The following is a 144,179-nucleotide window of genomic DNA, read 5'->3' on the forward strand; positions in this document are numbered from 1 at the left end:
AGACAATCAAAAAAACCCAGCTAGGATATTTTCCAGAGGCAGGCATAAAAACACCGACGTGATATATGTCACTCAACGATACACTCAGATTCCAAAAGTAATCAGAGACAACTGTAATATTCTTGCTGTATTCAACGGCGTTGATACACACACGCTACGAAATATCTGGCAGACATGGTGCGGCGGTGACATGGACTTTAATGGTTTTCGAAACTTTTTTAGTCATGCTCAGTCGACCCCACATGGATTTGTAACGATAAATTTACATGATCCTCGGACACGATATCGTATCGGACTTGACCAAATATTCGGTTAATTGTAAATAATTTTCATTGTAAATAACCACTTAGCAGCAGGGGGGGAAATGACATCGACGCGGTCGTCGCTGTGTTTACCGGACGCTGACGACGCTGGGATCGGCGCGCAGAAAGTATTAATTAAACCAAATGACGTCACCGTCGTGTAGGATCGACCGTCGTCGTTTTTTTTTTACCAGGCGCTGACTACACCGGATCCGCTGAGTGCAGAAAGTAATAATTAAGCAAAATAACGATTGGACAAAATGTCCGATTCGCCCCCCCTGCTGCTCATTTTGCGAGCAATGGATCACGGCACTGAGATGTTAATGAGATATTGCACTGTAATCATTCTTCCTGCATGAAGACTAGGAAAGATGTAACGAGCGTTAAATTTTTCACATACATTGGGTCATGCGTACAAAGCACGTGGCAAACACGACGATGCGATGTAACGTGTGCTGCCATATTGGCCTTCGTCCAGTCAACCCGATCCCTTGACTGACATCATATTACACGCATACCTTTAACACGATGGCTATCAAAGTTTCCATATTAAAAGTTCAGTTGTGGTCGGTACTGATAATCGCGAAGATAATTCCAAAACATTCCTGAAATACATGCTATAAAATGACTTCTTTGCTTGTTTACATTTTCCTTGTTTTCATTTCTTCTTTCACCGCACATAGTACTCTAAATATTAATCCGCATAGTGTATATATTAGGGTATCATCATACATTCCTTCTTAATAAACGTCTGAAGATAATGAAAAGTACTTGCCGTTGTCCACTTATCCTAAATAAACTTTATATACATGCATAAATGGGATATTTATTGAGTTGCTTGTAACTATGAGAACTGTTGTAGTTGTGGTATGCGTTTCCGCTAGTGCGTGAGAAGGCACTAACTGCAACGTAAGAGTGTGATTCAAATTAAGAAAACATAAAATTGTAACAAAGTTAAAAACTGATAAGGTAAGATATACGTGCATTCGCTTACTTTACAAGATGTTACTTCCTTCAGTTTTATTGGTTGTCACTGATCATGAATGCTAAACTAATTAAAGCACAACAGGTTAAATGACGGTCAATATGACGTGTATATCTATGTGCCCTTCTACAATGGGTTCTACGGTGTGTCGACTGGGCCACATATAGGGAAAGACTTGACAGTGATGAATTTAACCATCAAATATCTTGGTTTCTTGTTTGAACAGTGCCAGAAAAAAGAATTTAATTATTTTTAAACTTACTCAATCATGAAATGTTGGTCACAGCATGTGGCTTTAAGCAAATATTTTTTTTTGTTTCGGGAGGATATTTTAATCTCAGGAAGAAAATCAACGAATAGAGGAACATTTTTAGCGTTCTCAATTCTGATTTTCTTACACTTCAAGATGCAAAAGGATAGACTTTTCATTCGAAGTCTTTGGTCAAATGTTTGCCACAATTCTGCTTCCTGAAACTTGTTAAAGTATGAAGCCGTTCAAAAATGCTCTCATTTACAAGTTCCGTAGATGGCTAGATAGCTATCCAGATATTTTTAGAGTCAAGCAGAAATACAGACGGACAAAGAAATACAGATAGATGCATGCTTGCATATGTATACACATAGCATACAGGCGTATAAAAGTACGCAATAGCTCTCGAATTTCCGTGCATATATACATAGCTACGTGTAGACATGCATACATAAATACAGACGTTCTCAGATAAAAATACGTACACGGACAGCTTGAAGTATGGTTTGATGAATGGATCAATGGAATTTAGATACCCAGATATGCAGAAACCATCATAAGTGGTATTATTATTACAATCGGTTTAATCTGAAAATACGTCAACCACCAGATTAAATCTCATCATGATTATTACACGTATGGTCATTGTTAATAATTTGTGGTGTTATTTTGAGTGGCTGAACAAAATTAAAAACGAGGTCCCAATAATGTTTGCTTCACGCTTATTTACCTACCTACATACCTGCTTAAACATACCTACAAATAGAGCCTCACCTTTCGTGATCTTTATTAGATTCTTTAGAGATATATTCTTAGAAATGAAACGTACTCTAGCATGCAATTATATCAAATGCACGAAAAATAATTTCTGTTAAAAATTAATGGGTGTTATTTTTCTTTTATAATTCGCTGCTCTTAGTGTTGTGTTACACGCTGAACCCTACATTGTACTATAGTCATGAACGGCGTTTGGGGGTGGCAAGTGGGGCGACCGCCCCAGAACCTGCTCTTGAGAGGGCCCCGCGCTTCAAGTCTAAGGTCGTCCTTATGAGTTTGTCAAGCTGTATTCTCCGCCAAATCACGAAAGTTGATCTAGTCTAGACATAATCAGTGTTTGCAGTAGCGTACCAATCGAGATACCGATACTCTGGCCTCGCGCGGTCATGGTCAGCCCTAGGTCCCGCGTACTCCAAACGCCGCCTCTGACTATAGTGAAAGGTGAACTCGAATTATTCGTGGATGTAAATGTTGTAATAACCTTGATCATGGTATGGAAAGATGACCCTTAACTGACCTAGAAACCATTTCCATGATAAGGACAATAAAACAAAATCAAATATTCGAAACTTTCGTCTACTTATTTTTCTTAGGCTACCGTATTAATAATACACAAGTGCTGAATGGGTGAAATACGTTTTGTTTGGGTAAATTAAGTTTCCGTTTCACGTTATCTGTGTATGTAGTGACCTGTCTCACGTGTGCTCAAACGAAAAGTCGAATCCTTAGTTAAACCATTGTGTATGCCGATGATCATTCAAATTACAGGCAAATTACACTATTGAGTTGCGTTGGAGATGTTATGGACATAATTGTTTTTATACAACCACCTACATTCACGTGATCTTATATTCAACGGTTTTCTTCCCAAAAATTCTACAGTATTTCAGCTCATAGAAATGTACCATAGCGTATGCACTGTGCGTGATAACAAGGATAACGTATGTGGTATTTTGTGAAGTTTTTAAAGCATTTGATTTGGTTTGGCATAAAGGTTCTAATACGCAAATTAAAAAGCAATGACACTTGATCCTATTGACTGGTTTTCTGACTACCTATCCAATAGACTCCAAGCAGTGTTCGGCAAATAATGCCGAATCAAGTAGCCAACATCTAACGGCTGTCGTACCAAAGGATCTATTTTAGGACTCTGTGCTGTGATTGTTCGCTGGCGTATTCATCAAAAGATGCTTACAAAGTAGAATATGTACTGAACATAGGTTTACAAACGATTGACAATTTGTCAAGGCAGTGGATGGTTGACTTCAATCCAACAAAAACTGAAATAATACTATTCTCTTTTAAGTTAAAGCCCGTTTTGCATGAACTAAAATTCAAACACAAAATTCTCTATTTTGTTGACTTTAATAAACATCTTGGTGTAATTTTCAGTAGTCTAGGCACCTAGGCCAATCAGATTACGTCAACTTCATAGATGATAACTTTAATGAGACACTTTAATATAAATTTAGCCGTACAACGTTAGTAAGGATATATTTTACATACATCCGCCAATAACTAGAATATGTTTATACTGTATAACATAGCTGTTTGACTGAATACTCTCTTAAATTATAAAAACTTCAATTAGAAGCATGGAGAATTGTGAATGGTTTTTCAGACGTTTTTCGTGTCATAAGATTAGCGAAGAACTGGTTGGCCTACTTTGTCGAAAGTTTCATAAATTATATTCCTTTCAAGAAGTTGTTAACGGTGTCTCTCCTTATTTTGTTTATCTCCCATTACCACTGGTTGGTTTGACAAACATGTATAATCTCAGAAATAGGAATTATATTATTCGAATTAATATCAGACCCTAAATTTGTAGAAACTCATTCTTGGACTAGCTCTAAATAAGTAGAAACTCGTTCTTACACTAGCTCTAAATCAGTATCTAAAGTGTCGAATTTTGAATAAGTGTTGACCCTTAAAATTTAATGCATTGAGCATTACAATTTTATCATATTTAGGCCAGAAAAGTCTTTGTGAATGGTCACTTTGACCTTTCTTTTTTCTCCCCCCTGCCCATGTCAGTGTTAAACTTGAAAGGCCAACATCTACGACTCATTGAGATTTAATCAGGGCATCGCAACGCTTTCCTGAGAAAGTAAACATTTGAGCTACCAACCATAACCGTTTGATAGGAACCCATTTCAAATTATCATTTTCAAAGAGAAATTGATATGCTATGTAGTTCAGAGATTCTAGGCTGTCCAAAATCTGACGAAAGAAATGATTATCTTGGGAAAAATCTAGGAACCCTACGTACGATTGGTCAGAGTAAATTAAGACGTACACTTTCGAAGTAATGTGAATTTAAAGTGGCGATCTTAGTCGAAATTTCCCGAGAGAAGTTTGGCTCCGAGGGCGCCTAAAATGAATAGTGCTTTCCTCGTTAAACAGGAAAAGGGGACTAGGTAGCTGTCTTGTAAGAGAAAAGGGGACCAGGTGGCTGTCTTGTAAGACAGGTTTTAGTGCTAGGACGCACAATTTCTAAAAGAGAACAGCATTAACGTACGCAATTTTAATTTTTCACGTAATTTTCTATTTTTGATTTTTATTTTATGCAAATGTGTTTGATACGACTAGGATCCACATTATGTTTCGTTTATTCAATTTTATAGAAATCTGATGATGCTAGATTTGTTATGCAATTTATCTCTTTAATTTTACAGTTACTAGTTCATTAATAGGATTGACGGATTGCATGCGATCCAAATTTTCATATGTGTAGGATTTCATAGGATTATATGAAATAATTTCCTTTGTCTGTTAGGACGATACTGATTATCGGGAGTTAACGATAATCATATGTTTATATCTGATTTTTGTAATGTTTAAATAATCTTGTAGGTTAGGGATTGCTGTGAGCTAGAATTTTGTGAATTTTATGCGATAGTAATGAATCATGTTGTAGCGTAGGTAAAGAGATACGGTAATTTTAGGTACGTGTTAATTTATGGTCGGTCGCTGTGAAGCGAGTGATAATCTATCGAATTAGGTCAGAATTTATTCAGTGTTTGGATAGCTAATTATGCTTCTGAGTAACGTAAGTGAGGAAAATTTATGTACGTATAGAATGTGATACGTATAGAGATTTAAGGGTAATTTTGTCCTTTAAGGAAACTGCTTTCTGGGAGATACAGGACAGTCTGAAGACGGAAGTTGGAAAAGAGATAACGTGTTCAGAACAAAAGACTAGGAAGTCTGGAAAAAAGATGAAGCGTTCGGAATAGGAAGACGTGATACACTGGTAAAGAGAGGAAAGTGATGCAATCAGTCGCGGATATTGCGCTCTTTTCACCACTCGTTATTATGATGAAATAAATCCAAATTAGAGTGCTATTAAATTCTGTTGACATAACTTAGATTGAATTGGACTTGCTGCTATTAATTGTTATTGATTAAATTTTTTATTTTTCTTGTTTAAGGGGGCTTGTATTGCATTATTTCATCCCAATAGTCTTGCTCAGTTCTCTGTTGATATTCTATCTATCCACTCCCACCGGACTATAAAATCGAGGGAGGTCATCCCTATATAACGCCAGCCAAATCCAATTAACCAACCCTCTGACTAAGAGGGCGACGTTACACAGTAGAAACTCGTTCTTACACTAGTCTATTTGTGTTTGGATTCTACACCCAGATTTAAAAAAAGGTGAAAGTAACTATTCTATCTTCAGAAGTAAAATAGAGGCTGAGACAACACAAGTGCCTGTCCATTCTTAGTTTGAGAGCAGAAAGTTATCAAATCTGCATACAAGATGTAGAAATAACTGTTATGATTAACATAATTATCAGATTTATATTCTAATCTTGTGATGATGATGTGGACAATGCATATATTTGCAAATACTGTATTAAACAGAGTAGGAAATTGTTCAAAATCTAAATCCTCTCTATATACCATGGACTACAAATATTGTACTATATGGATAATATCTGATTTTACGGCAAACATTAATATTCGCTTATTTTACTTGTTCCAAACAAATATTAAAGACAGGAAATGCTTTATGTAATTGTGGAATTGTACATATTCAATTTCTCTACTCTTTTAATTACTAAAGTTTTGATGAGAAATACATGATGTTCATCCCTTTGAGCTGTTTTATTTACTTTGGCATATCCTGTCCAATGTCTGCCACGATCATTAATTTATTCATCTCTCTCTCTCTCTCTCACACACACACCACATGCATGCACGCACACAAATTTCCCATGAATCATGTATGCTTAGGTATAATCTATGGTATCATTAATTTAGTGCAACCATCAGTGCAAATTTCTTATCTATTGCAGGGGAAGGGCTTATTCTAAGTTGTGAGAACTTGTATCTTGACCTCATTTATGGCAATAAAATGTTTTAAAAAATAAATACACCATCCCACAACATTGACAGACAATCTATGTAACCTTTCATTTTCAGCCACATCATACCTAACATCATTGAAAATTATTTTAATTTATATGTATGAAGTGAGGCTCATAGCTAGAAATATATTCATTGAAAACAAATGCCTTACCTCAGTTCCTCAAATAACTTAAAACCTAAACTTAAGCAAAATGTGACAGATGGACAGACAAGGGTAACATTATATGCCTTACCATGTTTGTGGTTAAGCATAAAAGTATATTAAAAAGTGGAACATCCAGTTTATTTTACTAAAAATATTATTTATTTGGAAAATCTCAAAAGCGAATGTCCAAATGTACTGGTTGGACATCCACACGTTACAACTGTGACCTTGAACCAACGCAGCACAAAGGTTTTCTGCACAAAATAGATGCTCCATAAGGCATAAAGCAGACAGCCATATATTCAGGACACCTTTATGTTGGCAGCGATACTGCGGGATAACTTATCCACGGCTATAATCAGGAAAGTACCATATTAAACCGATGTAATGTTAACTGAATGGGTGAATTCATGACAGACGCGATTATTTTTTATTCCTTATATTAAGAATGGCAACAGGTAAATCAAAAGGAAATCCAATATATATACCAATATATATAACAAAAAGGTCAGAACTTTTCAAATACCCTTGGTATATATACCATGGGTATTTTAAAAGTTCTGATTTTTGTGTTATAACATTCTTTATGTGCACCTATAGATATATGCATGTGGCATTAAATAGGTAAATGACCATGGAAAACAAGTCGTTGAAGGAGAAACAATTCTCATATTGAGCACAAAGTATACTGCAAAATCTGGGTGCTCTAAAGACAGACTTGGATAAAGTTATGGATGTAATTCTCTGTCAAATATTACAATCTGAGGTGGTTTCATGATTTTAAAGATGGTTATGAACCTACTGAAGATGACTCACAATCAGGAAGACCATTGTCTGCAACTGGAGAGAGGGAAGTGGCTGCTGTGAAGGAAGCAATTCAGGAAGATGCTCCTTACATAGTGGATTTTAACATACTTCGGAATCAACTTAAAGTTTTGTGCAAGATGGGTCCTGCATTTGTAGATGCCTGGTCAGAAGCAAGTTCTGGTGGACAATCACCAAACAGCTACATGCTGAATATGAAATAGTGTGAATAAAATCATGAAACACTGATTTGCGTTTCTGAACCCGACTTGAGAAAATAATCGTCTGGATCAGAGAAAATAAGCAGAGACCACAAATCAGTTGACATAGACTGTCAAGAGCTTTATGTGAATTATTTTTAGATACAAAAGGCCTGGTCACCCAGGGACCTGTGAATGACGCGGCTAGTGTCAATGGACAATTCTTATTCCTCTAAAGTGCTGCCACCAATATGTACATTAGTACCTGGAGTTTCCATCTACTCCGTGTGTGTCTGTGTGTATGTGTCTGTGTGTATGTGTGTGTGTGTGTGTGTGTGAAAGAGAGAGAGAGAGAGAGAGATGGCCAAGTGGTCTTAGGCACCCACCTACACAGATCAATTACATTTCACCTGGGTCTGTATGAGTTGAGTCTCGAGCTGAGCCAACATTGGTATGTGAGAGAGAAAGCTTGACAGTAGGTTCCTGTGAGAGTTTACCCAGGATCTTTCTCAATTATACATACTGGCCATGTATCATGTGCTGAAAAATGGCATCAAACCCATAAAAACAACAATGCACTGGTGCATAAATCCACTGTTGTGCCAGACATCCTGAAGGATCATGGCATCCAAACTTTACAACATTCTCTATATAGCAACATTCTCTTTATAGCAACATTCTCTATATACCCGGTAGCCCTGGTTTGTTATTGGCTCAATCCTTTTATCAAAGAATCACCAAGGGTAGACAATATGAAAGCTGTCATGTGGTCTGAAATTCAGTTTTTCTGTGTATAAACAACATCCTGAAAAGTCCATACAAAATGGTATTCAATAACTAGTTAATCAGACTGAAAATGTGTAAATGTGCATGTGGATTACTTTGAAGGGACGCATTCACATGCTGTTTTCAAAGTACAAAGTATGTGCAAAAAGTTAATTATCAGTTTTGGGAAGAGATTGAGTATGAATTTGGATGTGACATGATTGTACAGAGATGTGATGGCAGTAAAGACAAGCGCTTTAGACCACATGGACACCCTCAGCCCCACCACCAGATGCTGACAATATATACCTGCATGCATGGCAATAATAAAGTTCAAATGAAAGATAAATATAGATGATTGTATTGCTATTGCATTTTTATTATTTATCCCATACACTGCCTTAGTTAATAAACTGATTTCACAATCTGAAAACACAGAAAAAAAGAATCACAAATAAATTTTATTCATTTCTCAGTGTTTTAAATTTAATAAAGTTACAATGAAAATCACAGAAATCTTTACATGATTATTGTAAAATACAATGACAATTATACCACATTCCTTTTTGACATGGTATGTAAACATACATTTGCCTTATGACCATTAAATCCCACTATATAAGGAAGATTTCTCAAAGAATATACTGGCAGATTTAACGGGCTGGCCAAGGTGAATGTACGCCAGTGATTACAATCTGATGTACATGTATGTGATGTACATGTACAATCTGATGTACATGTATGTGATAGATAGCAGTGTTGAGAATTAGCTGATATTTAAAGGCAGTTCCTTGGTTCATCATGACCAGTCAACCACCGACTTTAATTTGTTGGAAATTATTTTCAATATTGTTTTCAATGATGAAGTCATTTTTGAACACTCTGAAATGCTTAAGTTACTAGAATAATATTAAGTTGGTTAGTTTATTGGCACATTTGTCATCTGTCATGTTGCAGGCATTTGAGTTGTAAACAATGTATTGTTACTGTTTAATCTATTTTAGTTTTCCTGAAAGATTTCATCACAAAATGTTAAACACTTTTTAAAAAATGCAATAGCCATTCCAATACAACCCTTTCTGGATCGACACAAGCTCTATCAAAGAACACCAATTCCCTTGATAAAAAACCCTGTCAGATGGTTTTAAAAAATGAAACTGTCTTCAAATATAACTGCTTAAATTTTAAATGGATGAAGTTCAGGATCATTAATCACTGTCAATGTGTCAAGGGACTGCAAGCTGAAAAATCCCATTGATAATGTTAAAAACTCCAAAATTATTTAAACAGCATTAAAATCTTCCCAGGTCACTAATACATGTATATAAATTTGACTCAAAGAGTTCACTTGCTTATGGCAAGAAAGGTGTTACAGACTTGTGTTAATAGGGTTTGCACTGAAAAAGTGATAAAACAGACGAATCAACCAGAAATCAATCAAATCACATGAAAATCCAATTGAGTCATATATTTATGAATAGAAATAAACAAACATCAAAATTTCATCTATTTTAAGTGTTTTTTGTAATCATGCTAACAAACTTGATGGAACAAGCAAAAATTTGGTTAAGTCAGTACAAATAACTACAAAAAGTGGGAGCAATAACGAAGCAGGGATCATTATGAACTGAAATGAACAGGTATGGATGATTGATTATTCATGTTCAAGATTGATGATATCAATCATTCATGTTATTATGGTCCAATATTACATGTAGTATTGCACATTTTACCATCCCAATTGGAATTTACATGTTGAAAGAAAAATTTGAAATTTAAAGTCTTGTACTTGTTGACATTTCACAAATGCCCCTACACATAATCCTTTGATTTTACTGCCCGTATATGGGAAATTATGTTTCTTACTTCCTGATGGACCAAAGTGTAAAATATATTGATAATCAATAATGACAGTCAATTTTTAACGACTATACAAAAATGGCATTTGACTGACACTAGGTGAAAATAAAAGACTCTATTGTTACTTCTGCATCTTGCATCGTGTAATAATTTTTTACTGATGTTAATACATGTTGCACTGGATCCATTTCAATCTAAGCACTCTGCACAATTCTGAATTACTACCAGTATTGTCAATGGGTTAAATAAGGATCCGAAGGCACTTACTTTTAATTGAATACATGTCTTGGGTTAATCCAGACAGCTCTTTGAACTTTATATTTACCAGTCTAATTAAAAAGATTAATTGTTGGTGGTGCCCACTGACATATTACATGCAGGATAAAATTAAGATCCAATATATGCACTCCAGACTAGAAACAAGAAATATGTAATTGTGGTTGGACAGGCAATGGAAGACACATGATGCATAACATGAACTCACTTGGCCTTACAGTCAGATGAGCTAAAAATTATCTCATGAATATCTTGGTCAAGATGGTAACCATTATTCAACCTGATAAATATGACTATCTGCTTGGTACAAAACTGATTCTAAATTATTAACACTTAATTATCAATTTTGCTGTTTTCTGAAAGGATGATATATATACATATATATCCCTCCCTCTTTCACACACACACACACATAAATATATCTCTCATATTATGGTTAGTTAACATGACTACTGTCCCCATTCCCACTCCCAGGACCTGAGATATGCAATTATTGCTGCACTGACCACTGCAGTAGTTACAGTCCAGAATGTAAATTTCAGAAACCCACTCTTTCCATCCTGATCGAATATAAACCAGTGCTTCTTATCAGTCTTCTTGTTACGAGTGAATTTCTGCATATTCTTTGATCTTGCTTTTGCATAACTGAAAAATACAAAAAAATAAAGATGAACTGGTTACTTTTCTTAAAATTATTACTTTACAAATTTATTAAACAAATCAAAAATCTTTAACATTTTTAAGTTAATCTAAAAAAAACTTTATCACTGACGTTAATCGAAAAAGTTTAACACTGACCTTAATCTAAAAGACTTAAACACTGACCTTAATCTAAAAGACTTAAACACTGACCTTAACCTAAAAGACTTTAACACTGACCTTAATCTAAAAGCATTAACACTGACCTTAATCTAAAAAACTTTAACATTGACATTAATCTAAAAAACTTAAACATTGCCCTTAATCTAAAAGCAGTAACACTGACCTTAATCAAAAGCTTAAAAACTGACCTTAATCTAAAATCTTTAACACTGACCTTAATCTAAAAACTTTAACACTGACCTTAATCTAAAGCTTCAAAATTGACCTCAATCTAAGAAACTTTAACACTGACCTTAATCTAAAAACTTTAACACTGACCTTAATCTAAAAACTTTAAACACTGACCTTAATCTAAAAACTTTAACACTGACCTTAATCTAAAAACTTTAAACACTGACCTTAATCTAAAATCTTTAACACTGACCTTAATCTAAAGCTTCAAAATTGACCTCAATCTAAGAAACTTTAACACTGACCTTAATCTAAAAGACTTAAACACTGACCTTAATCTAAAACTTTAACACTGACCTTAATCTAAAAACTTTAACACTGACCTTAATCTAAAAACTTTAACACTGACCTTAATCTAAAAACTTTAACACTGACCTTAATCTAAAAACTTTAACACTGACCTTAATCTAAAAACTTTAACACTGACCTTAATCTAAAACCTTTAACTAAAAACTTTAACACTGACCTTAATCTAAAAACTTTAACACTGACCTTAATCTAAAAACTTTAACACTGACCTTAATCTAAAAACTTTAACACTGACCTTAATCTAAAAACTTTAACACTGACCTTAATCTAAAACTTTAACACTGACCTTAATCTAAAAACTTTAACACTGACCTTAATCTAAGAACTTTAACACTGACCTTAATCTAAAAACTTTAACACTGACCTTAATCTAAAAACTTTAACACTGACCTTAATCTAAAAACTTTAACACTGACCTTAATCTAAAAACTTTAACACTGACCTTAATCTAAAACCTTTAACTAAAAACTTTAAAACTGACATTAATCTAAAAACTTTAACACTGACCTTAATCTAAAAACTTTAAAACTGACATTAATCTAAAAACTTTAACACTGACATTAATCTAAAGCTTAAAAACTGACCTCAATCTAACAAACTTTAATATTAATCTAAATCTAAAAACCGTAGTACTCACCTTAATTCAAAAACTTTTAAACTCACATTGATCTAAAACAACTTTAACACAGGCTTTACTTTATAAACTTTAACACTGACCTGAATTTAAAATTTTTAATGCTGACCTTAATCTAAAATTCTTTAACAATGAGCCTAATCTTGGATGTGGACAGATGGATAGCAATAAAATGGACATTAATGTGACCGATATGTTGAACCTCCAACAAGGTGGGATCAACAATAAATGACACATAATATAAACTATCAAACCTGTCCTAAGCAGCAACCTACCTGAAGAGGCTAAAGGGAATACAGATGACATCTGAATTGAGGCACAACTTTCAAGTATGGTTTCTGAACAAGGAATCGTAGATCGAACACTTGTTCCTATTTACTATTATCATGATTATCATTTTTGTTATTGTTGCTATTTCATTAATAAACTTTATTCCAAAATTAAATCTATATAACTTTACAATTTTTGTTAGCTTTATAAACGTTTTTTTGGTGGAAATATTTCAGGCAATGGGCATAATATAATATTCAAATGATTCACCCTATAAAGGTTTGGGACATATTTTGGTTCATGTCCCTTTCACTTTCTTAAATATGTATTTAGGTTTTATCCAGGAGTGCTTTTAATATAGGGAAAGTGACCATTAAAAGCCAATGGCTTCTCTACTGTTGTGACATAATTTTGTGGATTATTGACATGACAGCTAATAAATCCCTTGGAAGCTGATTGCCAAGAAGGATATCGTAATTTGTGCATTTGCTCACAATATCCTTGGTTTTGTTTGGTTCTTTGGGTTAAACATCATTTTTAAGAACATGATAGGCTAACCATGGCAGCCAGTATATTTGGTAGAGGAAATACCCAAGAAGACCATAGGAAGAATCACTGACCCAAAGGATGCTATTGGCAAGTTTTCACATGTACTCATTAACCAAACCATTTTAACACAAACCCCCAACCCCAAATATGTAATATGCGAATGATCTGTAAAGGCAAGCACCTGAGACCATTTGGCCACCTGGGGTCTCCTACCTGTAATATCCATAGTAGTTAATGATATTATCTATCAGATCTGCTTTTTATTTTGCATTACTGCTTAAATGAGGTTTACATTTCCATTTAGTATGGTTAATTGCTTCCAACACCATTTTGTTTTGCATTACTGCTTAAATGAGGTGTATATTTCCATTAAGGATGGTTAATTGCCTCCAATACCATTTTGTTTTCATTACTGCTTAAATGAGGTGTACATTTCCATTTAGTATGGTTAATTGCCTCCAACACCATTTTATTTTCATTAAATGTGTCATACTTAGCATTGACTTGCTGTCAAAATCTTGCCAAAACTGCCCAGAAAGGACAATTTATGTATTTCTTAATCATTTTCTGCACAGAAACCTTTGTACAACAGTAGAATGTTGCTACAGGGCATCATGATAAATGAATTATGTAAAGAACTGCAGTAGCCAAAACTAACTGCCTTATGTATTTGGTCAAGGGAGCTTACTTTAGTTTATTACCAATTTGACAAAACCATTCCTTACTTTTATGATTAATTCCAAAATCTTATAATAATTTTATATGAGTTTTATAAATGAGAGAAAGTACAATAGCTTTAAATCATAAAGTACGTGAAGCGTCTGTGGAATATGTACGATGACCATCCATTGACAGGAAGAAGAATTTAAAGATGGTTGCCATGATATCTATATTGAAAGATCACCATCATTTTCACTCAGGACCAACAAGATATCATAATTAGTCTTTTGATAAAGCAACCATAAAGATATTACCGTCCATTCAGGATGTGTAGCTACAGCAATATTTTCAAGATGGCTGCCATGGATCCAATTAGTAGCAATTTCAATAAGGTCCAACACAGCACAAGATGAATTCTGGTTGAAACTCCATGACAATATCATTTTCCATTTATAAGCAGTGATACAATTTTTTGTATGGCTGCTGAGATCAGGCAACCATAAAATAAAAAGTGATCATTAGAGTAGATTTTACTGTCCATGTCGAGTTATATGCTAAAGGCACTGCCTTCAAAGTATGCCATGATACTTCTTATCTTTAGGTCTAAGACCAGGATGAAAAACTCTGTGTGTGACTCCTGCCTATCCAAACTCTGTGTGTGACTCCTGCCTATCCAAACTCTGTGTGTGACTCCTGCCTATCCAAACTCTGTGTGTGACTCCTGCCTATCCAAACTCTGTATGTGACTCCTGCCTATCCAAACTCTGTGTGTGACTCCTGCCTATCCAAACTCTGTGTGTGACTCCTGCCTATCCAAACTCTGTGTGTGACTCCTGCCTATCCAAACTGTGTGTGTGACTCCTGCCTATCCAAACTCTGTGTGTAACTCCTGCCTATCCAAACTCTGTGTGTGACTCCTGCCTATCCAAACTCTGTGTGTGACTCCTGCCTATCCAAACTCTGTGTGTAACTCCTGCCTATCCAAACACTTGGTATGCACATGTTATTTAATGGCACAGCATAAATAAAATGAAATTACAGTGGATTTTGTTTAAAATAACAAAAAATTGTAAAAAAATTGTAAAAAAATTCATTGAAAATATACAGCACTTGCAGCTATGAGATACACAGTTGAGGCAGGATGTGAAATATTCAAAGTCAAAGATGCACAAAGATTATATTCTGAAACTGCATATACATCGTCCAGGCTTTCATCAAAAATGAAAACTGGAAAGGTATTTATTTAGCTTGGTATCAACATGGCTTCTAAAAGATATTTTTAAGTTGAAGAGTTATTCTAAAATTTTATATTCTGCTATGTATCATTACTGTTATATCATCATCACCAGTTTTTAAAAACAGCAATACTGTTGGCCCAGGTGTGCCTCAGACCAATTATCAGCAGACATCTACCTGATAACCAAAAAGCATGAGCAGTTGGCCACAAAATCTGAGAAGGATGCTTTCTTATAATTTAGAATTTGTTTCTAATGCTTTGATTGTATGTTATAACAAGTATTTCTCTAGTTTTCACATCTTCACCAAAATCTTTAGCATCATTGGTCCAATACTAAAATCTGGTCAAATTCTGTTCAGCAGATTTTAATTAGATAAAGTTGTTTACATGCTTTTTTAATTTTAGCAATAGTGGCTAAAGTGATTATGGATCTTCATCACTAGTATAAATGTCAAAGGTCTTCAACAGAGAACACTAACTTTCAAATTCCTTTCCCTTGTAGTTTGACAAGTTGTTGACAAAATACTTTTTAACATTTGGAATGTTGACCAAGTCTGATGGTAGATCACCATCAATTTTATGAACTGGAAAAATTTTGGTAAAATCCATTTGAGCAGTTTTTTTTTAGAAGTAATTAAAGGTTTTTTAATTTAAGTAATGGTGACCATATCTGACAGCAAATTGGGTCAAATTCTGCTGCGTTGTGTTTGACAAGTCATCTCAAGGGTTTTCTATTTTTAGTAATGGGAGTCATATTTAACGGCAGATTGACATTATTTGTATACAACTGATAGCCCTTTAAGTCTTCAAATCAGAATGCTCAAATTCTGCTGAGATTTTTGAAAAGTTGTTTAGAAGTGTTTCTGTTTTTTTATGACAGTAACCATATTTGAAGGCAAATTGGCATCATCCATACAAAAACTGAAATCATTTCATGCCAATATGCTTTCTGTCATTCTGTAAAATGTGGTCAGATTCTGTTCACTGGTATTTGGAGAAGGCATTTAGCTTTCTTCTTTTCTTTTTAGTGACAGTAGCCATATATGGTTGTGACTTTGCATAATTCCTACCAGAGCTGGTGCAAGCTGTGTATGAGCAATGCACTTGCATAGGAAGCCATTCTCAGAGAGGCACCAAATCAGAGAAGGGGTGCAGAAATGAGACAAGGAAACTAAAATTAAACTAAACCTTTATTTTTTATTCATAGAAAATTCTTTTTACTTGGTCACATCACAACTTAATCAATTTCTTATGAGCTTTCTTATCAGCTAACATTTTAATGAGGGGATGTCCAAATGTCCGTTTTGACCGGGTGCCATATTGCCTCACAGACCCCAATTTCTAAGAACTGGAAGCCTTCAAACCAGGATGATTGCTGTGAAACTTTGTCAAATTCTGTTTTTAAATTAAATTTTTTTAAAGTTATTTAAAAACATTTGTACTGCTAGTAAATGTAAGCTGTATTTGAAGGTTGCTCAGCATCATTTGTACAAACCTGAAAGCCCTTCATTCCAGGATGATATCATATTCTGAATTTGTTCTGCAGTGTTTGAAAGAAGTTATTCATAGGGTGATCTCCACCTGGTCCTGTACTTTTTGAGAAGAGGTTTAAAGTAACAAAAGCGGATTGATCACAGACAACTTATGATGCATATGAGACTCAAGACCATACCATAAACTCACTTGGCCTTGTGGCCAGATGAACTGAACACTGGACAATTAACAGTTCTTGGTTTTTGCTGCCCTGAAAGAGATTTTAAAAATCATATACCTTTGTGTCCTTTGGAAGTTCAAAATAGCATCATAGGCTAGATCTAATGGTGGATACTGAAGATACAGATCACCAGCTTTGCTTATCAGCTGTTCAAATGGCAGGTCTTGGGGAATCTTGGATAGAAGCCCATGCACAATACACATCTCACACTCACTCGCAAGAATCTCATCAGCTCTATGCAAAACAATCTGAAAAAAGCTCAAGAGCATGTAAACCATATTACAGATTTCAGTTCTCTCCAATACAACAGTATTTACTTGATCTTTGATCAACAGAACCTAAGAAAGCAGACAGGTTCTAATGAGATGTTTCTATTTTTATAATGCATCAAGACTTTAGTCAAATTAATTAGCCAATCAAATAGCATCTTACATTTTGGTAAACATTCCAATAAAAGGTGTAATGATAGGTCATTCTCATTAGTCTATTACAAATGGAAGCAATAAACAACTAATGTAACAACAATTTCTGCCTATTGGTATCAGTTGCAGCTTGGAGATATGTAAAATTGTTTCAAGGGGTTCTACGGAAGGAAATACAAAGGTCAATATCCTAAACGGCTACCTGAAAGATCAGTGTTTGAGTTCAATCAGACATTGATGCTACCAGTATAAGCAGTCAGGTGTATGAGGGAGGAGTTGATTGGAATACAGGCCATCATCTTATCAGGTCTATTTTTTTCAGCTATATTGGATGACTCTCTGTCCCTCACATAACAATCTGAGCTGGTATTTTCATCTTCTTAAAATCAACAGTTTTGTAAACTTAGCTAGTTCAAGCTTCCAGTTCCTTGATGTATGCAGCATTTCTACCTGAAGCCCTGGCAGATCTGATAGTCATTTATTCTAACCATACTTTACTCATACCAGAGTACATATAGAGAAAGAAAGTAGATAAAAATTATTGCAAAAAATGAAAAACGAAACAAGACTAAGGCTGCTAAAGACTGCAAAACCCATGATCAAAGCATCACTGAAACTGACGACCATCACCCTAGAGATGAAAGTGAACAAGTATTTTGAAGAATAAAATTCCCTTACTTCATAGCAAGATGTCAAAGTAGAAACAGAATCTGAATATTCTAAAACTGTGATCCCAAGGTCAAAGACAAGTGTCACAGAATTGATAACATTTGTTGTGTGATCCCAAGGTCAAAGGACAAGTGTCACAGAATTGATAACATTTGCTGGCCTGATTATGAATAGAATCCATCTAGTTTAGGAAATAAATACTACACAAAATTTAAACCACAACCCGACTGACAACTATTGATGATAATGCAAGTGGAAAAGTGACTGCTGTCTCCACTAATGTGAGGTCTATGAAAAATATGCAATTACAATTTCCCAAAAAAAAGCAATTACAATTTCCAAGTGTATATGCTCATAATAGTATGCGCCATAGCAATTGAAACCTACATGCCCTAATTTTTGCATTAAGAAATTGCATTTCTTTTTATATAAAATAATAGCTAAATTCAAAGTAAATTATGTGTCCAAGAATACTTTCCCAATCATATTAACATTAGAAGTATACGCCTACTACATGTGCCTCCTGAATCCAGCCCAAGCAACAGACAAAAAGTCATTTTTCTTCTTCTGCCATATAGAAGGCCTGGTCCTGAAAGGGTCTGGATGTGTTGTGTTGTAAGGTATTTTTGTTGAAAAGTGAATATATATGTATGCATGTTTTTATAGTTTGGTGAATATTTGTTGCTGTTATTGTAGAATTGTTTACTATATTTTGATGTTAAATTTATGACAGCCATTATGTGCAATATTGTTGTAGTATCTCATATTAGATTTTAGTATTCAAGTACAGTGCTACCCACTTATATCGAAATCACTTATGTCGACAAGCTGCCTATTTTGACAAAAAGTCAAAGTCCTGGTCCCTTGGTCTACTATTACTACCAAAATTGTCATGCTTATGTCGACGTCGAGATAAAAAATAAATGTACATGTCAACAGAAGCCCTTGGTCCCAGGTTGAACAAATCCTTTGTTTTCTAATCATTTATGTCGACCAGCTGCCAGTTCCGACCCATACTTTGTTCAAAAATTAGTTGATCTTGCCGCCAGGCTATATTTTTCCCGCCTAATCATTTTTGTCTGCAAACGTCCAGATCCGACCTGTACTTTATTCAGGCTTTAATGTCGTGGTCGGATATTAAAAAAACAGGCTTTTGTTTGGTCCTTGATAAATTAAATTTTATTGTAATTTTATGCATTGACTCTGCTATAGATAATAATCTCTATTACATGTATATGTATTTGTCATTACAATCTTTTACTGCTATATGTATTTGTATTTTGAGAGAATTCATAACTTTTCATCTCCGGGATGTATTTTAAATGTATACCACTTGAGCTGACATTGTTACAATATTGTATTGTAAGAATCATTTTCTTTTAATACCTTATTAGCATGTATCAATGAACACGATATTTATTAATCATATCAGCCACATATCTCTTGTTCGCTTTTATGTACTTTTCACGATGACTTCTGTAACTAAATACATGTACTGTTTAAACCAACTTGCTGAGAGGTTTTCATTTCCCTGTGAATACAGGGCCATATCCTACTGGTGCATGATGGGATACAAGGCCATATCCTACTGATGCATGATGGGATACAAGGCCATACCCTACTTATGCATGATGGACACAGGGCCATATCCTAAGCTCACTTGGCTTCATAACCTGGTGAACTAAAAGCTACACACAATTTTTAAATTAAGTTCTACTTACGGCAGCTGCTAAATAGATGGGCATAAGAGGATGACATGCGATGAAAAAGTCATAAAATCGGACAATCTGCCGCAAATCATTCAGGACGTGCCCATACCATGTTATAAGCCAACTGAGAGAGAATACTGTACCAACTTCTGACCTAAAAAATAAACAATAGGAGTAAATAACTTCAGTATGTACACTCAAATTTTAAAATGAGATCATGCTCTATGTTACTTACTATTTCTTAGTACGTTTATGTATGAGACTAGCTTACTTTTCAGAAGGCAAATTTCATGATAAACATTGACATGAGAAAATTGCCTATGTGCATTAATTACACATACATGTAAAAGCAATATGGAGGGCTGTCAAAATGAAATAAAAGTGCTTACTGTGAAATGTACAAGGCTCAGCTCACTTATTTCATCATTCTTATCACACTCCTCACAGTTCATACTCATTCAGAATACACTTACTGCCATAAGACTTTTTGGGTCATTGTATCTGTGCATTAGTACACAAGTACATGGACTGAATCCTACCTCATTTCTCTAACATTTTTTGAAATCCAATCAAAAACAAGAACAAAAAGAACCAGACTACATATGACAACCTAGAAACACTTCACTGTGATGAAACTGGTACACTATAGCATATCGACTGGATCCTCCCTTTATTATCTAAACACTGATTGAAAGCCTACCAAAAACAGTATTAAATGAACCAGACTAAGTATAGCAAACTAGATATCCTTCACTGTGATGTAACTGCTATATTGTAACATCTGCCATGTGTGACACTATAACACTGTCCATCACCGCAAATAAATAAATCCTGATTTTTAACCCCATTTATCTGGTAAAATCTTCGCATTTTACATTTATGTCGTTGCAAAGAAAAGATCACAGTCAGTGCAGTCTAAATGGAACATAGCGCAGTTATCAAACTGAACAATTTTCTACAGGTGTCAATTTACCATCAAAGTAACAGTGTTGTGGCAGAGGGATTATAATACCAAAGGGAGTTAACTCACTGTGTATTATGCATGTTTATGCCTATGTAGCCAGCAATGCTTGTGTGTGTGCTTGTGATTTGGATTTTTAACGTAGCTTTAACAATTTTTCAGTCATACCACTACGATATCTGCAATGTGACAGTTTATAGTGATGTCTTCTAGCACTGAGACATCATGCCGCATGATGTCCCACCTAGTCACATTATCCTGACAACAGGCCGACAAGTCCTAACACTAACCTCTTAATGCTGAGCACCAAGCGAGGCAGCTGTTAGTACCATTTTTGTAACTCTTTGGTATGACTCAACCGAGGATCGAACCCATGACCTCCCGCATCCGCATTAAACATTAATGAAGTTAGTGTGATAGATCTATACTTCACAGAGGTAAGTTAAACATTACTCAAGTTAGTGTGATAGATCTATACTTCACAGAGGTAAGTTAAACATTAATCAAGTTAGTGTGATAGATCTATACTTCACAGAGGTAAGTTAAACATTAATCAAGTTAGTGCGATAGATCTATACTTCACAGAGGTAAGTTAAACATTAATCAAGTTAGTGCGATAGATCTATACTTCACAGAGGTAAGTTAAACATTAATCAAGTTAGTGTGATAGATCTATACTTCACAGAGGTAAGTTAAACATTAATCAAGTTAGTGTGATAGATCTATACTTTACAGAGGTATGTTAAACATTAATCAAGTTAGTGTGATAGATCTACACTTTACAGAGGTATGTTAAACATTAATCAAGTTAGTGTGATAGATCTATACTTCACAGAGGTAAGTTAAACATTACTCAAGTTAGTGTGATAGATCTATACTTCACAGAGGTAAGTTAAACATTACTCAAGTTAGTGTGATAGATCTATACTTCACAGAGGTAAGTTAAACATTAATCATCTGTAATAAAAAATACCGGATTTCATGAAATCATCATCAGTGTCTTTAAATAAGAGATATTTTATCCTGAATGTTCAACAATGTTCTCTGTGTTAAAAGTTTTATTAATGCACACCTAGAAATGAATTCAAGGAACACAGATACCTGACCTGAAAAGTGACCTAAATGTAACCTTAACCAAGATGTGATGTTGGTAAGTGAATAACACAATCTAGAGTTGAGGCATACAAAAATATGAGACCTACTTTCTGTTGAACCCACTTTATTTCTGGCCAAAAGAAAAAGTTCATCTATGGTGTGGACAGAAGTACCGACAAATCCACACAAAAATAATGCCAAGGTGATACCAAGGATGGATTGACATTAAAATGCTCAATAGGGAAACAGAAATTCACTGTTAGACCACATTCCAGTTTTACAAGGTTTTAAATGCTTTTCAACAGAATTAAATGCAAAACAGAATATATAAATAATTGATTTTATTATCATGACCACATCAAGACAATGCTACCTCAGTAATTCAGTTCCATAGAAACCAATGCAAATGCCATAATATTAAAAATTTTGTAACTTAATTTTTTTTAGTGCTCATGATGAAACCTATATCAGTGTTGATGCATCCTGGATGACAGTTTATTTGTCAAGAAAAGAATATGAGCTGCAGCATTTTCTGGACCTACATGTATTTGAAACATGTGCTTTCAATTCCACACCAAAGAGTCATGTGCTTATTTCAGTATGGAGAGTACCAAACTCAAGACTGTAAAAGGACTGAAATTCCATCAATAAAACAATGTCTCTATTTTTTTTTCCAGTTAAAACTTGGATAAGCTCTCAAAAGAGTCTTTTTACTAAAATCTAACTTTCATTATCAACTAATCCTGTCCAGACAAACTCATATATATTCATCTGATCTTCACCCTATCCATACTGGTTCCCATTTTTCCATACAATTAGTACCTTGTGTCATGTATAGTGGATGTTCTCCAATTTTAGCTCAAACAGTACTTAAAGAATGAATGTAGCATCTGCATGGAAGTGTGGAAGGCACTTAATGTATTCTCAGACTAGATCCTACTGGTTGAAAATTTTTCCAGGAATTCATGATAAGACCATTTCTTTCTTTAACTGCAGACTGATGAAACCCTCTTTGATATTCTTCAGCAATAACAATATATTCAAATCAGCCGCTATAGTGGACATCTCGGATGCCAACCTGACAACTTTTTCATTTTGTACCAAGAAGGCACCATAACAAGTCTTCTGGTGGAAACCCCATGTTGACTGGTACCATGCCATAGTGACCACACTCAACTGATACCGTTTCTATTTATGACCAAGTAGGCATTGTAAGAAGTCTTTTTCTGAAAGCAGAAGTGTCAGTATGAACAGCCATTTAGAAGAAGTACTGGTAACAAGATTTTCAAGATGGCCATTGATGTAATTATATTTGAGTCAGAGTGGCGAATTGTTCATTTATGACCAACTAGACATGAAGTGTTTCTGACAGTGAGAACCCCGTGCTGATATGACAATTCATTCAGGAAAATGGTAACATGATTTTCAAGATGACTACTGTAGCAGGCATACTTTATGTCTACATGCCACCATCAGGACCAACTAGATATCATAAGAAGTTGTTTAGTACACCCCCAATGTTGATATGACCATGCATTCAGGGGCAGTGTTAGCAATATTTTCAAGACGGCCACTGTGTTGGTCGTAATGGAGATCAGATCCACACCATTTTCATTTTGGACCAACATAAAAAGTATTCTGGTGAAAACCCCATGGCAATATTACTCTTCATTCAGGAAGATTGGCATGAAGATTTTCAAGATAGTCACCATGACAGCCATCGAACATCAGATCAGTACCATTTTCATTTAGGACCAACTAGACACTGTTAGAAGTGTTCTGGTGAAAACCCCATTATCCAGTTGTCCAGAAAATCAAAGAAATCTTGGAAGGGGGAAGGACCTCTGAGGCATCCCAATTATATTGGCAAATGTCTCAGATGTGTCCTTTGAGATCATGAATATTTTACACTTTTGTGCATTCAGTAACCTTTGTTCATCCAAAATGTCAATGGAAGATGAGAAAATAAGACAGTGAAGTATAAAAAAGAGGCAAACTGCAAAGAAAGGAAAAGGACACAAGCTATACCTAACATAAAATTATAAAAATCTAACAGTGCTCACTCTATATATAAATCTTTTTTTACCGGATTCAAGACTGGCACGATAAGTGATATAATTCACACTCTGGAAAAATCATGCAAAATTACTTAAGAAAACAAAAAAATAGAGTTATCAATGACTGAAGCAAAGATAATTTAAATAATATTAACTCTGCAGAGAATGGTAAAGGTGTCAATGGGTCCCAGGTACTCACTAGTTCATAACTACATGGGTAATAAAATTAGCAAAAGGGTACCAATTTAGTTCATAAGTTCATATCAATGAGCGAGATACAAAATAATGAGTACAGTTTGAGATTCATGTCATGTGACATTGATGAACTTAAAACAAACCAAACATTTAATATAATTTCATTTTGAGTTGGTATCCAGTTAACCAATAATCAGGATCGATGGGTACCAGGATGACTTTTTCTAAAATTTTAACATCTTTAATGGATGGTTGAGGCATTTGACAAATTTCAGCTGTTATGCTGATATATTGCTTGTATCAAGTGAAATTGTAAAATGCAGAACATCTAGTATATGGGTACAGTGTCAAAAGGAGGTAATTATCAAAATATCCTGGAAGAGTTACTTCTCATATATACTATTTTTATAGTCTATTTTGTATACAGATGGGAACAACCATTTGTTACTTCTGTCTGGTAGCCTGGGTTGATTTGGGAGGTAGTGGAAATTTTAGGTTATTTCCTATGTATCTGACAGAGAAATAACTGCTATTTAGCCAGATAGAAAGAAGAATGCAATAATTATTATGCAGTTCTACTATACAGTGTTCTATTCAACTAAATTCACTGTCCTTACACTTCAGAAATTACTCTGTGTATAAAAGCACATAGTCCCACTGCCATTAAACATTTTCAAATGAGCCATACATTAGCTCTAAATTCACTGCTTCTAACAAATTTTCAGTAAAGTATGTCTTAAAAAAAGACAGATTTGAACTGAAGCATAAGTCTGATGCAAGATAATGTATCTCAGAATAAAAGAATTTGGAAAATATAAGTTGAGTATGTCATCAAATTTTAGACATTTTTAACAAAAAGGTCAAGACTTCTGTGAATAATTCTAATACCTTTCCATGAACTCTCTCAGCTCCGGATTTGATTTACCAACAATTGGATAGAGGTAATTCAGTATATGCTTTGTGCGGTCCATATTGGCATCCATGAAATCTCTGAAATAAATTTTATAAGTTAACACAGAATCGAGACTAACAATCTGTTCTCAACATATTTCAATATTTTATTGGAAAAATATTATTTTAAAGTTTTTTTGTACTGGGGTTACAAACTGCACAATATTTTTAGACAAGCATGTATGTTACATGCTGAATTATGATGGATCAATTACCAGGATCTAATTTAATACAAAGAATATACACCACTGATTGTCTAAAACTGTAATTATGAAACAAATACTACTGCAAACATTTGTCTTCTGCTGAGATACCCATGTTTAATTTTAAGAGTTACCTCCCTTACACTTTATACCCTGATAATTAGTTATGTACATTGTGACAATAAGGTACAAAGAATCCTGAATGGCATATCATACCGAAAAAAGAACAATTTAAAAATGTCATGGATGTATGTTAAAGCATTTATGTACAAAAGAGCAAAGGTTTTGTTTTATATGTGGTAATGCCAGCTTTTAAATGAGAAATGTTCACTTTACGTGACATCTGTGGTATAATGTATACGGGTAAGATCATATATTAACAGTGTAACAGATCATACAATAACACTGTAACAGACCATACAATAACACTAACAGATCATGCAATAACACAAAAAGATCATACAATAACACTAACAAATCATACAATAAAACTGTAACAGATCATACAATAACACTGTAACAGATCATTCAATAACACTGTAACAGATCATACAATAACACTGTAACAGATCATACAATAACACTGTAACAGATCATACAATAACACTGTAACAGATCATACAATAACACTAACAGATCATATAATAACACTGTAACAGATCATTCAATAACACTAACAGATCATACAATAACACTGTTACAGATCATACAATAACACTGTAACAGATCATATAATAATACTGTAACAGATCATTCAATAACACTGTAACAGATCATACAATAACACTGTAACAGATCACACAATAACACTGTAACAGATCATACAATAACACTGTAACAGATCATACAATAACACTGTAGCAGATCATTCAATAACACTTTAACAGATCATATAATAACACTGTAACAGATCAAACAATAACACTGTAACAGATCATTCAATAACACTGTAACAGATCATACAATAACACTAACAGATCATACAATAACACTGTAACAGATCATACAATAACACTGTAACAGATCATACAATAACACTGTAGCAGATCATTCAATAACACTTTAACAGATCATACAATAACACTAACAGATCAAACAATAACACTGTAACAGATCATTCAATAACACTGTAACAGATCATACAATAACACTGTAACAGATCATTCAATAACACTGTAACAAATCATACAATAACACTGCAACACATCATTCAATAACACTAACAGATCATACAATAACACTGTAACAGATCATTCAATAACACTGTAACAGATCATACAATAACACTGTACCAGATCACACAATAACAGTGTAACAGATCATACAATAACACTGTAACAGATCATACAATAACACTGTAACAGATCATTCAATAACACTGTAACAGATCATACAATAACACTCTAACAGATCATACAATAACACTGTAACAGATCATACAATAACACTGTAACAGATCATACAATAACACTGTAACAGATCATACAATAACACTAACAGATCATACAATAACACTGTAACAGATCATTCAGTAACACTGTAACAGATCATACAACAACACTAACAGATCATACAATAACACTGCAACAGATCATTCAGTAACACTGTAACTGATCATACAATAACACCGCAACAGATCATTCAATAACACTGTAACTGATCATACAATAACACCGTAACAGATCATTCAATAACACTGTAACAGATCATACAATAACACTGTAACAGATCATACAATAAAACTGTAACAGATCATACAATAACACTTTAACAGATCATTCAATAACACTGTAACAGATCATACAATAACACTGTACCAGATCATTCAATAAAACTGTAACAGATCATACAATAACACTGAAACAGATCATACAATAACACTGTAACAGATCATAAAATAACACTGTAACAGATCATACAATAACACTGTAAATGATCATACAATAACACTATAACAGATCATATAAGAACACTAACAGATCATACAATAACACTGTAACAGATCATTCAGTAACACTGTAACAGATCATACAATAACACTGTAACGGATCATACAATAACACTGTAACAGATCATTCAGCAACACTGTAACAGATCATACAATAACACTGTAACAGATCATACAATAACAATGTAACAGATCATACAATAACACTGTAACAGATCATTCAATAACACTGTAACAAATCATACAATAACACTGCAACACATCATTCAATAACACTGTAACAGATCATACAATAACACTCTAACAGATCATTCAATAACACTGTAACAGATAATACAATAACACTGTACCAAATCATACAATAACAGTGTAACAGATCATACAATAACACTGTAACAGATCATACAGTAACACTGTAACAGATCATTCAATAACACTGTAACAGATCATAAAATAACACTGTAACAGATCATACAATAACACTGTAAATGATCATACAATAACACTATAACAGATCATATAAGAACACTAACAGATCATACAATAAAACTGTAACAGATCGTTCAGTAACACTGTAACAGATCATACAATAACACTGTAACGGATCATACAATAACACTGTAACAGATCATTCAGCAACACTGTAACAGATCATACAATAACACTGTAACAGATCATACAATAACAATGTAACAGATCATACAATAACACTGTAACAGATCATACAATAACACTTTAACAGATCATTCAATAACACTGTAACAGATCATACAATAACACTGCACCAGATCATTCAATAATACTGTAACAGATCACACAATAACACTGTAACAGATCATACAATAACACTGTAACAGATCATACAATAACACTGTAACAGATCATACAATAACACTAACAGATCATACAATAACACTGTAACAGATCATTCAGTAACACTGTAACAGATCATACAATAACACTGTAACAGATCATACAATAATACTGTAACAGATCACACAATAACACTGTAACAGATCATACAATAACAATGCAAGAGATCATACAATAATGCTGTAACAGATCATACAATAACACTGTAACAGATCATACAATAACACTGCAACAGATCATTCAATAACACTGTACCAGATCATTCAATAACACTGTAACAGATCATTCAATAACACTGTAACAGATCACACAATAACACTGTAACAAATCATGCAATAACAATGCAACAGATCATACAATAACACTAACAGATCATACAATAACACTGTAACAGATCATTCAATAACACTGTAACAGATCATACAATAACACTGTAAAAGAACATTATTTAATAGTCAAATACTGACAAAGTATTTATTATATGTGCAATGGAAACCTTAAAGTATCTAAAGTTGAAAATCCTTGAAAATATTTAACATATACTATTGGGGCATAAACCTCTCGGCATATTCACTGTATGAATTTAGATTTTTTTATATTGTCAGTTGGAACATACAGTGTTTACTCTGCCTCAGTACTTCTTGAAGAAAAGACAAAACTTTGTCTCTGCTATGTGCACCCTAAAAATGTGCTGTTCAATGGCTACCAGGTCTACAGCTAAATCAGCCCAACTTAATTGGCAATGGACAGGCATCATATTCAAAGAACATTTTGTCCTGCCAATCACAATACAACAGTACACACCACAGCAACTGTTATGAGCTATGACTTCATGAGTTTCCATGGCACTTGTGCCCAAGAACTTAATTGAAGATCAAAAAAAGAAAAGAGTTTGCCTTGAACTGATTTTCTTGTTAATGTCAAAACTGTAAATGGTATGTAGATCATATTTATACAGTTTTTGCATGATTTAACAGTGACATAACTAAGTAATGATTGAAAGACCATTCTAGCAATCAAAGGTTTTAAGACAGTTGAAGAAATTATCAATTATTTACAAATTACTTATCAGTTATTGAGATTAAATCACAAACTATTTTTGTGTGCATCCATACAGATTATATGAAGGATTGACAGTTCAATTATTTCAACAAAACTTGTGTATTCCAAACATTCTAGATCTCCAGGGGGACAACAGTATCATTGTTATGGATTAGATCACATTGATAATGGTTTTACTGTAGTTGAATTTAATTAGTGATCAAGAACAACATATATCTACAACAGTAAAAGCGCCAACCAAAGTTGACTGTCTCAAAATGTTTTGAAAATGTAATTCTCTATGACAGTACATCAAAGTGTGACCCATACATCAAAATTTCCAAAAGTATCTTGTGACTTTAAATTCTAAAAAGTCAACATTCAACCAAAGATTGTTACACTTGCAGATATGTTAGAACTCAAGTTCTATTGTTCCGTGCTTAAGCAGAATCTAGTCAAGTTAATCAGGTGCAATTTTTCCCTTTAAAATTATTATAAGATCTTATCAATATTTATGTAACAGGAGTCCCAAGTGGCCCATACTGGTTCTACTGGAAAATAAATGCACATGAATGTTCTTATCTACTTATACCAAAAGTAATCACATACACATATACTTAATACACTAAGAAAAATCCTCCATGTCTGTCAGATACATTTGTAATTTCAGCTGTATTCTATTCATTTCAAGACAACAGTATTTATTTTATTTCTAAGACAACTGCATTTAAAATGAAGGCACATGTACACTGTTCACTTACCTAAGATGGTTGAGCGAAAGCTTATCAACTAAAGCAAAAGCAACATCTTCACCTACGACTAGAAGGAATGTAACACATATATCATGGTATCCCTGAAACGGCAAAAACATATATAAATTAGATACCTGGTGTATTTGTGAGCACAGACATTCAGTTAGATGGACTGTAAAGTCCAATGATAAAGCTTGTGAAATATAGTTAGAGAGAAGATCATGCAGACAGACAGAAAGGCAAGACAATAAAGCAACAGGACAGCTGTATACATAAAACATGTAAGTATAGATCATGTACAATCTGAACAACATACCTAATATTTCTTTATAATAACTCACACTAAAATACTTACTGCCAGGTCGGGCAAAGTCGTAGTGAATAATCCTATAGCAATACATGTTTAATTACATCAATGTTATTAAGTGTTTTAAATACCAATTATAAATATTGAAATATGGCTGGACATATATTGCTTTGATTACCAAAGCATTTTGGTGAGCTGGAAACCTACTAAAAGATCTCTTGTTTGAGAGTAAAGTATTGCTTTAAGTTAAAAATCAACAGATCATCTTTTGGCAATGAGTCATGTCTGTGATATAGTACTACTTTAAGTTACAACTCAACAAATCATCTTATGGCAATGAGTCATGTCTGTGATATAGTACTGCTTTAAGTAACAAATCAACAAATCATCTTTTGGCAATGAGTCATGTCTGTGATATAGTACTGCTTTAAGTTACAAATCAACAAATCATCTTTTGGCAATGAAAGACGACTACAATTCTCATTTTATGTAGAATTCTAAGTTGAATTATTTTCTATGGATGCATGATGACTGAATACAAGGCTTCAATCATTAGAAGCATTAGATACACAAATAACCACATTTTCCTGGAATTCAATCAACAGAAGTATTAGATACATAAAAAAACACATTTTCCTGGGATTCAATCATTAGAAGCATTAGATACACAAATAACCACATTTTCCTGGGATCCACCATATCAAACATCATTAGAAGCAATAGATACATAAATAATTGCATTTTCCTGGGATTCAATCATTAGAAGCATTAGATTCACAAATAACCACATTTTCCTGGGATTCAATCATTAGAAGCATTAGATTCACAAATAACGACATTTTCCTGGGATTCAATCATTAGAAGCATTAGATATACAAATAACCACATTTTCCTGGGATTCAATCAACTTAAGTATTAGAGACACAAAAAAACACATTTTCCTGGGATTCAATCATTAGAAGCATTAGATACACAAATAACCACATTTTCCTGGGATCTGCCATATCAAACATCATTAGAAGCAATAGATACATAAATAATTGCATTTTCCTGGGATTCAATCATTAGAAGCATTAGATTCACAAATAACCACATTTTCCTGGGATTCAATCATTAGAAGCATTAGATATACAAATAACCACATTTTCCTGGGATTCAATCATTAAAAAATTAGATACAAAAATAACCACATTTTCCTGGGATTCAATCATTAGAAGCAATAGATACATAAATAACCACATTTTCCTGGGATCCGCCATATCAAACATCATTTGAAGCAATAGATACATAAATAATTGCATTATCCTGGGATTCAATCATTAGAAGCATTAGATACACAAATAACCACATTTTTTTTGGCTGGTATCTGCCATATCAAACATCTATCCATGATCAATATTAGAAAAATATCCTTGATTAGTTAGACAACACTTCCTGCTGTATTCAAGCAACCTTCTGAACATGCAACCCAAAGATTAAGTTCGACTCCACCTTGATCAGGCATGTTACCTGAAGCATATTTATGTTCTTAAATTTCACAAAAAAAGAATTCAATCAGAAAGATACTATGAAGACATTTCAATGTCAAATGTAAAAAGATGTCATTAAAAAATCCCTGACCTGGTAATAATGAAGCTCATCATGGTTCACTAATACTCTCATAATGAGATCCACCAACTGGTCTTGAAGTCCAAGACGTATATTTTCATCCATACCTAGAAAGAGGACAATAACAACAACTTAAAGGTCACCGGCCAGACTCCAACATTTTCCTATTTATATCAGATTTGCATTACATTATTAAAAATAGTTTTACTCGCACAAAAAGAACAAAAAAATTATCAAGTGTAAAGAAGAAATAATAATTTAATTACTCAAAATAAAAGTATACAACGCCGTTACTTCCCCTCAGTTATGATTTCCCACCTATATAGGACACAACCAGAAATGACGTACATTTATCCCTACAAGACGAAGTACATGCTTCTTCTTGTCAAAAAATAAAACTCTATAAACTATGGATAGGGAATATTTAAATGAAGCTAATGAAAACTAATTTACTGTTCAGCCTTATATCGGTATGCGTGCACGACGCACTAGATTGTGTCGCTTTCAAAACTGTTCCAGCGTTTCAATTTATTTTGAAAATTCTCATTAATACAGGTAAAAAGAATCAATGTTGGCTTCCCTGTGTCGGCAGACTTTATAAAAAAAAAAAGATAAAGAAATCGGCACACTTAAAGAATCCAAAAGGAACCAAACTTTACTTCCTTTTGTAAGCCGACTTAAGAAGAAAATATCGGCACACTAAAAAGATACCAAAGTCAAGTGTCCAGGTTGGTTTGCATTGTAATAAAATAACATATGTATTTGATATCCTGTCGATAAGGTTAAACAATGAGTTTATTGCTCCCTGCCAGTTGTGTTTATCACCCGGGCTTCTATTTGTTTGCCATATGTAATCATAATTGATGTTTGCACGGCAAATAGTATACACAATAATAATATGCTTTAATAATTATTTTGTAACTCATGCTAGTAAAAAGATTATCATTTGCACTCACATTGAATGTATTTTAAAATAATGATTTTTTTATTTGTGAGATACCGACTTATAGTTAACCTGGATGCAATACAATCTGGGTCAGTTTGCAATAAGTAACTTATCATGCGTAAATGGCAGGTGCCTTCAAGCAATCGGTTGATACTTTCGTCTCATTTGCGATTTTGTTATTTGACGTAAGCGATACACACTACACTAATGATGCATACGCAAGCCGGCATATACGAAGTTCGTGGATATATATTTTTTTAAACCAATTTTCACATGAAGAAAAAAGAAGGAATATATGATAACAATGCAAGGTTAATTTCTTTCATTTTATTTTCAAACAAGTGTATGTTTATCAATTTATTTTGTACCGTGAGTGTGTGTGTGTGTGGGGGGGGGGGGGGCACAAATTAAACACAAAATTATTTCCTTTCTAATTTGTACAGAATAATGGAGCAAATATGATTGACGATACTGACCAGTAATGACAAGCTTTCAATTTACGCAGGCAAACACTAAAACAAATTGAAAAATAAAAACAAACAATAAAATTAACTGGTAAGAGCTTCATATTGCAGCAACTAATACTGACAAAATGCTCAACATTATTCTCTCTCTCTCTCTCTCATGTGTAATCTAGTATGTATTGTATGCAGCTGTGTTACAATGTGAAGCCTAAAATTAAGTATATTTGTCATAATATCTCATGTACACTACCCTTAGCAAAATGTATACATATTCCGTAGAATATTATCTGTTAAGTATTTTTGTTTTATAACTGATTATTGATAATTTGACCGAAGACATAAACTGAGAATGTCGTTGTGCAGATGCATTATTTTTTAGCATAAAAAATGTATATAAATATTTTAATTAGAACAAGCAAGGTATGTCAGTTTGTGTTTTCTCATAAAAATGTACATTACGAAGTATGATTATTTTCTTTCAAAGAATATCAAAATAGTTTGGTTAAATTTTTTTCTTCTTCCTAAAACCTATCTTACATAGCATCTACTTTTTTGTTGAAGAAAAAGAACGTACAAACTATTTTTAAGTTTGGCCGAATTGTATTTCGAGTTGGGCCGAATTGTCTTTGGGCCAAATTCACTATAATCCGGCATAAATGATACAACTTTCCCATCCCTCCCCTATTCAATCCCACAGATTAAATACACTTTTTTTCTGGTAAACATGGATTTTTGGAAAAAGAAAGAATGCTTTTTCCCATCATCACTCTTTTGGTTACATCCGTATGCAACACACTGCATCATATTTGCTGTACAAAAGCATGATTGTACGCTATATCAGATAGACATTTACGTGGGGAAATTAAGCACTTGAATGGCTAGGTAGAATAGAAGGGATAAATGTAGGTCATATCTGGTTTTGGCATGCAGAAACTACCGAGTGTTTACGGAGATTGCCAAATAAATTTTTCATTTTATAAAGCAGAGTTTTAAGTCTAATTAAACATTTTTATGGTGTGCATATATAACCAATGCGTTTTGTTTATAACTATAATAATATCACACGTTTGTACAATATAGGTGGCCAGTGACCTTTAAGATGATGGCCATTGCAAAAATCTGCACTTTTATTCCGGTTCCTCACCCACCCACCACACCCATCCCAGACTTGCAACCTACTTGCAATGAGGACCCGTCATCTACTCATAGCTCCTGATACCAAATATGATGAGCCTCACTCAGTTCATAAGAAATATGGAGTTTAAGCTACAGGGAATATTCCATACCATTAACTCATTAACACTTCATGCCAAATCATGAAGCAGTACCCTATTTCTGTAACATCAACGTCATTTCAAATACACCAAATCAGTGGCATTATAGAAAAGGGGAAAATGTAATTGTACAATGGTACCAAATAATGTAGACTTTCTACTAATGTTAAAAAATACTGTAGAAAAAGTTTTTGAGACTGGACTTTTCAGGCCAAAAATTACAAACGATCCTTTGCAAAAAGTAGGAAAAGTTTCTGGTTTGGAGTAAAAATGGAGCCAGAACATGAAAAAGGAGGATCCAATAAGAAAAAGAAAAAAAAATCAAATTTTCACCTAACCCTAACCCATGTGTGTCATCAATTACCAATAAAAAAAGTCTTTAATATACCGAAGCATCCAGTTAAATGAAAATCTCAAGGAAACCAAGTTGTTCGGATCAATTCAGAAGCGACCCCAAAAATATTTTCCCTGTTTAGTGGAAGCCATGGTGGCTAAGTGGTTTGCATGCCAGACTCACAAACAAAAGAGCATTGGTTCAAATCCTGCCACTGGACTAGCTTGGGTCACCTACTGTGGTGTGTCCATGGTTAAGGCACTTTACACCAGTTGTCTCAGCACTAAATAACCCACATATGATCATGTGCCATAAAATCACCAAACCAAATCCAATTCCAGAATGGTTCTCCCAGCACATGACAATTCCAGAATGGTTCTCCTGGCATATGACAATTCCAGAATGGTTCTCCTGGCATATGACAATTCCAGAACGGTTCTCCTGGCATATGACAATTCCAAAATGGTTCTCCTGGCATATGACACTACCACAATGGTTATCTACACAAGCTGTTCTCCTTTGATGAATACCATCATAAGTTTCATATCTGGAAGACTAAAGTTTTCTTACTTACTGAAATAACATTAGTATAAACATTGTTAAAGATAAGTCTGATATTATCTGTAGTCTGATTTTACATATAATCAAAATCATGAACTGTATTATGGCATATATTTTACATATGTTTTGAAAGGAAAGGTATACTGAATCTGTATATTGAGTGCAACAACAAAACCCACAAAAACTATCTTTTGAAAAGCAAAATTGTTTCTTTTAAATGAAATTAAGTTAAAACAGAAAATTAAAGACAGATGCTCACTCATAAAGGACAGCGTTTAAGAATGTTTTGTCACAGAATTAGGCAAAAAAATAACTTGGTTTTGCCTTAGAATTATTGGACTATTTTTCGTTGTACATGCGTACAACGTTATCTAGGGTGAATAAGTGTTTTTCCAGGTAAGCGACTATATTAACATGTACCTCGCCGGAAGTTACTTGCGACAAAGGGACATTAATAACATGGTATGCATGGGTATTTTACCCTGACTTTTGCTCACTCTCCTATGATTTAAGTAAGATCAATTTCTAAACCGACACTGGTCGTTTTGGATCACGTCAAGGAGTGTACGCTCTCCGTTGTTCTCCAGCCATAGGGGTGATCGTGATCGTGATTGTGATTGTGACTGACTATGTCTAGAGTTGACCAGAGATGTCTAGAGCTATATGTAGATGTTTAGGGCTGACGGTAGCTGTATGGCCATACAAGATATACAGGTCATGTATCTTGAAGTGCAAGACACAGTTCATGCAGGCAATATTGATGAGAAAGCCAGTGACTGTTTGTGTGTGTTGGGCCACTGTAGAGCAGTCGATGCTGTCCATCTTTGTGTCTGAACTTTACTGTCTGTGATGTGATGTGATGGAGCTGATGAGAAAGCCAGTGACTGTCCGTGTTTGTTGGGCCACTGTAGAGCTGTTGGTGTTTGTGTTGTCAGCTGCAAAACTGTGTTAGAGGTTGTTTTTTTTAGCCATGGTGCTGGTTTGGGTGTCAAGTGGTGGTTCTTTGTGACTTGATATGTACCTAGTGTGCTGCTGTCGGTGGTGACGTTCGGTTCATAGGGAGATTGTGGTTATCTCGTGTAGAGGAACCAGGGCTCTGGAACCAACGGGCTTGCAGGGTTCAAGGGATCCATGGGTAGGCTGGGAGGGGCGGGCCATGTGTGGTGGCTCCTTCACCATTCGACAGTGGTGGGACTGAAGATATGTGAGTGTCATTTTGGACATCAGGTTATCTCCCACCGTTTGGGTTACATATCATGATCACTACTCGAGCATAAAAAACCCACCATCATTGCTATAAAACCAGAAATACTATCATTATAGCTATTTGAGCCAACGTCATTATCGCTATTTGAGCGAACGTTCTTTCTTTGTTATTGTTAACGTCATTATTGATGTTTGAGTGAAGGTCTTTGTTACCTGTGTGCAAAATCTTTTATTTGTGTGAGCATCGTTATCATTTATTTGTAAATCATAATCATTAGGCTTTGTTTCAAAATTATTTGTCTTGTTTTTAGTGAAAGCTTGTGATTGGCTGCAGGAATCATTTATCACTATTTGTCTTTTTTTGAGTGAAAGCTTGTGATTGGCTACATGAATCATTTATCATTATTTTTTTTTTTTTTAGTGAAAGCTTGTGATTGGCTGCATGAATCATTTATCATTATTTGTTTTTTTTGAGTGAAAGCTTGTGATTGGCTGCATGAATCATTTATCATTATTTGTCTTTTTTGAGTGAAAGCTTGTGATTGGCTGCATGAATCGTTTATCATTATTTGGATGATAACTTATTGTTTACATGACTCATCTTATCATTGAGTGGAATTGTATCGTAATTTATCTTGGTTTCTTTTTTTGCGGTTAATTTTTTTGTTTGATATCAGTTCAGTTTTCGTTTATATCATAATTCGTTCCTGTTAGGCACTATTATAATTATATGGGATGTGCGCATCATTATGTTAAATGTCCAATATCTGGATCCTGTTTATGTACGAGTTAGATATGGTTTTTATTCTACCTTCAAATCATTCATCATTAAACATTGTATTTGTATCACCATCAAGTGTTCTGTTCTGAATCCGAAATCCCACCCAGTTATCTTGTTACATGTTTTATCTCACATTTCATTTGCATATTCATCACCTATAAAAAGAATGCTTTCCCATTCATGAGAAAGTTTAGTGATCAATCAGATGTTAATTGATAGGTTTCACTACACTAATTCAAGGAATAACAATATCCTAGACCAACTAGCCATGAAAAACTAGAAATAATAATGGTTAGGCAAGAATAATTTCAAGTAAGTAGCACAACTTTTGCATAGAAAAATGAACACATTTTGGAATTTTATGACAATTTTCCAAGCATCATCTACCAGGATACTAAGTGAAAATTGGAACTATTACCTCCTGTAATTATACGCATCAGCAAAACATACCTGGTGGAAACCGCTTCAGTGACCTGTTGACATCTAGTACTACCTGATTGTAGTCTCTATGTCCATGAAGAATCTCAACACCTGTTGAAATGTTTTCACAAAAATTTTAAGAAATAAAAAATAAAACCATAATTTCAACAATAACTAAGACTTATGGCAACATACACATCGTCATTAAATTGAAAATATTAAAAAAAATATTACAGTCAAACTTTGAATAATATAATCTTATTTACTTTGATAATTTTGAGACCTCAATTTTGTGGTCTGCACTGTGCTATCATGTTTTCCTTCAACACTATCGGTATACAATAAAAGATTCATCATGTGCTCAAGTACCTCGTGAAACATTAACATGTTTAAATATCTGGTTAAGCTGAAATGAACTGCAGAATGGAATTTTTGGTTTTGAATCTTCCTCACATTTAATTTTAGTTTTCTCTCATTATCTACCAGCACTTATTATAATAAATGCATGTTTTCTGAAATACTTTTTATCTTCAGACGAACAAATTAGTAACTAAATGACAAATTGTGTATTTGCATGAAGTTTAATCTGTTTTATCATTACTGAAATCCCACAATAAAATAAATCTTTATTTAACCATGAAAATATGTTACAATGCTATTTAATGTTGAAAAGATTAGAGAAACCAACCATGTTATATTGGCAAACAAAGTTAAAGACACATTATTTTGCTTCAGTTCTGGGTCTGTCTGGGGAAATGGTGATATTAGAATTAAAAATACCACTTTTCCTCACTATTTGTACCAAAAATTAAGGATTAGACATTCCAAAACCGGTAGGTGATATTAACAATTCAAAAAAATGTCTATTATAGCATTTTAAAACTGAATTAGAACTGGAAAAATACCTTTCATGTGGATCATCATAATTGTATGGAAGTTAGTTGATAATTTTATATGCTTGGCACATATGCTGAATAGAGACAAGTAGTAGGATTGAGAGAAATAATAGGTAATGCAAATTATGCCAGAAAATTATATTTATTGGAAGAAGAATTCCATTTTGTTTGTTTGTCCAGCTTACTTTAATGAAGTTCAATACCTCTATCCATATGTAGAAAAATTTGTATCCGTCACAAGTCATAGTAATATATTAATTATACAAAATCTTTCTTAATATATCAATTTTGCTTCTCATCTTAGACAATCTTTCACAACTCATATTGATGGTGACTTATACTTAGTGGCAGTAACATCTTAATAAAATATGCACTGATTACTTATAGGAAATTATGTATGTATACTCAGTGGCCTAAATTACTTTATAAAGTGGATAGCCACTAAAGAAAAGTTGTAGGTGTATTTTTTATATTTTTTTTCTGATAAAAAGATTGCTCATAGCATAAAGATCTGGGGGAACATGACAAAAATCTTGAGGTCCACGTTCAATGTGCAACACTCTTCTGACCCCCATTTTTTCTTCTTAATTACAGCAAACTTCAACTTAGTAACCAAACCCACTCTACTTTGACAATTGATGAGGTTTTCCTTTAAACAGTACAATTTTACATAAAATGAGCCCCATAAAACCAGAAGTGAATCTAGGGATGCGGCCAGCCAATGGTTTTAACAAACACAAATTATGAAGAGTACTTATCACAGATATCTATTTTTAATGCTGAATGGTTGTTATAAATGGTCATTAACTGTATGTGAGAGGAAACCTTGAACCACAATCAACAAAAGTGTCTAGCACATAAACTGAACTCAAGACTCAACACTCCAAAAATAAAAATCAAACTTGGAGAGCCTAAATCCGGCTGAAACTTGGCATGTATGTAATTTCTAACCTTTCTTTGAGTTTTGCTGAAACTTGGCATGTATGCAATTTCTAACCTTTCTAAGAGTTATGCCGAAACTTGGCATGTTATGTCATTTTAAAAATTCTAAGAGTGAAGGTATACAATATACGAATTTGTGATGTTTTCACACAAGTAAAAATTTTGTAGTGATGCAGTTTCATGACAACTGGGTCTGATTATATCTCATTCTAAGGTGAAAGTTGTTAACCTCACAAGACAGACAACTCCTCAAAACTGAAAATTTAATCTGGTCCCATGGAATACTGATCTTGGCATGTTTCATAGTAAAATGAGGAACCATTTGTAGGTTCAGAGGACATTCCATTATCCAGATGAATGACAAATCCAGATAATTCTTGTATAAATAACAGCTGTTTTTTTTAATGTGTATCTGTTAATACCTTGACATTTTTTTTTAATATGTCAATTTTATTGGTTTTCTGGAACAAATTACAGCATTTAAATTCATGGACTGGAAAAGGAGGTCCACTGCATCCACTGAGGGATCATATTCTGTTGGGTCTTTGAATTCATGGATTGGAGAAACCACAAAATCCGTGAAAATTGGTATCCCAAGAAATGCTATTTCTTTTGTACATGATTTTCATAGAATACTTATCCGATCACATCAGGATAACTTCCTTTGCTACCACTAAATCCAGCCCTCCACAAAAGAGTGAAAAACATAATTTTAAACAATTTGCTTTCTCCTGCAAATACATTACCTGATCACATAACATTAAGAGAATAAATTACCCAGGACAAGCAAGCTTGTTCTACTAATGAATTAAATTCTCATAATGCCAGTTTAGCACAAATGTAGACCTTAGTTACACAAATGTAGACCTTAGTTACACACATGCAAGGAGATTGCTATGGGATCCTCAACTTAATTAATGTCATCTTTAATGTCTTTCCATGTAAATCAAGCAGAGGTGGTCAATACTGCCTGGTTATGATTTTATGCTATTATAAGAGTTGGGTACTGTTTGTCCAGCTACCAATGGCCCAATAAGGTACATTTCTCTCCATTGTCAGGCCATGTCCTGCAGATGAAAACTGGAGAAGTGGTCTGGGCCTGCCATCTAACCAACCGACTTCACTATGTCTCCAATGGAGAATTTACACTTGAATGCCAGGTTCATGGAAACTGCTTGTACAGTAATACCTCGTGCATTCGCGTTTCTGGATTCGCAAAATTTTCATTGGTACTCTCTACGTACATGTTTTCTTTATTTTATTGAATTGTACCTTCGTTATATGACTTCTGTGACATATGAAGTTTACCTAGTTTACCTTCCTGACAATGACAAAGAAAACATCAGCCATTAAGTTTGCAGTCCCATTCGTTACTTGGTTTTACCTTACTTGAGTGCAAAAGAAAATGGCAGCCAATGAATTAGTATAGGGGTAATATTAGTATACATGTACTGTACTGTAAATGCGCTAGTGTGGCAAATACCCATTAGGCAATACTGTACTCTATTTTCACGTCAACCATTTATTTCTCTTTTTAAGGGTAATGTATGTATTAAGCTAACTTTTAAATGAAATTAAAGTGCTTTGGGAGCATGATTTGTGTCATATTTAGGGTTTAAACTCTAGAAATAAGCATTTATTATCATTTTTAGTGACTCGTACCAAACATTCGCGATTCCTCCTGATCCGCGACTGGTTCTGGAACCTAACCTCGCGAATGTTCGAGGTATTATTGTATTGCATGAGGTCATGAGTCGCACGTGTTGCTGAGAGAAGTCACTGTATACTGAGTTTCTAACTCCCTTTAACCAAGCAGCTACCATTTGTGGTATTATGTCTTGCATTGTGGATTTGAGAGGTAGTAAATGCCTGGTCAGGCCATTACACATCTGATAGGACATATGGGATATTGAAGCTTGGCCTCTCGCGATATATTGATCTAGGAAATGGGGAGAATAGTTTTATTTCATTGCCTAATGATGGAAATGTGGTTTTGACAATGAAACTAGGTTGTGTAAATAGGACAATGGACCCAGTGGGATGGAACCAAATATAGTTCAGATCCATAGATATAGCTCACATACTCTGCATGCTGATGCAAGCATAGCAGAAAGCAAATCTTATAATGTTGCTGACTGATGGATGCAGATGACGGGACTTGACCATGGAGAAGCTAAGTCATGTCAACACACAGGATATTCCATTTTGGGAATAACATCAGTGAGAGTGGTCTGGAGAGAAAAATTGGACATCAAGTCAAAAAAGGTTTTTGTTGTGTCCAATAACATAACATCTTGCCATCAAAGAGAAAGAAAAAAGAAGTTGGTCAGCTGAGGAATGTTGGCAGAGAGTACCAGTCATTACAAACTTTCCATTTCTTCTTGCATGCTGTCATACTGTAGCTGTCATTACAATCCTTTCCACAAGCAAAGTTCCGAACTCTTTTTAAACCAAGACTTCCTTGAGAAGAGCCAGGCATACAGGAGGGTTTCTGTGAAGGGGCAAATTTCTGGCGATCTATTAAGTACATATTAACTTGGGCCAGAGAACAATTAATTAGATTTATGGGGACAGGCACGTATCCAAATCAAATCGCCATACTGCCATGACCGGTAATGTCTTTTCGAGGGAAGATTTTTTAAAATATTCTTAATTAAGCATTCGTTTATTTAGCCAACAGAAGTTTGGTGGAGACAAATGCTAACTTCAATTCCATAGTGTAAATGTCAGAACTGAAAGATCCCAGAACTCTGTTACTCAAACTATAAGGTCAAGTTGACCACGACTTTGGCACCTCGGGAAAAAGGTGGTAGATATATTTGATTCTGATTGGTTACACTAAATTAATGGCACGTCTTTCACACAAAACTCTTTGGGCATTAAATATTGTCTTCATTGAAATTCACATCAGTATAAGCTTTTCTGCAAGAGAAAACAAGTGTAAGAAGACTCTGAGAGTAAATTCTCTCGTAAAAACTGTTGTCCAAGAGGACTGTCGTCGAGGAAAACCAACGAACAAATTTGGTGGTAGAAGCGGGGAATGCTTGAGAGCTCAAAGGTAGCTGTGACAATTCCATGTAATTTGTTGATGCCCATATACAATGCTTTGCTGAATTTATTTACTTATATTTACATGAATCTATTTGCTACCTTCGTATATCAATTTGCTTTATGAAGTATAACTGTGTTGAGTTTATGCATCGGAAGTCGTACATTAATCTTTAGATAAGTTTGACAAATTGTTTGAATTTGTAGTCTTGTCTGCATAAGAATTAGGTTCTAAGAATTTCATGCATTACATTAGTTAATATGAGTTACGAGAATCCGTGTGAATTCACTGATTTTAGAAGATTTCATGTATGATTATGGTTGAATGTGTATTCGCTGAACATGACGTTGTAAGGCATATAATGTATTTCATTCATTCACTTGTGTAAAGGCTGCCTCAGAACCATTATGCCTTGTGTGGTGTTAATGCGTGATGAATTAACCATTAAACTAACTAGGGTCGTTATAGGACATGTGGGGCAGATTGATAACCTTGGCACCAATAGTAAGATCTGATAACCAGAGGGGATCATGCAAACCCCTGTATCATAAACAACAGAAAATTTAGGTTGTCTCTATTTTTGTAAAAGGGAAAAAATAGATCCTGTGATGTATTATCTCTGAGACTTATCCTGTGACCTATTATCTCAGAGACATATTATCCTAACATCCAGGTATCTGTGAATCTATGTGCTACGCACAGAGTTGAGGGCCAAAAGTGGCAAGACAGGGGCAAGTTGAAGGAACAGCTACAGTGGAAGTGGAGTGAACCGAGGAAGCAGATTATGCAATTGTACAAGGCAGTGACTTCAATTGTTCACTTGATCCTATGATGATCTAATTCTATCAGTAAAACAGATCGGCTACTTTATTTAAATATATTTGTGTTTTGTAATTCGGTGAACGTTTTATTTCTATAAGCAGAGTATATTCTTGATGTAATGAATTCTCACAGTTGTTTTATTTAATTGATTAAATTGTTGTTTACATGTACGGGTGCTCGTGTTTGTCTGTTCTATATATCTGCTCAGATCTCCGTCTATTCCACCTATAAGTTTCACCACTTATATTTATATTTACTCGAACCGGGTAATAACATCAAGAGCAGTCAACCTCTAGATAATGAAAACCAAATTAATTGGACACCTTGAAAGAAGGTACAATCCGCCAACCCACAAACCTCTTGCAAGAAGAGGGGACTTTGTCTAAGGTTTCTACAAAGTGGACGTGGGTCGCTTATAGTTTCTCTTGTCATGGATGAAAAGTGGCAAATTTGGCTGTATCAGCAGGGTGAGTGTCGCCATGACTTTCATGGGTATGTCTGTAACCAGGGCAATCAAAATACTGATCCAAGATTTGTCCCATCATAGAGGGGCAACCAGAACCATCTGGCAGTTCATGTCCTTCACTTTCTGGACTACTTTTGGTATCAGGAATGATAAAGCGATGGTGTGGGCACACATTTACTCCCAGCTGACTGATAAAGCATCAATGACCCACACTTCTGATTCCATTATTTCATCAAAAATATCAATCATCGGCCAGCCTAATAGGTTACAAGTCGAATGTGGAAGGATGAAGAGACCATTCTGTGTGAAGCCGTTGTCGTGTCCTTGACAATGAGTCAGCTAAATCATTGAGATGTAATGGTATGTGGCAGACTTGAATACTTATCTGGTATTGAGCATGCTAGCAAAGGTACTCCCATAACATGATACAAAGGTCTGGTGATTTCGCCCTTTCCTGTCTGAGGAGGTATGTGACAAATATCTAACTGTCCGACAGTATTAGGACCATACGACAGTATTAGGACCACACATATGCACAAGCATTCTACTCAATTGTCAGAGGCATTAAGGATAGCTTTCATTTCCAAAAGGTTAATGTGTAGAGGCAATAAGGATAGCTTTCATTTCCAAGAGGTTAATGTGTAGAGGCATTAAGGATAGCTTTCATTTCCAAGAGGTTAATGTATAGAGGCATTAAGGATAGCTTTCATTTCCAAGAGGTTAATGTGTAGAGGCATTAAGGATTACTTTCATTTCCATGAGGTTAATTTGTAGAGTCATTAAGGATTACTTTCATTTCCATGACGTTAATGTGTAGTCATTAAGGATAGCTTTCATTTCCAAGAGGTTAATTTGTAGAGTCATTAAGGATAGCTTTCATTTCCAAGAGGTTAATTTGTAGTCATTAATGATTACTTTCATTTCCAAGAGATTAATTTGTAGTCATTAAGGACAGCCTTCATTTCCAAGAGGTTAATTTGTAGAGTCATTAACGATTACTTTCATTTCCAAGAGGTTAATTTGCAGAGTCATTAAGGATAGCCTTCATTTCCAAGAGGTTAATTTGTAGAGTCATTAACGATTACTTTCATTTCCAAGAGGTTAATTTGTAGTCATTAAGGATAGCCTTCATTTCCAAGAGGTTAATTTGTAGAGTCATTAACGATTACTTTCATTTCCAAGAGGTTAATGTGTAGAGTCATTAGGGATTACTTTCATTTCCATGAGGTTAATGTGTAGTCATTAAGGATAGCTTTCATTTCCAAGAGGTTAATTTTTAGTGTCATTAAGGATAACTTTCATTTCCATGAGGTTAATGTGTAGTCATTAAGGATTACTTTCATTTCCATGAGGTTAATTTGTAGAGTCATTAAGGACAGCTTTCATTTCCAAGAGGTTAATTTGTAGAGTCATTAAGGATTACTTTCATTTCCAAGAGATTAATTTGTAGAGTCATTAAGGATTACTTTCATTTCCATGAGGTTAATGTGTAGTCATTAAGGATAGCTTTCATTTCCATGAGGTTAATGTGTAGTCATTAAGGATTACTTTCATTTCCATGAGGTTAATGTGTAGTCATTAAGGATAGCTTTCATTTCCAAGAGGTTAATTTGTAGAGTCATTAACGATTACTTTCATTTCCAAGAGATTAATTTGTAGAGTCATTAATGATTACTTTCATTTCCATGAGGTTAATGTGTAGTCATTAAGGATAGCTTTCATTTCCAAGAGGTTAATTTGTAGTGTCATTAACGATTACTTTCATTTCCATGAGGTTAATGTGTAGTCATTAAGGATAGCCTTCATTTCCATGAGGTTAATGTGTAGTCATTAAGGATAGCTTTCATTTCCAAGAGGTTAATTTGTAGAGTCATTAACGATTACTTTCATTTCCATGAGGTTAATGTGTAGTCATTAAGGATAGCTTTCATTTCCAAGAGGTTAATTTGTAGAGTCATTAAGGATTACTTTCATTTCCATGAGGTTAATGTGTAGTTATTAAGGATAGCTTTCATTTCCAAGAGGTTAATTTGTAGAGTCATTAATGATTACTTTCATTTCCAAGAGGTTAATTTGTAGAGTCATTAAGGATTACTTTCATTTCCAAGAGGTTAATTTGTAGAGTCATTAAGGATTACTTTCATTTCCATGAGGTTAATGTGTAGTCATTAAGGACAGCTTTCATTTCCAAGAGGTTAATTTGTAGAGTCATTAAGGATTACTTTCATTTCCATGAGGTTAATGTGTAGTCATTAAGGATTACTTTCATTTCCAAGAGGTTAATGTGTAGTCATTAAGGATAACTTTCATTTCCAAGAGGTTAATTTGTAGAGTCATTAAGGATTACTTTCATTTCCATGAGGTTAATGTGTAGTCATTAAGGATAGCTTTCATTTCCAAGAGGTTAATTTGTAGTGTCATTAAGGATTACTTTCATTTCCAAGAGGTTAATTTGTAGTCATTAAGGATAGCCTTCATTTCCAAGATGTTAATTTGTAGAGTCATTAAGGATTACTTTCATTTCCAAGAGGTTAATTTGTAGAGTCATTAAGGATTACTTTCATTTCCATGAGGTTAATGTGTAGTCATTAAGGATTACTTTCATTTCCAAGAGGTTAATTTGTAGAGTCATTAAGGATAGCTTTCATTTCCAAGAGGTTAATTTGTAGTCATTAACGATTACTTTCATTTCCATGAGGTTAATGTGTAGTCATTAAGGATTACTTTCATTTCCAAGAGGTTAATTTGTAGAGTCATCTCTTGACACATCCACTTACCACTGACCATGGTTAAGTCAGATAGCAAGTGTGCTCCACTACCTGACTTTAATCTGTACAAATCATGACCTCCGGTTGTAGGTTTTTTAGGGTTATTCCTTCTGTGAGCCACCACTTTCTGTCTTAACACTCAAGAAGGAAGCTTTCCATGTTAATCAATACTGTAATCTTCTATCTAGATGGCCCATGAATGGCCACCTTTTCGAAAGAAGGGTAATTTGTAATGGGTTCATGTAAAGGTGGCCAAGGGGTAACAAATCTGCCACCACACTGAATAGGCCAAAAAGTTGAAGAAACTCCCCTGATGAGATAAATGTTTTGTTTGAAATCCTCTCCAGTCATGATGATGTTTTTGATGCATTTGGGAGTGGCAAGCAGCAAGCAGATGTGTTGAGAGATGACTCTACACATTAACCTCTTGGAAATCAAAACTATCCTCAATGCCTCTGACCAGTGAGTAGAATTGAGGTATATGAGAAATTCCATACAAAGATAGATTAAATGTTGAGAGGGAATAAGGTTCAAGTTCTTGATGTTTATTATCCACCCTAGACTGCGCATGAGGGCAAGAAAGTAGTTCATATCTTGGACCAAACCAACATTCCTCACTACCTTGGAGGTGGTACTGAAGACTTGCCAATCCACTTTTACAACAGAGTGGAAAGATCCTTGTCAACATCAGGTATTTACAAACAGTGTGCATCCAAGTGTGATGTATACCACTGAGATGAGACTCACAGAAAAGAAGGCTTTTCATTATTAGACTCGCTAATTTTTTTCCTGAGAGATGCCTCGTGTTTTCTCTGACTTTTGCTGACTGAGGCAAACCATTCTGGATTGAACATACCATTCAAAGTTCTTACTAAACACATAATGATTTATGTAGTTTTCTCTGGCCAAGAACATGTCCAAATGTTATTAGTAATGTGTCAATAGATTATTAAGCATTATAAGATTTTCTCGAAGATTACTTTTGTCCTCAATAAAATGTCTTCAATTTCCTTGAGCCAAATAAATCAAGGAAATCAACAACATTACATTTTGTGATTTGCTGCTCTGCAAAACACATGAGCAGAAAATTGGTACATATGGCCTGTGAAATTTGTATGATGCCTTCCGCACAATCCTAGTTATAAGTTTATGTATTCAAACAAAGTCATATAAAACAAAGATAAAAGCCAAAAAATGGGTAAAATCCTTTAAATACAAATTTGTTATTTAACTGCTTCCTTAGAAAAGCTTCAGATCTTTTCAGCTGGAATATCACCACAGAACACATACTACATCCATCTGTAGCCTCTTATGACCCACAGGAAGGCACATCAGCCCTATTTTGATTTGATTTAAAACAGTTTTACATGTTTCTTCAGTGTTCATATTTATAAGATCAGGCCCAAGCTTTTTCTCTGTGTTCCAACAGAACTAACAGCATAATGTGTATAATCCCAATAAAATTATCTGATCACAATAGGGCATCACGTACCTTGTTGTAAAACATCCCAATAAAATTACCTGATTACAATAGGGCATCACACACCTTGTTGTAAAACATCCCAATAAAATTACCTGATTATAATAGGGCATCACACACCTTGTTGTGAAACAGCCCATTAAAATTACTTGATTACAATAGGGCATCACACACCTTGTTGTTAAACATCTCTATAAAATAACTTAGCTATAATAGGGCATCACATGCCTTGTAAAATACAATCATCTTTCTCTATAACGTACCTCAGGCTAATGCATTCCTCTTATAAAGCTGGTATGGTTACCTAATAGTAATACTACACATAATATACCCCACTGTAAGGTGATCCCACTTATAACACTATACACTTGCATGGTTCCCTTTAAAATGTTACAGAGAGGAATTCTGTACTATAAATACCTGCATACCTGGTTTTGGTGGTATATTATTAACATCCACATCCAGTAATTTTGGCCAAATCTCCTTGCGTAGTTCATCATTAAGTAGTCCCCCTGGACTGATGGCAAACTGTTTGAGACTGGACACATCAACTGGATCCTGGTCAAGGCTTTTCTCTATCTTCTGCCACTTCTCACTTTTATTAAAACCTAAAAGTGAAGATGGAAATAGTGTCAAACTTTTCAACATCTTGAAAATGTGTTAACAATGAATTAATCAGTATGTCTCCTAATTATAGTGTCAACTTATATCTGAAATGTACAAACTTTAAAGACATTTACATATTCAATAAATAATTCATGAATGTGCACCATATTTGAGCAAAACAAATCATTGTGACAATGCAATTAATTTTTTTTATTTTTAGTAATTTTTTTAAATTACAATATATGTGTAAAACAAAAAAAAATATTAGATGTTCATTACTGCTAAATTTAGGCCAATGTTCATCTTTATTAGAACAAAAGTACTTTATTTTTGCTGCAGAACACAAAGAAACCTCAACTACTTCACTTGTTTTCCACATTTCTTGGCTCTAGGCTACATTTATTATGAAATCCTTGATCCGCTTCACTGGGTTTGATTATTTTAGGTATGTTCACTGTAGTTTTCCACATGTACTTGAGCCAAGTAGCTTTTCCATGGTACATGTACTTGTTCCTTGGACAAGTGGCTCTGAGATTTGCATATAAGCTAACTCATGGCATTCCATAATTCCTAATTCCAATTACATTCATCAAAACGAAAATTTATTGCATGTTATTTTCATAAAAGCTAATGGAGTTGATAACTAATTTATACAGTAACCATTTTTTGTAACAAAAGTAGGGCTATGAACATTCTGAACATCGCTTAGTTATTCATTTCTTGATTTACTTATCTTCAAGAAAACCATACTTTGTCAAGTGGTTTTGGAGTTTGACAAGTAATTTGTAAATCCACTTGTCCAAGAAAAAAGTACTCTGAAATATATAAATTAAACCCTCACTACAACATATGAGGAAATATTTTGCTGTGAAAGTAATATAGTGAAAAGCTGATTATCAATGCTAGATAAACTTAAAAGATAAATAAATACATGGCAAGGAAAACTTAAAATATAAATAAATACAGCTGTAACTAGCTGACAATTCCTACATAAATTATGAAAATTTAATATTTTGCAACATTTCATAAAACATCTTCAAACATAAATATCATATATTAAAGAGAACATGCATCTGAATGAAAATAAAACATGACTACGTTTCAACTGTGATATTATTTCCACTTTTGGATATAATTTACTTTGAGAATAAATACATTTCTAATAATTAATAATTTCTTAAATTGGCCAAATATGCTGGAATGAACAATGACAATTTTCACAAGGAAAGCAATTATCTCCTTCTGGTGTAAATAATGGGACTTCTGACACTGTCTGAATAAATACAATTAGGAACAATAAATTTCAAATTTTGAAACAGAAATACGCAAAATCCAGAGCAAGTAATTAGTCATTTCACTTGGCCACAATCCAGCTTATTTTTTTTGTTGTTGTTTAAAGCATACAACTTTCCTCTAGGATACTTGATTGAGGAAAGTGCAATGACAAATTGTAATTATAGTTACTTTCCATGTTTGCTATTAAATAAAATCCTAAGCAGAACATAAAGGAAGCAACATCCAAAGGCCATTGATGGTTTTAATTTACAAGTAGCAGTTCTGTAATTGCATACCAAGCAACATCCAAAGGCCAGTGATGGTTTTAATTTACAAGGAGCAGTTCTGTAATTGCATACCAAGCAACATCCAAAGGCCAGTGATGGTTTTAAATTACAAGCAGCAGTTCTGTAATTACATACCAAGCAACATCCAAAGGCCAGTGATGGTTTTAATTTATAAGAAGCAGTTCTGTAATTGCATACCAAGCAACATCCAAAAGACCAGTGATGGTTTTAATTTACAAGGAGCAGTTCTGTAATTGCATACCATGCAACATCCAAAGGCCAGTGATGCTTTTAATTTACAAGAAGCAGTTCTGTAATTGCATACCAAGCAACATCCAAAGGCCAGTGATGCTTTTAATTTACAAGTAGCAGTTCTGTAATTGCATACCAAGCAACATCCAAAGGCCAGTGATGCTTTTAATTTACAAGGAGCAGTTCTGTAATTGCATACCAAGCAACATCCAAAGGCAAGTGATGGTTTTAATTTACAAGGAGCAGTTCTGTAATTGCATACCAAGCAACATCCAAAGACCAGTGATGGTTTTAATTTACAAGGAGCAGTTCTGTAACTGCAAACCAAGCAATATGTACAGATTTTAAAAAATGTGTTTTTAAGCTATTAGGACAGGTATATAATTGTAGAAAATAAAATCATGTAATGTTTATTATATATGACCTACACTGACAGCCTTTCAAATCCATGTCAATATATATGTTGAATACTTATCATGACAATTCAAAATCTGACAAGTGTGCCAACCTGAAGAAACAAATCAAAAAAGAATTTTTCGACAGAATGAAATTTTGAATGATTAAATAATAAATTATATCATTGTATACAGTTGTGTGATTTTAAAACAATAACACAATGAAGATTCTGGACCTTTCCATGACTTGTTAGTCATAAAGACACTGACACTTCAATATTCAAAATAATGAATCTCTATCTCTCTCTCTCTCTCTTGCTCTGTTGTGTGTGCATCCACTGAATGAAGCTATATATAACTGTAAACAAATTCTCTGTGATCAAGTGTCTGCATGTCACTGATTTTCTCTTAATCTTAAATACTCATTCAGTCTTGCAATTTTTTGAGGATGCAAATTAAATTGAGGACCTTTATTTCCTTTCTCTATCTATTTCTTATGTGTTGTTGCTTTCTTCAAAATACATTAACTACTGGCTTTTATCACAACAATCAAATTTCAATCATTAAACTCTTGCTTCCACTGTTCTTAATGTTAATGTTTTTCTGACAATTGTATTTGTCCATTTACCAGTCCAAATCAACAACAGTGACTTATTCAAATTTGGGCCCAAGTGGCCAAGTGGTCTAAAGCATTCTCCATTATGAATCATTGCCATCTCACCTCTGCATGGGTTTGAGTCTCAGGTTCAACCAATGAGGGTATGTGAGAAAGCTTGCAAGAAGCTTCCCTGTGGGTTGGTGGTTCTTTCCAGGGTTTTCCCGGGCTCTTCTTCCACCAGTTATACTGTCATGTGTAACCTATCTTGTGCTGCTAAATGGTGTTAAACACCATAACAACAACTTATTCTAATCAATAATTTAGTTAATATATGCAGCCATACCTCACTCATCTTGCAATGGTTTAATTTGCTGTACATCTTTTACCTCTTATTATGAGAGGATTCATGACTTTGTTGAATATATCTGACAAATTAGATAAAACCTACATATGGTCATTATGATATTTATCTTACTACTACATGAACACACACAAAAATTATCATGCAATTGTCCTAAATGAAGATCTGACAGTGACTGCTTAGGGGTCATGTTCTGGTGACCTTTGAATTAGCCAACAAAAATGCAGCTTTCTGAAACCTGAAAGTGAATAAAATATTTCTACACACATTGATCCTCTTCATCCATGCTGCTAAGTCTCCCAAATGCGAAGGTATAAGACTTCATCATGTTGGCCGATAAATTTAGCAATTATGGTAATAAAACTGGTCACCAGACAATACCCCAATGGGGTCCTCTCAGATCTTCACGTAGGTCTGATTTTAATCAGACTGTAAATATCCAGACCCGATTAGTTCATTGAAGCAGACAAACGATCAAACACACTACATAGAAAGCAGTACTTAACAAAATTTGTACCTCAGCTTCTGTTTGCATTCTAGGATACCCCTTCAAATTAGTGTTTGAACATTGTGTAAAGGAATCAATGTACAGATTCTGTTCATAATCAAAATATCCTTGGCTATAGTTTAAGTTCATATAAAAAATCAACTTTTACATCCAAACTTTATGTTCATAATGTGGTTTGATGTGTGCATGAATATTAGTTATGCCATCAGTAACTCAGACAATATCAAAGTGAGAATGGATAATTAATGAATTCGCTATAATTACTATATGAGAAGTTTTACATCTGGGCACTCTCAAGTAATCCCTTATTTAGCTGAGAATAGATGGTCTTCAGCCATCATGCTGTCATCAAGTTTGGGTACTTGTTTTGCAGTACTGACTATAGTATACACTAAAATAATGTTTTCTTAAAAACAAATTTCAACATGCTGAATAAGACTAATTTAATTTAAATTTCTTTAAGTCATGGTGTACATATTGGTCAAGACAACCCTTCACTACAATGAAATAACACATCTTCACACAGTAGTCCTACAATGTAAAACATAGCACATGTTGTTTTTATTTAAGTGCTATGTCTTACTATCCAAATAACAGGCTTGTATAGTGTGTTCTGATGTCGATGACATCGAAACGAGTAGTCAAAGTTTCAGGAATATTTCACATATTTGGCAGCATACATCGACACTCTTTCACTAATTTATGTGTAATTAATATACCTACTGTGCTGTCTTTATCCTGGTGGAATGAAAATATGACACTAGCAAATGGATGCATTTTCATGTTCCATTGACATACATTTGAATTTGTTGCAGTGTGACAGTAACTGAAATGTAGGCCAATGAAACTTGAAAACAGTCCATTTCTTTTGTGAGAATTTGAATTTATTAGAGAAAAGACATCAGGGTCAGTAAAGCCTGACAAAAACATTATAACTTTACTTTGTAGGAAAGTGTCGGTATTGGTTGCCAGTTGTGTGTGATATTTCTGAAAATGTGACTTTCGTTATACTGTTAGTCGAATCAAAACACGCTACACAGCGCCGTTATTTAGGCAGTAAGACCCATCACCCCCCATAACAAAAATATCGGGTGATGTGTCTTACATTGTAAGACTACTTCACACAGGTAACAAAAATACCTCTTGACCTCACAAAGAACCCGTCGATAGTATTGTTTACTAAAGTGCGACTAAAATAGTAAAATAATGTTCCCGTCTTATAAATTTGGGCTGATCAGGACTGGATCAGGGTTCCAACGAGGGCAGAACCAGTACCATTCAGCGATTTTAGAATAACTTGCCAAACAGGTATGTGGACTTTCAATTTTACTGAACTACTCTACACCACGATCTTATTTCGTTTAATATGAAAAAACTGAGTTAATACTTAACGACTTCAGTCTCACATTCAATGAAGCTACAACCCCTTTAAGTTCGTTATTTATCTTTTTTGCAACATACGAATCTTAACCTGTTTTTCTCTTCAAACTTTGCCTGCTGTTAATATTCTTATTTGCTTCGTCTGAACAAAAGTCATCTCCGAACCTCTTAGAAATCACAGAGATTTCTTTGATCGCAGTCATATCATGACGTTTTAGTCATTTGGGGTTAACAGCTGACAAATCACTCCTCTGTGAACATGTATTGATATCTGAGAGTGAAGAGTTGCTTATGCACAAGCGTCGCTTATAGCTTCAATAAATCATTTCCATCCACAATATATATAAAAAAATAACATAAAAGATTAAATACAATTGTATTTGTGAATTTTACGCAATATAATTTGATTTATACGTTAATTGAAGATTCTAATCTTTTAGACTAACATTATTATGATGACCTTAGGTTGTCAGTGATACAAGAGGCCATTTTGCAAAGGAGTTCCGTATGTTGAAAAATGGCAACAAAACAAGGTGTCCGGTTAAGAAGAGCAGCAAGTATGACCAGTGCACAGGACATAGTGAGTGAGGAGAAGAAAGAACGCCTCAAACAGGCCGACAAACCGTAAGTAAAATTTATTGTCAGGTCCATTGATGTCCCTCTACTATACAGGGTCGCTGAAAGTTCAGCGCCCTTGAAGTATTCATGGAGATACATCCGGTTTAATTCTGTTATCCCTCGACCTTGAATGGGGAGTTTAGCTGTGCGTGCACACGCACCATGTTCATGTAAACATTATTGATTCAAAAGAGTAGGTCATGATGTCAACAGACCTGTATCCTGCGCATGCCCCTCAGTCTAGATAAATAAATTCATTAAAACAAAAAACAGAAACACCGGGCAATCTTCACTCGAACAGAGACAGCAAAGTGGGAGACAAGATAGCACAATTTTATAGCAGTGATGAGCCTGTCGAATACTTTAAATTTAATTACTTGAAGCTGACATTTGAATCCTTTGTGGTTTTGAGTAGTTTTAAATAAGGTATTTAATCATGCTGCCAGAAAATAGCACCATTCATGATTCAGAGGACGAAACTGCATTTCTTATTGGCAGTGATTTGTTCTACCGTGAAAATCGACGTTATAGTTACAATTTGGGCAGCAATGATAGCTTAAGAAAAAGACATGAATCATACTGTGCGGATGATAGAACGTCAAGTCATGTGGAAAAACATTCTAAAAAACATTGTTCAGAGAGTGACAATGACAGTGCATACTCTGAAGAAATGAACCTGAAATATCAACATATCTATGCTCGTAGTGCTTCTGGTTGCAATGGTGATGATGCTTGTGACCATCAAAGAAATTCTAAAAAATACTCTAATTTAATCAGTTATAAAATTATAAACTTTATGCCTGCATGGATTGCATCATTCATTACAGAGCCAGAATATGTCATGAGGAAATCAAAGTCCGCTGACCAAAGCCTGTGAGTGTCTTATCATCTTTCATCCTTTGGAAGTAGGACATAATTCCTTTTCTTGCACTGACATTTGCAGCACATGTCAGATGACATGTAATGTAATTGTCAAGATATATTTGTGTAATGAAATATTTTGCAAATAATGCAGCCTCCGTCATTTTGTTTGTTTGTAGGCAGTGTATAAAATAGTTGTATGGAACCCATGTTGTACTACTAAATGCTTATTACACACTAAATCCAGCAACTGACAAGATACACCTTTCTGATGCCATAGCAATGCCTAAGGTTGTGGCTAATGTAAATGAAATGCCAGAAAAATTTACTTAAATATTTAGAAAATGTTCTGGTTGCAAGAATTGTCACCAGTGATCATGCTATCGGGCGAAGTGGACGACTAAGTTGACACAGAAATATATACCACCTTGTATTAGGAAAGTGAAAGTGGCTTATCCTGTGATTGTTTAGATGTACACTTAATGGCATTAGTTTTTACATGCTCCCTTGACCCAGCTAAGTAGTTACATTGTTGTATTGCACTTGTCTGGCATATATGTTTAGGATAGTTATGACTGCTGTGTACCAAAAATGATGGATACAGTGGTCAAACTTTGTTGTTATATTTGTTGGCCTGCACGTCTAATTTTCTTTAGATTAACACATGTATATTTGTTATTTCTGTTGGATATACATCAATCCTGGATTAGAATTGTTACAGTATATACTAGCTTCAAAGTCCAACTACAAACAACATAGACCCAGATCTGGTATTACAGAGTGCACAGACAGATCAGGTTTGTGTTGTTTGTTCTAAAAATTACTTTAGTAAAGTGCATAGACCTAGATTTGCTGGCACTATGTGATGGCAGACCTTGGTCTGTGTAGTTTGCAGTTGGAATCACTTTATAAGCAAGTACATACAGTATTTTGGAACATTAAAGACTCAATAATTGGGCCATAAAACAAATGTTTGTGGTACAAAGATGACAGTGTTTGTGGCATTACAGTACTTATGAAATCTTACTGATTTTTCAAGTGATGAGACATGTAGAAAAAGTAATGAAAATGTCAATATTTGAGATAAACATACAAATTAATACATCTTAGTATTTTCTTTAGTTAGGGTCATTATATTTACATTGCACTGATGACTTGTACATCTAATGCATATATCCAAATTTTCTTTCAGAATTCATAGGCATGCAGATTCCTTGTTCAGCACAGAGAGTGGCTTTACAAATTACAGAGGGCTGCTTAACCTGTGTTTAATACTCCTGGTAAGTTTTAAGATGCCATCCTTGAATCAACAGTTTCCGGTCACTGTTGTTGAACAGTTTTGGGAATCAGTTGAAATTTAAGGACTTTTGATTGTTTCATCAGGACTGGTCAAACATCTGTTTTAATTGGTTAAAGGAGACTAGAAATCAAAATGTTCCTTCTACGTATGTAATTCTCTACAGATTTTAATTCGACTGTCATGTTTATAAATTAAATATGGTAAGCAGGTAGTGATTTTATTGCATGGAAGATACCACGATTCCGTAAATTGCAGAGTTTTTCCGAGTTTTAATGAGACGACAGATCACGTGGTACCGTGACGCAATACTAGCCAGTCCTCGACTACAAACATAAACATTGGCGAGCGAGGCAGATGGAAGGAGACCACATTTGGGTTGCACATTCAAAACTTGAATCTGCAGTCTGATATAATAGTTTATGTACTGACTGGTCGGTGCTAAAAGAATTTTTTTAGACACAGGCCCCGGGCTGGTGACTTAAATAAACTCAAGCCCTGACTGAAATTCCACAAGCCCGGACAGTTCATACCTGTCAACTCTCAAGCTGGGAGAAAAACCTCCCAATTTTGGGGGTACTGTATTTCCTCATCTACATCCCGATCTCGTAATATCTCTAAATTTTTCGCAGCTAAGTCCCGATTATTACATTATGTTTGTCAATTTTCATTTATCAGAAGAAAAAAAAACCAACCCCAAACCATTTATAAATAGATATAACGTATGCAATCCACAGTCTAAACTGCCACACTGCAGACATCGTAGTGATATGACTGAAAAATTGTTAAAACTACGTTAAAAATTCAAATCACACACACACAGGTCTAAATCCGGCACTGGACGAAAAAATTAATATCTCACAACAGTTTTTTTTCCTTTTTTCTTCTTCAGTAAATAGAACATGAAAATTAAACATTATTCAAGTAAATTTCAGATTTTTTAAACAACTACAACAGTACTATAGAAAAAAAATTAACATAATAAAATTGTTACCAATTAGCTTAAATGAATGTTCACTGAAATTTTCTCTGCAAACAAAATCTCATCTCCATTTCCACCAAAGAAATTCGGCCAGTTAACACCTGACATTCCTCTGCCATATATGTAAAGTTTAATTACCATGATTAAATTACAAGGAATAAAACAAAATATACCACGCAGTGTATGTGGCCCTAAAGAAATAATTCTAATAAATATTTTGTTCAGCAAACAGTGTTACATGCATTAAGACTTAAACCTGAAGTCCATGGCATCGTAAGCAACAACAAAATAGGCATCGTTTATTTTAGCAATCAATTGCTGGTGCTTACACATACACACATGGTTTCTTTGAAGTATGTCCGAAGGGCAGTCCTTTTCATAAGATCAATGCAGTGATAAGGAGTATGTTCATTAGTCACACCGGCTTTATTGTTTGCGTACTTAAATCAAAACTTTAGCTATTTTGCAATTTAGCCAGAGCTAACCAGAATATGCAAAATGGGCTTGTCCTGGGGGAATAATAAGGCATATCACATGGAGAAAAGGTACGTCCCATGGGCGCTCGCATATTGGGGCAAGGGGTTTGGGGTTGGTCAATAGTCACCCCCAGTTTCTATTGTCAGCCATTTAATGTGAAACTTTGACCTCTTTTCTTTTAATCGCTGCTATTTAAACTGCCCAAGGAATAGAGTTATATCAGTTCCAATCATTACAGATTACCGTTTATACATACTACATGTATACAATGATTTTTTAAAAAAATTTGTATTTTTTATAAGATTACTGAAAATTGTGTTTTGTCGAAACACGACACTGGACAGGTTTAGAATATTATTTTTGGCAAAGCCTCCATTTGATTAAAATCAAATCTAAATTTCACCTTGGACAGTAGTGATTTGATTTAGATTGTGTCTTGTTAAGGCATGTATGTCAACATCTTGAAAATACATTTACTAATTTCACCAGCGCGATCAAAGTTTCCTCAGGCAAACAATTTTTGTTTCGACAAGCCTGACGGGCACCTCACTTTGAATACAGGATGGGCCGGAACTAGAACCAGAGGGGCCCAGGGTGTCGGGCTATCAGATTTATTTTTAGCACTGCTGGTGTAGATAAAAGATCTGTGAATTGATTGTTGCATTTTGTGGTCACTTACTCGGCCTTCTGCCTATTTTCGTAACTCGTACGTTTAACACTTGTCCCAGGATTTAAAATATTCAACGTTATGTCTGGAACAGCGCCAACTTTTAGTCTAGGCCTAGCATTTGCATATCCTTGAGCTGCCATTTTTTCAGAATCCCTCTCCTAACAGTCCTTTGAGAAATGTAACGAGCACATAGTGCTGTATGGTGTTGCATTGAAATCGACTCGTTTGTAATAATGTATCCATTTTTTCATTATGCCTTTATCTTTCGGAAAAGAAAAGAAAGTGTTGCCCACAGGCTTTTCTTAATGTTCTATTACACCCGTAAGCAACGCAAAACGGTATTGTCTTTTACTGTGGGAACTCCCACTTGGGCTGCTGGAGTCACTACTATGACGTCACATCCCGAATGTAACTGAATAGGCGCAGAAATTTTGCATACGAGGTCACAGAAATTCAGCTCCTAGAAGATAGACCAATATTTTAATATTGGCATTATGGTCGCAGATGATACTTCAGAATAAGGTTTTCTGCTATAGTACTTTTATTATTATTCTATATTTCCATTGGTTTTTGGTCTCCTTTAATAACATTTTCAATTAGCCTACTCATCCTTCTGTTCTTTTGCCATACCATGCTTCTATCTATCTCTCTCTTTCTCTCTCTCTCTTTCTGCCTCACTTTCATTTCTACACAACAACTTTCCTAATTTTTTGTGTGTTCCAACCAGATTTGGTATGGTATACAGATTGTTATTGGTGGCAGAATTAGATTTATGACCACAGGGCCCTAATTCAGAAGCCATCAAGATCTCCACCTTATAGCCATATGCACAATTACTGGACATGATTTATACCTGTAACTCACCTATACCTCATTGTCGATCTTTACCCCCAGGATCAAAATTCCTAATCATTAGTTAGTAGAGTTATAGCCCCTGGATGTTGGACCCATTCATTTTCATATCTGCACAGTAACTATGAAATATTGGAATTGAACTAAATTTGATCTGAAGTTTGATACAGATGAAACTGAATTTAATTTGACAGCATTATATCTTGTCATTTAGCAGAGTTATAGCCCTTTATTGTGAGGCCCACCCTCTTTCATGTATTCAGATAAACTATATTCTTATTGAATTTCAGATAAATTAAGTAGGCATATTGATATGAATGAGGCATCATCTGTGTTTAATTGTGAATTTCATCTCTTGAAAATAATCTTGCAGTGGAGCTATTACCCAGAAACAGTTGCCTCTGAGGTATGACATGGAGGTCTGATTCCTTCAGACATGTATTAAGATTTGAATCAGTAATGATTGACAGCAGTTAGCAAACGTTGGTCACATGATTTGGGAGTTGTTTTAGATAAAATGCACTGCCAGCCTCCCCCCACGACCTGCTTCAGGGAGCTTCATTAAGATGCTGTACCTCAGTAGATCCCTTCCCCCTCCCTGTCCCATACACAAACACCAATTATGCCCTAAGAACTGCAGTTACTATTTTGATTGGTAAAGGAGTTTGCCACATTACCAGCACATGCATAAATAGATGCAAGTTTTTTTTGTACAGCTATGCCAATGCATGCATGCTGAGTAGTAGTTTTACAACTTTACAAAGTACATGCATAACAGAATGGGAGTTGTGCAGCGTTAGAAACTTGTGTATAAATCGATCAGAGTTGTACAGCATTGCATACATGGATGGAAGTTATACAACATTACAGATCCACACATGCCATGGATGGGTGTTGTGTAACAATGTCAGTACATGCACACATGAATGGGAATTGTGTAACAATGTCAATAAATGCATACATGAAGTGTGTTGTGTGACAATGTCAGTAAATACATACATGAATGGGTGTTGTGTAACAGTGCCAATAAATGTACACGTGAATGGGTGTTGTGTAACAATGCTAATAAATGTATATATGAATGGGAGTTGTGTAACAGTGTTAATAAATGCATACATGAATGGGTGTTGTTTAACAATGTCAGTAAATGCATACATGAATGGGAGTTGTGTAACAGTGCCAATAAATGCACACATGAATGGGTGTTGTGTAACAATGCCAATAAATGTATATATGAATGGGAGTTGTGTAACAGTGTTAATAAATGCATACATGAATGGGTGTTGTTTAACAATGTCAGTAAATGCATACATGAATGGGAGTTGTGTAACTGTGCCAATAAATGCACACATGAATGGGTGTTGTGTAACAATGCCAATAAATGTATATATGAATGGGAGTTGTGTAACAGTGTTAATAAATGCATACTTGAATGGGTGTTGTTTAACAATGTCAGTAAATGCATACATGAATGGGAGTTGTGTAACATGACAAATACATGGACACGTGGATGGGAGTTGAGCTGTGTAATACTACCAGTATATGAATACAATGTTGTGAGTTGTACAACACTACCAGTACATCCAGTAAATGGATAGGGGTTGTATAACATTACCAATTCATGTGTACATGGATGGGCAGAATCACGTAATTCCTGCCATTTTACTAAAACAGTATGAGAATACAAAAGAAAGAAATTGTGATTGAAGATAATATCTATTAAACATATTGTTAAGTATACCAAAAATAATGAAATGTGTGAGACAGTTTTTGGAATAGCATGTGTAGTGGTCATAACAGTCAGAAAATGCTTGATTCATGTATGTAAGTTTCCATTTCATGCCTTTGAAAATTGAGAAGCACAACATATCATTAAGGGAGGAAAAGAAATAAAATATGTGGGACATTTTTGGAATATCATGTGTAGTAATCAGTAGTCAGAAATTTCTTAGTACATGTATCTAAATTTTCATTTAATGTCTTTAAATTCGAGAATTTCACTCTTTGCTCATTTTGCTTATGGTAACCATAAACTTTGGAAGAATCTGCTGAAATCTATTTTCTTTCAACTCAAAAAAAAGGGGAAAATAAAGTTGGAGGAACAATCTCTTGGACAGAAATTTAGACTTAATATATAGGTTGTTTTGTTTTGGTTTGTTTTAATATGAAATGCACTCTTGAAATGTACTGCATATTTTTTGTGGATTGACAGGTAAAAGTTAACTTCTTATTTTCTAAAGGTGATTTGGGGTGAGGCTATGGTCATTGGATAAATACAAATGTATACCCCTTGTTGGACATAAATGTTGTCATAGTAATTGACCATACAACAGAAGACCCATAACTCCTGCTTCATGCACATTCTCTTTTATATTTGCTGAAAATTTACATTGGTATTTTAAAGTGTATTAGTGCTAATGACATTGAATTTCACCTAGAAATGTTCGAAAATTCTGCCATTAATTTTTTGCAAAGATTTGGTGTTCAGAGTTACTGGTACTGCATAATTCACGGTCGGTTGTCTAGCAATTTGGTTAGTGCAGTAAATGAGGGCTTATTAGCAATCACTGCAGGCTGATAAGAAAGTTCTTATAGAAGCCTTGGTGTGCAGGTGGATGAATTGGTGCTAAGGTTAAAGACTTCTTGTCAGCTGGGCACACAGATTCAAAAGGTTCATAACCCAATGTAATATAACAGGTACCAACATAGCATAAAATGGAAATAAATGATGCCAGGTTTTATTTAGGCTTGTTGAGTTGAAAGTTTCAGGTGGTTTTGTCAAGGAACAGGTATTGTATATATTTGTTTATAGGCTGAGTCCATCTGCAAACTGCACAGACATAGACTTGCCATTGTATAATGCACCAGCAGACCAGGGTCTATGCAGTTTGTTGGGAGTAATCAGTAGAATAAACTATACAGACCCTGATCAGATGGAACATTATGGTCTGTGATGTTTGAAGTTGGATTCAACATGCAATGGAAGTATATATAGTTGGTTGTTTTTTTTTTTCAGGGTGCTTGATCTCTGGACAAGTAGCATTTAAATGGGCATACTGACCATGCCATTGATTTGTCTTTAAAATGAGATTAATGGTTTTTTTTACCACTCCAGTGGCCTAGTGGTTAGAACGTATGCCTTGGAAATGGACCGTCGTGGGTTCGATCCCCAGCCGAGTCATACCAAAGACTTACAAAAATTGTACTGACAACTGCTTCTCTTTGCACTCAGCGTTAAGAGGTTAGTGTTAGGACTGGTCGGCCTGGTGTTGGGATGTTTGCGGCATGTTGCCTCAGTGCTGGACATCACTATAAACTGCCAAACTGCAGACACCGTAGCGATATGACTGAAAAATTGTTAAAACTACGATAAAAATCCTAATCACACACACACACACACACACACGTTAATGTTTTATACTAAGACTGGAAAACTACAATATGTACCATATATACTCACTTGTAAGTAAAGTCCAGCTGCAAGCAGCACAGACTCCTATCTGCCATTGCATAATGCATCAGCAAATCAGATTTTCTGTTGTATTTGCTGCAATACTGACAAACTGCATAGATCCAGATCTGTTGCTTCATATTGCAGCATGGTAGATCTGGATCAGTGCAGTTTGTAGTTGGTATCTGCTTATATACTAGTATATATTATATGTCGAATTATAACTGGTCAATATTTATTTTAATGCTCTCTATCCAGTCTGAAATTTTATGAACTTTTTAAAAGATGATGGATTGAATGACATAACACCATGTCAGATTGAAATAATTCTGCTCAAGATTTGTTATCATTAAATAATATAATATGCAGTAGGTTTTGAACTTGACAAGCTCTTTTCACTTGTCCATGCAAGCACTTCCAAAATAAATTAAAAGCCAGGATATATATATATATATATATATATATATATATATATATATATATATATATATATATATATATATAAAACACTGTTTACATACAGATCATGAACAGAACTGATACTTGATCAACATCAATGTTATCTCTAGAAACCTTTGACTTGACTGAGTTCAGTGCTGCCAGATGTTAGAATTATCTGTTACTTCCGATGAATGAATACTAGTAACAATAACTACAAATGTGCATGCATGAAACAATGGTACTAAATTTGATCAGTGTGTTACAAAGATCTGGTGCATATGCACATCTTCCTGCGAACTCTGTTACACTAATTTATGATTGTGCAAATAAGCTATCTCCAGGATTCAGTATGGGACACTGTGTTTGTGCAAATAAGCTATCTCCTGGATTCAGTATGGGACACTGTGTTTCAGCTTTCTATAAAAGTTCACAGTTACATTTTTGGCTAGATTGGAAAGCACTTCTGGTTTATAGACTGTTGATGTGTGTTCTCATGCCTGTCTGTCTAGTTGAGGGTTGCATTTAGTTTGTTTCTCAGATACCATTGCTAGTATGTAAATGTATTGTGATACATATTAAGCTATCTGTGAAACTGGAGCGCAGTGACCTGTATTTCATAGTTCATTGGAACAGTTTCATCATGTTTAAAGTTTGCATTTAAGATATTTTCTCAGACTATTGCTCATGGAGACACAAGTATTGTTATTTTGATGCACCCTGTCAAGTACTACACTGCAGTAAAAAATTGTGTCATTGTAACCTATATTTCACAGTGCAGTTATTTTGTTACCATTATGATTAGATCATTTTCTCATTCCATTGCCCAATAAAATACATAACTTGATGGGTAATTGCTGCACAAGGTATTGCAGTCATCAATGAAAGAGACCAAAAACTAGGTCTCTGTGACCAATATGTAATAGTTAAGTGATTTGAGTTTACCTTTGCTTTCTATTCAGATGTACTTGATTATGGTTTACATTTAGGCCAGTTCCTCATTCACTGCTCATAGTCACATATATTGGAATTTACCTGCCAATCTCTGGTTCATAGGACACAAAAAATATATGAAGATTTTCATAAATAATTTGCATGTTTAGAGGTACCAAATACAGTTTGCATCTGATTCGCCACTCCTTGATAAAGGTGGCATTTATTTTTGAGCTCACCTCAAGAAAGTTGAGGAGAGATTTTGTATTACCTACCTACTCATATATAGAAGCTGTAAATGCTTTACAGTTATTATGGCACATATTCTGCTGACTTAAAGTTTGTATTTTGATGTTCATTACCCGGGCACTGTTCATAATCGAAACTTGAAATAGATGATGGTTTGCATCTCTTTTAGCACCACACTCATACAACAAAAGAAGCTCATTGGGACCTACATTTCATTGTTGTTATAAGTTTTTTCAATCTGAACTCATGGCCACATAAATTTTGGATGAATACTACTATTACCCTCCTAGAATCATGAAAGTTGGTGCAAGGACACCTTTTAAAAAGCAATGCACCCTTATTGCAGTTACTTACAGATATATTGCATGCTTAATTTAAATTTTGTAGTTGCAGTTAGATAAGAAAGAAGCCAGTTGATTTGGGTGTCAGATGTCAAAGTTCATGGTCATTGTGACACAAAAACTTGGTTTTGCAGCATTATAGCATATTCATAGGATGACTTGTAATTGAGGTAATAAAAAATAATGAGGGGTCAAGAGGTCAGAGGTCATGGTCATTAGTCTTATAAGAAAATAATGCTTTCTGCACATTAACATTAGTTCAAGACCACATACCTTGAGCAAATGTATGGGTCAATGATACCCATTGGTTCGTAATTTCCAGTTAACTGTATTATACTATTGCATCCATAGATGATTACTGTGGTGTTGGCATATAATGTGCCATTAACAGTGCTTGCTGTCTTTGCTTATGTTGTAATCATATTGAATGTTGTCAGAGGCATAATATATAGAAAATGCATGTATTTCCTCAACTAAGCTTTGTATGAAAATTTAAAATCTTTTTCTTGTCCACATTGATGTTGATGAGAAGCAGGACATATCAGTGACATTTTCAATGGCAGCAGTCTTATTGACAGCAGTCTTATTGACAGCAGTGTGTTAATGTTACAGTTTATGTTTAAGCCATGCTTTACCAGGGTTTGGCATGCAGGCCCAAGCCTTTATTCTCAAATGATGATGATGATGATTGACAACAGATCATAAAAAGGGTGTATGATGATGATTGACAACTGGTCATAAAAAGGGTGTATGATGATGATTGAGAACTGGTCATAAAAAGGGTGTATGATGATGATGATGATGATGGACAACAAGTCATAAAAAGGGTGTATGATGATGATTGACAACAAGTCATAAAAAGGGTGTATGATGATGATTGACAACAAGTCATAAAAAGGGTGTATGATGATGATTGACAACAAGTCATAAAAAGGGTGTATGATGATGATTGAGAACTGGTCATAAAAAGGGTGTATGATGATGATGATGATGATGATGGACAACAAGTCATAAAAAGGGTGTATGATGATGGTTGACAAGAAGTCATAAAAAGGGTGTATGATGATGATTGACAACAAGTCATAAAAAGGGTGTATGATGATGATTGACAACAGGTCATAAAAAGGGTGTATGATGATGATTGACAACTGGTCATAAAAAGGGTGTATGATGATGATTGAGAACTGGTCATAAAAAGGGTGTATGATGATGATGATGATGATTGAGAACAGGTCATAAAAAGGGTGTATGATGATAATGATAATGATTGAGAACAGGTCATAAAAAGGGTGTATGATGATGATTGACAACAGGTCATAAAAAGGGTGTATGATGATGATGATTGACAACAGGTCATAAAAAAGGATGCATGATGATGATGATTGAGAACAGGTCATAAAAAGGGTGTATGATAATGATGATGGACAACAGGTCATAAAAAAGGATGCATGATGATGATGATTGACAACAAGTCATAAAAAGGGTGTATGATGATGATTGACAACAGGTCATAAAAAGGGTGTATGATGATGATGATTGACAACAGGTCATAAAAAAGGATGCATGATGATGATGATTGAGAACAGGTCATAAAAAGGGTGTATGATGATGATGATTGACAACAATTCATAAAAAGGGTGTATATTATAGTGCTTATTAAAGATTTACTCATTCTTTTTGTAAACTACATTATTATTATTATTATTATTATTATTATTATTATTATTATTATCAAACTACAGTGAGTAATGCTGCATGCAAGTGGTACCGTCCAGATACCAACTGACTTAGGGTGCAAGGGACAGTTTTATGCACAAATTTAATATTATATACACCTGCCTGATATAAAAATTCATAAAAAATAAAATACATGAGTGAGGTCCAAAATGTCCATATTTTTGGATATGTATAATAAAGCAATACATACGAATATCATTCACTTGATGGACAAGTCAGTGGAAATTTATAAAATAAAATGTTGATGCACCCCACCCCAACATTTATAGATGCATTTTTCATGTCTGATGGCTATCTTTGGGAACATGTGATGCTTACAGTGCAAACACAAGCCCTTTCCCTGAGTGATAATTTTGAAAAACATTATGTACTTAATAGTTTGATGCTTTTTCAAAATAGTTGTCATCCAGTCAGTTTTTGAGATATTCTACTTGCCTTGAACCAGCATGTCTACTGCTATAAGTAGCTAGCTCTTCTTCCTAGTCGACTATTGGTATTTCACTGGCTACATACTGTACAGTGACCACATGAGGTGTACATGCCTCACATCAGTTTCAAGAACAACACTAGCTGGAAAGACCCAATTCACAATGTCCATATCTTTATGAGGTGCTCACCAGTTATTATGTTCTTTTGAAAGATTGGCATATGTAGGGTGAAGTTGTTTGCATTTGAAATATGCACAGTGGAGAAAATGTTGTTATACCTCTGCTACTTTGATGTAATGTGGCTAATATTTCTTTGGATATTGTACTTGTGGAAATTGTACATGATCTAAGCACAATGCTACCTAAAATGACTGTTCTCTTGCACTAAAAAAATCAGTCTAAATTAGTCTAAAGTACACTTTCTTTAGTAGCTATTAAAATAGGAAAAATGAATTTTGCCAGACTAGACAATACCAGCTTCTGAAAGTGCAATGAATGAATTACCAATATATAAAATGTATTTTAAAAAATATTGCTATTGGATGTTTTTTTTAAATTCAATTTACCTCTTAAGTTCAGGAAGTGAAAATGACAGTGGAGCAAGCAGTTTTTTTTTTAAAGGTGCACATCTGGAGTAAGGCCAAGCTGTATACTCTATAACCCAAATTACACCCATCAGTCATATACCAAAGTAAAGGAAATTAAAGGTTCTTTGAAAAATACCTAAGATATAATTGGTCTTTTTAAATAGCCAGTAAAACCAGTGAGGAAAACCAGGAAATTCTTTTTCTTTAAAATTATAACCCTATGCAAATTATGAAACTATAGAGCACCACCTTAATTATTACACAATAATAGCTCAAAAAGTCACACTATACCCTAAGTTAACAAATTTGCCATGGGGCCATAATACAAAACTGTCCCCTGCCACCTTAGGCAATGATCATTTGATTTTCAGTTGGGACTGGAATGTGGGTTTTTTGTTATTCCTGTTCACAAGTAGTGTAAAACAGTGGTTCCTAAACTTTTTTCAGGCCACCACCTTCCCCCTTGGTTATCCTCAGCACCCCTTCATTACCCCATAAAAAGCATTATTCAGCATCAGGACCCCCTTGGTAATTCCACTGCCCCACCCCCAGGGGGCATTACCGACTTCTTTGGAAATTACTGGTGTAAAAGATATTTTTACTTAAATGTTTAGCAGCCTTAAAAAAAAACTATTGTAGCCCTTATAATGATTGAAAGAAAAATATCTTCAGGTATAAGGAAATAAATATAGCAGCATTAAATAAAATTCCACACAAAGTTACCCACCAAAAGTGAATGGCTTATCTCTTATCAGAGGCCACATTTTTTAGTTACCTGTCCAGTGAGATGAGCAGAGTGATGGGTCAGTTACCTTGTCCCAAGTTTAAAGGTTCATTCAAGACCTAAACATTTACCTTACAATGATTCTCCTGAAAGTATTGTGTATCATGGTAAGATGTCAGTTCCTATTGTATGTACTCAATTATAAGAAAAGTCCAACAGCATTCTACACAGACCCATAATGCACCAGCACATCTGGGTCTGTGCAGTTTGTTAGGAGTAATCAGTAGAACAAACAATATAGACCCTGATCTGCTGGTGCATTATGCAGTGGCAGAATAGGGTCTTTGTTGTTTACAGCTTGGCTTGACATATGAGCAAGTATATAAGGTACCCAGAAATGATCAGTGGATGTTTTGTTCAGTTAACTTGTTCTACACAAAGGACAGTCAACAAAGATAGGAAATACATATATGAACCTTCCTTACCTTGAATCTATTTGTGCACCTGTTTCTTATCACGTAGATACTTAATGCCAGATATAACAGTCAAAAAAGTAAATAAAATTTTCTTTAAGGTACTGATGAAGTATTTTCTGCAGTAAGACTGAAATTTGGCCATCAATGGCCTCAAATTAATGAATGTTGTCAAAGAAATTGAAAATCCTATGTCAAATATGGTAGCAAGCAAGTCCTAAAAACAGAGTAATGTGAATATAAATTATGTATATATGTCAAGGACAAGACCATCTTGTTTTCTCCATTGTATGAGTTCATTTCAGGACATTAACTGAAAATAGGACCTGAAATGAATATCAATATTAATACATCTAGATGTTTATTATCTGCAAGGAACCAGCTATAGGTAGAGGTGCCTGGGAAATTTGTGCAAAAAATGTCTGGCCTGCAGATAACTTGATAAAATATTAATCTTTTTCTGATTTGTAGAGAATGCAAATACCAGGATGTTCTGTCCATTATATACTTTTTTTAAATCTCCAAACAAAAGAAAAACAAGTTTATTGGTTCAAAAGAAAATCCAAGCCTTACCTAAAAGATGTATTGGTTATCCCCCAAGTGTTTCAATGCAATATTGTTATAACACTGTTTATGGGAGCTGTGTATTGGATCCATAAAAGGACTTTTAATATAAACCAAGTCATCTTATAGGCATAATGTTTAGTGCAAATTGGTTTTAATTAGGTAAAAACTACAAGCAGATATTAAAACCGAATTAACCCAGTTTAATAGAATATATGCCCAACCCATGTGATACGAGAGGAAGTGTTATAAAGAAGCACTGTATAGTGAGGGAACAATGAATATGTTAGGGAACAATGATACAACAAAGAAATCAATAAATGTGCCAGATCAGGATAAAGTTTCTTTGAAATTTGCCATTTGGGAGTCTACATCCATGCAGCTGCATTCACCCACTAAACTGTCATAATTGACATTTCAAGGATAGAACTGTTATTTTGCCCCATTTTAAAGTTCATTTAAGGCCACCATATTTGGCCTTGTACTGCATTAAAGATAAGGTACCACATGTACTAGTAAATGAAAATCTATCTAGTAGGAGTCCAGTTTTTGACAAGATTTACAATGACTTATAATAGATTGTTCTTGTTTTGTATATGGTGCAGCCTTGAGAGATAGCAGTTCTAAATATAGCTCTGTTTCTGTAATGTGTCTGTCAACATACCCTGGCTTGTAACTTCCCAAGTTTTGTTATATATACATTCATTAGCATTTTTATTATTATGTATACATGTATTCTTAAATTTACCACAAATCACAATTCTATTAGAAGCATAGAAAGCATAGATTACAGTGAATTCCTGTGTAGCAGGAACTGAATCCATGAAAATTGCTTTCATGGAAAACACTATATAGATCATTTTGGGCTATAAAAAAAAAGATAACATTCACCAGTTGACAGTGTTGAACAGTGGTGGTTAAGGACAATCAACTCTTTTCTATACAAGCTCATAAAATGATAATCATATTGTGGGGAGCTACAAAGGCTTAGTGGTTAATGTGCTAGACTTTTAATCAGAAGGGTGCAAGTTCGAATGCCACACAGAGCAAGCCATTGCTTTGGGCAAGATATCTTAGATATCTGCTTTTTAAGGTAGGGGCAGTGTCTCTTGTTATTTTTGGGGGTTTACATAATTTTATGCTAATATAATGGATGTAATAGGTTATTTTTTTCAAGTCCAAAGATTAAATAGCCTGTCCCTCTCTCAGATGCCTTGTCACTGTTTATCTTTTCATGTGTTTATTATGTTCATGTGAGATTGAACACACCAGTTGTCATATATACTTGTTGATAAGTTTAGTCCAGCTGCAAACTGCACAGATCCAGATCTGCCATAATCGCAGTGTGTTGGCATATCTGGGTCTCCACAGTTTTTTTTATTAAGGGTAATTGGTAGAACAAACAGAGACCCTGACCTGCTGCTGGGTTCATGATGTCTTTGATAGTTTGGGAAAATTGAAATAAACCCGAACATTTTAATTTCTTTCCATAATCACAAATAAAATTGTCCAGTGTTGTTAGATTTGGATGTAGTTGAGTTTTCCTGGTTTCTTTGTTTTGATTACCTGTTCAGTTTCATAATTAAACAGTATTGTAGTAGTTTGCATTCATTGTTTTTTCATATAACATAACTTGCATAATTAAACAGTATTGTAGTAGTTTGCATTCATTGTTTTTTCATATAACATAACTTGCATAACTAAACAGTATTGTAGTAGTTTGCATTCATTGTTTTTTCATATAACATAACTTGCATAATTAAACAGTATTGTAGTAGTTTGCATTCATTGTTTTTTCATATAACATAACTTGCATAATTAAACAGTATTGTAGTAGTTTGCATTCATTGTTTTTTCATATAACATAACTTGCAAGTTGCATACAAAATGTTAGTGAAAATAGGTCTTGGAAATCTATGTTTGTGGTCTTTGAAAGTTTTGGGAAAAGTCTTTGAATTTAGCATTCATAATTCTGTATGAACCCTGTCAGCTGGCACATTATGCAGTGCAGATCAGACTTGTGTTGTTTGCAGTTGTAATATAACTGATTGAGAAAAATGAAAGCTCATCTGACAGATTGCTGTCTCCTATTAAAAATTATGAACTACTTAACAGACATGTAGCAGAAGGGGCCTAAATTATAAAATTGACCGGTACCAGCTGTTGTTTCATATTGATGCGATATTGAATTACAAACTTGCACAGATAAAGACACATGTAAATGTGTACAAATGCAGTTTCTATAGTACCAAGTCCTGGACAGTGTCAGTGCTGTATTGGCAGAATGTTACATGATACATGTAGGATTATGGTCTTGCCATTTCAAACCATAATGGAAGGGTCTATAGATGGTAATTTTGATGCAGTTAGGAATCAAGGCTATATAATAGTTTGTTGGCAAACTTTTTGATACATGCCATATGTATTCTCTTATAAGTTGAGTCCAGCTGCAAACTACCATCACTTAATGTGCTGGCAGATATGGATCTATTCAGTTTCTTAATAACCATTGGTAGAACAAGCAACATAGACCTGATCTGCCAGTGTATTATGCAATATCAGATTGGGTCTGTGTTGCTTGCAGTTGGACTCGGTAAGCAAGTATATGGTAATTTTTAAATCTTGACACAACTAAATTGGACTTTATCAAGGCCATTCAGGTCATGTGTCAGTAAATGCACTAAATCAACAAATTTTACAATCTATGTTATGTCAAGGCCATTCAGGTCATGTGTCAGTAAAGGCACCAAATCAACAAATTTTACAATCTATGTTATGTCAAGGCCATTCAGGTCATGTATCAATAAATGCACCAAATCAACAAATGTTACAATCTATGTTATGTCAAGGACTCCGGGGATGTAGACATATATGGTCTGATATTAGTCTTATGTCTGAGAAGTGCCCAATTTTAGGGGTGGGGATTATTTTTAAGATCAAGAATTATACCAATAACACATAGCACTCCAAAATCATTATAGAACAATTATTTGATAAAAAAAAATGGTCCAATTCATTAAGAATACGTCTTTACTTTTTTGTTACTTCTGACCCAATTGTGCTGAAACAGCATTGATTCAGTGTAATGGTTATCCGAATGCCTTTTTTTAATAATATAGAAATAGATTTAATACAGTACATGAAAAGTTTTTTAAAAAATTTTAATGAAGTTTATTTCATTGTCATTAGATTAGGTTTGGTTTGTTGCTTTATGGCACATAGGTTATTTAGAATCAAGGCAATTTGAGTAAAATGCCTTGCCTATGGACCTACCATCATATCTGACCCAGGCTTGTTGAATGGAAGAATTTGAATCTTCATAACTTTGGTCATGAGGTCAGCAAGCTAGCCACTCTAGCTATTATTAGAAAAATTTATATACCAAAATCTCAGTTTTATGCAATACATTTTTATTTTAATAAAGAATATATAATGTTTTGTTTCCATCATTAGTTTGAGAAAGACCTGTTCTGGATTTCCCTGTACCAGTAAAATTGAAAAGTCGACTGTTAGACTTGTTGAGACAGGGAACAAGTTAGGTCACATTGCACTTTTGACTATACTGCTGAAATAAATACCTACCCGATGCAGTTCACATCTTTGTTTAAGATAAGGTCACAAACTTCAATTAAAATCTTTATCAGGTCTAAATAAGCAATTTATAGCAGGTGCTCCTGAAGTCCAGTTTGGGCATTTTATATCAGTTCTGGCATGGTTGGCAATTTATAGCAGGTGCTCATGAAGTCCAGTTTGGGCATTTTATATCAGTTCTGGCATGGTTGGCATATAAACTATAGATCCAGAAAGAACCATCATCTCACAGGAAGCTGCTGGAAAGTTTTCTCACATACTAGCACTGGCTGAGATGAAACTCTGACTCACACAGATATATGTGCAATGAAGTCAGTGTTCTGTAAAGGCAAGTACATTAGACCACTTGTTAACCCAGGGCCCAACATCATTTAAATCTTACCACAGTAGATATAGTTTGTGCATAATTCTTGAAACATATGTGTCAGACTTTCATTTTCATCATAATATTTGTGCTAATGACTTCTTTTTATTCCAGGTGCTGTCCAATGCTAGGTTATTTCTAGAAAATATCATAAAGTAAGTACTTTGTTCATCCAGAAGTTACTGTTCAATTTTTTTCAAACCTTGCCAGGCTGAAGGCTTAATAAACTTGTGCTTTCACCTGCTGCTTGTTTGTATTCTGTTTGTCATCAGTAGATTGTCACCACTCTAAAGACCATATTTCTGTTGAGATATTGATGAAACTCGGTATGTAAGCTTGTATCATAAAGATGCTGCATGAGTTCAGTTATGAGCATCCACACCTATTGTATTGATGATCCTGCATTAGATTGGCTGTGTCTTGATATATTGTATAAAACTTGTTGTATATATGTGTGTGTTTTGGATTTTTAATGTAGCTTTGACAATTTTTCAGTCATTTCTCTATGATGTCTGCAGCATGGCAGTTTATAGTGATGTCTAGCACTGAGGCATCAAGTCACAGACATGTGGCATCATATCCTACCCAGTCACATTATCCTGACACCAAGCCAACCAGACCTAACACTAACCTCTTAATGCTGAGTGCTAATTGAGGCATCTGCTAGTACCATTTCTTATGAGCATGGTATGACTTGTCTGGTGCTCAAACCCATGACTACCGTATCTGTGGCAGATGCTCTAACCACTTAGGCTGACGGAACAGTCTCTATACAACTTTTACTATACCAGTAGGTCCATAGCATCAAGATCACTGATTAGTTCCATTTAGAGCAAAAACTAGCCATATCTATAATGTGATCTGGTGTCTGATTTGTCTTGGCATGTTACCACCATAGTTGGTGTATTTTTTCATTGTTGGTGCCATCAAGATCTTGAACAGATTTGATTTGGAGTGACAGTTATGTATATTACTGTGGTGATCTGACACCTGATTGGTTGTATATCTGAACATGCCTGTATGTAAACTGGTGTGGTGATCTGACACATGATTGGTTGAATTTCTGAACATATCTGTAAGTAAACTGGTGTGGTGATCTGACACCTGATTGGTTGAATTTCTGAACATATCTGTAAGTAAACTGGTGTGGTGATCTGACACCTGATTGGTTGAATTTCTGAACATGCCAATATGTAAACTGGTGTGGTGATCTGACACCTGATTGGTTGAATTTCTGAACATGCCAGTATGTAAACTGGTGTGGTGATCTGACGTCTGATTGGTTGAATTTCTGAACATGCCAGTATGTACACTGGTGTGGTGATCTGACACCTGATTGGTTGTATTTCAGAACATACTAGTATGTAAACTGGTTTGGTGATCTGACCAAAGGAATCTAATTTGATCCAGATTTTATTATCCAAAATATATTTTATGTGAAGAAAAAACAGCTTTTGTCAAACCAAACAGAAAGAACATTGTTACAATTTTATTTCAAATTGAAACTCTGTATTTCACTTCTTGGAAAGAAAAACTATGTTTTATTAAGTTTATTAATTTATTTTCTGGTTATAATTTCTCTTTGGCACTCACTTATCCATCTTGCCATGTTTTCACTGCTGACTGCTTTTTTCAAAACAACAATCTGACCAAAATAAAGTTGTTAAAATTGCCATCCAGAGTGAAACATGTTCATCATTAGAGCATCAGCAGAACATAATCATGGTATCATTCAGATTTGGAATAATTTATTTTATTTTCCTTATTGCCACTGTTTTTGAACAGTTATTGATTGGGTAAAATACTGCTGGATTAACACTTGTATTTCATTCCTATGCTTACATAGTGGGTTTTGTTTCTATCAACTTTTATCAAAATCCGTTTGTTTTATTTGACTGAAATGGCATAGTAATTCCTGTTGTCATACATAACTGAACAATAAGTTTTAGAATTTTTCAATCATTATTCAATATTTCTATTCTTTGTTATCTATATTTCATATAGTGATTTGCAATTTGTACCCTCTATCATGGTTGTACATTCACATTTCTCAACATCAAATTGGAAACTGATAGCAGGTACTTGGTTTTGTGCCAGGGTTAGTAGACCACATGTTGGATCATCATTGCTGTATTTAGGAGTTATTTCAAAGTAGAAAGTGATAGTTAACACATGCAATGATACAAACTGGCATGTATGTATATATATATATATATATATATATATATATATATATATATATATATATATATATATATAGTGAAATGTCTTAAGATTTGTATAATACAAATCAATATATGTGAATACATTAAATGCTGGTAGTGAAGGTATAGAAGGCAATTGGTTTAATCCAAATTTTTGCATAGACTCTATTTAACTTTGACACATAGTCTATAAAGCCTGTACTTAAGACGAGTTCATGACATGGTTGAATTGTCCTCATTGAGTTCATGACATGGTTGAATTGTCCTCATTGAGTTCATGACATGGTTGAATTGTCCTCAGTGAGTTCATGACATGGTTGAATTGTCCTCAGTGAGTTCATGACACGGTTGAATTGTCCTCAGTGCAGATCATGTCTAAGTTCAGGTCAGCTCCAGGTAAAGGTAGCATGATTTGTATACCACTGTATGATGATAATTTGGGTGTATCAGAAAATGTGCTTATCCCACTGTGCAAGGAGCACTTTGTACCTGTTTAGATATAACACTACGTGACAAAAGAATATAAAAATTACTACTAGAAATTGTTCCAAATTTCTTGCTTGACTATGTACAGGAATTATATCAGATCTTGCGATATTTAAATAAATAATGGATTATTGTGAGTAAAAGTACAATAACTGTAATAGGAATCAAAAAGACTTTATGAACATTTTCTTTGCATATATGTGTATACATAGACAACTGTTTGAGAATTTTCCAAATACAGAATCAGTAATTGTAAAATAAGTAACACCTTTTTAATGGTGGCACTTGTGGTGGTAACAACAGTGTCATTCACAGAATTAAAGTTTTGTATTCAGGTTCAGATACAAGAGAGGAATACATCATTGCACAGATGAAGGTGATACATTGGAATAAAATACATATAGATATATATATATATATATATATATATATATATATATATATATATATATATATATATATATATATATATATATATATATAAATAAATTTACTGTATTAAAGGCATCAGTCTTATTATATATCTCTATAGTTAGTAAACCAGCTTATTTTCTGGTCCATCGTCCCTTTTCCAGCGTCCATCCATCAGTTTGCTCAAGTTTGTTATTATTACTCCTCGTAAACTACTTGGAGGATTGCCATGCAACCTTTATACACAAATTCATCCCCAAGGTCTAATTGGTTCTAACTGAAAATGCTGCTGCTCAGTTCTCCAGGAAGCCATCTTGAAAATCTTGTTATTACTGCTACATTGAATGGATAGTCAACATGGTGTTTTCACTTCTTATGATGTTGGTCATAAATAAAAATGGCACTAATGTGATATCCAATATGGCCTCCACAGCAGCTATTTGAAAAATCATTATTGTATGGAATGGAGGGTCACATCGACATGGGGTTTTTGCTACATGATTTCTTCTGATGTCCATTTGGCCCTAAATGAAAACAATGCTGAAATGATATCCACTATGGCTGCAATGGCAGCACATTGGCATGGATTTTCAAAGTTGGTCTTAAATTTTCAACTTGATCTTATTTAATTAAACTTGTGTCGCTCTGATGACAGATATGGCCAGTACCTCTGCCAGCCCTAAAATCGTATATCTTCTTACTATGTCTGCTTGGCCCTAAATGAATATGGTGCTACCTGGAAAACCAATATGGCCACCACATTAGCCATCTTGAAAATCTTGTTATTGATACTCAGCCTGAATGGGTGGTCATATCAACATTTTCATTCCAAAGACTTTTTATGATGTCCAATATGACCACTATGTCAGAAATCTTAAAAGTCTTGCTGTTGTTACTTGTACTTTTCCCCTAGTGGAACACTGACATTGAGTTGTCACTAGAAGAGGTGGTGGCTTTATTGGATATCAGATTGGCACAGTTCATATTAGAGATAAACTAGACACCAAAAGAGGTCTTAAAGTGAAACCTTTATGCTGATGTGACTTTCCATTCAAGAGAAGTGGCAATAACAAGATTATTAAGATGGCAGATGTGGCAGCCATATTGGATGTCATATTGATACCATTTTCAGTTTAGACAAACTAGACATCATAAGACATCTTAGTGAAAACCCTATTTTGATACAACCCTCCATTCAAGAAGAGAGACAATAATTTTCAAGATAGCTACTGTGTCAGTCATATTGGGAACCTGAGTGGAACCGTTTTCTTGAAAATCATGTCGCTACTCCTTCTCAATTGAACGTCCTGCTATGAAAAAAGTGCTGATATCAGATTTTGAAAGCTATTTCTGAACAGACTCGAAAACACCAAATCCCCGGTCATCTTTCAATAACATACTGCCTAGTTGTGTTAGAAACATCAATTTTCATTGGCTATTTGACTTGCGCATGAGCAGAAGGGTAAAAGTTGGAGCTCTTTTTTCTTTTCTTTTTTTGCTAAACGGAGCCATTATTTTTGTATGGAGACCACTCTTTATTCCAAATGCCCATCTTATCCTACTTTTTGCAAAGGCTCATCTGTCTGTTTGCAGTTCATACCAGTTTGCCTTAGATCTGGAACCAAAAAGTCTAATATCCGGACAGAAATTGGGATTCCGACCACAGGCAAATTTTGCATTAAAAAAAGTCAGGTCCAAAAAGTGAGGTTTTTCTATCTGTATTTTGTAATGCAACTAGATATTCCAGATTATTTGGTATCATTGTAGAGCTACATCTGTCTACCTTTCTATAATACCACCCACTTTAGTGTATTATGCATGACCATGACGCTACAGAGCTCGGCAGTAGGCTACTACCTCCTGCCCCGTAAAGTCATCGCTAGGTGTTAATGTGTTAAAAACCTTCATATTGCACTCTTCCTGTATGGAAAGTCATATAGACATGGGGCTTTACCAGAAGACTTATCATGATGTATATTTTGTCCTGAATCAAAATTGTATCGATCTGATCTGAAGTATGGCTACCATGGCAGCTGTTTTTAAAATCTTCCCATTGCTGCTACTCCTAAATCAAAGGTTATATTGATATGGGGTTTTCACCACAAGACTTGTATTGTACAGTTGGTCCAGAACAAAAATGAAGTCGATCTGACATCCAGTATGGGTGTTTATCTTGTTATTGTTACTTCCCAAGATTTGATGGTCACATCAAGGTAAGGTTTTCACCAAAAGACTGTTGGTCTAAAATGAAAGGGGTGATATCTGTTGATCCTAAATGAAAATGGCACACCACAGACATCTAGGATGGCAGCTGCAATGAGCATATTTAAAATGTTGTCACAAATTCTCTTGAATGAATGATCATTTTGGCATGGGTTGTTTTCTTCCAGAAAGTTCTTCTGATCGTGCCTAGATTGTCCTCAATGAAGATGGTACTGATGTTACATCCAGTATGGTTGCCGCCTTGAAAATCTTGTTGCTGCTCCCCCGAAAAGGATGTTCATATTGACATTGGGTTTTTATCAAAAGACTTCTAATGATGTCTTCATACTTCTAGTTAAAAATGGTGGCAAGCTGACATCACATCCAACATATGCACCACAGAAACTTAATATGAAAATGTATTGTTGAAAAATATAGAAATGGTTCCAACACTCTCCACGTAAATGAAGAAATGGTCTTATCCTGAATTCCAGAAAGTTCTTTTCCAAACAGTAGAACATCATCCCCTTCAAGGGACTTTTGTTAGAATTATAGCAGCAAGATATGTACTATGCTTATTGTTTTATTATAGTTGGAAACATCTTAATTCTTCCCTTTTATTCTGCAGATATGGAATTCTGATAGATCCTTTAGAATATCTTCAGTTATTCCTAAGTCAGCCTGCCAGTTGGCCCAACCTGTGCTTATTATTAGGTAAGCATTTGCAGTATGTTTATCACATGTTATTTTTACATTGAAACTTATTTTGTGTATTCATATTTTTTTTGTTTTTTTTCTCTCCACATTTTGGTGGATTTTATGGTTGTTATAAACAAGCTAGTGAATTTAAAGATACAACAAAACACCCTCAACTCTCATCACAAATGTAAGGACTAAAGATACTGTTCTGTTCACGCTACACCAAGACAGTGTTATGGGCATATAGTGTTACACATGTCCATTGGTCCATACATCCATTTTTCCATTACACCTTGGTTAAAGTTTGCACTTCAAGCACTATGATCCTTAAGGCCTGTTTTAATTTTTCAAGCAGGTGGCTAATACAGAAAGGCAGGCAGCTGCAAGTGTTAGCTAAGCAAGCATGCATTAATATACTTGGGTGGGATGTGTCCAATGTCATGCTTTCCCTGAAATTTTTAAAATATAAAATGGAGCTTACTTGCACATTCTAACAACATCCAATACTTTTCAGCTTGCTGTCAATGCATTTTTGAATCAGATTTTGTTAACATCAGACTGTTACTTGTAGATATCAACATCTGCTGTGTGCAACTTACTTTCACCAGAATTTAAAAAAGAATTCCAACTTGTTTTAAATGTAAGGTTCTTGTGTGCGATCCATTCCATCAAATTTTTTAAAGGAAATATGCCTTGAAAAAAGGCAAAAATTATCAAAATTTTAAGCATACTGTAAGCGTATTTTATGTTGTACTATTCAAGTTTCCACTACAATTCAGTACTATTCAGGTTTCAGTATGTTTTAAAAGTCAGCAGTTTAATTATGAAGTTATTATTTGACAGTCTGGTTTTTTTAATCAAAACATTCTTTGACCTGTTTTTGCAGCAAATTTAAAATTTCCGAGATTATGTATCCAAGAAACTCCACATTAACTTATACTGGGTTTTAGTGTAAACCACAATCATGTAGATACTTGGAAAATTTATGCAGAATGTCCATTCAGGCTCCTCAGTGATTTGGTCATCTAACCACATGGATGCCAGTTTTCCATGAACTAAAAAATTTTAATACCTGAAAATATGAAAAATCCATGTGAAGTAAGGGGCACTTGTACAAAATAATTGTATGGCTTTTCAGTACTATTAATCACCAGTGGAGTCCTACTTTACAGTGAAGATATTGTAATTTGTGTTTGTTATAAATGCCATAACTGGATTCTTTACTAAATTGTATTATTAATGGAACTGGAGTAGAAATCTAGCTTTTTATAATGTGCTAATTAGTTTCAAATCACATGGCATTGTGAGCATGTGAATTTCATTTCTGTAGATGATAAATGTATAACTTTTTGTTTACATGAGTTTGTGGCACTATTTACTGGAGGTAAAAGGTGGTCAGTAACTTGTATCAGGTGAGTGGGTTCTGCCAGTTGCTGGCTTTTAGAAACACCCATTTGTGATTGGGCATCCATGTTCCATTAACACATTTGTAGTTTCAAAACCCTCAACAGTTGATTCCCAAAAAAATAAATGAATTAAGTATATTAAATTCAAACACAAAATTAAACAGAGTGTATATTTATGATCTTAATTGCACAGTTTTCAATGCATAATGTTTGTCTTCACATGGTATTCATTACTTGTTTCTTATTTTTTCGGTGATATTTTCAGCATCCTGTACGAAAAAAACCACCTTGTAAGATGGCCACAATATGAAATGGCAGTAAGATCATAAACTTATTTTTGCTTTCGATATTTTAATTTTTTGTCAAACCTTATTTTCCATTTTATTGCCAAACACTTTGTTACTGAACCATGTGCTTAGCTCTTTTAGTATTTTCTTTCAGTTTCCAATGTGTTTATCTTAGCAAGCTTTTATACAGAGTGTTTTTGTATTTCCTTTCAGTTTCCAATGTGTTTATCTTAGCAAGCTTTTATACAGAGTGTTTTCTCTCAAAGGTGAGTCAAGAAAGCAAAACTTATTATGGTTGACTGCTAGATACATTTTTCAATAAGTAGATAAATTAATGTGCAATAGCATATCTTTGTATGGTATGATTATTTGTGTTATTAGTACAGTTAAACCTGTCTTGAAAGACCACCTGTCTTGAGAGTCCAGATTCTCAGTGCACAGATTTTTTGATTATATAAGTGTTGTGTCCTGTCATGAGAGAACACCTTTCTTGAGAGACCATGTATTTGTCAGGTTTTTCAAGAAAGGCTCTGTTGTAGTACTGTGCTATTGGGCTCATTTCTATGGTTCTCATCGTTTGAGTATTTTCAGCCATATACAGTGTGAATATTGATCATATTCAACATCTCAAGCTTTATTTGTTTGTTTGTTTTGTGCTTCATGGCACATCAACACTTGAGAGATTATTTCATGTCATGGTAATTGTAGAAAAGTGCCTTGCCAAGGAACATACCATAGTGGCCAGTCTGGATGTTTCTGGGCAGGTATTTAAAAAAAACAAACCTTAATGTAACATTTTCAGAATGCAGAACACTTAGCCACTTAATTGATATAGTTGGTCTCTTTTCCATACAGCCATAAACTAAATCAATTCTATTGCACTCTTTTTCTAAAGTAGATAATACTAATGTTATGCAACAGTGTTGTACAACTGGAGTTGCAATTTGAAGAGATTTTTGCTCGAGACCAAGCTAATCAGTCCTATGTCACACTGCTTGATGTGCATCAGAAATGTGACACATCATATTGATTTAGTTCAGCTCCCCCTACTGTAGGATTTTTGTCAAGAGGCTTTCAGTGGTCATTGAGAGTAAAGTATCTTGCCTACGGACACAACATGGCAGTAAACCCAGCCTGGACTGGGAACTGAACCTGATACTTGTGTACAACAGTCCAGGATGTTAACCATGGAGCTACTGTACATCTCTCAATCCACTGTCTTACTATTATCGGCGTTCATCAGAGATGCATAACAATATTTATGGTTTGGTTGGGCTCAGATTTAAGGTGTTTACATAGTGTCATTTTGCAGTGAATTAGTACAAAAAGCTGCTGTGCCAGACAATGCCAGTTAAATAGATACTGTTTATACTCTTTTTGACACTTCTGTGCATATGTGAATATATATATCAGGTGGGGCTGTTTTTTAAAATACTATAGCCATCGTAAGATTTACTGTTGTTGTAGGGTTTAATGCCATTTTCAGCACAATATATGCTATACATGGCGGCCAATATTAACGGTGGAGGAAGAACCTGGGAAAACCCTGGAAATAACCACCAACCCACGAGAAGTTACTGGCAGGCTATCTCACATACTCACATTGGTTAAACCCGACTTGAACTCCCAAATTTTGAAGCTTTCGTTCACCACCCAGCCAACCACTCCGGTGGCCTAGTGGTTAGAGCATCTGCCTTGGAAGTGGGAAGTCGTGGTTCGAACCCCGGCCAAGTCATACCAAAGACTTACAAAAATGGTACTAACAGCTACCTTGCTAGATGCTCAGCATTAATAAGTTAGTGTTAGGACTGGTCGGCCATGTGTCAGGATAATGTGACTGGGTGGGACATCGTGCTACATGTCTGCGGCATGATGCCCCAGTGCTAGACATCACTATAAACTGCCACAATGCATACGTCATAGCGATGTGACTGAAAAATTGTTAAGGCTACGTTAAAAATAATAATAATCACACACACACACACTACCCACCCAGAACATTCTGGGTTGGCTAACTTGGCGTATCCCTGTGCAAAGCACTTAGCTTTCATTTCCTTGTAATGTATTGGAAGTGCTCTTAGAATCCAAAAAATCATCAACCATTGTGTTCAGATCAGTATTAATATTAGAGGGCACAGATAGTGTGGTTTTAGCAAGTTTATCTTGCATACGTCATAGCGATGTGACTGAAAAATTGTTAAGGCTACGTTAAAAATAATAATAATCACACACACACACACTACCCACCCAGAACATTCTGGGTTGGCTAACTTGGCGTATCCCTGTGCAAAGCACTTAGCTTTCATTTCCTTGTAATGTATTGGAAGTGCTCTTAGAATCCAAAAAATCATCAACCATCGTGTTCAGATCAGTATTAATATTAGAGGGCATAGATAGTGTGGTTTTAGCAAGTTTATCTTGCACTTCTCTGCTTCCTTCCTCAGTCACAAGTTCTGGAAAATGAAAAGATATCCATCAGATATTTACTATTTTCATCAGTCTGATATGTTTCTTCCATCACAAAGACTATCTAATACCAGCATCTGATATTTACTATTTTCATCAGTCTGATATGTTTCTTCCATCACAAAGGCTATCTAATACCAGCGTCAGATATTTACTATTTTCATCAGTCTGGTATGTTTCTTCCTTCACAAAGACTGTCTAATACCAGCATCAAATCTGCTGAGAATATGTTGTGAAACTTGAGCTTTGGTTTGGTTCTTTGTGACACAGCAACACAAGAAGGTTATTTAGTGCCAAGGCAGTTGGAGTAAAGTGCCTTGCCTAGGCTGGTCTGTTGGTGGGATTTGAACCTGCACCATTTCAGTCGTGAATCTGGCATGTTAACTACTGAGCCACTGTAAATCCTGAGAACATGTAGTTAATTTAAAGGCTGGTTCATTTAGTTCTGCATTATACTCACCCTCTCATGAACAGTATTGTGATCTACTGACACATTTTGTGACGGCAGCTCAGGGTATACATTTTTAACTGTGTCATGTACAATATATATATATATATATATATATATATATATATATATATATATATATATATATATATATATATATATATGCGGTGGTTCTTCCTGGGGTTTTCCCGGGTTCTTCCTCCACCATTAATACTGGCTGCCATGCATAGCCTATCGTGTGCTGAAAAATGGCTTAAACCCCACAACAACAACAATATATATATATATATAATACATGTCAGAACTTCATATAACATTTAATTTTTCTGCTAAATGAGCAATGTTTTCATTGTTTTGAATTATAATACATTTTTTGGTTATTTTTGACTAAGGATAGGTTCTTACTAAAAAACTTTTTCATTCTATTAAATGGCATCAAGAATATTTCAGACATAAAATAAATGACACTAATGCCTTCGATTTCTGAGTGTGGTGTGAAATAGCTTTGCTTTTTGGCTCTACTGCTCTTAGACCAAAATATGGGATGGTCCTTCAAACTGTTGTCCATCAATCCATTAGTGCAAATTTGTTATTGCTACTACTCCTAAATTACCTGGAAACTTTACACATATATTCATCTGATGTCTGTTTAGACTTAAATGAAATGGTGCCACTTGGACATTAAATATGGCCAACATAGCAGCCATCTTAAAAATCTTATCATATTACTCTTCTTTAATGTATTGTCATATCAACATGTTGTTTTATTAAAATACTTCTTATGATGCATAGTTGTTCCTGAATGAAAATGGTGCCAATCTGATGTCAAATATGGCTGCCATAGCAGCCATCTTGAAAACCTTGTTGATGTCATATCAAATTGGAAATTTTTCACTATTAGACTTATAATATCAGGTTAATCTTAAATGAAAATGGTGATCTGACATCCCAGATGGCCACCATGGCAGCCATCTTGAAAATCTTATTGCTACTCCTCCCGAACAAAAAGTTGTAATGACATGGGGTTTTCTCCAGAAGACTTCCTATGATGTTTGTCCTAAATGAAAATAGTTTCCTTCAGATGTCTAATGTGGCCACTATAGCAGCCATCTTGAAAATCTTGTCATTACATTTCCTGAATGGATGACCTAATCAGTATGGGGTTTTTGCTGAATGACTTCTTATGATGTATTGTTTGTCCTAAATACAAATGGTGCTGACCTGGCCTCCAATATGGCCACCTCAGTGCCTATCATGTAAATCATATTGCTACTTCTAGATGGCTAACATTGTGCTTTCCCTAAAGTCTTCTTATGATATCTAGTTGGTGGCTCTAAATGTAAAGGGGATGAAGCTGATATCCAGTATGGCCAGCATATGGTTACTCTTTCAAAACAGAAAGCCACTTCAACATGGTGTTTTTACCAGAAGACTTCTTACAGTTTTTTGATGGTCATAAATTAAAATTGTACAGACTGATGTACAATATGACCACAATGATTGCCATCTTGAAGAACTTTCAATTGCTACTCCGCTTAAATGCAAGTAATTTTAATATGGCATTTTCATTAGAAGGCTTCATATGGTATATAGTAGTCACAAAGAAATGAAGATGGTGCAAATAGACCCTTAGAATGGCCTCCATGGTGATGCTCTACAAAATATTGTTATCTTCACTTCCAAATGGATGGTTTTATCAAATTTTTACCAATATACTTAATTATGATATCTGTTGGACCTAAACAAAATGGTGCAAGTTGACATCCAGTATGTCTGCCATGAAAGCTGTCTTGCTGAAAGGATGGTCATATTGACATGAGGTTATCACCAAAACACTTTTTATGTTTTCTTACTCCCAAAACAAAAATGATGGAAATCTGCAATCCAGCACTGCAACTAATTTGAAACGCATGTTACTGCTTAAATGAAGAAATGGTCTTATCTTGAATTCTTGGACATTCTTTTTGACCAGTGTGGCATCGGTCCCTTTGTGGGACTCGTGGTTGAATTGTAGATAATAGAAGTATAACACAGCAACTGAATTCTTTGCATGGACTCTGTTGTCACCTTTTGCTTAAAAGTATATGCACACTTTGATATCAATTTCTGTTGTGTGTCATCTGGTTATGCTTCAAGTCAGTATGTCATGCTTTATGATAAATAAGCAAGGATAACTAATCAATTCTGTACCAGTGAAATACCATGAATCCTGAGGGTTTGAGCTATTCTGCACAAAATGCACACATTCATTCAACAAGATGGGGGGTAACAAAAATTGTTTGTGAACAATAAAGTTTGAAAGTTCATTTTTATTTTAATACAATCTGCAAATTAAGACAAGCAAACATACACATATCTTGTATTAAAGCAAAGTTTAGGATTAAACCATATTTAATACAAGAAGTAGGAATCACCCAAAAATGATAAGATGCAATAAAAGTATGCTCTATGACTCATCTAGAATGTCAGATCTAATCATAGTCTTAATCACAATTATGGAAGTAAATCTCTGTATCATTGATTGATTTGATTTTTCTGTATGTATAAGGAGTCAATGGCATATGGAAATAAATCTCTGTATCACTGATTGATTTGATTATTCTGTATGTATAAAAAGCCAATGGCATATGGAAATAAATCGCAGTGTCATTGATTGATTTGATTATTCTGTATGCATAAGGACTTGAAGGCAAATGGAAATAAATCTCTGTATCATTGATTGATTTGACTATTCTCTATGTATAAGGACTTGATGGCAAATGGAAATAAATCTCTGTATCATTGATTGATTTGACTATTCTCTATGTATAAGGACTTGAAGGCAAATGGAAATAAATCGCAGTGTCATTGATTGATTTGACTATTCTCTATGTATAAGGACTTGAAGGCAAATGGAAATAAATCGCAGTGTCATTGATTGATTTGACTATTCTCTATGTATAAGGACTTGAAGGCAAATGGAAATAAATCTCTGTATCATTGATTGATTTGACTATTCTCTATGTATAAGGACTTGAAGGCAAATGGAAATAAATCTCTGTATCATTGATTGATTTGACTATTCTCTATGTATAAGGACTTGATGGCAAATGGAAATAAATCGCAGTGTCATTGATTGATTTGACTATTCTCTATGTATAAGGACTTGATGGCAAATGGAAATAAATCGCAGTGTCATTGATTGATTTGACTATTCTCTATGTATAAGGACTTGATGGCAAATGGAAATAAATTGCAGTGTCATTGATTGATTTGACTATTCTCTATGTATAAGGACTTGATGGCAAATGGAAATAAATCGCAGTGTCATTGATTGATTTGACTATTCTCTATGTATAAGGACTTGAAGGCAAATGGAAATAAATCGCAGTGTCATTGATTGATTTGACTATTCTCTATGTATAAGGACTTGAAGGCAAATGGAAATAAATCGCAGTGTCATTGATTGATTTGACTATTCTCTATGTATAAGGACTTGAAGGCAATGGAAATAAATCGCAGTGTCATTGATTGATTTGACTATTCTCTATGTATAAGGACTTGAAGGCAAATGGAAATAAATCTCTGTATCATTGATTGATTTGACTATTCTCTATGTATAAGGACTTGAAGGCAAATGGAAATAAATCTCTGTATCATTGATTGATTTGACTATTCTCTATGTATAAGGACTTGAAGGCAAATGGAAATAAATCTCAATATCATTGATTGATTTGACTATTCTCTATGTATAAGGACTTGAAGGCAAATGAATCTCAGTATCAATCTCACCATCCTCCTGTCATTGATCACCTCTGACTTTTGCAAAACCTTTGAAACTGTGCCAACTGCAACATATTGGTACAAAATATTCTGGTGTGTATGTGCATGTCTGTATATATATAGGGTGTGTGTGTGTGTGTCTGTGTATGCATGTGTGTGTATATATATATATATATATATATATATATATATATATATATATAGTTTGTGTGTGTGTGTGTGTGTATGTGCATGTCTGTATATAGTGCAGGGCTCGAATTTAACACAAATTTCTTTGTAGCCAGAAGGACTGGTATATTGAGAAATTTACTAGTCCTGCCAAATCTTTACTAGTCCTGTTCACAAAACAATGTCACACAGCTTTCATGTACGTTTACCAATTCAATTTTAAAGTTCGAACAATCCGCAACAAAACTGGATATTTTCTGTGTGTTTGTGTTTGCAAATTGCGTACACCAGTTACACCACATAACGTTCCTTTCCTGGTCATAATTCAGCCATTCCCTGAATTTTGTCCATTTCTTCTGAAATTTTCCATTATGCTTTTCCCTATTATAAGAATTATTCCTCATCATTCTCATTCAACTTTTGCTTTTTTTCCGGTGGCTGAACACCTATCAAATGCCACATTTTGCCTGTCTTATAAGGAGGGAATTATGCCTTGTTTTAAAATACGAAATGTTATAGTAAAGCTGATGTGAATTATTTAAAGCAAGGAAAGGAATGGCACAGTGTCCTTTATATAAGAAAGTCAGAGCATGAAACACATTTCAAAACATGTGTCTTTGCCCCCTCCCACAATTAAATGGCCTTTCCCTAACAAAGACTTAACTTCAGCGGATGTTCTTCATGATCAAAGCAGTGGCTATTGTAAACACTGTTATTAAATATTAGCATCTGAAGATAGTGTTAGTTTCATCTTGGAGAAGGTGTGTTCCCATCAAATGAATCCATCTAACACTCGGCGCATTGTATTTAACAGCTCCAATTACGGTATCATAAGTCAAAAGTTTGGTAATTGTTCCTAATTAATCGAACCTCAATGTATTGTTGAAATTAATAATAAGGCGAAAAACTTTCAAATCTTAGATGCCCATGCTCAGAGATTTTAATTCCCAACAAATGTACGGCATTCTGCTTGGATATCTCCACATGTATTCAATTATTTGTTCATTCTTGTAAGGGAAAAATATAAAAACTATTCTTATCATCGAAGAAAAAGTAGTTGTATGGAAAGGATGTGTCAATAACGTAATCGTAATAAATTGATCTAATTCGTATATTTATTTCGATGGAAATGTAAAATATGTAGTTTCCTGTTTGTGACTGTTGGAGCATATGTGTAGCGAGTAAAAAAAAGAAAGAACCTCAAACAAAAAAACGTGCAAACTAATTTCTTTGAATAGTTTCTGCCATGTTCTTTTGTGTGGTATACCACTTTGTAGTTTGTTAATGTGGTCGAGTGAATAAAATGTGATACTACGTCATTTTTTCATTTAATTCGTTATCAGATTAATTAGGATCAATTACCAAACTTCCATTGTTAATGACGGGATCATAATTTGCACTGTTAAGTGAAATGCACAAAATCGGATGGATTCTTGTTATAGAAACGCACCTTTCTGAGGCAGAAATTGACTTCATCTTCTCATGCTAATATTTTATGACTGGGTTTACAATGGCCACTGCTTTGATTCTACAGAACATCTGCTAAGTCAAGTCTTTATTAGGGAATGGCGTAAACAAACACTGACTATTGATAACCGAAACTTACTAGCCCATCAGACTGTTAACATTATGAAAGTTACTAGTCCGACAGGAAATCTGCTAGCCTCGGGCTAGCAAACTACTGCTAATTTCGAGCCCTGTAGTGTGTATGTGCATGTCTGTATATAGTGTGTGTGTGTATGTGCATGTCTATATAGTGTGTGTGTGTGTGTGTATGTGTGTGTGTGTGTGCGCTTGTCTATATAGTGTGTGTGTGTGTGTATGTGCATGTCTGTATATAGTGCGTGTGTATGTGCATGTCTGTATATAGTGTGTGTGTGTGTGGATACAATATCAATGACATCTATATCTCTTGTTTCAGGGTATCATATCTGAAAAGCTGGGTCTGGTGGTGTACACAACCAACTTGACCCTACTGCTGGTCAGCCCTGCGGCTGTCATCTTGTACATTCATCCTAATCCAGGTGCACCATCCTTTGGGATTATCTCATTTGTAAAAATATTTCTAGAGGAATTATTTTTAGAATTAGAAGAAAGCTGAAATTATTCATTGTGTCACAATCATCAAGATGAACTTGAAAAAATATCTCTCTTAAAGACTTTATATTTCATAGAATGAAATGCAAGATCTAATATTGAAATGAAACCAAACTAAAATGTTGAGTACAGATGCATTTGAAGATTTGTTTTTTCATTTGAGTGTGTACATAAGCAAGGATTTTATAAAGGTTAAAAGACATTTGTGGGTTACATGTGCTTGATATTTACAATTTGGGATAATCTGGTCTAAAAAAACTAACAGTAATGCTGAAACTAAATTTAGCAAGAAATTTTTGTCTTGCCTGAGAATGGCAGGACAAGGTATAACACTTCCAGTGGCAATGATGATCAAGTCTGCAATATCAACATTATTAAAGTTGAATGTGATTTCTTCAAGTTTTTGCAATATTATTACAAAATACCCTGATTTATTAGGAATTCCCATCTCAGTGTATAAGCAGAAAGCTTAGGGTGACATAATACAGAGTATATTATCTAATTGTGTCTGCCCATCTGTTTATTGCCAATTAAACATGTTCAGTTAACAAACTATGTTGATGGGTTGCACATGGTGTGATGAAGAACCACGTTGATTTTGGGGTTATAGGTCAAGGTCACTGTGAATTCTGCTGCCAGTCTTACAGGTATGCACATCAGGCATATTTGACTGTTATGCAATTTTCATTTAGCTGTGCATGAAATCTCATGCAATGAAATGAACTCAACAGATAAAAATCTACAATACGTGAATAATCTAGTGGAACTTGTCTATGTTGTGTTCTGTGTAAGGTTATCTGCTTTATTCTTGATTACCAAATATATTTTGTAAGTGTTCCTGGTGCCTATTTCCATATGTCTTGCACTTTGCCCAACTGTACTTGACAAGAAATTTATTCATTTGCAGGGCCTCGAGTGGCCGAGTGGTCTAAAATGGCGTTGAACCCTACAACAACGACATTCATTTACACTCATGGCATTGGCCAATTTTAAGCTGTTATTGGATTGCTTCAAAGTTTCCTATATAAGAACATCTGACTTGAATCAGGATACAGAATATATCAGTGATCACTCAGAGACTATGCTTCCATTTTATCTCTGGAGACCTCAGATCAAATGGAAACAGTTTACATTCTCAGGATCAGAGTTAATTGAAACTCAAACCGCATGCAATGAACTCAAAGAACAAGGTACAATTTGAGTCCAAATTTCAGAGGCTGTTGTGGTTTTAAGCTAGAAAAGCTAGCCTAGCACATACCTATCTAAACCACAGATAATGAAAAAGATTTCTTTCTAACATTCATGCTCAGTGAGAAACAAACAAACTTCTGAAAATGTCACAGAAAAGTTTTGGTGTAGGGAAAAAAGAATGCCATGTGTGTGTTATGAGTGAGATATTTTATCTCCCTTTAAATTTCTTTACTCCCCTCATTTTAGAAGGCAGATGTGGAGCTCCTTCTCCGCCTAATTACTTGCAGCATTACTGCTATAAGTAAAAAAAGAAAAATGACTTCCACACAATATCTCAGGTTCTCCACTATCTGTAGTTGCCAAAATTTGAGGATGGCTTGCACTTGTGTGAAATAAGAACTCTGTTTTGGGAATTTGTCTTCAAGGTTATTTACTGAATGAAGAAAAATGGTTTCCACACAGAGTCCTCTATCAGTTAAAATTTCAAAACTTTGTGGATGGCTTGCACTTGGGGTAAGGAAGAATCCTGTTGATATTGAAGGTAAAAGGTCAGACGTCAAGGTTACTGACTGAAACAATAAAGTAGTTTTCTCACAGTAACATTAGTTCCGCATCCATGGCTTACACTTGGGTAAGAAGACTAGCTTTATGGTCAGAAAGGTAAATGACTCAGAAAATAAAAAATGTTTTCCATGCAGTGACATTACTTTTACAAACCTGGACCAAATTTTGTAGATATCTTCTTCTTTGGGTAGGGGAGAAGCCCATTGATTTGAAAGGCAGAAGGTCAGAGTTATTGACAGAAAGAAGATAAATGTTTGCTGTTCAGTAATTTCAATTATCGATATCATGGTGCATATTGGTTCTTGTTGCATTTTTATCAACAATGTTCATATTTTTGGTTTAAGATTTTTTGAATGTCACATCATATCAGTTTCTGTATTCACTTAAAATTTTAGCGTAGTATTAATAAAGCTGGTAACATGATATGCCTGAATTACAGGGACATGAATGTGTCATAATTCTATTTGTAGGTGAGACGCTGTTTTGCTGAACATTTGTAAACTAACAAAAAAAACACCCTCAGTTTGTTTCATTTTAAGTTTTATAGGATTTTTGTCTTGACTTGGTGTGTTGTTAACCTCTGTTACAATATTTGCATCCTTTAGATGGGTTTATTCTCATCAATCATTTTTGTCTGTTTTTGATATTTAGATTTTAGAACTTGCCATTTTCACAGTATAACCAGCATTGTGCAGAAGTGTCATTATTCCCTACATGCATATGCATGCATAGCATATATGGTCTAAATATTAAATATTCAATGATTTATAGGCTTTCATATATCACTGATAGCTTTCCTATACATGTGTGACCTTGTCCTCAATGCTTTTCTTTTCTTGATAGTTTTTTCAGTGGTGACACTTGGAACATACACATTGATATTCCTCAAACTTGTGTCATATGCCTCAGTCAATAAATGGTGCCGACAGCAGAGAGCAGAAAAAAAGAAAATTAAAAGGACAAAATCTGTCAGCATGAGTGAGAAAGGTGAGGATTGAAAATAACATACTGGATGTTGAAAAAATTAATCTTAGGATCATTGAAACTGTTTTCACATCATGTCAGTATAGTTTAAACAATCCCATGATTTTCATATCATAACCATAACAATTTAAAGTACAGCCAAACATGTCAATTGTAGCCTTCCATGGAAAAAGTCCAAACTGACCTTTATACATAGGCTCACTTGTCAGGCTTGGTTCTTCAACAAATTCATGCACTGAATACGATTATTATTGCTATTATTATTATTAATATTATCATTATTATTATTATTATTATTTTATTTTTTATTTTTTTATCATGGACAATTTGCATAATGTCTTACTCAAAGGATTCACCTTACAAATTTATCTTTCATAAATTTTGGTGGAAAAGGGTTACATTCCTAAATTGTGTTTGTCTTGTAGTACATTTTTGTGTACATAATGCATTAAGGAGTTAGCCAGCTCAGCTGCCTGTATGTTTCTGCAGAGCTGGCTGTCTCAAGAGTAGCAGACCACGGCCAGATATGGAAAGTATGGGCCCAATTATTGACATGTAACATTTGTTCAATAACTTGTGTTGATTTTTAAGGTGAACACTATTTCTGTCATGTACATTAAATCACTTTAAATTCATGGGTATCAAATTTAGTGGCTTGGCTAAAAAAAAAATATTCATGGCTACTTAATTTCTTGTATTTTTCATTAATTTTTTTTATAACAATTAGTTAACAGGATATAATTTATTCATCTCTTTAGAAGATTTCATCATCATCACTTCGTGCAATTACGATCAAATAGGCTTAGTCCATACTGCAATAATTGTATTAAGTTATTCATTGCTAAAAGTTAGCATGTATATTAAAATCGTTGAGAAGATGCTTACATTTTTTTGGCATGTATTCCAGATCAAATAAGTTTGATGCCACTGTCGTAATTAGTGTGAACATAAGGGTTTAGCATTCATTAATGTTTTTAAAGGACGTTGTTTGGAGAGGATGTTGTGTTAGTTTTAGGGAAAGTACCTAATACCTATGTGCCAGGTGCATGCATAGAGCCAGACCTGTTAACCCCACAATTTTGGTGTGAATTTCACGACTCAAGATAGTGATTCATGGATTCATGCCGCATGAAAGAAAAACATCATGAATTCCTGAATTCTCAATCAGTTTAAATCATGAATAAAATAAATTTCACCTCATTTAGTGTTAGTCAAGATAACAGCACTGGTCACTGATACCCATAATAGTAGTGTATTGCTGGTCGCAATGTTAGTAGAATTATATCAGATTGTCACAGCATGCCCTGGAGCAGGCATTGTAAAGTATATAATCTATATTTAGAGTAGAATACTTGTTGTGAAGAAAATTGGGCCTCAACTAACTTTTTAAAAAATGACACGTGTACATACTCGTAGCAACTGTACCTTTGTTTTTAGACAAACACCTAATGATGACAGCTTTTTTGAGTGTAGGAATTTTTACAGATATTGAAACATTAGCATTTATCATAATTTGCTTGAGTTCATATTTTTCCGCTCATGCACTAACCACCATTAATCGTTGATCGATGTTTCATCTTATGGATTAATACCATTTCGTAATTAAGCTACACAGCGGTCAAAATATTTTCACCTCCATAGAAAGAGATATTTATTCCACAAAAAATGAAATCTAGATGGGAGTACACCAAAAATTGCACTTTCATTCAGCAATCAAACATCGATGTACATAATGCTTTTTGTACAGTAGTATGCTGTGAATTTTAGAACTAGGAATGTGCACAGAGGCTCGTCTCGTTACAATTTACCCGTCATGCATGTACTCTATAATAATATTTTTGTATATATTACATGTATGACATATAAACTGTAAGCAACGATATGAGCCCCTGTGGGCAGCATGTGGCAGAATGATGTAAAAAAACCACACAGTTTGCAAAAAGCACATATATATTGGAAAAATGAAGAGCACCCAGCTGATTTTGTCTCTGGCATACCTTATACCTTCTAATCAAGTTATGCAAGCTACCATTGCTGAGTTTTCTTGCTGAACAAAACTTGCCTTTCTCAGTTGGAGATCAGTGACGTGTTTCCTATTGTAAGGAAAAATAAGACAAACTTTAGTGCCTCCTTGGGTGCTGAAAATTTGCTAGAATTTTAGTCACCATGATTAAACAGCAGGCAAGAAGTGTTTTGAGAACAAATTTACCATAGCCTAATTGAGGAAGTTTAAGTCTGCCACATTATCGACAAATAGCATAAAGTTTGTGTATGTCAGTAAATTTGGCTGCAAATAAATTTGTACTTGTAATAGTGTAAATAATATGCTTTAGTTTTATATTGGGATTTTCGTCTAATGCAGTACTGAAGAACAAAGTTGATGGAGCTAGTGTCATGGTATAATTTTTCACTGATTGTGTTCAGAATTCACCAATTTTTATCCCTCTTTTCACTAATTGTGAGTCTGGAGGGTTGGCAGCTCTGTAGAACCACCAGATATATCAATCAATAAATTCTTTGAGGAGCATTCTTTAACTTCCTCTTGACCAGATCTTCAGAATGTTTACTTTTTTTTTTTGCTTGAAAAACTTGACTCAAAGACTCCTTGCAGTTTCTTTCACATTTGGATATATTACTGATAACTCACCTATAAAATAATGCCACATTTAACCAAATTATTGTGTTTTTGTCATCTCTTTTACAGGTGCTAGCACTGTTGCCAATGGTAGGGAAGAAACAATATGGGTTAATTACCCAGACAACCTAAATTATTCAGGTATAGTTGCCTTATTGGTTTTGCCAACTTAACCACGCTTATGGTGACAGAATACTTAATAAACACATTTTCTAGTTGTTTTAAAGTTGTATGCACCATTTTGTTCAGTGACCCTTTGCCACTTGCTTGCTGCAGTGTGAATCAGTCAAAATCAGATATTTGGGTTGGCAATATAGCTTACAATATTTTGAGTATTCTCTAAAGGAAGGTAACTAAGTAACACATATAAATATGCCAAGATAGTCACCTCTTTTGTGTTGTAATTCATCACTCCATGGCATGCATGACTGTCATTCATCTTAGTAAAGAGCAGAAAGAAAAGGATCTGTTGGATTCATGATCCATTTATGCAGATCTCTTTTATTTTCACATCACACATTTACAGTTTCTTTATAATTCCTCATGCATTGGTGTCTTCCTGCTAATCAGGGACAGAGACTATTTGTCTCAAGGGGAAAAAATTTCTTTGATATTGTTTCCAACCACCCTTACGTATAATAAGATTTTATTGGACTTGGCTCACTGTGCCCTAAGGCCGTGTCACCTTACAGTATGATCCTGTATCCAGTGTGCTTCATCCATCATGTGTCCATTAAGATTTGAAATTTTCAGCTTTTCAAAATCCATGTGACCGCTTTAATTCAAACTTGGCTTAGAGCATTCTGACGTAAGGCCTTTAAAGTTTGTGTAGATCCTCCGTTATGAAAGATTCATTAAGCATCATCAGTAAAACAGCCTTTAAACAACTTCTGAAAAATTACAGAACATAATTTAACAAAGTCGGACATGAAAAATTGCCTTAAAAAAGTCTTCTAACTCATCTCCAGCAGAAAATTTGACCACATTTGACAGAAAGCATACTGGCATAAAAACCATTCAGATTTTTACAAGTTCGGTCCCTTTTATGGCCATCATTGTTCAGAGTAGAATAAAACTTAACATTTAAATGACTTAATAAAAAAATTACTAAATAGAATTTTATTAAATTTAACAGAAAGTAATTGAAGATCCATCAAATTCGCATAAATGAAGGCAGTCCACCAGGAATAATGGCTGACATTACTCAAACTTGAGAAACTTTTAAACAAATTTTTCTCAGCAGTTGCTAAACATAATTTGACCAGATTTGACAGAAAGCATGTTGCACTTAATTTCTTTCAGTTTCATGCAAATAATATCAATCTGTCACAAGATATTGTCACAGTTACTTAAAATAAAAGAATTTTTAAATTATATTTTACAATTTGCTGAGCAGAATTCAACCAGATTTAACAAAGCATTGTACCATAAAGTTCATTTTATTATACAGATACTGTCAATCCAACGTCAAATTTGGCCACTGTCGTTGTAAACAAAATAAGCTTGAGATGATTTCACAATAAGTACTTAACATAAATTGGCCAAATTTGAGAGAAAATATTGGGGCATACAAGGCTTTTGAAATTTGTATAAATAATGCCAGTATGCCATTGATTACATCACTATTGCTAAATTATGGAAATTTGTTTCAACAGTTCTCAAAAACTACTGTACAGAATGTTACTTAACTTTACTTTTAATTGGGTTTTTGTAATAAAAATGTTGACAAAGCATATATGCATATAGGTCTTTCTGATTTGTACCGTTAAGTCAATCCATCATAAAATAAATGGTCACTGCAGCTAAAAAAAACAAATTCCAGAAAAGACCATTTCTTTTTAACTGCTGTTTTTGAAGCCATCTGTTATATCCTTGAGTGATGAGATTTTCAAATTAGCCACTGTGCCAGCTATATTGGATGTAAGATCAACACTAGTTTAATTTAGGACAAACTAAATACTGTTAGAAGACTTTTGGTGAAAAGTTAATGTGAATTTGACCCTCCATTCAGGAGACAGGATTTTCAATATGTTCATTGTGACAGCCCCAGTGCTAGACAGCACTATAAAGACATGATTTTCCAGATGGCTGCTGTAATGGCCATATTGGATGTCTGAGCTGCTCTATTTCAATTTAGGACCAGCTTGACCTTGACCTACGTGCATGTAGATTTACGGCAACCCTGCATTTAGTTCAGGTAGAGATGGGATAACAAATTTGTGCCCATGGACAATGGGCAATCTGTCATCCAGTATGAATTCCATTACTAAGAAATAGAAGACCCTTTTAATGTGAAAAATAAACAATGTCATGCTAACCCAGATTTCTTGGCCAACTCTCTTGGTATTTGGTTTTCATGTAGATGATCACAGACCCACTTTGGCCTCTTGGTTAAAAAAATTCTTATTTGATTTACTTTGAAGCAATATATTTTTTTAAAATGCCAATTTTCATGGATAGTACAAGCCATATATTTAAAGACCTGACTGACAGTGATCTTTCTGTGGAAAGCTAGGACACCTGACACCACAAAATTAGATACTGAAATAATGTCGTTTTTGTAGAAACACCCACCAAAAATATCAATTAAGAGAAATTTATGTTCATTTACTAATTTATTTACCTTTTGATTTTATTCTTAGGATTTATGTTTCTTTGCTTTAGACTCCTGTTTATGTTGGTAGATTAGTTTCTCATATTTAGTGATGTGGAATTTTCAATATACCCTTTAAAAGCAAAACTTCTTATTCAGTAAACTGGTAATTATTATGACAATATAAAGATAATGCCAAGTTAAAAATACCAAGAGTCTATAATAAGGTATAATTATCACCCTGCATGTAAATCTTACTGTGAATCAAGAACACCAAGAGTCTATAATAAGGTATATGTTATCACCCTGCATGTAAATCTCACTGTGAATCAAGAACACCAAGAGTCTATAATAAGGTATATATTATCACCCTGCATGTAAATCTCACCCTGAATCAAGAACACCAAGAGTCTATAATAAGGTATATATTATCACCCTGCATGTAAATCTCACCTTGAATCAAGAACACCAAGAGTCTATAATAAGGTATATGTTATCACCCTGCATGTAAATCTCACCTTGAATCAAGAACACCAAGAGTCTATAATAAGGTATATGTTATCACCCTGCATGTAGATCTTACTGTGAATCAAGAACACCAAGAGTCTATAATAAGGTATATATTATCACCCTGCATGTAGATCTTACTGTGAATCAAGAACCCTTTGAGTCTATAATAAGGTATGTATTATCACCCTGCATGTAAATCTCACCTTGAATCAAGAACACCAAGAGTCTATAATAAGGTATATGTTATCACCCTGCATGTAAATCTCACCTTGAATCAAGAACACCAAGAGTCTATAATAAGGTATATGTTATCACCCTGCATGTAGATCTTACTGTGAATCAAGAACACCAAGAGTCTATAATAAGGTATATGTTGTCACCCTGCATGTAAATCTTACTGTGAATCAAGAACACCAAGAGTCTATATTAAGTAAATGTTTGCACACTGATTGTAAATCTCACTGTGAGGTCAGAACATCAAGAGTCCATAATAAGGTAAATATTATCACCCTGCTTGTAAATAATATAGTCTATAATAAAGACAATTATTTTTCTTCAGATTTGTACTACTTCATGGGTGCACCTACTTTGTGCTATGAGCTGAACTTTCCAAGGTCCCAGAGGATCAGAAAAAGATTCTTGTTGAAAAGGGTTTTAGAAATGGTAAAATAAAAAATCTTTATAGATGTGTGTGTGTGTGTGTATGTGTTTGTAGGTTTTTGCATTTGGCTCATGACAACATGGGTTGTTTGTTTGCCGTGTACATACTATTATGTCTAGAATGATGAAACTTGGGTTGTGGGATGGATTGTGATAGAATACTACTCCATTATTTAAGTAGTAGGCTATTATGGCAGACATTTTATGCTTCATTGCACTGGGTTAAACTTTGTGCTTGATGTTCATTTTCAGGCTGTGTTCATGCTAGAAGCATTGCATTTCTCTTGTTACCACACCCTTACTGGGGGCCCAGAGTGGCCGAGTGGTCTAAAGTGCTCACCGTTCCGGATCACTGCCATCTCACCTCTGTCTGCCTGGGTTCAAGTCCAAGGCTCAGCTAGTGTGGGTACATGGGAAAGCCTGCCAGTAGCTTCTCATGGGTCTGTGGTTCTTCCCTGGGTTTTCCAGGGTTCTTCCTCCACCAGTTATACTGGCCGCCATGTATAGTCTATCTTGTGCTGAAAAATGGCATTAAACCCTAGAACAACAACAACCACACTCTTACAACAAAATCTCATCATGACCTTTGTTTCATTTTGTACTGGCTTTGGTCAATTATGTATAATTTGCTCATGATTTTGGCATGCTGTGTGCAAATATTTTCCAAGAATCTTTAACCTTGGTGAGTGAATGCATTTGGATAAGTTCTACATCCAGTTTGGAAAAAAAGTCTTTATGACCTATATTTCATGCTTTGGTGACTTTGTTGAATATGTGTTTGAAGGGTGCTGCTTATATTCCACCCATCAAACTTAATAATTGGGTTGCATGCAACCAAAGAAGGTCACTGTGACCTCTGTTTCATGCTTAACTAAACATGTGTTAAATAATTTTTTGTTAATGATTACATCAGTATTTCAATGATATATACATCCTACCCTACTCAGAAGGTTTTCTCTGACCAGTGCTGGCAGAAGTATTAATAAAGATGTTTATTTAATTGTTGACTTCCCATGCAAAGGTCCATGCATTGTACAGTGTGAAAGGTTATGTATAACAGGTTAACTGCTTTTCATTTGATGCCTTGGCTGTAGTGTCTAATCAAGGCAAACATTCGGTCAAAAACTGTGTACATCTCCAAGGTTACTCAAAGCCTGTAACTTTCACATGCTTAAGATTGAATTCTAGAGATGGCCAATGGCAATAGCTTCTGAAGCAGATTTGAAAAACTATGATTTTTAAAAAGAAAGCATCAGCATGATGTCTTGTATGCCCAGTCAGAGTAGGCAGGTAGGTTGTTTGCTTGCTATAACAGTATGACAGCATAATACTTGCTATCTAGTGCCTAGTTAAAATATTAAACTTTAAAATGATTAAAAGTTTAAATGTTGAGTAAAAAGTTGAAGAGAAAAAATAATTAGGAAATGGGTACCATTTCATTATCAAGATCACTTTAGTCTGAATTTATTTTCTGCATGGTAATTAATGTTTGCAATGACTATGAGAGACTTCAAAAAGCTTTGTAGGGTTCAGCTATATTTTTGTTGATTACACTTTAATTATGCATAGTAAAATAGTTGCTCTGCCATTTTCTGTTAATGGAACAATTTCATGTTACATGTGAAATACTAAAACTGCCAGTAACTCCATTATTTCTTCTTTCTTTTTCAGCTGTTTTTATCATCCTTAATGATGGGACTTATTCAGCAGGTATATATTTTAGACCTAAATGTATAATTTACTTTCAACATAATGATTCAAGGAGTTATAACAGAAAAATATATGATAAACTTGTGTAGTTTTGACTCCTATTTGCAGAGGTGGTTGTTCTCAATATTAAAGATAGTTCTATAACCAATTTTTTGTGTGAAATCTGATCTTCATAAAAAGTTTCTCCGTAAGATATATTTTCATTATTCTGTGAGACAACTGTTTAAATTATTTGCAGTTAATGAAGGCACTCAGGATTTCTTCCTTTTATACGCTGTTTTAATAACAGTAGTATGAAGTTTGAGCTGTTTATGTAGTATTTTAATATGCTCTTTATCCTTTGGAATTAATTATAACTTAATTTTTGTTTCCTTTTTCAAGTGGATTATTCCAACAGTTAGAAATTCCATGAAACCATTGGTTGAAATGGAATTTGGACGAGTTGTAGAGAGGCTTCTCAAACTTGCTGTAAGTATTACATCTTTCAATTCAGTGTCATTAACATGCCAAATACTTTGGGCTTTCAACAGTGTTGTAGCATATTGACCAGGTCAGGCAGGTTGCCCCGGGTGCCAGAGGTCATGGGGTGCCAAGACCACTTTGGGCCATCTGAGTCATCCCGGGCACCATTTACCCCTAGCAAGCCACTTGGTTTTATGTGTCATCCATCATTTACCCTTAGCAAGCCACATCAACTGTGGTTTTATGTGTCATCCATCATTTACCCTTAGCAAGCCACATCAACTGTGGTTTTATGTGTCATCCATCATTTACCCTTAGCAAGCCACTTCAACTGTTGTTTTATGTGTCATCCACCATTTACCCTTAGCAAGCCACTTCAACTGTGGTTTTATGTGTCATCCATCTTTTACCCTTAGCAAGCCACTTCAGCTGTGGTTTTATGTGTCATCCATCTTTTACCCTTAGCAAGCCACTTCAACTGTGGTTTTATGTGTCATCCACCATTTACCCTTAGCAAGCCACTTCAGCTGTGGTTTTATGTGTCATCCACCATTTACCCTTAGCAAGCCACTTCAACTGTGGTTTTATGTGTCATCCACCATTTACCCTTAGCAAGCCATTTCATCTGTGGTTTTATGTGTCATCCACCATTTACCCTTAGCAAGCCACTTCAATTGTGGTTTTATGTGTCATCCAGTTGCAATATTTGGTCAGAGTTTTTTAAGAAATCTGAGATGCTCTGGCAAGATAACCAGCTGAGATAAACATGATTTAAGTGTCTCAGGCGCACGACATCATTTTTCATCAAACATTGCATTTAGTAATAAAATTAGGAGCCAAACATGCATTGAGTTGGATTTGGCCATCTTAAAAAGCAGTCAGATCAGGGCAGCTTTTGCCTCTAATTTTGCAACAAGTATTGTTTTATCAAAAAATGTCACAGATCAAAGGCACTGACATATCAGCTATTTATCACAACTGGGTTTTTTCCAGGTGACTTGATTTTTTTCAACCACATTGACCAGTTGTTTCAATCAGCTGGCAATTAAATCTAATACAGGAAACCCCAAAGTAATTCAGTGTGCATGTGGTGTAAGATGATGCAGTTGGTAGTAAATTTCATGAGGTTACTAGACAGTGCAGTTAGAGAAGGTGAGATGATATAAAATCTATGTTAAAAGACTGATATTGATGATGCGAGATTGTATTATAAAAATTAATAGTTGCGACAATACTATTTCCTGAATTAGTCTGAATTTAGATGCAAGACTTACAGTAATCACTATATAATTTTAGTTTAAAAGTCACTGTGAAGTATCAGAAATATAAATTATCATAAATATCTTCCAAAGTATTGGAAGCATAATCTTGGAAAGAAATATTTTTAGCCTTATTTAAAATACTGTAAAGACTCACAGAGGAATCTGGGAAAATGGTCTTACTGGTGGGGTTGTCTTTGTAATGAGGTCTATTTCCAAATATAATACCTATTGGGTTCATTCAATTTTAAACTATTGTAAAGAGGTAGTCTTAAAATCAAGGTGGTTGTTAGGTTGGATTTACATCATGTACCTGGATGTATTTAAAATGAATATAAATTTGGCACTATGGCTGTGTAGTCAAACCGGCAACTTCATATAACAGTTACCCAGTCAACCATGCTCGTTTCTCTCTGTAAAATGTTTGCTGTGAAAGTAATATATTAAATGGTAACCTGCTTTCTGTAATCGATGGCGACTTGTTTCCAAATCACACAATGGTTTCATAACTGTTTAAATGATACTAAGCATATTGACTGTGCAAATAAATAATTCATTTTCCCAAGAAAAGTGATGTTTAAATAAAGATTTGTCAAGTGAGCTGGAGTGTAAACATGCCTTGTCTTGCTTATATTTAAATGAGTTTGGCAGTGTGACTTTTAAAAAATTTGGTTATTATATTCATTGTTAAGAATTTGAATTAGGTCTCAATATTGCTTAGAAGCTTGCTGTTGAGATAAATACTCAAAGTGGTAATGACACTGATAACCATATAAAATATATTCACCAAAAAATATTACAAGAGAAGAAATCTTAAAACAGATTTGCTTTAGTTTATCAAATTTGATCTGTTTAATAATTTCCATTGGTGTTTACTGCATAATAGTTTGAGTTAACAATTTTAACAAGGATTAATCTTTGGGCTACGTGTTTTAATTTAAGGATAGATAATGGAGTGGGACCATTATTTTCAATTAGTAAATACATAATGGGACCATTATTTTCAATTAGTAAATACATGGTGGGACCATTATTTTCAATTAGTAAATACATGGTGGAAACATTTTCAATTTGAAAGTCATCACAAGTCTTCAAGTTTTTTAACAAAGGCTTGACACATTTCATATCTGGCCTAGGCTTGTTACTTCTGAAACAGAAAATTACAGATGCATTATACAAGAGGCTGAACCAGCTATGTCCTTATTATATGTGTAGTGAAATATGTACTACATTAAAAATAGAGGGAAAGCTTTAAAAAAAACAACATTTTCCACTAGAGAATTTATGAATGATAAATATATGTGATGAATTCTCCGAATGGAAAACTGTGCTAATTGCTTGAAGTAATAATAATAATAATAATGGTCATAATTATTATTATTATTATTATTATTATTATTATTATTATTATTGCTATTATGGTGCATGGAAGTTTTTATAGAACCAAGTTTGAGAGGTGAACTTTTATTCTAAAGTCACCTGTGTACAAAGGCCCGTTTTCCCATGGGCAGCTGCTTAAGACCAGTTTGGCTGTACTTGGAAAGGAGATAACATTTACATATAGAATTACACTTAGTACACGTCAATAGACCAGTTTGACTGTACTTGGAAAGGAGATAACATTTACATGTAGAATTACACTTGGTACACGTCTATGGACCAGTTTGACTGTACTTGGAAAGGAGATAACATTTACATAATAGAATTACACTTGGTACACGTCTATAGACCAGTTTGACTGTACTTGGAAAGGAGATAACATTTACATATAGAATTACACTTGGTACACGTCTATAGACCAGTTTGACTGTACTTGGAAAGGAGATAACACATATAGAATTACACTTGGTACACATCTGTAGACCAGTTTGACTGTACTTGGAAAGGAGATAACACTTACATATAGAATTACACTTGGTACATGTCTATAGACCAGTTTGACTGTACTTGGAAAGGAGATAACACTTACATATAGAATTACACTTGGTACCCATGTAGACCAGTTTGACTGTACTGGGAAATGAGATAACACTTACATATAGAATTACACTTGGTACATGTCTGTAGACCAGTTTGACTGTACTTGGAAAGGAGATAACATTTACATATAGAGTTACACTTGGTACATGTCTATAGACCAGTTTGACTGTACTTGGAAAGGAGATAACACTTACATATAGAATTACACTTGGTACCCATGTAGACCAGTTTGACTGTACTGGGAAATGAGATAACACTTACATATAGAATTACACTTGGTACATGTCTGTAGACCAGTTTGACTGTACTTGGAAAGGAGATAACATTTACATATAGAGTTACACTTGGTACATGTCTATAGACCAGTTTGACTGTACATGGAAAGGAGATAACACTTACATAATAGAATTACACTTGGTACATGTCTATAGACCAGTTTGACTGTACATGGAAAGGAGATAACATTTGCTTATAGAATTACACTTCTGTTCCTAAACAAACTTAATCATAAACATTGTTTTAAATTAAATATAATTTTATTCATTTCAGATTCCAAATCATTTTATCTGGCTAATGTTTTTCTACTGGTTTTTCCATTCCACACTAAATGTGATAGCAGAGCTTCTTAGGTTTGGAGATAGAGAGTTTTATAAGGACTGGTGGTAAGTGAAAATTTTGCCAAAGACTTTTAAATGACTTGCTACATTTACAGTGTATAAAAGGAATTGAGGACGACTCCTTCATTCTTCATTCTCATAATAGCAATATGTCAGGTGGCCCTTTTAAATTTATCGACTCTTTTACTTCATTGATTATCTTTACTTAAGACATTCCAACATAAAAATCAGATTTATGTCAGATGTATTTCTTTTGATTTATATGGACTAACATGATTAAATGATATTCTTGGCATCTTTGTTTAAGACTTTAAATTTTCAAAACACATTAAAGAATATATGATAAAACAGAATGATTTAATTTGGAATGGCAGCATGGTGTGAATTTTTTTGTGTCCTTATGTTTAGTGTATAAATTCTCTGATGAAATACTAGACATACATGATATGAAAATATCCTTTAGTTAAATGATTGGACCACAATGGGCATTCTTTGGTAGCAAAGAAATAGTTCCATTATCATAGTAGTTGTAGGAAAAACAAATTCACTATTTTTGTGTTCTTCTGGGACACGTATTTAATAAAGATTTTATTTGAGATAGATCCCTATCCATTCTTGTGAGAAGATGAGAACTTTATACATGATTAAACGGCATACAAAAGTTTCCTATTGAAAAACCTTTCAATGCAATGATACATGTAACTATAACATAGAGGGATTAATTGAACCTAATGGAATCATTAATTGAAATGAATATATAATGGAATCATTAAAGGCAATGAATATCTAATGGAATCATTAAAGGCAATGAATGTCTAATGGAATCATTAAAGGCAATGAATGTCTAATGGAATCATTAAAGGCAATGAATGTCTAATGGAATCATTAAAGGCAATGAATGTCTAATGGAATCATTAAAGGAAATGAATATACAATAAACTAGGTAGTTTATATGCTCTGAACAACTCTAGCCACTATTAATCTTTTGTTTCTTCTTTTTACATTTATTCCCATTTTAGGAACAGTGAAACAGTAAATCAATTTTGGCAGAATTGGAACATTCCTGTTCACAGATGGGCCTCTAGGTAAAAAATTTTTAGCTTTAATTTAATAGCAATACATGACCATTTTTCAGTTGCTATTAATATTCTATTCTATATATATATATTTGAGGGTGGGGCAATTATTTTTGAAAAATGTGATGAGTAAAGCTCATGCACGATTGTCTACCATTTATGTTGGGGTTAAAAATGGCAAGAAGGAAAGTATAATAATAGGGTTTGCTTTATCTTCATGTTGTATTATTTGAACCTTACATCAGAATGGAAGATGCTGAGATTAAATCCCCATTTATCATCATTCCACTTAGATCAGATGGAAATTTCGTTACATCAGTGCTTTTTGGCAGATGAACTTGCCTTATATGTGATCATATACCTTTGAAAGGCTTTGTGTATACAGTATTTTATTCCTTGAAAGTTGTTATATTGCTTGTACAGGAACTTTTAAGAAAAACATTCTGCAAGCAGTGTTAATTGAAATACATAGAATTATATATTTTTTTACTGCAGACATTTGTACAAACCATTGGTAAGAAGAGGCTATAGCAAATTACATGCTTCAGTGGCAGTATTCTTCTTATCAGCATTTTTCCATGAGGTAAGTCCCTCTCCATCTCAAAAAGCTGAAAGTAAAAATCAGGAAACAACAGACCCAGATTATCAAACACTTAAATAATGCAATTTAAAGTAATAAATAATGTTAAATAGCAATCTACACATTGGAATTTAAAAGCATTCCTAAGATTTTTAATTTTATAATTTGTCAGAATATATAACAAGAAATAAAGGAAGACAAATGTTTTTCTTCAAGTATAAGGAGACTGTTACTATTTTTCAGTATCTAGTCAGTGTTCCTCTTCAGATGTTCAGGGTTTGGGCTTTCACAGCAATGTTGGGACAGGTAAGTTCAGAAATTTTTCTTGCTTTATATACATAATCATCAAAGTAGGTATGATCTTTTTAACTGACCTTTGAAGTGGCAAAAGAAGTGTTGCTTTTATGAGAATAAAAGTGAAAGCAAATATTCAGGTCACGAAATGAGACATTAAACATTCCACTCCAGTCAGACAATTCAAGAATACAAATTAAGGCTTATTATTTTTTCCATTTAATGTCTTTCAGTGGTCAGTAGTGTTATTTATTTGGTTTTTAGTACACACTTGCTACAATAAACACAGTGTTCCATATTACCACAACTAAAAGTGCATTATCCATGCATTTTATTTACCGTATATACTTGCTTACAAGACCAATTGCAAACATTATCCCTGTCTGTGTTGTTTTTTCAACTAACTAATCATAACATACCGCAGAGACCCACATCTGCTGGTGCAGTATGTCATGGCAGACCTGAGTCTGCAGACAGGTTGCAATTGGATCCAACATATAAATGAGTGTATACGGTAAGTCATTTTAAGTTTGGGTTCTCCATGTCCTACGCTAGAAGAGCTCTGTTGTCATCAGCCTCTTTATCAGTCTTATTCATCTGTGTGTATGCTGCAGCAACGTTTTTTTTTTTTCTGTTCCTCCTAAAATACTTAAGTTTGCGGTGAAAGTTACACACACATTCATCCCATGGTCTGGTTTGTCCTAAATAAAAATATTGCAGCTCAGACATCCAACATAGGCACCACAGCAGCCATATTCAAGACATCCAATATAGGCAGGCACCATAGCAGCCATCATATTGATAATGTTATGGCTACTTGTCAAACTAACATGGGATTCTCACTAAAAGACTTCTTATGATGTCTAGTTGGTCTAAACGAAAAATGGTGCCAATTTTTAAATCCATTAATTGCCACCATTGAAGCCATCTTCAAAATCTAGTAATTGCTACTCTTGAATGGATGGTGTATCAACATGGGGTTTATCCTGAATGACACTGATGTCTGGTTTATTATAATAATAAGAAGAAGAAGAAGAATTATGAAAATAGTGCTGCCCAGATATCCAGTATGAAAATCTTGATCACTAATCCTGAATGAATGGTTATGGTATGAGGTTTTCACTGAAAAACTTCTATCAATTTAGCCCTGAATGAAAATCATGCCACCATAATGACCATCTTCAAAGTCTTGTTATTGCTACTCCTCCTAGATGGCTGGTCATATTTGTACTTTCACCAAAAGACCTCTTGGTTGGTGCTAAATGAAAATGGTGTCTATTTGATATCCAAGATGTCCACAGTGGCAGGCATCTTGGAAATCTTATCATTACTTCAACAAAGCAGAAAGTCGTATCAACATGGAGCTTGCACCAGACGACTTGCAGGTCCTAAATAATGTCTTGTTGGTCATAATGAAAAAGGTACCATGTTGCCATCAGTATTTCCATCACAGCTGCTAATTTGAAACTTTTGTCACTGCTGAAGAATATCAGAAATTGTTTCAACACTCAGCAGTTTAAAGAAAGAAAGTCTTGTCTTGAGTTAGTGGAAATTCATTTGGGCCAGTAGAGCATCAGTCCCTTCAAGGAACTCTTGTTATTGTTTCATTAAAATATTAATAATTCTAATAAAAATATGTGATAAATGACCCTTCCATCTCACGATGATTAAATCCTGTTTTTAAGTATATTGTCAAATTAATTAAAGCAGTGAAGTGTATAATTTGTACCTGAAAACTAATTTGATGGAATTAATTAAAAAAATGCTAAAATTTTATGTTAATTATACTAAAAGCCTGGAGGAAATATTATTTTTATCATTAGAACCGCTCCTGTGGCCTAGTGGTTAGAGCATCCGCCTCGGATGTGGGAGGTTGCGGTTTCAAACCCTGGCGGAGTCATACCAAAGACATAAAAATGGTACTAACAGCTGCCTTGCTAGGCGCTCAGCATTAAGAGATCTAGTGTTATTACTGGTCAGCCTGATGCCTGGTTAATCGTGACTGGGTGGGACATGATGCTATATGTCTGCATCATGATGTCCCAATGCTAGACATCACTATAAACTGCCACACTGCAATCATCGTAGCAATATGACTGAAACATTGTTAAAGCTACATAATAAAATCCAAGTCACACACACAGAGAGTCTAAACAGCTTTGTCCCCTTTTTGGAACTGTGTTTGCTAGATGTTATGTCACTTTTCAGTAAAAGTCAAAAGAGAAACAGCCAGTACAGCTAAATATACCACAGTTCTGTCCCACTGAATGGCAGTAGCACCATTGAAATACATTTTAAGACATTGATTATCTTTGAAATCGAGAACGTTTTCTATTTATTGTGTATTTTTTATTTTCTACAGGTCCCTCTTGCCCTGATCCAGACCAAATACATTCCATGGAAATACGGAAACATTGTGGTCTGGTTGTCATTAATTGTCGGACAGCCTATAGCTATCTTTGCTTATTTCCATGACTACTATGTGATGCATGCTTTCGCATCCAATGCCACTGCTGCTGTATGAAGTCGGCCATCATGTCCCACATTTGTTCATGTGCAGCACATGCCCAACTGCAGACAGTATTGACCGAGATCAACGATTGTATAATTTGTTAACTGATTATCGTTTACTCTGTTTTACTTTTGATTGTATGTGAACAGCTGCCTGCATACTATGTGAGCCGTCACTATTATGCCCTAAAAGTGTACCATTTGATAAGTGAGACCATCTTATACAGTGGTACATTATTCACAGTATTACTATTACATAATTGCAGTTGCATCAGAAGATTTCCATTAGTCAGAATATAACCATGTGATCAGGCCCAGTTGTGTTTTTTTTCTGTATAAACTGTAAGAACTACTTTATGCTTACTTAAATAAATAGAGTTATGTGACACTGAATCAGAAGGCATACACACTGCATGCCTTTAAATAGAGTCATGTTACACTGAATCAGAAGGCATACACACTGCATGCCTTTAAATAGTCATGTAACACTGAATCAAAAGGCATACACACCGCATGCCTTTAAATAGAGAAATGTAACACTGAATCAGAAGGCATACACACCACATGCCTTTAAATAGTCATGTGATACTGAATCAGAAGGCATACACACCCGCATGCCTTTAAATAGAGTCATGTAACACTGAATCATAAGGCATACACACCTCATGCCTTTAAATAGTCCTGTGACACTAAATCAGAAGGCATACACACCGTATGCCTTTAAATAGTCATGTGACACTAAATCAGAAGGCATACACACCGCATGCCTTTAAATAGAGAAATGTAACACTGAATCAGAAGGCATACACACCTGCATGCCTTTAAATAGTCATGTAACACTGAATCAGAAGGCATACACACCGCATGCCTTTAAATAGTCATGTGACACTAAATCAGAAGGCATACACACCAGATGCCTTTAAATAGTCATGTAACACTGAATCAGAAGGCATACACACCCACATGCCTTTAAATAGAGTCATGTAACACTGAATCATAAGGCATACACACCTCATGCCTTTAAATAGTCCTGTGACACTAAATCAGAAGGCATACACACCGTATGCCTTTAAATAGTCATGTGACACTAAATCAGAAGGCATACACACCGCATGCCTTTAAATAGAGAAATGTAACACTGCGTCAGAAGGCATACACACCCGCATGCCTTTAAATAGTCATGTAACACTGAATCAGAAGGCATACACACCCGCATGCCTTTAAATAGTCATGTAACACTGAATCATGAGGCATACACACTGCATGCCTTTAAATAGTCCTGTGACACTAAATCAGAAGGCATACACACCGTATGCCTTTAAATAGTCATGTGACACTAAATCAGAAGGCATACACACCGCATGCCTTTAAATGGGGAAATGTAACACTGAATCAGAAGGCATACACACCCACATGCCTTTAAATAGAGTCATGTAACACTGAATCAGAAGGCATACACACCGCATGCCTTTAAATAGTCATGTGATGCTGAATCAGAAGGCATACACACCACATGCCTTTAAATAGTCCTGTGACACTAAATCAGAAGGCATACACACCGGATGCCTTTAAATAGTCATGTAACACTGAATCAGAAGGCATACACACCGCATGCCTTTAAAATGAAGTAAAAATGGTGGGTTTATATTTTTAGAAAATTGAATAAATTGGTTTGACAGAATCACATAACAGATCTTTGTAGTTTTTCAGAAGATAAATAATTCTTTGACTAGATCTGGAGAAAAAAAGCTTGGCAACTCAAAATCTGCCAAGAAGAACATTGGGGCTACAGCACTTTCACTGCAGCTCATTACAAATGATTTAAACTATAGGTAAATGGGTATAGGTATAGGAAGGAGGGGGGGTCTAAGACATACATTATAAAAATTGGTTTCACAATTTAAGATGCCCACTCTGATAGTTACAATGTGGGGATGGGTGGAAGATAGATCCCTCTACTGCGCATCATAACTGTCAGGGTCGATGTCTTGCACTGTTTGATTATTGGTCTCCTTTCATTATAACCATTTACTGATAGTCTTAATTTCATTTGTTAGAGCTGCTCTAGGCAGCCTAAACTGTTAATGAAGACAAAAATTGATTTTAAGAAATTGGTTATGCATCTGGACAATAACGATTCAGCCAAGTCACAGTCAACTCATTCATGAAAGCATCATTTGTATGTCAAACAAAACAACACATCCTTAGCTTTTAACATTGAATTTCTACCTAAAACGTGTGCCAATTAAGATAAAATATTAAGACCATGCCGTGGAATGTTCAAAACCTTAGATCACCTACCATTGGTAGAATTATTGGTTTGATGCTGACGTAGCTATTGTCTTACAAGTGGACAATCCCTTGTTCTATAAATAGCTAGGGAGCAGACCACCTCAGCAAAAATGTATGCACTTAAATAAAGATCTAAAACTGATAGTAAATATCCTTAAAAAAAAAAAAAAATACAAGAATTAATAAAATTATAAAGAATTGCAATTATAAGAGTTTAATGATGTCTTTTTCTGAGCTTATCATTTATAAGCCATCATTTGCCGACTCACACAGCTTCAGGCATTATTTGCTGTGTGAGTCGGCAGCTGACACTTTATACCATAATAAACTATTTTAAAAAAACCATTAAACTCCTAAATAATGCAGTGGGATCCATGGTTGTATCCTCTTTCTTATAAAAGGGATAGTGTTATACTGAAGTACATTATACTGGGGTACATTACGTACAATGTTACATAATGTAAGGGGATCCATGACCATACCCGACCTATAAATAGGACTGTGTCATACTGATGTACACTATTCTGGGGTACATTATAAAAAGTATCACTAATTATGTAAAGTATCCATGGCATAAATGCCTTATAAATTGGACTGTGTTATACCTAGGTACACTATTCTGGGGTACATTATAAACAGTATTACTGAGGCTTCCTATAGTGAGGGGCCACTGTATGGGATGGCAAATCTAGATATCCCTGTGTTCATGGTTAGATATGCATTTTGTTTGGGTGAATATGGTGTATTGAACTTCTGGATGAACGCTGATTAGAGATGCAGTGTTATCTTGACATCAGAAGAAAAGACTTGGATTTAAACCCATTTTTTCACATTACAGTTACGACCATTATAAAAAGAGGAACAAAGAAATGTGCTGAATGTTTTGTTCTGTTAATGATTAATACAAGAAGATAGTAATTGCAGCTGACTTATGTAGCTAACTCAGGTACCTTTTTGCCATAATTATTACTTTAATAATGACTTTTCTTTGACGATTTGTTTTTTAATTTGTTTATTCTGTATTACAAAAAATAAGTGATTTCAAATTAATGTTAATAACATATTGAATGCTGGCTAGCAATTTATAATATGCAGAATAAGTTTAGCAACACTTAAGTAAAAAAATTTTAAAAAGAAACTAAATTGAGAGAAAGAGTGGTTGAAAATTCCACTTTGAATTTTCAACAAGTTCTAAATGACAAATTTTCTTTGTATATCTGTAAGTTTATTTTGAAACAGAGTGTCATTTTCAATTAGTCATACCCATTATGTGACAGTATTTTACAATTTACTTACGTCATGACAAATTTAGTTTGATTAGGTGTATCATTTGTGCAGATTTATAGCAGTATTCGTGACTGTATGTTAGACCTTGAACAGCTATATTTATACTTTGCTGATACAGCAAGTGTATCGTCTCACCGTGGATAGATATAGGTATAACTTTTCCAGCTGTGAATGTGATGGAGGCAGAAGCAACGCATTTAAAATAATGTTGCAGGCTTAGGTTAAGTTTCTTTTGCATTTAGCTTTATATCAACAACCTTACAACCATAGAAGGTCACTGTTACCTGTATTTCATGCTTTCCAAACATAGGCTAAGTATTTAACTGTACCTTATGATTACTTTGATTTTTCCATGCTGTATACATGCTAGCTTACATGAAAGACCCATTCTGTTAAGTGTTGCAAGAAAGAATAACTATGCTGATTCACTACTAAACATTTTATGTTAATAAATATACATTATATATATATGGATGCTTGAATTATGCTTGTAATGCTGGCTGTCACTCCAAGGTTATTCACGCCTGTGATTTTGACATAGTAAAATCTGGCTTGTGGGGGGTGAACATTGATAATAGCCGCTGAAGCAGATTTCAAGAAGAATAATTTTAATAAATAACAAAAAAAAGATAAAACAAAATGTTGGGTTTTATCAATTTATTATAGTACTTTTCCTTTTATATCTTAGAAAAAATTTGTTCTTCATTGTTTTATGCTCAATAATATGGATGGATGGATGGATTTACTGGCTATATAATACCAGTTAAAAGTTTTAAAAATATAAAATTTTAATTAGTTCAAGGGACCAAGGATACATTGCCAGGATCACATAAAGCTGAATTTATTTTTGCATGATAAATAATGTTTAAATTGGATACTGGACAGTACTGAAATATTCATATAATATTTGATTACACTTTTGTCCATTTTCATTGTTTAAACAGCATGTATACAATCTGACAACTGTCATTACAGATCATTTTAATAAGAGTCGCTGTTTAATAATGATAATTAAACCAATACACTTGATGAAAGCAAGGTGTTTTAATTACAAGAAAATCAGTGTACTTTTTATACCATTTACTGAAAAACACTGAAGAGGAACTGACTTGAAATTTTAAAATGGTCGTTTGACCAGAAGAGCCTATGATAATTTTAAAATTGTTATCAAGAGGTCATTGACCAGAAGAGCCTATGATAATTTTAAAATCGTTATCAAGAGGTCTTCAACCAGAAGAGCCTATGATAATTTTAAAATTGTTATCAAGAGGTCATTGACCAGAAGAGCCTATGATATCCCCCTGCATCCGTCTAGAAAATCTTGTCATTATTCCTCTTGAGTGAATAGTCATATGTACATAAGGGTTTTCACTAAAAGACATTTAGTCCTGAGTGAATAGTTGTATGAACATAAGGGTTTTCACTAAAAGACATTTAGTCCTGAGTGAATAGTTGTATGAACATAAGGGTTTTCACTAAAAGACATTTAGTCCTGAGTGAATAGTTGTATGAACATAAGGGTTTTCACTAAAAGACATTTAGTCCTGAGTGAATAGTTGTATGAACATAAGGGTTTTCACTAAAAGACATTTAGTCCTGAGTAAATAGTTGTATGAACATAAGGGTTTTCACTAAAAGACATTTAGTCCTGAGTGAATAGTCGTATGAACATAAGGGTTTTCACTACAAGACATTTAGTACTGAGTGAATAGTCATATGTACATAAGGGTTTTCACTAAAAGACTTTTAGTCCTGAGTGAAAAGTCATATGTACATAAGGGCTTTCACTAAAAGACTTTTAGTCCTGAGTGAATAGTCATATGTACATAAGGGTTTTCACTAAAAGACTTTTAGTCCTGAGTGAAAAGTCATATGTACATAAGGGTTTTCACTAAAAGACATTTAGTCCTGAGTGAATAGTCATATAAACATAAGGGTTTTCACTAAAAGACATTTAGTCCTGAGTGAATAGTCATATGTACATAAGGGTTTTCACTAAAAGACATTTAGTGATGTCTAGTTAGTCCTGAATGAACATGTTGATCTGACATCAGTATTCTCACCGTGTTGAAAATCTTGTTATTACTTCCCCTGAACAGAAAGCTATATGGATGTTAGTCTTCACTAAATGACTTGTGATATAAAGTTGGCCATAAATGAAAATGGTGCCAGTCGCATATTCATTAAAAAAATTTATGGTCATGATGGCACCCAACTGGGACATCTTGTTTGCTACTTTGCTGGAGTGGAAAGTTATTGGCATGGAAGACTTCTCGTGATGTTCCTTAAATGAAAATGAAAATAGTTCTGTCTAAGCAATCAATATGGCCACCACAGAGACATTTTGAAAATCGTGTTATCACTATTCCAGCTAAACAGATGGTCAGCACAAGCTTTTCACATAAAGACTTATAGTATGCATGAATCTTTTCAGTGATTTTCAGAAAGGGCCATCGCAATGATGCATCATTTGTTTTTAAGTTTACTTTTTATCAGGATCTTTTATACATATACATGTTTCCTTCCCTGTCAAATAGCACACCTTTTTCAGTAACAAAGATATTTTATTTTTTGGATAGAATATGTATTTTATTTACCTTACCATAGACACGTTATACAAATCCAGTCTCCCTCTGATTATAAAATCCCATACTATAGTTGATCAAACCAGGTTTTGTAACATTACAATTTGTAATCATTATGTTTGATTGCATAATGTTGACAATAATGAATATTGAGTGTACATCATTGTGATCCACTGAGATAAGATCTTTGTATGTAGTGTCATTATGTACAGAAAATGGTCTCTCTTTTTCAGGCACAATATTGTCAGATATTCTTGAGTACAGAGACCCAGCTCAAAGTCAAAGCATTTTTTTAATACACAGTGTTCAGAGTCAGTCTGCATCCTTAAAATTAAGCATGTAAGTACTGTATAAACTTACTTATACAACAAGTCCAACCTCAAACTAACACAGACCCAGATCGGCTGTCATAATGTGCTGACAGAGCTGGATCTATACAGTTTGTTAGATGTAGTCAGTGGAACAAACAACATAGACCCTGATCTGCAGGTGTATTATGCTATGCTGGCTCTGGATCTATGATGTTTGCAGTTTGACTTGAATTATAAGCGAGCATATACAGAACAGGAACATAAGTTGATAAAGTTAAAGTTCTGTGGTTCAAAGTTCTTATTAAATTTTTGTCATTCTAACTTTATTCTAATTAAAGTGTTATGTTCTACGTTTATTCTAATTAAAGTTCCAAAAGTTTTAAATATTCCACCTTTCGACCCAAGGTATTTGCTCAAAAAGTTTGAAAATGAAGGTGACACGAATACTCATCTTCATTCACTTTTGTCATTCTAACTTTATTCTAATTAAAGTGTTATGTTCTACGTTTATTCTAATTAAAGTTCCAAAAGTTTTAAATATTCCACCTTTGGACCCGAGGTATTTGCTTAAAAAGTTTGAAAATTAAGGTGACAGAAATACTCATCTTCATTCATTTTCTGTTGTTTAAAATGGTTTACAACATGCACAAGTGATTTTGTCTCTGTAATGATCTTTTGTCACAGAATATATTAGTCAATTGAAGGTATTTTCCTAGTCAGTTCAGATGACAATATGTACCTTTTTAAAAGTTCATACAAAATAGGAAACTTTTTCAGTATGTCTTTTTTCTGTTTCTGTGATATTGCTGTATAGCATTTTGAATTAAGGAGCTTTATTTCAGTGACATGAACTTTTATCCATTTTTGTATGACATTCAAAATGTTTCATAATATCTGTTAGAATTATTGCATTCTGAATGTATATACATTGTAATTCAGTTTTATCGTGTTATTAAAATTTCTACATGTACAATATATAATTCAAAACTTAATCATGGAAATATTTTTTACAAATGTAGCCAAATGTTGAAATTTCAAATAAATACACTTGAAAACAGAGCTTGTCATTAGCTAGTATTTTTCAGTTAATATATATGTTGTTACCTGGACTTGGGCATCACTTGTTCAGAATTTGTTTAACTGTCTTGGCAAGCGTGGATAAATCAAGCTGTTGGGAGGAACAAATATAGTTTCATACATTTGGTAAAATAATGTCCATCTAACTAGTTTTTTTTATATACAAAATTGGCAATCTAGAATCAGAAAATCGTCAGGAGCGTGACTAAAGACATTTGTCATCAAATTTGGCCACGATAGGCATTTGGATATAGTAACATGAATTTAGAAAATTATTTTAAAAATATGAATGCCTGCCCATGCTTTTCATCTGAAATCAGCAAGATGGAAGAGTCCCATTTACCCCCCTTTAGATCAAAGGATCTGTATTCTTTGCAATATGCTGGAAGACGAATATCACTTTGTTATAGAATACCAATGTTATTTTCACAGACAGAATTGTTGTCTCTCCATTTTTTTGTTTGATGCATCAGCTCTATTCGCAAATATCTTTCAGTTGATGCCACTAAAGCACTTGTATGTTCTTAGTACTTTTAAGACTGGACTATTGTAACTCAATTCTGTCTGGTCTATCTCGATATCTACTTCAGAAACTTCAAAAAGTTCAAAACACAGCTGCTCGGATCATAATTAGAGTACCACGATCAGAGCACACCTTCCCGCTGCTCTGTACCCTACACTGGCTATCCATTCGATCCAGAGTCAAACACAAAATTTGTTCTCTGTGCTACGTTTCACTGATGTTCTCAAGTCCAACATACCTATCCGACCTCACCCATGTGTTCACACCAGCAAGATACTTACACTCCTCTTCTGACAATCGTATACTCATTATTCCCACTACAAAAACGAAGTCATATGGACAGTGTTCTTTTGCATACCAGAGCCCAGCAACGTGGAATGAATTACCCACTGAACTTAGACACAAAGTCACAGTGATCCCATTCAAGAGTGCACTTAAAACTCACTTATTTCGACTGCAAGAACAGACTTAAAGACCTAATAATGTTCCCTACCTTAAATATCTTCAGCATGTTCATTATGTTTTTTAATTTCATGGTGTTTGTTTTTTGTAATAATATCATATGTTTTTTATGTTGTAGGTGTTGTCTAATGTTGTAAAGCGCTTAGAGATTCTAAAGATTAGGCGCTACACAAAGTCCTCATTATTATTATTATTATTACTAATGGGCATCTTTTGAAAATGGAACTTTTACGGTTACAGTGTATCACGTGATGGCAGACCTGGGTCTATGATGTGCATAGTTAGGTATAGACATGTGTAACTCACCTAACTCAAAGAGTGAATATCACCCCATGCCTATCATAAATTCTTGTAAATAGCTTACTCACCTGAAGGAGTGAACATCTTCCAATGTCTATCATAAATACTTACCTCAAAAGAGTGACAGTCATCCAATGTCAATCATAAATACTTACATCAAAGAGGGAAAATCATCCACCTCCAATTGCCTTTTTCGGAGCCATCCCGGATGCGGTTCTGATAGCCCCTAATGCAGCTGCTTTTGCAGCCAAAGGAACTACAGCTGCCAACAATGCTGGAATGTCTGTGGGGAGTGAAATATTCCACCAATTTGTTTGCAGTTGTGTCACCTCTTCCTTTGACAATTGTAATGTCGTTGAAGTTTTCTTTTGTTTGGCCACGTTGAGTTGATTAGGTTGTGTTTGGGTTAACCACACATGGACAATCCCAGTTAACTTTGTAGGAGAAAGTTTTAATGTGAACACACAATCATTTCTAGTATTTTGCAAGGTGTTTTGGGCTAAGTCCATATGTAACTTCGTGATATGACATTATTATTTGAAAACTTAACACGGTTGAAATACTAGTTTGATAAAACTAAATTAGTTTTCCACAAGCACATCAATAACCCTCATCCGGCCCTCCAAGAACAGCATCTTACAAGAGATAATAAAATCAATGCATCTATAACCTTCGGCTGTAGGCATGGAACTGCATGTTAATCACAGACTGCTTAACTAGGTCCAAGTATTCACCCACAAAGAAATGATTCATATAAATGAATAAAGTCATATTTAGAAATATGCAGACCTGTGTCAACGACCACATTTTGTGATATGCAAGCACAATATAATTGTTTTCTAAGTAGAGCAAAATGTCATCGGTTCCTGATTATACAATCTCAGAGACACCCGAGGCACTCTTAACCAATCAAATAACTTTCAACTAGTAATGTGTCCATCACGCTACCGAGCTGTGCTTTGAAAGCCACAAACATGTCCTGGTGTGCTGATATATTGTTGGGTAGTTATCTGCCAGGATAGCTGCTGAACAGCACCTTCATACGAGCCTCTGGGGACTGTGAAAAAATGACAGCGGTGATAAACCTCCAGACGATAAACGACAACAAATTTTGTTTCTGTACCTTTGAAGGGATTGTCACAGGCATCCTCAGTGTTAATATTGACAAATCATATTTACCATTAAGACCTCCATCACGCCAAATTGCACCATTGCTGTCACGCCTTCTTTATAACATTACTGTGTGTTTGATCCCGAAATAGACGTGCGTACATCTCTAAAAAGCGTAAGTATGCAACTGAGAGGAATCGTGCACGAAAACGACAACGAAGTTCCCATAAGCTGTCTTCGACGGTGCTTAAAGCCAGGGTTGACAATCCGATTATTGCAAACTACAGCGGGCGCTGATGCATTTCCAGCCGAATTTTTGATGTTTCCAATGATGCACAGTATCTGATCGGAATGGACGGATTCATCCTCGTGTAACCTCATGGACGGACTAGTTTATCTTGCATAATCAGGCGAGTCTAATCATCGTAGTGGCAATGTCAACGCTGCTCAAATATGATTCAATATTCTTCCCATCAGTGAGATAACATGTGCTGCTCAACAAAGCCATGATTCCATTGTTGACCATTTCATCCCAGCATCGTTGGTTTATGTTTTCAAACAATTTCTAAAATGACCTCAGTTGGAAGACAATGCAGAGACCTGTCATGCACTTGTAATTATATTCGTCCATCTTGATTATGAGACTTAGCTGGATGGAAATAATGCTGAAAATCTCATTTGCTTCGATCTATCAACAAAAGCAAGTCCACATCAAACACGTTATCTGGTACTTCTTAGAATTTAGCCTTTACTTGTATATTATCGGTTTTATCTAATACCTTTTTTGAGACGGCTTTCGTGGCTTCGCGCCTTCTGCCTGTCCACAACCGTAATTCACTTCACGTTGCCGCATTTGCAATCATATAACCAGTCCAACGTTGTTAAACAGCTTCAGTGATGATTTTACTGACGTGTGTGTGTGTGTGTGTGTGTGTGTGTTTACAAGGAATTTGATTAAGCTTGATTTGTGGTTTCACATCAACAAGATCTCCGATGAGTTGGACATCGAGCAAACTTCGCACATTATGACTGACAGTAGTAATGAGTGGCACTTGGGAACAATTGGCATCAATTTTTCATTACTCACTGTGCAATGTCGCCGAAATGCACACAGACAACCACACCATGATTATAAAGAATAAATATTTACCTTTAAATCAATACCATGAAATCCTGAATCTAACTTTTGTCACCACCAAAACGAAAGAGGAAACAATGCTCTAAACATAGACTGCGACTGTCACGGAATTGTATAAATCCTGTTATTTATTAATTACATGTTCTCGGGTTTCTTTTTTTGTGTGTGTACAACGATACCCGAGGGTGATTTATGCATATTGTACAATTGTTCGAAATAGTGAGTTCGGTTCATCCTAGGCCGCACGTGCGAAGTGCTTTCAATTCGAAAACTGGAATACTGACGGCTTGATTGGCCAGTGTGACTGGTAGCCGAGTGTGCTGGTGACGGAGTGTGTAACTCCATACATGTAATCTTTTAGCCGTGGGCTAATTTTGAGGTTTGTAAAATCCAGTGTGTTTTGGGGATTGTAAATATAATTTGTATATCTGTCCCTTTTGTTTACATAATTTCACTATCTGAGTGAATACATTTTACTATATGAGTAAAATACTACATTTGTTTTACTATATGAGTAAAACACATCAATCTTTTCGATGTAAAATCACTGTGAATCATTCACCCCTTGACCTTGTACTGTGTAAGGTCATTTATTTGTATTTTCATTATTAAGTCCGTGCGTTTTATGTTCATTGATGCAATATTTTTGGTTCATATACACGCAGGGCCGGCGCTACCATATAGGCAAACTAGGCAGCCGCCTAGGGCGCTGATTTCACGGGGCGCAATTCTCCAAATCAACAACAGTTTTGAAAAATAAATTTCAGTTTTGTTGAGGGTCATTTTTTATCCTGGTTTATTTCACACAGGGACAAATAATCGGGTAGATTCAATCTTATATGTTTGTTGGGTATGAAAAGACAAATAACCATTATGTTTATAAATTTTGAAATTGATATTTTCCGGGGGGGGGGGCTGAATCTAACCTTGCCTAGGGTGCCAGATAGTCTGGCGCCGGCCCTGTATACACGCACATATTAATCATAATTAATTGCTCATTCAAGACGTTCGTTATTAAATATTGTATTTGTATCACCATCAAGAGTGTTCTGGAGTAAATCCGAAATCCCAATCGGTTATCTTGTTACAGCGACTACATTCGTGGGTACTGAACCGGATTAATAATTGTGACCTGAGTCCAGGTGACTCTCATGGATGGGGTGGCTAAACGGTACTGGCGAGGAATCGGATTCGTTTAAGCGACCGAAATTTCTTTGTCAATACATGCCGAGTTCCCTACCCTGCGATGTTCGTGGTATAACGCATTTGAATATTTTCTCGCCGATTTATTGTATGATCGCGGCTTTCCTTTTCAATATTGAGTAGCGTTCGTTATCCACTTAGTATCAACTTAGTGCAGCTATAGGCGGGAAATTATTGCATCATGCAAATGGTTGTCCGAAAGCAGCCAATCTATTTATTATTATAATCGTCTGTCACCAACGTAATCGATTTATGATTATAATCTTCTGTCACCAAAGTCATTAGTCCGAGTTTCCTCTGACCCTTGCCACCCCATTTTTTCATATTTGGACATTTATGTTGGGGTGTAGGGGCAGAGCGCATTCCCTATTTTCGATAGGGAATGCACTCTGACCCTACACCCCAATATAAATGTCCAAATATCAAAAATGGGGTGGCAAGGGTCAGAGGAAACTCGGACTACAAAGTCATCAACATAATTTTTGGATATGTACAATGGCCAACGCAGGCATTTTTAAGAAGAAAACCTCATTTTGTCTCATGCTTTTGACCTGTTTTGAAGGAAAGGCCTAGAATGACGACAACTTTGTATTGTCTCAGATAAAGTGTTAGTGGATATTTCCAACATTCTCAACCAATACAAGATCGAGGAAAATCTTAACCCGGTTTCTTTGTTCTTCATGGTCAATACACCATCTATTTTGGCCATACTACTTCCAATAAGCACAGCAAACTGTACACTGTAATTAACAGTAACTGGCAGAGTACCTATATTACAGTATTGCAATTACAAATCGGTAAAATATATTTTATGAACTGCTATTTAAAGAGCATTTTTTTTTTAAGTTCTAAAACTGGGCCCCGTATATCGGAGCGGTCTAAAGCTCTCACTTTTACCGGTCTCAGCCATTTCACCTCTGTCCGCTTGAGTTCGAGTGACGGCTCGGTCAATGTGGGTATGTGAGAAGGCTTGCTAGTAGCTTTCTGTGGGTCGATGGTTCTTAACCGGGATTTCCAAAATTCTTCCTCCCAAATTATACTGTCAGCCATGTGTAACCTGTCGTATGCTGAAAAATGGCGTAAAACGAGAGAGAGAGAGATTTTAACACAGTTTTAACACAGCCCCTATAATTATACAAGAGAGCATGTGTACGAGTGTCTTCACACCAGAGTTCATTTCTTCAAACTATAATGGTCTCTGACGTTATGAACGAGTAGCCTCCGCTTCACAACTACGTGTTTATTATCATGTTTTTTGTTTAGGGGGTTAATCCAAAACTAAATCGAAGTCACGAAAAATAATTTAAACAAAGAAGAAAACAGCTTGTTTTCGTGGCAGTTGATTAACTATTTAAACATATTTGTAATTCTAACAATCAAATCTAGGTACTCGTATCTAGGGGTTGCCGTACGTCCTCTTTTTTCTGGACTTGTCCTCTTTTTCGGTCCTTAGATCTCTATACAGATACTGGTAAAGATACATTCACTCTCCGAAGTGTCCTCTATTTTGAAAGTACAGATATGGTAGCACTATCATATCAGTTAGAATTAATTACAATGTATAGCTTCTGTTGTGCTCATTGGAAGTGGCGTGGCCACAAGAAAATACGTCGTGTAATGACCAAGAAGGGCAGATGAACCTTAAAGCCTACACGATTGGAAAACTGGGCCACTATCAAACTAACCGTTTAATTTTTGGGTGGTGGGTCGGGGCATGTGATGTTGTCGAGAAACAAAAATCGATTCTCATACAGCTTGAAAAATATATCCTTGCAATGATTTATACTCACACAAAAATAAATCCTTGCAATGATTTATACCCACACAAAAATATATCCTTGCAATGATTTATACTCACACAAAAAATATATCCATTTTAGTCTGTAAGAATATTTTGAGGTTAAATAAAATCTGCCGCTCCCCCCTCCATTAATATCTCTCTCGATCGACGCACACAGTAGTCTTAGTGGAGAGTTTCTCCAGGTCAGGCCCTAGGACAAGGCGAACGAGGCAACCACCTTGGGCCCTGCGCTTTCAGAAAATGCAATATTTTGCTTGCTGCCTTGAGCCCCGCATATCTTAGGGCCGGGCCTGAATTTCTCTCGCGTTGATTCAATTTTGTCGTGTAGCCGACAGCGAAAAGCGCACGCAGCTACACGGTCTGCCCTGTAACACTGATGTCATTGATCAATATCGTACTCGATAACCCCGACCAATGCGAATGTAGCTGTCGGTTATAATGGATCGACAATAATTTTCAGGCGAGGTTGGGGTGGGTTCAACTAATATAATGGGTATAATATGTTCTCTCTTTCCCCTATAAATCTGACCAAGAATATCGATTTAAAAACAAGGGTTCCTATCATTGCTTGCAATTTGAATATCAGTCATACATGTATGTGTAATTTATTAAATTAGTACACATATGACAAGTAAATTGTAAGCAACGATACGAGCCCCTGTGTATTTCAAGATATTTGAGGACCGCAAATTAAAAGAAAAAATCCCCCACAAACGTACACACACAAACAAATATACATATACATACATACATACACGGTCAAACACACGCACACACATATACACACACACGTGAAGATCAAAGGGTCAGGTCCTAACGTCGCGAGGGTGTTGAAATATTTGCGCGAAATTTAGGTATATCCTGCAAAGGAGTACATATACATGCAAATACGTCAAGACGACCTCTCTCTCGAGGTTAATAAACATGACATCTGCTTAAGCAACGAGGTGATTAGGGATCTAATGGGGATGGACTAATCTTGTGATAACTAATGGAGGCTTTGTTATTACGCAAATTGTTATCACACTTGCTGTGTTGTTTACATGCACAATGTCTTGCAGTGGCGTACTAAGGGTAAATTGCGTTCGGGTCGACGATGATGGCCCAGCAAACGATTTTCCTGCAATTTAATTTTGATTAGCTGTTTTGGAGCCACAAGACCTCTGGCACCCGAGGCAATCGCTCGGTCCCCACCTCCCGAGCTAGTACGCTACAGTTTATTGCATTATTTTGAGCAACATTTAAAAGAACAACACAGCACTAAGGTTATCGAATCTGTCTGACCGTTTTATCATTATTGATCTTTTATTAATGATCATATCTTGCTGACACTTCTGGCTAGTGAAGACCACCGACAAAGGGTAGTTATGTTGTACTGTTGTTCGTTGGAACGACGCTTGGCGGGTGAGTGTCCGTTTTTAGTTCGAACACGGTAAGTTTTGTTTTGGGTGAAGGATTTCAACAAAACTTTGCAGATGTGTTCTTTTCAGTCAGTGGAAGATTTGTTGTCAGTAGCCCAAAGGTCAAGGTTACTGGATTAATTTCCGCAGATGACGTAAGTTATATTAATCAGTATAGTAGCAGAACTTGTCGACATTTCATCATGGCAAACTAAATAGCATCATCGACCCTATTGATTGGATGGTCAGTAACTTGAAGGTCATGGTCAATGTAACGTCGCCCTCTTAGCAAGAGGGGTGGTTAATTGCATTTGGCTGGTGTTATCTAGCGGATGACCTCCCTCGATATTATAGCCAGGCGGGAGTGAAATAATTGAATTTCAGCAGAGAACTGAGCGAGAATACTGGGAGAAATAAAGCAATACGAGCCCCCTTTGACAAGAAAATAATAAATTTAATCAGAAAAAATTAATAACGACAATTCCAATTCAAGTTAGACTATATCCATAGAATTTAACAGGTGTGTCCAATTTGGATTTATTTCATCATCATAACGAGAAGTAAAAAGATCGCATGTCCACGATTGATCTGCGTCACCTTCCTTTCCTTTGACCGTACATCAACGTCTCCTAGTTCATCCTTCCTAAGCTCTATGCTTTGCCCCTTCATGGACTTCCTGGTCCTTTTATTCTGACCTCATCCTCCTTTCAACGGACTTCTGTCTTCAGACTGTCCCGTTTTTCCCCCAGAAAGCTGTTCCTTCAAGGACAATATTACCCTTAAATTTATGTCTACCCCACTTTCTAGACGTACATAAAATTATCTCACGTTACTCAGAGCATCTTGGCTATCCACATACTGCGTAAATTCTGACTTAGTAAGGTAGGACATTGACCTCGCTTCCAGCGGCAGGTCTTAAATTACAACGAGAGCGTCTATCAAATATTACCGTATTCTTTTACATATGGTACTATATGTTCGATTACTAAGGCATAAAATTCACAAATTGAAACTCCCAGCAATACTTAACTTAGAAGATTATTAAAACATTACAAAATCAGATATAATTAGATAAGTATCGTTAACTCACGATAATCTGTATCGTCCTAACAAACCAAGAAAGTTATTTCATATAACCCTATGAATTCCTACACATATGAACATTTGGATCGCATGCAATCAATTCTACCAATGAACTAATAACTGTAAAATTAAAAGGTAAATTACATAACAATTCTAAGATCAACACTTTCCATGAAATTGAATAAAATAAATTACATAACAACTCTAGCATCAACACATTTCCATGAAATCGAAAGAACAATACATAATATGGAAAACTAGTAATAGCATACATCTTTTGCATAAACAAACAATAAAATAATACAATATTACGTGAAACTAAAATTGCGTACCTTATTGCTGTTCTCTTTCAGAATTTATGCGTTCTAGCACTAAAACCGGTCTTTCTTTTTACAAGACGGCCACCTGGTCCCCTTCTTGTTTAACCAGGAAAGCACTATCTTCTTTAGGCCTCACCCGAAGTCAAGACTCTCTTCCGCTTTCAGGAAATGTAAGACTAAAGAAGTTCGACTAAGGTCGTCGCTTTAAATTATGATTGTATCTAAAGTGTACTCCTTAATTTATTCTTTCCATTCGTAGGCATCGTCCCTACGTTTTCCCAAAGAAATAATTCCTTTCATTAGGTTTAGACAGCGCAGAATCTGTAACAATTTCCCTTTGAAAAAGTGATAATTTGACAGGTTCCTACCAAGCGGTTAGGGTTGGTAGCTCAAATGTTTACTTTCTAAGGACCATGCCCGGTCAATTTCACTGAGTTAGAATGCTGAACCTAACACTAACCTCTTAATGCTGAGCGCCAAGCGAGGGAGCTGTTAATACTATTTTTTTTTAAGTCTTTGGTATGACTCGGCCGGGGATCGAACCCACGACCTCCCGCATCCGAGGCGGACGCTCGAACCATGTATTTTGTCATGTTGTTACTGATATTCAAGATCTAGCCTTATTTAGCAAATTACAATGTTATAGAAGGCTGGCCATATTTACAAGTTAGTGAAATTTTCCAGAAAATACTATTGCGTTTGGTGACAATATTTAATAATGAGTTAAACAAAATTATCCATTCCTATCTTACGGTCAATCTGTGGAATCATTTTAATTGTGTTCCGATATAATTTGAGATGAATCATTCATTCTAATTATTTATTGGAATTTCAAAGAGATCACTGACATTTTGGACTAAAACACTACTTTGGGAATATTGTAAATTGATTCAAAGACATTCTGGTTAATATTATTGTGATACGTGAAGACTAAAGGTACATCAACACATTCATTATTATTGGAATTCATTTGGAACATTTATACTTTTGGGCTAGTGAAAGAACAGTTGGGATTATTTGGGATTTAATTCACCACACTATAGGTTCCTCTTAAATTGTAGCTTTTTAACTTTGAGAAATAGGCCTAAATCAGTTTGTTAATTTTAATAAATCTGTTGGTTTCACCTATCTCTGTTACTTAGTTTGGGGGGTGGGGAGGCTGCGAGTGGCCAAAATGGTGTAATTCGTTCACCGTTACGGATCACTGTCATCTCACCTCTATCTTCGTGGGTTCGAGTCTCAGACATTGCCAATGTGGGTATGTGAGACAAATTGCCAGTAGCTTCTGGTGGGTCGGTGGTTCTTTCCTGGGTTTTCCTGGGTTCTTACTCCACCATTTATACTGGCCGCCATGTATAGCCTATCTTGTGCTGAGAAATGATGGTAAACCCTATAACAACAACATAAATTTAGTTTTAAGACCATAGAGTTGTAAGATGTATCAGCCATGAACTTAATCCGAGTTTCGAATGACCCTTGCCATCCCATTTTTGATATTTGGACATTTATGCTGAGCTGTAGCGCCTATCGAATAGTTGGAACACGCCAATGCCATTTGATGTCGGCATAGGGTTAGCCGCTTACTAGAAGGCCTAGCAAACTTGAACGACCTTTTGTCGAGATAAACCTGCATGAAACTCCGATTTCCGTGAACCCTTCCATAACACAGGGCCAACGTTGCTGATTACATGTACACGGTTCAATGAGTAGTGTTTCTCTGTATATAGCCAGTGCAGATATCACTGGATGCTTTGAGAGCGAGTCTTTCACAAAGTACAAATATTAATGTCGTTATCTCATTTGCCTGTATCTAATTGTCCGTGCGCAAATTCATATATATAGTCCCCACCGAGATGGCAAAACCCAGTGAAAGAATGGTATTTCCCCAACAGGTTCATATATATTTTATTTCAATCTTAACATATATTAGTTTTCTTCTATCTACTCACATAAATTCGAACCCCATATTTCTTCACAAGCTTGTTATGTTATTGTTCTTGTTGTTATGGGCAATTTGTATTTTCAAGATTTAGTTATTCATTACCAAAAAGGAAGGATTAAGTGCTTTGGCAAATTTATAAATGACATTTGTTTCTCTATTTCTCACGCATATTTAAAATCTACGGCCCCTCGAGTTCATGCAAACTTTCCATCATTTGAAACAAAACTAGGGTAAACATTTATGTAAGCAAACAAACTACACATACAATTCTACTAAAATACACTTTGAATCTAGTTCAAAGATTCATATTATTAAGCGTGAAGTCCAGATTGTTTGAACATGATCCAGTTTGATAGCAATCAATTATTATGTTTCACCGCTCCGGTGGCCTAGTGGTTAGAGCGTCCGCCTCGGATGCGAGAGGTCGTGGGTTCGATCCCCGACCGAGTCATACCAGAGACTTACAAAAATGGTACTAACAGCTGCCTCGCTTGGCGTTCAGCACTAAGAGGTTCGTGTTAGGACTGGTCGGCCTGGTGACAGGATAATGTGACTGGGTGGGACATCATGCTACATGTCTGCGGCATGATGCCCCAGTGCTAGACATCACTATAAACTGCCACATTGCAGACATCGTAGCGATATGACTGAAAAATTGTTAAAGCTACGTTAAAAATCAAAATCACACACACAGTATGTTTCATTGCAACTGACTCACTTATAAATCTTAAAGTAAGAGCAAATGAAACATGTTACAATTTATTTCCTGCTGAAAGACGATTTCAAAAGCATCAGAGGTTGGTGTGGTTGTATCTATGTGTATGTCGGCGACAGTGTACAGTGAGTAATAAGGCCTTGGTGATGATCCGGAAGTAAAGTGTTTCACTGCATGCTTCTTTGTTTACAGTCCAGCCTCTCAAAGAAATGCCGCTGAACCTATGACAAGAACTTCACCGTGTACTCATCTTTGAATGTAGTTTATATTAACATATGATTTGTATTGATTGTAAAACAATGGGAAGTTCAGTACTGATAAACAAATGCAGAGACTGTATAGGAATATTAATTGTGTTCTGGATCCATGTGTCATCAGACATCCCATGGAGAATATTTTTTTAAGTTACAAGCATCTAGTGAACGCAGACTAAACGCGAATTATTTATCTTCTCGTATCACCCCGATTCACCAGTGGTCAAAAGAAACAATTCACCGTTATTTATTTTTCATTGGGTTTTTAATATTTCTTTTAATATCATAGCAAAGATAAAATCTGTTGACTAAATGTATTCGATATACCTAACATTCCAACTGGCCAGACCGAATGGCTACTTAATTTTTGCCGTAATTCTAATGTTGACTGAGTAACGTGTCGTTTGCGGTACTGTTTAAATCTAATATCGTACAGGGAAATATTAGGTCCACTGTTCATCTTTCTGTCAATGTGTATGTATGTATGTGTGTGTGTGTGTGTGTGTGTGAATTTTTAAACAGTTAGTGATATTTACTTTCTTAAGGCAGACGGGGACACATAGTTGTTAAGAAATTATTATTATTATGACGGGATAAACATTCTCCGAAAACAGTTTGACCTCACCCTATTGTGATAATTTGGATTTAAAATGTTGCAATCAAAGTTGCTGGTTGGAAAACGTCAAAAATACTATGACGAAAATTTTCTTCAAGTAGGTTTTAAAGTCTTCACCCTCCAAAAAAAGAATCTTTGGAAGGAAAACTGTTGTGAATCTGTTCATAACGTTTACCCTTTTTTGTGACATTCTGATATTCGATGTAATAGTTTCCTTGTAGCAGTTCATACGGTCATCACTATTCAATGTTTAGCTTTAATTCTCTGAGTAACTTTTGTTTCTTTCCACAATGTTCAAGTTCTTTTCTCTAGATCTGAGTGGTAAGGCTCTCGTTTTAACAGATCATACGCTAATCTCATGTCTGTCTGTGTGAGTTCCAATGTCAGCTCGGCAAACGTGGGTATGTGAGAAACTTTGCCAGTATCTTCCCGTGGGTAGGTGGTCTTTCCGAGTTCTTCCTCCAGCAAATATACAGGCTTCCATACATAGCCTAGCATGTGCTGAAAATGGTGTTAAGGCTACAAAACAAATTAATCTATATTTAATTATCAATAAGTAACTGTGTTTTTATTTAAATAATGTATATTGCAACAAAATAATTGATATAATGAATTTATGAATTCACCTTGACTTACTTAATATTTGAATGGGTTAGTTATTAGGTTAGTATGACAGAAGTTTGCTGCGTGAGGGATATGTGACCCACTCTATGGCACAACGTGACAGTGTTGATTTCCTCATGACTTCTTATTGGGAATCACGCGTGCATCTTTTGAATCAGGCCAGATTATCACGTGAAACATGGATAACATTTTCCAATCTGCATGTCTTGTGTTAAATACATGTCCATTGATTTGGCTGTGAAATAAACCAGTTATAAAACTTGTGGATCTGGATTGTTTGTGTTGCTATGGGTTTAACGCCGTTTTTCAGCACATGATATGCTTATTCATAGAGTATATTTGCTAGCGGAAGAACCTGCAAAACCCTTGAGAAAAAAAAACTCTGACCCACGGTATGATTTCTCACATACCCACCTTGGCCGAGCCCATGATCTGAACCCACGCGGACAGAGGCGATGTACTTAATATTGTACATTTAATGTATGAAAATCTCAAGAAAAGAAATTCGATAATAATTTGTAAGAAGCATTTATATGTCTAACTGACGTGCGTAATGAATAATGTTTGTCGCCTTTCTCTATTTCCCTGTTGTTAACGACATTGAAGAACGTCGCCTTTCTATATTTCTCTCTTTGATAAAGGAAATGAAGCTAACGAAATTGAAGAGTTCGCCATTTTTATTTTCCTTTTCATTAACGACATTGAAGAGGAATGATGTTCAAGTTGGTGACTTGGGTATGCAATAACTTTATAATTTTTAAAACCAGGTGATCCGAATCAAAACACAATCTTAAAATCACCTAAATGTTTTGAGTAGATATTGTGTAAACTGGATCCTTAAATTTAATACTAAAAAAAACAAATATTATCGCTGTCCATACGATCGGAGGAATAGCAGATGATAGTTTATTCTTCTGTAAAGGTTTACAGTTACAGGCTGTTAATAAATTTGCATTTCTTGGAATTGGTTTTATAATAAGGAGTTAATTTTAAACCTGCTCAGCAAGCTTTACGTACAAAAGCTTCAAATACATTATTTGCAATAGATAAATATGTTTACTACTTTGGAAATGTGCTCCCGAAAGTTAAATGTTACATTTTTGACACTCTAATTTCACCAATTGTGTAAATGAAGAATTAGGGAGGACACAGAGACCAGAGTAGAACTACACTTTATTGACAGTTGACAAAGTCATACGCAGGCCATACGTAAACATCACATGGCATTTTATCCCGTACGAGTACAATGAAAGATCTATTACAGAAGTCATCATACTATATTATAAATAAGACCGAAAACATAAATAAGAGAGAGAAAATCAGAGAGAGGGAGAGAGAGAGAATTATCTAAGTAGTAAAACAAAAATTCACGTTTCAAATACTTGATGTCATTTCTGTACGAAATTAATATCAATAATCATAAATTAAAAATATTATAATATATTTCATTTATTACACAAAAGTGTCGCTATATGTTTAAATGTGAAATCGGCATATATAGCTATCAAGGACTCTATTCAGTTTCTCATTCGTTAGAAGCTTTACTAGCAAACGTTCTTACATTTTTAACTTTATTTGTTTGTATTTGCATTAAATGTTTATTTTAGAATACTGGAATGTAGGTAATACTATTTCTCAATAAAATTCAGTATTGCTTCCCTTAACAATTCATACTCAGAGCGGTAATAGAAATCGTCACCCGAAAGGCTTTTCCGATATTGATATCTTTTCTTTATTCATTTCGGATTATATCCCATCAATCATTTCTAACGGGTAATGCATGGTTTGACGTCGTGAATTTTAAGACAGATATTTACAGTTGGTTAGGAAATTTGATTAAATATTTTACCTACTGGATACCTGTTTTATAAATTTAAAACTTTCGTACTTTAGAAACTATTTCTGACACAGATAATGAATCTTGTGTGAATTGATCAAAGAGTGCAGTTTTAATACAATTCCGTATCACTAATATCATCATCTCGATTATATAATAATACATCATACATAATATCACCGTACCTTTTTGATGTCTTTATATGCATCGTTCATTTATGGTCAAAAAGACTAGAATCAACATCGAAACGGATCATTCTTTATACCATACCTGACAATTTATTTTATTTTGCATTGATGAGTGATAGCCAGAAATTAATCATACGTAAATTTATAGTTACATGTAGTGGATGCCGACATAATTCAGCATATAATATAGTAATGAGAAATGAATGCCGGTCTAATTAAACACGTATTCTGGAGTATTTTTATTTATTTATTTAATTTTTGCAATTCTTTATTTTCCTCATAAATCCTTTATGGAATTTTTTGTATTAGATATTTTTACATCCCTATATTTCACTCTCATTGGTATGTATGGTATAAAAAATGGTATTGTCACATACTTGTAAATAGATAAGTATTGGTATAATGGCATTGTCACATACTTGTAAATAGATAGTACTGGTATAATGGTATTGTCACATACTTCTAAAAAGATAGTACTGGTATAATGGTATTGTCAAATACTTGTAAATATAAATGTCTTGGTATAATGGTATTGTCAAATACTTGTAAATAGATAGTATTGGTATAATGGTATTGTCACATACTTGTAAATAGATAGTACTGGTATAATGGTATTGTCACATACTTGTAAATAGATAGTACTGGTATAATGGTATTGTCAAATACTTGTAAATATAAATGTCTTGGTATAATGGTATTGTCACATGCTTGTAAATAGATAAGTATTGGTATAATGGCATTGTCACATACTTGTAAATAGATAGTACTGGTATAATGGTATTGTCAAATACTTGTAAATATAAATGTCTTGGTATAATGGTATTGTCAAATACTTGTAAATATAAATGTCTTGGTATAATGGTATTGTCAAATACTTGTAAATAGATAGCATTGGTATAATGGTATTGTCAAATACTTGTAAATAGATAAGTATTGGTATAATGGTATTGTTATATACTTGTAAATAGATAGCACTGGTATAATGGTATTGTCACATACTTGTGGTATAATGGTATTGTCAAACACTTGTAAATATAAATGTCTTGGTATAATGGTATTGTCACATACTTGTAAATAGATAAGTATTGGTATAATGGCATTGTCACATACTTGTAAACAGATAGTATTGGTATAATGGTATTGTCACATACTTGTAAATAGATAGTATTGGTATAATGGTATTGTCACATACATGTAAATAGATAAGTATTGGTATAATGGTATTGTCACATACTTGTAAATAGATAGTACTGGTATAATGGTATTGTCACATACTTGTAAATAGATAGTACTGGTATAATGGTATTGTCACATACTTGTAAATAGATAGTACTGGTATAATGGTATTGTCACATACTTGTAAATAGATAGTACTGGTATAATGGTATTGTCACATACTTGTAAATAGATAAGTATTGGTATAATGGTATTGTCACATACTTGTAAATAGATAAGTATTGGTATAATGGTATTGTCACATACATGTAAATAGATAGTACTGGTATAATGATATTGTCACATACTTGTAAATAGATAAGTATTGGTATAATGGCATTGTCACATACTTGTAAATAGATAGTATTGGTATAATGGTATTGTCACATACTTGTAAATAGATAGTACTGGTATAATGGTATTGTCACATACTTGTAAATAGATAAGTATTGGTATAATGGTATTGTCACATACTTGTAAATAGATAAGTATTGGTATAATGGTATTGTCACATACTTGTAAATAGATAGTACTGGTATAATGGTATTGTCACATACTTGTAAATAGAAAGTACTGGTATAATGGTATTGTCACATACTTGTAAATAGATAGTACTGGTAAAATGGTATTGTCACATACTTGTAAATAGATAAGTATTGGTATAATGGTATTGTCACATACTTGTAAATAGATAAGTATTGGTATAATGGTATTGTCACATACTTGTAAATAGATAAGTATTGGTATAATGGTATTGTCACATACTTGTAAATAGATAGTATTGGTATAATGGTATTGTCACATACTTGTAAATAGATAAGTATTGGTATAATGGCATTGTCACATACATGTAAATAGATAAGCATAGGTATAATGGTATTGTCACATACTTGTAAATAGATAAGTATTGGTATAATGGTATTGTCACATACTTGTAAATAGATAGTATTGGTATAACGGTATTGTCACATACTTGTAAATAGATAAGTATTGGTATAATGGCATTGTAACATACTTGTAAATAGATAGTACTGGTATAATGGTATTGTCACATACTTGTAAATAGATAAGCATTGGTATAATGGTATTGTCACATAATTGTAAATAGATAGTATTGGTATAATGGTATTGTCACATACTTGTAAATAGATAAGTATTGGTATAATGGCATTGTCACATACTTGTAAATAGATAGTATTGGTATAATGGTATTGTCACATACTTGTAAATAGATAAGTATTGGTATAATGGCATTGTCACATACTTGTAAATAGATAGTACTGGTATAATTAGTATTGTCACATACTTGTAAATAGATAAGTATTGGTATAATGGTATTGTCACATACTTGTAAATAGATAGTACTGGTATAATGGTATTGTCAAATACTTGTAAATATAAATGTCTTGGTATAATGGTATTGTCAAATACTTGTAAATAGATAAGTATTGGTATAATGGTATTGTCACATACTTGTAAATAGATAGTACTGGTATAATGGTATTGTCACATACTTGTAAATAGATAGTATTGGTATAATGGTATTGTCACATACTTGTAAATAGATAAGTATTGGTATAATGGCATTGTCACATACTTGTAAATAGATAGTACTGGTATAATGGTATTGTCAAATACTTGTAAATATAAATGTCTTGGTATAATGGTATTGTCAAATACTTGTAAATAGATAAGTATTGGTATAATGGTATTGTCACATACTTGTAAATAGATAGTACTGGTATAATGGTATTGTCACATACTTGTAAATAGATAGTACTGGTATAATGGTATTGTCAAATACTTGTAAATATAAATGTCTTGGTATAATGGTATTGTCAAATACTTGTAAATAGATAAGTATTGGTATAATGGCATTGTCACATACTTGTAAATAGATAGTACTGGTATAATTAGTATTGTCACATACTTGTAAATAGATAGTATTGGTATAATGGTATTGTCAAATACTTGTAAATAGATAAGTATTGGTATAATGGTATTGTCACATACTTGTAAATAGATATCATTGGTATAATGGTATTGTCACATACTTGTAAATAGATAGTATTGGTATAATGGTATTGTCACATACTTGTAAATAGATAGCATTGGTATAATAGTATTGTCACATACTTGTAAATATAAATGTATTGGTATAATGGTATTGTCACATACTTGTAAATAGATAAGTATTGGTATAATGGTATTGTCACATACTTGTAAATAGATAGCATTGGTATAATGGTATTGTCACATACTTGTAAATATATAAGTATTGGTATAATGGTATTGTCACATACTTGTAAATATATAGCATTGGTATAATGGTATTGTCACATACTTGTAAATATATAAGTATTGGTATAATGGTATTGTCACATTCTTGTAAATAGATAGCATTGGTATAATGGTATTGTCAAATACTTGTAAATAGATAATTATTGGTATAATGGTATTGTCAAATATTTGTAAATAGATAGTATTGGTATAATGGTATTGTCACATACATGTAAATATAAATGTATTGGTATAATGGTATTGTCACATGCTTGTAAATAGATAGCATTGGTATAATGGTATTGTCAAATACTTGTAAATAGATAGTATTGGTATAATGGTATTGTTACATACTTGTAAATAGATAAGTATTGGTATAATAGTATTGTCACATACTTGTAAATAGATAGCATTGGTATAATGGTATTGTCACATACTTGTAAATATATAAGTATTGGTATAATGGTATTGTCACATTCTTGTAAATAGATAGTATTGGTATAATGGTATTGTCAAATACTTGTAAATAGATAATTATTGGTATAATGGTATTGTCAAATATTTGTAAATAGATAGTATTGGTATAATGGTATTGTCACATACATGTAAATATAAATGTATTGGTATAATGGTATTGTCACATGCTTGTAAATAGATAGCATTGGTATAATGGTATTGTCAAATACTTGTAAATAGATAATTATTGGTATAATGGTATTGTCAAATATTTGTAAATAGATAGTATTGGTATAATGGTATTGTCACATACATGTAAATATAAATGTATTGGTATAATGGTATTGTCACATGCTTGTAAATAAATAGCATTGGTATAATGGTATTGTCAAATACTTGTAAATAGATAGTATTGGTATAATGGTATTGTCACATACTTGTAAATATATAAGTATTGGTATAATGGTATTGTCAAATACTTGTAAATAGATAGTATTGGTATAATGGTATTGTCACATACTTGTAAATATATAAGTATTGGTATAATGGTATTGTCAAATACTTGTAAATATATAAGTATTGGTATAATGGTATTGTTACATACTTGTAAATAGATAAGTATTGGTATAATGGTATTGTCAAATACTTGTAAATATATAAGTATTGGTATAATGGTATTGTCACATACTTGTAAATAGATAATTATTGGTATAATGGTATTGTCACATACATGTAAATATATAAGTACTGGTATAATGGTATTGTCACATACTTGTAAATATGAATGTATTGATATAATGGCATTGTCACATACTTGTAAATATATAGGTATTGGCATAATGGTATTGTCACATACTTGTAAATATATAAGTACTGGTATAATAGTATTGTCACATACTTGTAAATATGAATGTATTGATATAATGGTATTGTCACATACTTGTAAATAGATAGCATTGGTATAATGGTATTGTCACATACTTGTAAATAGATAGTATTGGTATAATGGTATTGTCAAATACTTGTAAATATATAAGTATTGGTATAATGGTATTGTCACATACTTGTAAATAGATAATTATTGGTATAATGGTATTGTCACATACATGTAAATATATAAGTACTGGTATAATGGTATTGTCACATACTTGTAAATATGAATGTATTGATATAATGGTATTGTCACATACTTGTAAATATATAGGTATTGGCATAATGGTATTGTCACATACTTGTAAATATATAAGTACTGGTATAATAGTATTGTCACATACTTGTAAATATGAATGTAATGATATAATGGTATTGTCACATACTTGTAAATATATAAGTATTCGTATAATGGTATTGTCACATACTTGTAAATAGATAATTATTGGTATAATGGTATTGTCACATACATGTAAATATATAAGTACTGGTATAATGGTATTGTCACATACTTGTAAATATGAATGTATTGATATAATGGTATTGTCACATACTTGTAAATATATAGGTATTGGCATAATGGTATTGTCACATACTTGTAAATATATAAGTACTGGTATAATAGTATTGTCACATACTTGTAAATATGAATGTATTGATATAATAGTATTGTCAAATACTTGTAAATAGATAAGTATTGGTATAATGGTATTGTCACATACTTGTAAATAGATAAGTACTGGTATAACGGTATTGTCACATACTTGTAAATAGATAAGTATTGGTATAATGGTATTGTCACATACTTGTAAATATATAAGTACTGGTATAATAGTATTGTCACATACTTGTAAATATGAATGTATTGATATAATGGTATTGTCACATACTTGTAAATATATAAGTATTCGTATAATGGTATTGTCACATACTTGTAAATAGATAATTATTGGTATAATGGTATTGTCACATACATGTAAATATATAAGTACTGGTATAATGGTATTGTCACATACTTGTAAATATGAATGTATTGATATAATGGTATTGTCACATACTTGTAAATATATAGGTATCGGCATAATGGTATTGTCACATACTTGTAAATATATAAGTACTGGTATAATAGTATTGTCACATGCTTGTAAATATGAATGTATTGATATAATAGTATTGTCAAATACTTGTAAATAGATAAGTATTGGTATAATGGTATTGTCACATACTTGTAAATAGATAAGTACTGGTATAATGGTATTGTCACATACTTGTAAATAGATAAGTATTGGTATAATGGTATTGTCACATACTTGTAAATATATAAGTATTGGTATAATGGTATTGTCACATACTTGTAAATATATAAGTATTTATATAATGGTATTGTCACATACTTGTAAATAGATAAGTATTGGTATAATGGCATTGTCACATACTCATAAATAGATAGTATTGGTATAATGGCATTGTCACATACTTGTAAATAGATAGTACTGGTATAATGGTATTGTCACATACTTGTAAATAGATAAGTATTGGTATAATGGTATTGTCACATACTTGTAAATAGATAAGTATTGGTATAATGGTATTGTCACATACTTGTAAATAGATAGTACTGGTATAATGGTATTGTCACATACTTGTAAATAGATAGTACTGGTATAATGGTATTGTCACATACTTGTAAATAGATAGTACTGGTATAATGGTATTGTCACATACTTGTAAATAGATAAGTATTGGTATAATGGTATTGTCACATACTTGTAAATAGATAAGTATTGGTATAATGGTATTGTCACATACTTGTAAATAGATAAGTACTGGTATAATGGTATTGTCACATACTTGTAAATAGATAGTACTGGTATAATGGTATTGTCACATACTTGTAAATAGATAAGTATTGGTATAATGGTATTGTCACATACTTGTAAATAGATAAGTATTGGTATAATGGTATTGTCACATACTTGTAAATAGATAAGTATTGGTATAATGGTATTGTCACATACTTGTAAATAGATAGTACTGGTACAATGGTATTGTCACATACTTGTAAATAGATAAGTATTGGTATAATGGTATTGTCACATACTTGTAAATAGATAGTATTGGTATAATGGTATTGTCACATACTTGTAAATAGATAAGTATTGGTATAATGGCATTGTCACATACATGTAAATAGATAAGCATAGGTATAATGGTATTGTCACATACTTGTAAATAGATAAGTATTGGTATAATGGTATTGTCACATACTTGTAAATAGATAGTATTGGTATAATGGTATTGTCACATACTTGTAAATAGATAAGTATTGGTATAATGGCATTGTCACATACTTGTAAATAGATAGTACTGGTATAATGGTATTGTCACATACTTGTAAATAGATAAGCATAGGTATAATGGTATTGTCACATACTTGTAAATAGATAAGCATTGGTATAATGGTATTGTCACATAATTGTAAATAGATAGTATTGGTATAATGGTATTGTCACATACTTGTAAATAGATAAGTATTGGTATAATGGCATTGTCACATACTTGTAAATAGATAGTATTGGTATAATGGTATTGTCACATACTTGTAAATAGATAAGTATTGGTATAATGGTATTGTCACATACTTGTAAATAGATAAGTATTGGTATAATGGCATTGTCACATACTTGTAAATAGATAGTACTGGTATAATTAGTATTGTCACATACTTGTAAATAGATAAGTATTGGTATAATGGTATTGTCACATACTTGTAAATAGATAGTACTGGTATAATGGTATTGTCAAATACTTGTAAATATAAATGTCTTGGTATAATGGTATTGTCAAATACTTGTAAATAGATAAGTATTGGTATAATGGTATTGTCACATGCTTGTAAATAGATAGTACTGGTATAATGGTATTGTCACATACTTGTAAATAGATAGTATTGGTATAATGGTATTGTCACATACTTGTAAATAGATAAGTATTGGTATAATGGCATTGTCACATACTTGTAAATAGATAGGACTGGTATAATGGTATTGTCAAATACTTGTAAATATAAATGTCTTGGTATAATGGTATTGTCAAATACTTGTAAATAGATAAGTATTGGTATAATGGTATTGTCACATACTTGTAAATAGATAGTACTGGTATAATGGTATTGTCACATACTTGTAAATAGATAGTTCTGGTATAATGGTATTGTCAAATACTTGTAAATATAAATGTCTTGGTATAATGGTATTGTCAAATACTTGTAAATAGATAAGTATTGGTATAATGGCATTGTCACATACTTGTAAATAGATAGTACTGGTATAATTAGTATTGTCACATACTTGTAAATAGATAGTATTGGTATAATGGTATTGTCAAATACTTGTAAATAGATAAGTATTGGTATAATGGTATTGTCACATACTTGTAAATAGATATCATTGGTATAATGGTATTGTCACATACTTGTAAATAGATAGTATTGGTATAATGGTATTGTCACATACTTGTAAATAGATAGCATTGGTATAATAGTATTGTCACATACTTGTAAATATAAATGTATTGGTATAATGGTATTGTCACATACTTGTAAATAGATAAGTATTGGTATAATGGTATTGTCACATACTTGTAAATAGATAGCATTGGTATAATGGTATTGTCACATACTTGTAAATATATAAGTATTGGTATAATGGTATTGTCACATACTTGTAAATATATAGCATTGGTATAATGGTATTGTCACATACTTGTAAATATATAAGTATTGGTATAATGGTATTGTCACATTCTTGTAAATAGATAGCATTGGTATAATGGTATTGTCAAATACTTGTAAATAGATAATTATTGGTATAATGGTATTGTCAAATATTTGTAAATAGATAGTATTGGTATAATGGTATTGTCACATACATGTAAATATAAATGTATTGGTATAATGGTATTGTCACATGCTTGTAAATAGATGGCATTGGTATAATGGTATTGTCAAATACTTGTAAATAGATAGTATTGGTATAATGGTATTGTTACATACTTGTAAATAGATAAGTATTGGTATAATAGTATTGTCACATACTTGTAAATAGATAGCATTGGTATAATGGTATTGTCACATACTTGTAAATATATAAGTATTGGTATAATGGTATTGTCACATTCTTGTAAATAGATAGTATTGGTATAATGGTATTGTCAAATACTTGTAAATAGATAATTATTGGTATAATGGTATTGTCAAATATTTGTAAATAGATAGTATTGGTATAATGGTATTGTCACATACATGTAAATATAAATGTATTGGTATAATGGTATTGTCACATGCTTGTAAATAGATAGCATTGGTATAATGGTATTGTCAAATACTTGTAAATAGATAATTATTGGTATAATGGTATTGTCAAATATTTGTAAATAGATAGTATTGGTATAATGGTATTGTCACATACATGTAAATATAAATGTATTGGTATAATGGTATTGTCACATGCTTGTAAATAGATAGCATTGGTATAATGGTATTGTCAAATACTTGTAAATAGATAGTATTGGTATAATGGTATTGTCACATACTTGTAAATATATAAGTATTGGTATAATGGTATTGTCAAATACTTGGAGATAGATAGTATTGGTATAATGGTATTGTCACATACTTGTAAATATATAAGTATTGGTATAATGGTATTGTCAAATACTTGTAAATATATAAGTATTGGCATAATGGTATTGTTACATACTTGTAAATAGATAAGTATTGGTATAATGGTATTGTCAAATACTTGTAAATATATAAGTATTGGTATAATGGTATTGTCACATACTTGTAAATAGATAATTATTGGTATAATGGTATTGTCACATACATGTAAATATATAAGTACTGGTATAATGGTATTGTCACATACTTGTAAATATGAATGTATTGATATAATGGCATTGTCACATACTTGTAAATATATAGGTATTGGCATAATGGTATTGTCACATACTTGTAAATATATAAGTACTGGTATAATAGTATTGTCACGTACTTGTCAATATGAATGTATTGATATAATGGTATTGTCACATACTTGTAAATAGATAGTATTGGTATAATGGTATTGTCACATACTTGTAAATAGATAGTATTGGTATAATGGTATTGTCAAATACTTGTAAATATATAAGTATTGGTATAATGGTATTGTCACATACTTGTAAATAGATAATTATTGGTATAATGGTATTGTCACATACAGGTAAATATATAAGTACTGGTATAATGGTATTGTCACATACTTTTAAATATGAATGTATTGATATAATGGTATTGTCACATACTTGTAAATATATAGGTATTGGCATAATGGTATTGTCACATACTTGTAAATATATAAGTACTGGTATAAGAGTATTGTCACATACTTGTAAATATGAATGTATTGATATAATGGTATTGTCACATACTTGTAAATATATAAGTATTCGTATAATGGTATTGTCACATACTTGTAAATAGATAATTATTGGCATAATGGTATTGTCACATACATGTAAATATATAAGTACTGGTATAATGGTATTGTCACATACTTGTAAATATGAATGTATTGATATAATGGTATTGTCACATACTTGTAAATATATAGGTATTGGCATAATGGTATTGTCACATACTTGTAAATATATAAGTACTGGTATAATAGTATTGTCACATACTTGTAAATATGAATGTATTGATATAATAGTATTGTCAAATACTTGTAAATAGATAAGTATTGGTATAATGGTATTGTCACATACTTGTAAATAGATAGGTACTGGTATAATGGTATTGTCACATACTTGTAAATAGATAAGTATTGGTATAATGGTATTGTCACATACTTGTAAATATATAAGTACTGGTATAATAGTATTGTCACATACTTGTAAATATGAATGTATTGATATAATGGTATTGTCACATACTTGTAAATATATAAGTATTCGTATAATGGTATTGTCACATACTTGTAAATAGATAATTATTGGTATAATGGTATTGTCACATACATGTAAATATATAAGTACTGGTATAATGGTATTGTCACATACTTGTAAATATGAATGTATTGATATAATGGTATTGTCACATACTTGTAAATATATAGGTATTGGCATAATGGTATTGTCACATACTTGTAAATATATAAGTACTGGTATAATAGTATTGTCACATACTTGTAAATATGAATGTATTGATATAATAGTATTGTCAAATACTTGTAAATAGATAAGTATTGGTATAATGGTATTG

The 144,179-nt window shown here is 34.1% G+C and overlaps 2 protein-coding genes and 1 long non-coding RNA gene across 5 annotated transcripts; 2 read left to right on the forward strand and 1 right to left on the reverse strand.

Moving 5' to 3' along the window:
- Nucleotides 1-1,193: 1,193 nt before the first annotated feature.
- LOC149779847 (uncharacterized) lies at nt 1,194-5,744 on the forward strand. Its single transcript, XR_016414863.1, has 2 exons — nt 1,194-1,271; nt 5,437-5,744. It is a non-coding gene; the product is annotated as an uncharacterized LOC149779847 (long non-coding RNA).
- Nucleotides 5,745-9,051: 3,307 nt separating this feature from the next.
- Nucleotides 9,052-54,753, reverse strand: LOC149779848 (TBC1 domain family member 20-like). Of its 2 annotated transcripts, none has more exons than XM_089936521.1 (9): nt 54,651-54,753; nt 48,794-48,973; nt 37,973-38,053; nt 31,969-32,063; nt 30,051-30,142; nt 25,162-25,263; nt 19,978-20,119; nt 17,223-17,413; nt 9,052-11,384 (listed from the first exon to the last, which is right to left on the reverse strand). In XM_089936521.1, the coding sequence occupies exons 1-9, from the start codon at nt 54,742-54,744 to the stop codon at nt 11,189-11,191; spliced, it is 1,173 nt and encodes a 390-aa protein (XP_089792647.1). In that variant the 5' UTR covers nt 54,745-54,753; the 3' UTR covers nt 9,052-11,188. The 2 variants fall into 2 exon arrangements, with proteins under 2 accessions (XP_089792647.1, XP_089792646.1); XM_089936520.1 differs by lacking the exon at nt 54,651-54,753 and adding an exon at nt 54,119-54,321.
- Nucleotides 54,496-117,460, forward strand: LOC149779849 (diacylglycerol O-acyltransferase 1-like). Of its 2 annotated transcripts, none has more exons than XM_089936519.1 (16): nt 54,496-54,651; nt 56,699-56,786; nt 73,779-73,819; nt 79,596-79,681; nt 81,573-81,625; nt 90,125-90,227; nt 92,899-93,042; nt 95,744-95,815; nt 99,337-99,440; nt 101,109-101,147; nt 101,529-101,615; nt 105,398-105,510; nt 106,485-106,550; nt 107,037-107,124; nt 107,365-107,427; nt 109,778-117,460. In XM_089936519.1, the coding sequence occupies exons 1-16, from the start codon at nt 54,545-54,547 to the stop codon at nt 109,937-109,939; spliced, it is 1,416 nt and encodes a 471-aa protein (XP_089792645.1). In that variant the 5' UTR covers nt 54,496-54,544; the 3' UTR covers nt 109,940-117,460. The 2 variants fall into 2 exon arrangements, with proteins under 2 accessions (XP_089792645.1, XP_089792644.1); XM_089936518.1 differs by lacking the exon at nt 54,496-54,651 and adding an exon at nt 54,915-55,518.
- Nucleotides 117,461-144,179: the final 26,719 nt, after the last annotated feature.

The sequence above is a fragment of the Sinohyriopsis cumingii genome, chromosome 16, assembly GCF_028554795.1.
Source record: "Sinohyriopsis cumingii isolate HCF-2022 chromosome 16, ASM2855479v2, whole genome shotgun sequence".
NCBI lineage: Eukaryota > Metazoa > Mollusca > Bivalvia > Unionida > Unionidae > Sinohyriopsis > Sinohyriopsis cumingii.

Coding starts and splice junctions, on each gene's coding strand:
- LOC149779848 (XM_089936520.1), bottom strand. CDS start 54,230: ATGACTGCGATCAAAGAAATCTCTGTGATTTCTAAGAGGTTCGGAGAT. Junction 38,054..48,793: donor TAATATACCACCAAAACCAG/GTATGCAGGTAT, acceptor ACATTTCAACAG/GTGTTGAGATTCTTCATGGA. Junction 32,064..37,972: donor ACTGAAGCGGTTTCCACCAG/GTATGTTTTGCT, acceptor TCCTCTTTCTAG/GTATGGATGAAAATATACGT.
- LOC149779849 (XM_089936518.1), top strand. CDS start 55,082: ATGCTGCCAGAAAATAGCACCATTCATGATTCAGAGGACGAAACTGCA. Junction 90,228..92,898: donor GTACATTCATCCTAATCCAG/GTGCACCATCCT, acceptor TTTTCTTGATAG/TTTTTTCAGTGGTGACACTT. Junction 105,511..106,484: donor GAGTTTTATAAGGACTGGTG/GTAAGTGAAAAT, acceptor TTCCCATTTTAG/GAACAGTGAAACAGTAAATC.